Source organism: Pogona vitticeps, chromosome 5 (genome assembly GCF_051106095.1).
Source record: "Pogona vitticeps strain Pit_001003342236 chromosome 5, PviZW2.1, whole genome shotgun sequence".
In the NCBI taxonomy this organism is placed as follows: Eukaryota; Metazoa; Chordata; class Lepidosauria; order Squamata; family Agamidae; genus Pogona; species Pogona vitticeps.
The window spans coordinates 92,236,767-92,380,945 of record NC_135787.1 but is presented as its reverse complement, the minus strand read 5'-3'; the positions used below and the strand labels follow the sequence as shown (position 1 = coordinate 92,380,945).

Here is a 144,179-nt window from a genome sequence, read left to right as displayed (position 1 = left end):
TTATATTTTTTTCATGCACAACAATCTATGTTTATTCAAATACAGTAATGTCATCTTCTGGTTGCTGCACAGTGGTGGAGGGTGGGCTTTCACTTAATAAGGCTTATTTTGAGGGGTAGGGCTTATATTACGAGCATCCTGAAAAATCATACTAGGGCTTATTTTCAGGGATACAGGGTACTTATAACTGAATTTGTGTATGATATGACACCAACAAGCCCATTAGAATTGTAGAACTGAAAACAAATACAGTGGTGCCTCGCATAACGAGCGCACCGTTTAACGACGAATCCGCATAGCGATGCGGATTTTGCGATCGAAAAAGCAATCACATTGCGATGTTTAGATAGGGTAAACATCACATTGCGATGGTTGGTAAGCGTTTCGCTTACTGATCTTCGCATTGCGATGTTTGCTAAACAGCTGATCGGCGGTTCCAAAATGGCCACCGGATGAAGAAAATGGCCGACCGCAGCGTTTTCGCACCGATTCCTCGCTTACTGAGGCGGCGGAAATGGCGGCCGGATTGAGGATTTCCACTTAGCGGTGAGTTTTGTCCCCATAGGATGGGTTTTTTTGCCCCGTATAGCGACGTTTCCGGATAGCGACGATTTATCCAGAATGGATTATCGTCGCTATGCGGGGCACCACTGTACCATTGAAATTGCACATTCTCAAAGTTGAAGTTTTTCTTGTCTATTATACTGTTTATCTTCCATTGCTGTGCTCCCAGTCCACAAACTATATGCTCCATACTTTAATTTTAGATCTTCAACTGCATTTCTTAGTTATAACTGATTACTGTGAACTTCATTGATTATCATGAAAAAAAATTGGGGGGCTATGTTCATTTCTAGTATGAACATATATTTTCTCCAGAGGATTCCTTTCTATCAAAAGATAATGCTTGAAGAAAAAGTAAGTGATATTTGTCTCAGAAACAATATTATCCCTACAATGTAAGCTTCTAGGAGAGAGATTGCCATTGTTAAGAATAATAAATAATTATGGAAAATAAATTAATTTTGAAAAGTTCTTTAGGAAAAGTTAACAAAGCACTACATGTTTCACAACAGGCAGGTGCTTATACATAGAAAAAGGTGACCAGTTACTGCCAAGGATAATCATTAAACTGATCAAAAATAGTTTACTTCATCATTTGGGGTGGAGGAAGAGTAAATTTCTTTATTATTATTATTATTATTATTATTATTATTATTATTATTATTATTATTATTATTATTATTATTACTATCACTATCACCATCATCATCATCATCATCATCATCATCATCACCACAGTGGTGCCTCGCTTAATGAGCGCACCGTTTAACGACGAATCCACATAGCGATGCGGATTTTGCAATCGTTTTTACGATCGCATTGCAATGTTTTAATAGGTATAACACTGCATTGCGATGATCGGTAAGCGTTTCGCATTGCATTGCGATGTTTGCTAAACAGCTGATCAGCGGTTCCAAAATGGCCACCGGATGAAGAAAATGGCCAACCGCAGCGTTTTCGCACTGATTCCTTGCTTACCGAGGCAGCGAAAATGGCGGCCCTATGGAGCATTCCCGCTTAGCGGTGAGTTTACCCCCCATAGGAATGCATTAAACTCCGTTTAATGCGTTCCTATGGGGTTTTCCGTTCCGTTTAGCGATGTTTCTGGATAGCGACATTTTTACTGGAACGGATTAACGTCGCTATGTGGGGCACCACTGTATTATTATTATTATTATTATTATTATTATTATTATTATTATTATTATTATTATTATTATTATTATTATTATTATTATTATTATTAAATAACTTGGGCTAGGGTATGGGATACAGAGGGGGGAAATGTAAGGGGGGAAAGGAGGCGGAGGAGAAACACAAAATATACTGACATCCAGTCTATTCATATTGCAATATCAAAATTCAAACTTTCCGCTTTTCTACTATTCACTGCCCTCCAGATTTTAACTCACATTTACATCCTAGTTTAGATCTATGTTATTCAAACACTATCTGGTGACTCAAACCATTTCTAAAATAAATCCCATCATTCAGTTGCCTTTTGTATAAGACAGTCTTTCAACACTTCTGATAAAATTACCATTTCTGCTGCTTCCCGTATCTTCTCAATAAGATCCTCTTGTTTTGGTATCACCAGTCTTTTCCAATTTTTGGCGTAAAGAATTCTGGCTGCAGTGACTATATATATAACTAAGCACTTCTTTGTCTTATAGGAAGAGTACATTTCTAAATCAAAAAACATAACATTAACTTGTGGTGAAAAGGAAAATTCCTAGTTGCATACTGTCAGCTCTGATCAGTGGTATGAGCAGTATACAAGAAACGTTACTGCCTTTAAAACAACAGTTTTTCAATATCGTACAATAATAAAGAAAACCTGTTACATATTATTAACAAAATACATTTTCATCAGAATAGATAAATTATTTGTTCTGATCAAGCAGGAACATAAAACAGAGAATACAAATTTGAACCCGGTATGTTACTTACAGTTTTCAAAGATGTCTGTCTTTGAATACAAATTAACTCTCTTTAAAGGGCACTCATATAAACCATGGAGATGGAAAGAAAAGCTGATATGATTAAAAATGGGTAATCAATCATTAAACCCACCTATTATAACTTTCAACTTCCTGTTTCATAAGATTTCATGAATCATTAATTTCAGTTTTGTCTTGAGTAAGATCAATCGATCTTTTGTAAAGTATCACCGCTACTATACAGTATTATATAGTATATACTACTATATACTATTATACTTTGGTGTAAAGAAAATAATCTCACACTTAACATCAAAAAAACTAAAGAACTCATAATTGATTTTAGGAGGAAGAGAAATGTACATTTACCACTGTACATAAATGGTGAGGAAGTGGAGAGAGTTGGTAGTTTTAAATTTCTGGGTACTTACATCTCAGAGGACCTCTCATGGACTATAAATGCCAACATGCTAATGAAGAAGGCACAGAAGAGGCTGTATTTCCTGAGAATGCTCGGCAAATTAAATTTATCTCAGCATTTACTTCTGTCATACTATTGTAGCACCATTGAGAGTGTCCTAACCTATGGCATTCTGGCATGGTTTGGGAGTAGCTCTGTAGCGGACAAAAATGCTCTACAGAGAACCATTAAAATTGTCCAGAATATCATCCGGCTCCAGCTACCAACCCTGGATGACATCTTCACATCCTGCTGTCTGAGGAAGTCACACAGCATCCTGAGAGACTCTTCCCATCCTGCTTATAACTTTTTTGAACTGGCAGAAGATATAGAACAATTAAGACTCGGACCACACGTATTCTGAATAATTTTTATCCCAGAGCTATAATTGCAATTAATAATGAGCTTAAAGACCACCAGTAGTGAATAATTAGTTGGACTGTGTTACTTGGCCTGCGGTGTAGATGTTTGTATTTTTAGTGGGGGACTTTTAGTGGGTGGGGAGTGTTTGGGGAATTTTATGTGTGTGCATGTGTCTGGTCTCTGGGTGTCTGTGAATTTCGTTGTATGGGTATACTGTGTATATACTTACAATGACAATAAATTATTATTATATGAGGAAACACTGTACAGTGGTGCCTCGTTTAACGAGCGCCCTGTTTAACGATGGATCGCTTTTCGGATCACATTACGATTTTGCCTATGGGGAAAAATCGCAAAGCAGATAGGCACCATTTTCCAGCAGCTGAGCGACGGGAGGCTTCGAAGGACCACTCCCGCCGCTCAGCTGGGGGGAAATGCAGGCAGTAGCCTCGGAAGGACCCTTCCGAAGGACCCTTCCGAAGGGTCCTTCTGAGGCCACCCCCGGGATTCCCCTGTGGATGCCTGAAAGGCATCCAGATCCTCCCACCCTGCCCCCGCGGCCGGGATCCCTACCCTCGCCAGGGAGGGACTGATCCAAGCGGCGGCGGCAGGATGGGAAGGGTCCGGATAGCTTTCAGGCATCCAGGGCTTGGATCCGCCCCCCCGGCCGGCTTCTCCATCCATGGACGGAGTCTCTGGAGTCCGTCTACGGATGGGGTAGCCGGCCGCGACGCGGATCACAGCCGCCCGCCTCCCAACCCCTCACCCCCTTCTCCGACGCCGCTGCTGGGCTTTGGAAGCCGCTTCCAAGCCCAGCGTCAGCGGCGGAGATGAGGGTGAGGGGTGTGTCAAGAAGGGCAAGACTCGGGTATTCCCCGAGCCTTGCCCTCCTCTCAACCCCTCACCCTTTTCTCCGCTGCCGATGCTGGGTTTCGGAAGGGGCTTCTGAAACCCAGCGGTGGCGGCGGAGATGAGGGTGAGGGGTGGATCGTCCAGAGCCGGGAGGAGGGGGAAGGCTCCGCCACCGGCGCTCGGACGCGCTGGCCGGCATTTTCCCGGCCAGCGCTTCCGAGAGGCCTCGGGGGAAGGCTTCTCCACTGCCGCTCGGACGTGCTGGCCCCGCCGCCGGCAGCCAGCCGTTCTGGCCCCGCCGGCAGCCAGCCTACCCTAGCCGTTCTCGGACGCCTGGAAGTCCGAGAACGGCTGGGGTGGGCAGCTTCAAGCAGCGGCGGCGGCTGCAGGGTGTGGGGGTGTCCCGAAGGCTTCCAGACAAAGCCCTGGAAGCCTTCCAGACACCCCACCCACCCTGCAGCCGCTGCCGCTTGAGCCCGCCGCCCAGCTGGGGGGAAAGGCCGGCCGGCTCTTGGGAAGGAGGGTGGAGGAGGTCCCCGCACTCCTCCCCAAGAGCCCGCCGCCCAGCTGATTGGCGGTTCCAAAATGGCTGCACGTTTGGTGCCTCGCTTACCGAGGCAGCGAAAATGGCAGCCCTATGGAAGATCTTCGCTGAACGGTGAGTTTTTGCCCCCTAGGAACGAATTAAACAGGGTTTAATTCGTTCCTATGGGGTTTTTTATTCCGTTCAGTGATGTTTTCGTATAGCGACGTTAATCCTGGAACGGATTAACGTCGCTATGCGGGGCACCACTGTATAAGAAAAATGTTTTGTGTTGTCCAGTCCTTAAATCCCACAGAAAGGTCACTCTAATTTACAGCTCTTTGCTTTGGCTCTAATTCTTGGTTTACCTTCTTCTAAAAGTCTGAACTTCCTGTAAACAGTGTTCTCAAATCAGATTATTTGACTAGACAGTGACTTTACTTGTTAACAGCAGGAGGAGGAGATGACAATGGCTTTATGAGTTTCTAGGAAATGTCTTTTTGATATAACTGGTATTGTAAAAGGAAAGACGAAATGGACAAAAGTAAAGTGACATGCTGCTATTAACAGTAATTATAGTATGAATTCCGGAGCTGAAATTTCTTCAGCGTTCATGTGCACCTGGAGCTCCAGTAGATGCTGCTGCAGTTATCCGATGAGGTGCCAATCAGGTGCAACCAGCGCAGACCAATACATTCTTCCAAGACATTTCTGTGGGTGTAAATCTTGACTAGGATACTGGCAACCATATTTATTGTTTATAGAATCCTCACAGAACTACACATTCTATGAAACTGTCACTTTCACAGTTGTAAAGAAAGGGTTAATCCATTTGTTAGTCCTTAATGTGTTGAATGAATTAGATTTATCAGTTATGTAATTTCAGTTGATTCAATGGGCTTACTTTAGTTGGGAAGAATGATTGGATTTAGCTCAGTGTCCCTATAGTTCAGCCAATTGCCATATATATTTTCTCTACAAACAGAAGAATGGCTGGAACAACAATAACAATCTACAGATTTTTGCCAGTGGGTACTTTTTTGTCCAGCCAAAGCAATGTATAGGAAATGTTACATGTCCATGCAGAAAGATGAAGTGACATGTCAGAGTACTGAAATTTTACAGGCCTGAACAGAACAGAGCAGAAGTAATAATGAGCTGCCATGTTATACAGGTGTGTAATTTGCTGAGTCACAGTGACTGGAGAGGTGGTGCCTTGGATGATGCAACGCCTGCTGTGGTTGGATAAGGGCAGAGGCTCAACTGTATATATGTGAACTGTACAGAGAACATGTACCACCACCTTCATTTAATGATGCCATGCTGTCATGTTCCTGCTTTCTACACTTGTATATATGCTGTAAATACACGTGTCATGCTGGAGAAAGCTGAATGTGTCTGAGTGATTTATTTTGCCTTCTGGACCTGAAAATATTAACTCTGCTGGATTCTACACTGGTTCATGGTAACATGACATTTTCTTACGCTTCGTTGTTGATTAGGATTAATTCCTTTGACTAAGTCAAGTCAATTCTGAAAACCCCTTTTCAGGGTTTTCTAGGTAAAGAATACTCAAAAGTGGTTTACCACTTCCATCTTCTGGGAGCATCCTGGGACTGTGCACCTTGCCCAAGGCTACAGAGTCTGGCTCTTCTTGGAATCAACAATAGGGAATCAACTCCAAATGTGTGGCTCTGCAGATACCTCACTGAACTGTCCAGCCAGCTCTCGTGTGTGTGAATTGATTCATGTGAGTTACTCAGAATATAATCAAGTCAAATAAATATTACTATCTATACACATACGTACAAATCTCTTCCTAGGATTAGCTAATGTAATGTATATAAATGTATATATAAATTATCATATTTGAAGATGCAGTGACATATATAATGATTGCATCTACACTAGACAATTACAACAGTTTGGGACTATTTTAATTGCCATATTCCTAGATTGGTGAGGTCAGATGCTTGGCATTGTTCCTGGTAGTTCAAGAAATCACATTAGTACTGTGTGGAAGAGAATGAAAAATGAATATGAACTCAGTTCTACCCATTCAGCACAGCAGATGTGTGCTGGGCAATGCAGCATAATTATGCTTAGAAATGCAGCATAATAGAGAAAAGGCAAAGAAGCTTCCAGCCAGCCAGGCAAATTCCTAGCACATAGAGGCACTTTCTCATCAGAGCTACTAGCAATAATACAAAAGAGAAATTCCCTGACCTGAGCCTAAACAACAACAGCTACCACCCAAACAACTCAGTAGCACACTGGCACAGTCTCAGGGCCCACTCCTTTGGCCCACCTACCTCTCCAGAAGCAAACAAAACAGCCCAAAAACTATCAAAGTATTCTTTAACAGAATAAATACACAGAAAAGGATTCCTTGTGAAGCAGTAGGAAAGATCTGGAGGGAGGGGAGGAGGAGTTGTGGACTAGTGAGATATCCATCCATCCATCCATCCATCCATCCATCCATCCATCCATCCATCCATCCATCCATCCATCCATCCATCCATCCATCCATCCATTACTGAAACTGGGAGCCCAAGACAGAATAGGTCTTTTGTTGGTGTACCACTCAACAGTCTCCTTTGCTGAGCTGGTCTCAAGGGATGTCTTTGGAGTCCCCTTGGTTTTTTGTACAGGAAGACTTCAACATCAGGGCTGAAGCAGTTTTTTCAGGAGTAACCAGATTTTTGGTCCTCCATGACTATGGGATATCTGTCCTTATCCATGCCATAGGCACACTTTAGACCTGGATTTCTGTACTGGGGGAGGTGCTGGTGATCTGAGACTGGAGCAACTTTTTATGGTTCTATGATTGTGCACAGCTTTTAGGATTTAGACTCACTGAAATTCAAGAGTACGAGACTGATTAAAGTACAGTAGTTGTTCCAGAAGGTCAATGGATCCAAATGATTTCCTGATCGCTCTTGGAGAGTTTCTGTTGGAGTTTTTCAACTTCACACGCTGCCTCTAGCTTGTTTGGTTGGGAGGGACTGTTCTAGACTGGGTTGATTGTCAATCTGTCCAGTATTAACCAATGAGTCTGATTGAAGATGGGCTAGGGCCCTCTGGAAATCTTATTCCATAGCAGTGGTGATGGAGAAGTCATGCCTCTCTGCCACCATTGCATCTGTACAGAGCTATGCAGGAGAGTTCTTTTAAGTAGTTTCAGTTTTTGTAGCTTGTGGATGTGGGTAGGACTCTTGAAGAGGAGAAGGTGTTGGACCCTTGTCATTCCAGTCTTATACAAGATGCCAAAGAGTGATTAGCTGAGTGGGTAGGAGGAGTGAATGCTTCCCTGAAGCAGGGTAGGATCTTAGCATGTTTAAAGGAGGCAGTAGTAAGACCATTGTGGCGGGAAAATTAACACCTTTTCTTGGATCCCACAGTACTGGATAAATATTGCCAGTTCCAATGTTCCATTCTTGGCTAAGCTTTGGAGTGGATTGTAGCATCATAGCTGCAGAGGGTTTCTGGATGAAATAGATAATCTAGGCCTGGTTATGGAACAGTGACTGCTTTGGTCACTTTCTTGAATCACTCATGCTGGCAACTGGACAGTGGGAATGTGGCCCTGTTAGTTCTGCTGGACCTTTTAGTGGCTTTCAGTACTATCAACCACGTTCTTTATGGGATGGTACTTGGAGGCATTGCTTCTCCATTTTGGCTTTATTTTTGTAAAATAAATCACGACACAGTGTCATATGTCATGTTGTTCATCAGAAGTTGTATTTACCTAATTTTCAGACCTACTAAGGACCAGATGATTTTTATTATGTCCTAATACATAAAACCATAGAATTCAAAGAAGGTATACTTCCTTTTTCACATGGCTGTATCTATGAAACCACTGTGATAGGTTGTCTGAGGTTTGGGGGTTCAGAGTAATTAATATGTGGGTGATACTCCACTTGGTCTCTCATTACAAGGAAGCTGTTTTGGTTCTAGATTGGTGTCTGGTGTCTATAATGGACTGGATGATGGTGAATAAACTGAAACTTTATCCAGACAAGAAAGAGGTGCTCATGGTCAGTTAAAGAGCAGATCAGGGAATAGAGCTGAAAGACTGAGAGGCGCCAAGAAGCTTGGTGGAATCTTGGAGCTGAGAGGCTCGTTGGAGCCCAGCGTTGTGGGGCTCTGCCAGCTGTTCTGCTGGTGGTTCCAAATGGCATTGGCAGTGGTGGAGGCAGAGTGAACTGAGGCGGCGGTGCTGTTTTTACTCATTCAATGTCTTCAGAACGTTTGCTCTGTGAGTTCTGTGGTTCCATCATCAACGATAGCCATAGAAGCCACTCTCCTTTGCCTCTTCACTTGGTATGCTCAGTGAGGGTTTTTCATCTGACCTCCCACCATGGAGAATGGCAACAGCGGCACCTTTTTTCTATCAAGCCTTTCGTTCCGTGGGGGCTGGAAGAGCTTAAGCCCTTGGAAAACTATTTTGCTCGGTGGGCCTGGCGCTGGGGGCCTTGGGAGACGTGGCCCAGCGTGGAAGGGTCCAGAAGAGCTTGCCGGTTCGAGAGCTAGAACCTTCGGAAGCTGTGGACGCTGCTCGAAGGAGTTGGGTGAGCCTGTGCTTAGGAAACTGAGAGTCTGAGAGTGAAATCTGATACCGGCTGGCTGTGTTCTCTCTCACAGCTTCTTGGAGGGCCAGATTGGAACTGTGTCTCTTTGCTATTATTTATGGCTAGAGAAGCCCAGCTTTCAGTAGTGGACCCTGAATGGTTGAATGGGAAATTCCCCTTTCAACTCTCTAATGCCGAGAGAACCAGCATAGGTATCATGTCCTCAGTGGCTCTCCTCCTTTCAATGCTTTATCGAGCTTTGCCTCTGACTGTCTGGGTGGGGGCTCTTGCCCCCATGAACTTGAACTCATATCCAACAACCACTCTGAGGAAAATAAGACCTTCTCCTAGGGTGCTGCAGGACAGGACTAATTATATGGGGGGAGAAGCTTGGGTTTATTTTCTCTGCTTATTTTCTCTGCTTATTTGATATATTAATTTTTGTTGTTTTTTGTTTTATTCTGTATTATTCCATTTGGTGTCATTAGCTTGCCCCATTCTATTTATTGTTTAATCCATTTAAAACAAATGTATATTTAAATTCCAATATTGTAATTATTTAAACTGTATAATTTGAATTTTATTGAATCTTCTAATTTACTGAATCTTCTAATTTGGATATAATTTGGAGAAGTAATGTGGGGTGGGTTAATCTCTGTTTAACTTAACATATTATATTTTTGTTTTATGTTTTAAGGTCACTATTAGATATTATACGTTAATTTGTTATTATTGTTTATTGTATCATTGTATTATTCTTTTTCTTTGTTCTTTGTTCTTCTTTTTTCTATCCCCCTCTTTCTCCGCCCCCCCCCCTTCTTGACATGGACAGGAGGGCCTGTTTCCCCAGCGAGGTGTCTAATATCGGTGTGATAACAGGTAGAGGGAGGTATAAAGGTGTTGGCACAGTGCCTACTCGTGTCAGAAGAACAGTGAACAGATGTCTGAAGGCTGTTCACTGTTCTGACACTGTGACCAACTGCCAAAATCGAGGTAGGCAGCCCAGCTGGCCCTCCACTCTGAAGTTGGTGCTTCTGAACGCCAGGTCTGTATCCAATAAATCCCAGCTTATACAAGACCTTATTCTGGATGAGGATGCAGACCTGGCATGCATAACCGAGACCTGGATGGGTAGGGAAGGAGGGGTCCCTTTGACCCTTTCCTGCCCTCCGGGTTATGCAGTGCAGCACCAGGGCAGACTGGAGGGGCGGGGGGGGAGTTGCCATTGTTTATAGAAAATCATTAGAGGTTACTAGGCGCTCCTCGCTTGTGAGGCCAGGTCTGGAGGCTCTCCATGTGTGGATTGGGGCCAGGGATGGTATTGGGATCTTGCTGGGTTACCGCGCTCCCAGCAACCCAGCCACCTCCCTACCGGAGCTGGCGGACTTCGTCTCCGCGGCACTGTTGGAGTCCCCGAGACTTTTGGTCCTGGGTGACTTCAACATCCATGCGGAGGCGGAGGTATCCGGGCCAGCTCTTGAGTTCTTGGAAACCATGGCTTTCTTGAACTTGTCCCAACATGTCAACGGCCCCACACACATGGGTGGCCATATGCTTGATCTGGTCTTTTCTACCGAGTGTAGCGAGCGTGGTCTGATGGTGACTGACCTTGTGTCAGTCCCCTTGTCATGGTCAGACCATTACCTGATAAAATGTAACCTCGCAATGGCGCTTCCCCCCCCGCAGGGAGCAGGGACCTATTTTGATGGTCCGCCCTCGAAGGTTACTGGATCCCATGAGATTCCAGGATACCATGAGAGGGATTCCAGCGGCACTGTCTGGCGCTCCTGTCGAAGCTCTGGTCAATGGTTGGTTCTCCGCCGCCACTAGGGCTGTTGACACGATCGCACCCAAACGCCCTCTCCGGAGTAGAGCTCGGCCAGGACCCTGGTATAGCCAGGATCTACGAGCAATGAAGCGAATAAGGAGACGGCTAGAGTGCACTTGGAGGAAGGAACCGACGGCTTACAATAAGATTGCTGTCAGGATCGCAACTAACCGTTACCTTGATAAGGTAAAGGCTGCTAGAAGAGCTTACGTCGCTGACCGGATAAGCGAAGCTTCTAACCGGCAGGCGGAACTTTTCCATATAGTTCGCGATCTATCCGGAATTGGCCAGGGTGAAGGGCCTCCCACTAGCATCTCACCTGACCAATTTGCAGCGTTTTTTAAATCCAAAGTGGAGGCCATCCGCCGTGACCTTTCTCCTTTTTTAAATACAATGGATCGAGCAGAGATGTCCAGCGCTCCGTCCTGCCCGGTAATTCTCGATTCTTTTCAGCCTGTAACATCAGAGCTGGTAGACAAGGCGCTTGATCGCTGTCGGGCCACCACCTCTTCTCTCGACCCTTGCCCGGCCTGGCTAATCAAAGCAGCCAGGCCAGTAACAACTGAATGGGCCACTGCAATAATTAATGGGTCTCTCCAGGAGGGCAAGGTACCCCTTGCCCTCAAGGAGACACTCATTAGGCCCATCAGGAAGAAACCAAATCTGGCGGCGGATGAAATTGGCAATTATAGGCCCGTCGCCAGTGTGTCCTTCCTCAGCAAAGTGGTTGAGAGGGTGGTGGCAGACCAGCTTCAGGCGCTCTTAGACGAAACCAATGCTCTAGACCCATTTCAGTCGGGCTTCAGGCCACGCTATGGTACAGAGACGGCACTGGTCGCACTGCTGGATGACCTGTTGAGGGAGGCCGATGGGGGCAATGTGTCCTTGTTGGTCCTCCTCGACATCTCAGCTGCCTTTGATACCGTCGACCACGGTATCCTCCTGGGGAGGCTCTCCGAGCTGGGAGTCGGCGGCCTGGCACTTGCCTGGCTCCGCTCCTTCCTGGAGGACCGCCCCCAGAGAGTGCAGATTGGGGAGAATGTCTCGGCCCCGTGGAATCTCAATTGTGGGGTTCCACAGGGGTCGATCATCTCCCCAATGCTGTTTAACATCTTCATGAGGCCGCTGGGCGGGGTCATCAGGGGGTGTGGGGCATCGTGTCACCAGTACGCTGATGACACACAGCTCTACATCTCTTTTTCTCCAACTTCAGTGGATGCCGTCCAGTCCCTTCAGCGCTGCCTGGACACCGTACTGGAATGGATGCAGTCAAATGGATTGAGGCTGAACCCGGACAAGACGGAGGTCTTGAGGGTGGGTGGCCCTCCCGTCAGTGGCATAGGTGACTCCCTTTCTTTTGGAGGGACGACCCTTGCCACAAAGAGTGAGGTCCGCAGCTTGGGGATACATCTGGACCCGGCACTAACCATGGAAACCCAGGTGGCGTCCGTGGTCCGTTCTGCCTATTTTCATCTATGGCGGATTGCCCAGCTGCGACCATATCTTGATCGGGGGGCCCTCACTACTCTAGTCCACGCGCTCGTAATCTCGAGACTAGACCATTGTAATGCACTCTACGTGGGGCTGCCTTTGAGGCTCTTGCGGAAACTCCAGATGGTCCAGAATGCAGCAGCCAGGCTTATTAGTGGGGTGAGAAAATATCAGCACATCTCCCCCACTCTGGCTGCGCTGCACTGGTTACCTATTCGTTTCCGCATTGACTTCAAAGTATTAATGATTACATATAAAGCCCTAAACGGTTTGGGACCTCAATATTTGGCAGATCGCCTCCTCCCACCCAGATCTACCCGAGTCACCCGACATAGCCAGCAGGGACGGCTGAGGGGACTGACGCCGAGGGAGGCCCGGAAGGAGAAAACAAGAAACTGGGCCTTCTCGGCAGTTGCCCCTCGGCTGTGGAACACACTTCCCACTGAAATTCGGCTGGCACCCTCGCTGGGTGTGTTCAAAAACCAACTAAAAACATGGTTATTCAGACAGGCCTTCCCCCCAGTCATCTAAGTTCCTTCCCCCTTTTTTCTGGTTCTTAATGTTGCCATCTTGGATAATATTAATTATAATAATTGCATTATGTTAGTTATTCTTCTATATTGTTTTAATGTGTTTTAATTTTTGTAAGCCGCCCCGAGTAGACCTTGTCTAGAGGGGTGGGGTAGAAATTGAATAAATAAATAAATAAATAAATAAATAAACTCTCCTGTTACCTTTATTCCACCTTTTTATCACTGGACCATGCTTCGATTGCAATCACTGCTCCCATAAACTTAATTCTAACAGCCTCCTTGGAAAAGACAAGATCTACAGCCAAACTGCAACGGGACAGGACCTGGTTCTGGGGGGATATCTTTGTGATATATTCTTTATTTTATATTTTATTTTTACTTTATTTTATTTCATTCTATTTCACTTTACTCTGGTTCTTTTGTCCTCCTTCATCTTTATTAAACAAACTTATACTCTAACACTTAGAGGTAGAGTAGTCGGGTGGGCTTTTCTTTCTTTCACTTTACAAACTAGTTTACCCTACCCTAAGTTGCAATAATTATTTAAATGGTATTAATGTCTTGCTTATTTTTATTGATTCTAATTCAATTGATTATTACACATAATTGGTTGCTGCCAGGACTGTAGAAACGATCACTCCTAAACACCCTCTCTGCTGCAGAACCTGACCAACACCTTGGTTTAATCACCAGCTGTGTGCTATGAAGCAGAATAGGAGAAGGCTAGAGAGCATTCAGAGGTGGAACCCAATGGAAAATAACTTAAAAGCTCCCAAGGTTGCTAAGGTAGAGGCTGCTAGGAAACCCTACTTTGCTGTCCAGATAAATGAAGTATCCAACCAGCAGGCAGAACTTTTCCGTATAGTACGCGACCTAACCAGAATCAGCCACAACAATTGACCTCCATCTAGCATTTCTTGTGACCAATTTGCAGCGTTCTTTAAATCAAAAGTGGAGGCCATCCACTGGGATCTTGCACCCTATTTGAAAATAGTGGATCGAGCTGAGACATCCAGTGCAGCGCCTTGTCCATTGAGAATTACTCAGTTTCAACCTGTGATGTCCACAGAGGTGGACAAGGTCCTTGTCACTGGCCAGCCACAATTTCCTCGCTTGACCCTTGCCTGGCCTGACTAATCAAAGCTGATAACTGAAAGGGCCACTGAAATAATAAATGGGTCTCTTCTTGAGGTTGCCTTTAAAGAAACGCTCATTAGGCCCATTAGAAAGAAACTGAGCTTGGTGGCGGACAACGTTGGCAATTAATAGGCCTGTCACCAATGTTTCTTTTCTCAGCAAGGTAGTTGAGAGGGTGGTGGCCGATCAGCTTGAGGTTCTCTTGGATGAAACTGATGCCCTGAATCCATTTGTTGGGCTTCAGGCCGCACCACGGCATGAAAACAGCATTGGTCGCCCTGCTACATGACCTACTTAGGGAGGCTGACAGGGGCAAAATGTCCTTGCTCATCCTCCTTATCTCAGCCGCTGGCCACTGTATCCTCCTGGGGAGGCTCTCCGAGTTGGGGATTGGTGGCCTTGCTCTCACTTGGCTCCAGTCCTTCTTGGAGGGCCATCCCCAGAGAGTGCAGCTCAGGGAGAATGTATCAGCCCCATGGTCTCTCAGTTGTGGGGTTCCGCAGGGTTCGATCATCTCCCCAATGCTGTTTAACATCTATATGAGGCCGTTGGGGGGTGTCATCCAGGGATGTGGAACTTCGTGTCACCAATATGCTGATGACACCCAGCTCTACATCTCCGTTTTTTCCATCTGCAGTGGATGCCGTTCTGTCCCTTGGGTGCTGCCTGGAGGCCGTTCTGCAGTGGATGCAGTTGAATGGACTAAGGTTGAACCCAGACAAGACGGAGGTCCTCTGGGTGGGGAGCCCTGATGTCAGTGGTTTGGGGAACTCCCTCTCTTTTTTGGGGGGGGGTGACTCTCACCACAAAGAATTTGGTTCACAATCTGGGGGTCCATCTTGACCTGGCACTTACCATGGAGACCCAGGTAGCGTCCGTGGTTCAATCTGCCCACTTACATCTTCAGTAGATTGCCCAGTTGTGTCCCTATGTGGACACGGGGCGCTCACCACGCTGGTCCATGTGCTCGTAGTCTCAAGAATAGACTACAGCAACTCTCTGTACGTGGGGCATCCTTTGAGACTGGTGCGGAAGCTTCAGATGGTCCAGAACATGGCGGCCAGGGGTGAAAAGATTTCACCATATTTTCCCCACTTTGGCCTCCTTAAACTGGCTACCTATCCACTACCGCATTAATTTCAAGGTGTTAACCATTACATATAAAGCCCTTAATGGTTTAGGACCTCGATACCTGGCAGAGTGCCTTCTTCCACCCAGTTCTACTCATATCATCCACTCCAGTCAGGCTGGGCAGCTGAGGGTCCTAATACCAAGAAAGGCCTTGTAGGGAAAAAATAGGAATCGGGCTTTCTAGGCAGTGGCCCCTTACCTTTAGAACAACATACCTGTTGAGATCCGCCTGGCTCCCTCACTGAGGGCCTTCAAGACTAACTTGAAGACATGGCTATATAGGCAGGCATTCCCTACAGCCATTACCTAACACATCTACCCTTTTCTTCTTTTTCTTTTCTCTCCTTCTTCTTCCTCTTCTTTTTCCCCCCTCTTTCTTTTTTGCTTTCCCATCTTGGATTAATCCGGATTTTATCTTAGTTTATTTTTATATTATAAGTAAACTGCCCAGAGTAGACATGTTCTAAATGGGCGGTATATAAATCTAATAAATAAATAAATAAATAGAGCTTCAACCTATTCTGAAAACACAGGTTCACAGTTTCATTATGCTCCTGTATTCTTCCCTGAGCCCTGATTGCTCATGTCTCAGCAGTAGCTGGGGTGCCCATTCCTAGAGATGTCTGACCTGGCCATGATGACACATGTCTTAGTTACACCCATTTGGATTATGGTAATATGCTTTAGACAGTGCGCTCTTTGGAAAATATTTGGAAACTTCAGTGGATTTTAAATGCCACTAATAAACAGCCACAATGGCTGCCTGCCCATTTCTGGGTACAATTCAATGTGCTAATTTTAATTATAAAGCCTTAGATGACTTGGATCCAAGCTATTTGAAAGACCAATGCCAACCTCTTTTCCAAGAAAAGGAAGCAAGCAAGCAAATAAAAAATATGAAAGGCCCTTCCAACCAAAACAACTAGACTATGTGGAGATTTGTGTCCTCCTTACCACTTGATCAGGGTAGCTGTATGTCCTTTAGAAAGGATAGTCTCCATAAAAAGAACTGTCCTCTTCTTTGCTGACACATGCTTTTAAGCAGAAGACATAAAGAAGAGGTGGCAAGAATACACAGAGGAATTATATCAGAAAGATTTGGATATCCTGAACAACACAGATAGTGTGGTTGCTGACCTTGAGCCAGACATCCTGGAGAGTGAAGTCAAGTTGGCCTAAGAAAGCATGGCTAACAACAAAGCCAGTGGAAGTGATGGCATTCCAGTTGAACTATTTAAAATCTTAAAAGATGATGCTATTAAGTTCCTACACTCAGTATGCCAGCAAGTTTGGAAAACTCAGCAGTGGCCAAAGGATTGGAAAAGATCAGTCTACATCCCAGTTCCAAAGAAGGGCAGTGCCAAAGAATGCTCCAACTACAGTATAATGACACTAATTTCACACATTAGCAAGGTTATGCTCAAAATCCTACAAGGTAGGCTTCAGCAGTATGTGCACCAAGAACCCCCAGAAGTACAAGCTGGACTCCGAAGAGGCCGAGGAACTAGAGACCAAATTGCTAACTTGCGCTGGATTATGGAGAAAGCCAGAGAGTTCTGCTTCACTGACTAAGCAAAAGCCTTTGACTGTGTAGACTACAACAAACTATGGCAAGTTCTTAAAGAAATGGGAGTGCCTGACCACCTTATCTATCTCCTGAGAAACCTATATGTGGGACAGGAAGCAACAGTTAGAACTGGATATAGAACAACTGATTGGTTCAAAATTGGGAAAGGAGTATGACAAGGCTGTATATTGTCTCCCTGCTTATTTAACTTATATGCAGAATACCTCATGGAAAGGCTGGACTGGAGGAATCCGAAATTGGAATTAAGATTGCCAGAAGAAATATCAACAACCTCCGATATGCAGATAATACCACTCTGATGGCAGAAAGTGAGGAGGAACTAAAGAACCTTATAATGAGGGTGAAAGAGGAGAGTGCAAAAAACGGTATGAAGCTCAACATCAAAGAAACGAAGATCATGGCCATTGGTCCCATCACATCCTGGCAAATAAAAGATATCGAGGCAGTGACAGATTTTACTTTCTTGGGCTCCATGATCACTGCAGATGGAGATAGCAGCCACGAAATTAAAAGACACCTGCTTCTTGGGAGGAAAGCGATGACAAACCTTGACAGCATCTTAAAAAGCAGAGACATCACCTTGCCAACAAACATCCGAATAGTCAAAGTTATGGTTTTTCCTGTAGTGATGTATGGAAGTGAGAGCTGGACCATAAAGAAAGCTGGCCGCCGAAGGAATGATGCCTTTGAATTGTGGTGCTGGAGGAGTCCCCTGGACTGCAAGGAGAACAAACCTATCAATTCTAAAGGAAATCAACTCTGAGTGCTCACTGGAAGACAGATCCTGAATCTGAGGCTCCAGTACTTTGGCCATCTCATGAGAAGAGAATGCTCCCTGAAAAAGACGCTGATGTTGGGAAATGTGAAGGCAAGAGGAGAAGGGGACGACAGAGGATGAGATGGTTGCATAGTGTCAGCGAAGCTACCAGAATGAATTTGACACAACTCCGGAATTGTTAACCCCCAAGAAATTTACATGAATTTGGAGTGCATCTGTCCATGTAACCCAGTGCATAGCACTCTCAGCCATCTGAGAAAGAAGTCTCAGTCTTCAGGGCCAATGTTCTTTTAAACTCAAGAGTGGAGGCACAACAGATTTTGTGGGAAGGCTAAAGGAAAGGTATAGATATATATTGCAAAGTACCTACTGTAATTCTTAATCACTCTCAGGGTTATGCAATGTAGGTCGTTCTTTTCAAAATTTTGTTTACTGTGGATTTACTTAAACCTTTGAGAGGAAAGTGAAATGGCTTAAATTAGGGCATCTGATGGGCTTTCTCTCTTAGACTAAAAAATTCATGTTAAATCAAGTTCAATATCCTCCACCTTTCTGTATTTGTTGAGCTGCTGCCCCGCATCAAGATGAAAGGAACAGCAGAGACCAAAGAGTGAGGGTCTAGATAAAACAGGACAAATGAGATGCATCTCTTTCCCAAGCCCTTGTGTTTGACCTTTTGCTGGTCACTGTTGTATACCTAGCAGTGAAAGTTGGGGCAGCTATTTGAGAAGAGAGGCATGAAATAGACAAAATGCTAAAACCTTTGATGCCTGAACCTCAAAGGATCCTCCACATGTCAGCCATGCTAATGGTACTTGTCCCCTAAGGTAAATGATAAACACCCAAAAGAACACAAGTCAAAATGAAGTGGTTCCTGAGTCCCCAGATGATTCAGTTAGGCAAAGCCTGCAAGTATGGAGAGAGGGACTATAGGGCTGGACAGAGCCGAAAGGCAGGATAAAGTGTTAATAATGGCAGCAAGTGGAGCCTCTCTATGATGAATCCTGACAATTACACACACACACACACAAGGTTATTCCGTGGCACACAGGCCATTGCAAAGTACATCAAATAAAAACAATACAATACAGTACAATTCAATACACTGTAGTATGAGGGGGGAAACCCAGATAAAGTTAGATTTCTATCACAGCTAAAAACCTCATTAGTCTTTAAAAAAAGCCTTATGGAAAACTAAGTGAGAGCAGTTGATAGACAGTAACTAGTGCCACTAACAAGTATCTATCATGGAAGGGGGAACCCCAAGGGTACATTGTTGGGTTCAGGCAATGAGCAGGCTGATGGGCTTTGTGGTGATCACCAGATAATGGATAATAGGATAGCAAAGAGTCTCTTAGCAACAGGTTAAAGAAGTCAGCCTCACACACAGATGGATGTCTGCCAGCAGTACTCCTGGTGGGCGACTCAGCAAGGAAGCAGAATGAGAAATCTTCTTCTGGCTCCCTGCCCCCAGGAGACTGTCCTTTTATTAACATTACAAGGTCACAGGTAGTGACAGCATTACAGATAGCACAGCATTCAGATAGGACAGTGGTTACATCATGTTATTAGGATTGCTCTGGGGAAAGGCAATTAATCAAGCCCTCTGATTGGCCTAAGAAAAGGCCTCTATGGCACGCTCTCTCTGATAATGAGAAAGAGGAAGAATGGTGGCAGCTCCTCCCCTCAGAAACAACCACAGGATGCTAGGAGAGTTTTCTCTACACTGTCATGGTTGAGGTTATTGAAGCTAGAATGTAATTTCTAAATGGGATTTGTAGTCATAGAAAGGTGTAGAAGGAATCCATCTTGGTCTGTGTCATTTTACTGGAAGCATCGAGAAGCTGTTTCTCTTGCAGCTAGTAGGAATGTTACAAGTAGGTACAGTGGGGTCTTGATTTACGAACTTAATCCGTATTGGAAGATGGTTCTTAGGTCGAAAAGTTTGTAGGTCGAATCTGCATTTACCATAGGAATGCATTGAAAACCATTTAATCTGTATCTGCTCTTTTCCGTTCATAGAAACTAATGGGAAGCTGCTAATCCGCCTTCTGCCACTAGAGGGGGATATTTTTCTTTTTTCCCCTTAGGTTCAGGAAATGAGGAGGAAGGCAGGGAACAGTTTGCAAAGCACTTTAGAAATCTTTTTTTTCAACGAAGCCAATTTTAAATCATGTTTTAAAGCATGTTGTGCTGATTTTTTCAGCACAAAGACACACAGGCAGGCTTTTTAGGTGCTGAGCAAGCCTCCCCAAGCCAGCCCATCAGCTGATAAGCGGGGAGAGGAGGGTGCAGGGGGGGAAAGCACAAAATGGCTGACAAGCTCCCTTCTGGTGTGGGCTTTTAGCTGTTTCCTGCTCTTTTTCCTGCTGTTTGGGGGCTACCAAGGCCTGGTAAGTGACTTTATTTTTAAGTTTCTGATGCTTTTTTCTCCTCCAGAAGCCTCTAAGGGGAGGGAGGGGGCACTTTTTTCCTGTTCGTAACTTGAGGGACGTTCGTATGTCGAGTCCTTATTTCCCCTATAGGGCAGGTTCGTAAGTTGAATTGTTCACAAGTAGGGTCGTTCGTAAGTCGAGACCCCACTGTAGAGTAGCCGAGACCGCGGACAAAGAGCCGAGCCATAACATCAGAGAAAGAATGTCAACAACACCTGCGAATCTCATGAGAAAAGGAGGTAGAGAGAGACGAGCATGCCTTCGTCCTGATTGGTGTACATCAGTGGAGAGTGAAGAAGGGGGGGGGTGTTCCAGCATGAGAAGAAAATGGAGGAATGCTGACACAGAGAGAGACATTTTTGTGCTTTATGGATTTTTGGATTTTACCTTGCTTTATGGATTTTTGAATGAACTTTGGAATTTCTATTGATTTGCTAGGATGTAGTTCATAGTAGGAGAATAGAAAGGGAGGCTCAGCCTTACCTATTTTTTAGCTAGTAGTTTTTTATTTTATTTTTGGTAGCTGGGATTTGCTAGATTTCTAACTACCTTAGTAATGGAAATGTTTTTGAATGCTGTGCTTTGCAACAAACTGAATTTATCTAAATCTTTATTTTTCTAATAAAACAATAATACTTAAAACTTATGCTTGGTCTCTTGAACAGATAGCCTGCTACCATACTTATTTTGTTTTTCTTTAAGGCCACAAATTAATCTACTTTGAGTCCAGTATTTTCCTGAGTTTTGGGAGTTCTGGATGACTCTAAGACTCATGATTTTAACTTGGTTTCTCAGTGGTTTTTAAGTGGGAATAGACTTGGTAGAAGGGTGCCAGTTAGACAGCCTGGTTGAGACAAGGACTCATCTCAACTTAAATAGGGGTCAACTGGACTTGGAACCTCTCCATTCCAGCCTTCAGCATTCTCTTAGAACAGCTGATGGTTACATACACTACAACACCCATGTGGCTTAGCAACCTTGGGAATGGCACACCCAGAGTACATGAACCTACATAACCCCTTGATCAGTAGTAGTGGGGGCTACAAGTTTCATTTTCATAAGTATAAATAAAAACCTTGCCATTCGAAATGTAATAAATTTATCTCTGTCTAAGAGTAGGATCCTGAGCTTTTCCCGGACAGGTTTTCCAGGATATTTTCCCAAAATAGGCTTCAAGAGCCTTTCACGGTGGGTCACAAATAGAGGACAGTAAAACACAACATGTACTAAGTCCTCAGCTGATTTTTTGTCACAGTGATAGGGGGCAAATATGATTTCCTACTATTTCCTTACTGTAATGATATTCTATATGCATTTTTGTATCTGTATTTATATGTATTCTCTATAGTCAATGTATTTTGCATCCTCATTTCATCTCAAAGTATTGAATCACCTGGCCCTTCCCGCTTGGCGCTCGCAAACATTCCTACATTATCACACAGCTTTGTGAGAACCACCACCACCCCTTCAAGGCCAACTCAGAATAACAAATTCACAGCACATTCAGGGCAAAGACTGTAACATATTTAAAGATAAGCTGCACAATGGTTCACACATTCACAAACGTGGCAGCCACTGACCCTGGGATGCAATTTGGATGTTTTTCTCACATCTACCACGGCCAATAGGATGATCTAACAGGCACCTATAAGGTCCAGGAGACGACTAAGGGGATGCTGTGCTTATTGTATTTTGTGTAAGAATCTTATAAAATGCTTTACCAAATGGATGATGGGGCCCCCAATCTGCCTTTTAAGACGGGGTCCAGTTCTATGTTTAATAAATTGGCTTACATAGACTGATTGATGCACTGTTTTTATCTGTTATTCCCTGCCGGAGAATTAAAACCTGAAATCGGATGCTAACAACAAGAACATACTCTCTCATGGTATGGAATTTGTGTGTAACGCCCTTTTAAGCTAGCAAGCGGCAACATATCAAGATGTGCCTGAGTGAAGGCTTTTCTATAGTCGAAACTCACTAAATCAGCAAAATAAGAAGGAAGATTTAAAGGCGGAGATAAAATAATCTTACAGATTTTTTAGAGTGCCTAGCAAGCCTATATCTGTTTGGTAACAGAGATCAAATAATCTCTGCTTTAATGAGCTTTTTGCTGCAGATAGACATATACTCTTCTGAAAATCCAAGTTTGGCTACTAATTGCAGTACGGAGGATTTCCATGTTCCAGAATTCATTTCCCCATATGATGATGTTAAATATTCTGACTGGGTGGTAAACAGAATTTTCAGCCAATAGTTAATTATTGATTTATTGACATTATTGACAATTCTAGTCTAACTAGCTCTGAAGGAGTTGAGGGAGGTACTGCCAACAATAGTCAGGCAAATTTGGGTTACTTCTAATGGATATAAGTTTCCAATTCCCCATATTTCAGCACCGTACAGAATCTGGGGGAGTAACTTGGTTTTATAAATTTTGCAAGTGGGAGGGATTAAATGTCCTCCTCTAGTTCTACAGAATCTAAGTATGCCAAACATGGCTTTTTCGAATTTCTGCTTTGTAAAGTCAATCTGATGCCCAGGAACCCGACTGATAAAATATCACACCTAAATATTTAAAGTAGGTTACCTGTTCCAGTATTCTCCCATCCATTGTCCATTTATGTGCCTGAGGTCTTTTACTGAAAACCATGACTTTGGTTTTCTCATAATTAACATTGAGAGTTCTCCTTGTAATAATTATTAAATTCTTTTAATAATCTTCTAAGACCTATTTGTGTGTGTGATATTAGCAAGGTATCATCTGCATAGAGTAATATTGAAACAGACTTTCCACCTACTCTTACAGGGAAAAATTGCAGTCCAGTTAACTTGGCTACCATATCATTGATGTACAAATTGAAAAGCAATGGAGCTAGGATACAGCCCTGACGGACACCTTTAGATGTTTTAACTATGTTAGATAGTTGACCAGAAATGCCGGCTCTGACCCTTAGGAAAGTATCAGTATGGAGGTCTTTGATTCTTTGTAGCAATCTAAGATTTATTTTAAAATTTATAAGCTTTCCCCACAAAAAATCTCTTAGGATGGAATCGAAAGCAGCTTTGAGGTCAATAAATGCTACATATAATTGTCCTGAAGATGCAATAGCATATTTGTTAGTTAGATGGTTAAGAAGAAAAATATGGTCCAATGTTGAATGCCTCTCCCTAAAACCAATCTGACAATTACACAAACTCCTTTTTTACAAATCAGTCCCAGGTAATAGGAAATTTGAATCTAGTCTGGATCTGCTCTGAACCAAATTATCTTCTAATGTGAAATGCTGGATTGCTATTCAAACTGAATTGGGGGATCGGCACACAGCCTTATTTGGAAGCTAGGCCACTGATTTCTGTATCGAATTTCTTGAGAGTAAACCCTGTTGTTAAGTGCATGAGTTAATGACCAGGACTTAGCCTTAATTCACTCTTCAAATTTCTCTCACTGAGACCATCTGCTGAAAACAAACCACTCAATGGTGCAATACTTACATACATTTACTTTTGCCTCCTTGAGAACGCATTCACAGAACTCTGCTTCCAGACCATGTCAACTGCTGTCTTAGACGGCAGGTATATGAATGTCCCTAAACATCTAAGGCTAAATATTTGCAGAGCAGGTGAGATAGAGGATGTTGTCCGCTATTTACTATACTGTCAGCTCTATCAAAACCCCAGAGAATAGTTCCTGGGTAACATTTTGGCTACTCTACAGGAGGAAAGCCCTCAGATAAAGATGGTCAGGTTACCCGAAAAACCCACAACAACCATGGTCAGGTTACTTTTGGACTGTGACCCTTATGCTACATATAGAACAGCACTGTTTGCAAAAGCGGCCAGAAATATTCAAGCTAATTTCCTGAAAGACATCACAATCAATTGTGCAGGGGACTCTCAGATATGAAGTGTCTTTTATTATTTTATATGTCTGTGATTTTATCATGATTTTATTTGATCAGATTTGTATTTTATACAATTGTGATGGTTTTTAGCTAATACAATAAACTTGAACTTAGACTTGGAGGGCATGGATTCCTAATCCCCAAGGGAGTCATGATTCTCAAGGGGGTCACAAAATGTTTTCTGGGAAGTCACCATGCTTTTTGGAGGATGGGGTCATGTCCCCTCACCCCCACCCTGGTTTCCCTTCTGCACACACTCTGCCCCTCCCTCATTTGTGCCATCCCAAGCTGAGTTCTCTTTGCTCCATGCTGTGGAGCTCCTGGACAGCCAGGGCTCCTAGTTATGTGCTCTCCCCCTCCGCTAGCAGTGGCTTTTCCTCAGCTATCCAGGGTGGGTGACTAGCTGAGGCATGGGACCAAGATGGGGAGAAGCAGGACAGACCCAGCCATAGGAAGTCAGATGTGGCAGGAGCTGAGAGGGGAGGAGAAGAAATGGTGGAGGACGAAGAAAAGGAGAAGGAAAAGGCCTCCATCAATGAAACAATTTCACCCCTTCCTTGCCTGAGCCACATGCCATCAGTTTCATGACCGTTGTGGGGAGGGGCAAGTGGATTCAATAATAATATTCATACAAATGTACAAAGACAAACAGGTCACAAATCACACGACCTCCAGTGCCTGTATACGAATGCCAGGAGTATACAGACACAAACAAGAAGAACTGGAAATTTTAATTCAGGAAGATAAGTATGACTTGATAGGAATAAGTGAAACTTGGCAGGATGACTCCAATGACTGGAATACAGCAATTGAGGGATATAAACTGATCAAAAAGAAAAGAGAGAATAAAAAGGGAGGTGGGGTTCTTATCTCATAATTAACGGGCAGGTTCAGGTTTAATGTACAAGTTTCTATTTAACAACCCTATCAAGATTTCCAGTGTCTTTTCCTTAGTGGAATCAAACTATCAGAGTATGTAAGTTCTGATGGTTGTTGTAGGTTTTGCGGGCTGTCTGGCCATGTTCTTGAGGTTTTTCTTCCTAACATTTCGCCAGTCTCTGTGGCTGGCATCTTCAGAGTACAGGAGTCAGAACTCTGTCATTCTGACTCCTGTCCTCTGAAGATGCCAGCCACAGAGACTGGTGAAATGTTAGGAACAAAAAACTCAAGAACACAGCCAGACAGCTAGAAAAACCTACAACAACCATCGGATCCTGGCTGTGAAAGCCTTTGAGAACACATATGTAACTTCTCTTTTTTTAAAGAAACTTTTTATCGAAACACATTACATTGGTTGGTATGAATGAATGAATGAATGAATGAATGAATGAATGAATGAATGAATGAATGAATTTTAAAATCATCTTTCCTTCCCTCTCTTTCCCATTCAGCTTTTTTTTCTTTTAAAGGCTTCCTAATCTAGTGTTGGGGCAGCTGGGAGACCAAAGGAAAAACAGAGCAGGGGGAGTTTTAAAGTAACTCTTCTCTAATTGTGCCTTGTGCAAACTGGTTAGACAGAACAGAGCAGAGCTACTTAAAAAGCTAGAAACAATGCTGAAGTGAAAATTTCCTCCTGTCTCTCTGCTAATTTCTTTTTTCCCACCTCTCTTTTATCACTTAATTGGCTTAGAACTAGAACAAGAAGCCTTTAAAAGGAAAAAAAGAAAGAGAGAAAAAGGGCTGGCACAGAATGGAAAGGAAAAAGATGAACAAGCAGGTCCAGGCACCTACTGTTTGGAGAGGAGGATTCAAACTGTTAACGAGCTAAAAACAAGACTGGTTTCCTCCCTTATCTCTACGGATTCCAGTGAGGTTGGCTAAAATAAATCAATCCACTGAAACCTTATTTCCTGGGTGTGACTTCACAGTGGTTCCATTTTTTTTCCTGCTGTGTAGTCACACACTTAGTCTGGTGCCTTAGCTTTGACCCTGGAGGAATCTTAAGGCTTCTTACTCAAAGTCTTGTAAGTAGCATCCTGACAGCACTGCTCTTGACTTCCTTGACCTGCTCAAACCCGCTCACCACACTAAGGTATAGATTGATCAGCAACAACATTAAAACCATTGATGGGTGAAATTACCCGTATTTTTTGCTCCATAAGACGCACTGGACCTTAACACACACATAATTTTTAGAGGAGGAAAACAGGGAAAATATATTCTGAACCAAATAGTGTAATAAAATATTTAATAAACTATAACAGAATAACATTTGAACCATGTAAAGTGAACAGCAGTCAACAGTGGCATTAAGAACCATTACCACTGTCATTAACAAATGGAGAGACTTAAAGCTTTGTGTACTCTAGTTTATGTACCATAAATCTGTGTACCATAAATTTAATTCAAGTACATATAGACCATTATCAGCCAGTGATAAGACCTATACCACACTACCTATATTTTACATTTCCTTTCATCCACCTCCTCCCCATGCTTATAGAAATGTCTCAATGACAGATGAGATTGTTGTGCAACTCTGCCCAGCTACAGCTCAAGCCTATATTAAGTTAGAAATGGTTTGTCTGATTTGGCACTGCATTGAGAGGTCCCTTTTAGTTGTGTGGAGGATAAATAGTGGAATTAAACTATTTAACAGCTGGTTTTCCTTATTTACTTTAGGTTATGCAAAAGAACAGCAACACAAAGCTTAACCCATTCACCAGCAGTAGCACATGCTCAGCATAAGACCAAATCTCAGGTTTCTGACATAATTGAACATTTATAGCATGCAAGGCACAACAGCCATGAACAATGTTCTTGACGAGCCAAAAAAACTGAATACTGTACAAACTATAGTAGCTGAAATCAGGAAGCAGGTACTGTAATCCAGTTAGAAGTCACGAGGCACAGTTAGTTTCCTTGCTGCAACATCCTTTGGAAATACACTCTCTATTAGATGCCCAGAACTAGTTGAAAAGTTTGCAAGTCAAATCCAAATTTCTCATAAGAATGCATTGGAAATTAATTAATGCTTTCTTATGGGGAAAAAAGGTCAGAAACTTTTAAAAAATTAAAAGAAAGTCACTTACCAGGTACTGTAGACTGAGCCTGGCTCTTCACAGTACCTTGGTAGACCTCAGAACAGTAGACATTGTCTAGAGGGGCGGGGTAAAAATTGAATAAATAAATAAATACATTAAAAAGAGCCCCAAATAGCTAAAAGCCAGCAGGCAGCCAGAAGCCATATTGTGCTCTTCTCCGCTCCTGCTCCTGCCCCCTCCCCTCTCCCCACCTAACAGCTGATCATCGCTGGTCTGAAAGGCTTCCCAGGCGAGCAGGTTTTAACTCAAACGGAGCACCTTTTCACCCAAACAGGGTTTAACCCAAAACAAGCAGCTTTTAAAGAAAAACAAGCAGATTTTTAAGCCGCCTAGAGTGGTCTTAATCGACTAGATAGGCGGGATATAAAAAAGAAAGAAAGCATGCACATTTCTACACAAGCAGGTTTCAACTCAAAGGGAGCACCTTTTCACCCAAGCACTAACCCCAAACAAACAGCTTTAAAACTAAATTTTACATTTAAAATGACAATACCAGGCAATGCCAGGTCTCTCTTCCCAGCTCTCTAACTGCTTGTAGCAAGGAAGCAGACAGCCTCTTCACTAACTGAAAGTTTGAATTTCCCCGCTTTCCTTGCCTTCCCCGCATATTAGGTATGCTAATATCTGTGCACTGGAGGATTGTGGGAGGAACATCCAGCCCCTGATGGGGGGTCCTGTGGGGCACCCCAAAACACTGAAGAGCTCTCCTGGCCTCTTTCAGGACTGGGGCTGTGCAGCCCTGCTCTGATCAGAAGGTGCAGCCTCCTGCACCATGCCTTTGGGGGATAGGGCACAGAAAGGGGAAGAATTTTCAGGGGCCATTCCAACTCATACCTGGCAGGGGAGATACCATTATTGTAAAAGTGGTTTTCCTGGGATAAGGCTCATTTATTGCACTTTGGATGTGCTGACCCTTATGATTTCCCCAAATATGGGAAAATCAACTGCCTAAGTGGGGAACTGTGTTTCTGGTTTCTCCTGGTTTTTCTAAAATCATTCTTTTTTTTCCCTTTGGTCCTTGCCTATTTTCATTGCCTATTGCTATTGGCCTTGCTGGTTTTCCAGGTAGGCTGCAGGAAACAGATCCTGGAAAGCCAGCAGTGCAGAATGGTGAGGTCCAAACAACAAGCAGTCTCTGGTGCCAGTTCAGAGGCCTCCCAGCATGGCAGTGGGAGGCTTCTGGGGGGTGGTGGCTGAACCCTTTTTAAAAAACGATTTACTCCATAAGACGCACATACTTTCTCCCCCTCTATTTGGGGGGGGGGAAGTGCGTCATATGGAGCAAAAAATACGGTAATAGCATTGATTATATAATTGTACCTGCAAAGGTGTGCAATATATTAGGCAGCAAATGAACAGTCAGTTCTTGAATTTCATGTGTTGGAAGTAGGAAATATGGGCAAGCAAAAAGATCCAAGTGACTTTGACAAGAGCCAAATAGTGATGGCTAGACAGCTAGGTCACAGCATCTCCAAAATGGCAAGTCTTGTGGGGTGTAGGCCCCACCTTGAGTATTGTGTTCAGTTCTGGACACCACACTTCAAGAAGAATGCTGACAACTGGAACAAGTTCAGAGGAGGGCAATAAGGATGGTCAGGGGCTGGAAACCAAGCCCTAGGAGGAAAGACTGAAAGAATTTAGCATGTTTAGCCTTGAGAAAAGAAGACAGAAGGGTGATATAATAACATTTTTCAAGTGCTTGAAAGGCCATCATTCAGAGGAGGGTCAGGATCTGTTCTCGTTCATCCCAGAGTGCACATAACAATGGGCTCAAGTTACAGGAAGTCAGATTTCGACTGAATATCAGGAAAAACTGTTATAAGCAGTGCAACAGTGGAACCAATTACCTCGAGAGGTGGCAAGTACTCCAACACTGGAGGCTTTCAAGAGAAACCTAGACAACCACCTGGCAGATATCCTTTGATTTGGATGCCTGCATCGAGCAGAAGGGTGGACTTAATTGCCTTATAGGTCCCTTCCAAGTTCACTATTCTATGATCCTATGAATAAAGGAAGCCACAGCCACGAGTTTGTAAGATATGTTGAAGGTCAGTAATTCACAGGGTTAGCATAAGCCACTTGATGGCTGATGACATAAACAGATGGATTTTTATGAACAATGGGAATGCTTGTTATGTATTGGAATAAGAAAGTGAGAAATGGAATATGCTCTTTTGCTTTTTATGAATTGCTATAGGAATCAGTAATGTTGTCTTTTAGAAAAGGCTTAGAAAATTCCACCACCACCACCCAGCCATATTTTGTCTGTTAAAAAAGAAATAAATAATAGCCCTGTGTGTGGGAAATAGCTGAAACTCAGAGACATTGTTTACCATTCTTTAGGTGAAGGTGAAGGTTTAGTTCTATATGGATTCTTCACAAATTATGCCCAGGGGGCTAATATGTTACAGCTTGGTGTATGACAGTTAAATAGCTGAAAGGTACTTCATGTTTTCAATACGGATCCAAAAAACCCATTGGAACTCATTAAACAAAGTTTAATGCGTTCCAAATGGGCCCAAAACTCACCGTTCTCCAATGTTTTCCCTTGTTCCGGCAGCCATCTTGGGTGTACCGGCGGCCATTTTGAGTGTCCCGGCGACCGTTTTGGGTAAACCGGTACCCATTTTTGTGTTCCGGCGGCCATCTTGGGTGTACCGGCAGCCATTTTGTGTTCTGGTGGCCATCTTGGTTGTACCAGCGGCCATTTTGAGAGTCCCAGCGGCCATCTTGGGTGTACCGGCACCTATTTTTTGTGTTCCCACAGCCATTTTGGAACCGCTGAACAGCTGTTCCCCCATCGTAATGTGAGCATGCCCTCGCATTAGCGATGGGGAAATCCGCACCGCAATGCGGATTCATCGTTCAACGGTGCGCTCGTTATACGAGGCACCACTGTATTTAGTTGTTACACAGCACCCTCTACTATTAATTATTTATGATAAATTTAATATACCTTTTGAATTGATTGCCTGGAGGCATCCATGACCAAATCCTAAAATATTAAGAACCGCAGACAGGCTCTTTTTACCTTCTTCCCAAAATATACAATCAGAGTAACCTTGGACAGCCTGTTGTATTGAGTATTGGTACCATAATCCCTGGGAGTGTTTGGATATACGGACCTTATCCTCATTTGATATGCCTGTGACACACCTAGCCACCTAAGAGATACTACCAACTTCTTTAAATCCATCCACATCCTGCTAGAGGACACCATTGTGGCCACAATGGATGTAAATGCACTTTAGGTTAATATTTCTCAGACATCTTTAAAAATACAATCCTAAATACAACTAAGTTGAGTTTGGCTGCCATGTGACTTTGATCTCACACATAACTATTTCATATTTGGCAATAGATAACATGTATCTCCAGATCCGTGGCGCAGCAATTGGCACACGTATGGCTCCACGGGATGGAAATATATTCATGGCTGAGCTAGAACAAAGCTTCCACAGTTCCTGTACCAGAAATTTTTCCTCTGTCTGAAATTCATCAATGCCATCTTTATCCTCCAGACTTGTTAAAAGCAATCAAAGAAATTTCACAAGGACTTCAATAATTTTCATCCTTTTTTCAACTGAGTTTGGACCAGTTCACTCAGCAAGTACAATTTCTGGATACCATGGTGCAATTGTACAAGGGACATATAAACACATTGGAAACTGACTTTAACACAGTTCCATCAAAAACACACCATCATCCCTCTGCAGCTTTCATAACTGCTCACACATCCTGAACTGAAAAAGCCCTGTGGATGGAGCTATCCTATTTAACCTTCTTTAATTTGAGCATTAGAAGTTGGCTGGGCAGACATCCAACTGCCACAGAGATTATTGTGTGATGAAAGTCAAGATATACAGGGATATGTTAAATACAAGAATTGTGAACTTATGATAATTTCTATGAAGTTTCTTCTACTCTAAACTTATTTCAAAAAGGATTTTTCCCTGCCAAGTTGACTGAGAACAATATTCTCTTGGGATAAATTTTCAACATATCACTTGTAATAATTTACATGTAAACATACAAAATAAAATTTAAAAAAACACATTTCCTTTGAAGTTTTGAGTGTTCTTTATGCAGCAAGCTAACAGAAGTCTCAAACATTCCATTTTTGACATGGTGATTTAAGCACTCATCTCACCAAAACCAGACAAATTTCAGCAATACCAATTTGCTGGACCCATGTCATTTGGATTTTTCGGTCCTGGTGGTAGGAGAAAGGTGGAATATAAATTTATTAATTGAACCCTGGATGGGATATGAGACTGAGATTCTTCCTTGAATAGCCTACACTAGTAAATACATGGGTGAAATGCAGCCTCATTGGTGGTTTTTGATATACTGGCTTGCTTTAAGGAAAGTATTGCAATGGTTCTGATCATTTATTTCTGGAGAAGTCTAGAAGGTGGTGCTAGGGCACTAATGTTAAGCTCCATGACTGTTGGCTTTCCACATCCCTGGCAACTTGTCCTGGTCCCTATGTAATTTAATACATTTGGGAGAGGTTACCCAGAATTCTGGAATAAGAGCCATAAATATGCTGATGGCATTCAGTTCTATTGCTTTTTGTTAGTTGACTCCAGAAAACCTGTCAACACTCCTGAACGTTACTAATAGGCCAAATAAAGGCAAAAAAGGAAGATTAAATCCAAATATGGGCTGCATGATATTGGTCAACTAAAAGCATGTCTTGGGAACTGGATTTCAAACCATTTTAATTTGGATGTGTTCTGTAATCCTATGCTGTCTCTGAATCTTTAGGAAGACGTAGCAGTGAAGATTCTGTTTGCAGAATTACATTTACTGCACCAACCACGACCAATCTCCCCTTCAGATTTGGCATCTGCAAAATCCTTGTGCAGTGAGTGGTACAGCTACTGAGAATGAGTATATTACAAACCAGCCTCACTATATAATTTATTTTGTTAATTCTTCAGGTGAGAGTTATTGCTGGGGGTAGTTCAGTTTTAAAATGAAAAACCTCCATACAAAACACTTGACAGGCTCCAGGATACAGCGAAGTTCAGTCACTTCAAATCGCCCACCAGATCTTCTCAAATTCACGCTTCTTAACCAAATCTAACGCTTAGTTGCATGCGCAGGCTTCCTATACTGTTGTGTCCAACTACTGTAGGCACTAACCCGATGCATATTTAAGGTTCAAATATCTTGTATAATGCCTCCAAAGACCAACGTTTTAAAAATTCAGGACAGTCTGGCTTTGCTCCTATCTTTGTGCTGGTACAGAACAAATTTATTACCCATCCACAATTACAATTGAGTCCTCTATTTCTTCTTCGGTTTCTACGCGCAAACTGTTACTTCCGTCCGGAATACGGAAGTAGTTCATTGACTCCGGAAATTCAGGTTACGCATCCTTCATTTGCTTCTATTTTTCCTTCCTTTACTCGGTCAGGCTACGTACATGTGCGTCCTGACGACAAAGGAGGGGGAGTGCGCAGAGCCGAAAAGCTGCCCTATTCGTGCTTTGAGGCGGGGTTTGCTGGGCTTTGGCCCTCTTTTTGGCAGCATTTCCGGGAAAGGCGGGCGGTAGGCGCAGTAGAGGGCGGCTGTTCGGCAAGAAGCCGCTCCTGCTACGCGCGCGGCTCGAGCGAGAGTTTACTATATATGGTCAAAGCCAGGGGGAGATCTCGGGGAAAAAAAGTGGTGCGAGCGGGCGCTTCCTGGTTTGTGCAGCTGGGAGTTGACGTCGCTGGTGCTGCAGGAGGAAATTTGCAAGCCAGTGAATTGGGTTGTGGTTTTTTTTTTTCCTGTGGCCCTTCCGTTGTAATATTTGCTGCAGATAAGCAGTAACAGTAGCTACAAGTGAGGGAGAAGATGCCTTACGAGCTGAGTAAGTATGGCGAGTGGGTCTCCTGAAAGAACGGAAGGGGAATATAGTTGCGTGAATATAGTACTGCAGCATCTGCTATTACAAGGAAACGGTGGTAGCGGAGGAGGAAGAGGAGCGTCTCCCATGGCCACAGGGAGGCTTTCCTCGTCCGCCTGTCACTGGAGCATGCTTCTGTGCCGCCTTTTTTGCTTTGTATAGATGGTTTTTTTGCAGATTCGGGAAGGAGGCGCAAAGGGGAGTTGATAGGACAGAGTTTATGCGCTGCTTTAGGAAAGTCAAAGTGCAGCTATTTTCTACTTCCAAAGGCAAGTACTTTTGGAAGTAGGAAGGTTGTAGAGTGATTCCGCCGTTTTCGTTAACAATCAACAACATTTAAAGTGAGGGTCGAAAGGGTGGTGGTGTTTAGGTTTTCATGTAAATAACGGCATAGGGAAGATCAGAAATGCGACGATCTGAAGCCTTCTGTTTTCTTCCTTTAATTTCAGCCCAAAGTTAAATGTATCTTATAGTGCTGCTCCCCTAGAGGACTAAGATAATTACTAATATTTCTGTCTACTTTTTCTGTTTTTTTGTTTCGTTGTTGGGTTCCCCCCCCACAGAAAAAGTATTTGCAAGCCTCCCACAGGTTGAAAGGGGTGTCTCTAAAATCATCGGGGAAGATCCAAAAGGCAACAACTTCCTGTATACAAATGGGAAATGTGTCATCATTCGAAATATTGATGTAAAGTATACCAATTTTAACTTCCATTTTTCTTAATGTTGCATTTTAAACTTACATATTAATAGTAACAATTATTGTATTTTCAAGGTATGAAATGATAGCTGAGGAAGATGTTATTATAAAAGTAGAGAATGATTGGCATACGTTGAGAATAGCCAATATTTGAGCTTGGGGATATAAACTACAAGCTGAAAATATGGAAATAGACTGTATATACAGTAGGACCCCTGTATCCATGGAGGATCAATTCCAAGCCTGCCTGCAAATAGTGAAAACCGCAGATTATAGCTAACACAGTCTGTTGGACCCAGGACTCCCCTGTACCTGTGATTTTTACCTTGCTGAGGCCTCTATGAGCAAGAGCTGAAATCTTTCGTTCTTCTGCTGAAGAAGATGACCTCTTTCTCTTGTGGTGGTGGCCTACCTATATAGCAGTGATGGTGAATCTATGGCACGCGGAGCCCTTTCTGCTGGCACGTGAGCCATAGGTCTTGCCAGATTGTTACTCCGCCCTCGTAGCCAAACCTTTGTTCCTCCACACAGGAAGGGATGATCACAGAGTCACCTCAGTTTCCTTAAGGACCGGCCTTGGGCTCAGCAGTACTCTGGGTCAAGGGGGAAAGCCACTTCTTCGCCTCCAGCTACACAACCCTACCCCCCATTATTTCTGCAATCCCCCCTTCATGCAGGAGGGGAAGGGGAGAAACATAGAGCTATGAAGGAGAGCAAAGAGCTCCTCCCCTGGATTCCCTTTGAACGAGACCCGGAAGCAGGATCACTGTGCCTGCCTTTCCCCCTTAGGCGCAAGAAGGCGTGTGGAGACAAGCGGGGCTTTTGGGGCACCTCACAGATCAGGACCTGGACGGAGGTGGGTGCTGGAGGGGCAGGTTGGGGTTGGGGTGGGGGGAGATTTGCGGGGGGAGTTTGAGATGGCCAGCTCCCCGCCTGTGTCGGGGGGGCTGCTTCTCCAGGCATTGCCGATGGTGCTCCATTGTGGTTTGCTGTGCTCAACCTTCATGGGTCTCCTCTGGAGGGAGGTGGAGGGAAATTCAAAGGAAAGAGAGGATCTCTGGGGCCCAGATCCCATCCCCAGAGGCAGGGAGACCAACGCGCCTGTAAGGCCCTAGGCTAGGACTTAATCGGGTGGGTGGGTGGGTGGATGGGTGGGAGTAAGGAGACGCTGCCTTCCCTTGAATCCTGCAAGCACCGGCAGATGGAAACAAAGGAACACGAGAAAATAACTTGCCTTCTATCTCCCCTCCCACCTCCCTCTAATGTCATAGGACACCCCCTCCTTCCCTTAAAGGGACAAAGTCCCAGGTGGGGCTGGAGAGAAAAAGGGGGCGGCGCTGGAGGCAGGCAGAAGGTGGAGGAGAACAACACCCCTGCAAGGGCTTCATCAAGTGCGTGTGCATACAAGACCATGTTGTTGGCAGCGGATCTGGAGTGGAGTCTTGAAGCAACTCCATGCCGGGATTCCCCCTTCTGCCACCGCCACCACCACTTCCGGTTCCACACTCTCCACTATTCCTTCCCTCCCCCCAGTTTGGGCATGTGAGCCCAAAAAGGTTTGCCACCACTGCTATATAGTATAGTATTTGGTTCCATCTGGTGGTCGGTCTGATAATTACATTGTGAAAATTCATATTTATTGGTATTTTCATTTAATATCTTTAATATTTTCAGCCCATGGATTAGTGAATCAGTGGGTATTGATCCAGCAGATACAGAGGGGTTCTACTGTAAATTGAAATAAAAACTTATGAAATGTGGAGAATGGTTCAGTAGAAAAAGTGCTGTGGTACATATTTTACTATTCATGCGAAAGCACAATTTGAAAAATACTAGTATCTAACAGAATTATTTGGTACCAATAAAAAGTTATGTTTTGTTGTATTTTTCCTTAATCTTATAAATGGAACAGTTAGAATCAAATGTGTGTATCTTTTGGTTATATCAGTGTTGAGTCAATCTGATATTAAAGTGTTTTTATATTTCAAGATGAATTAGAAGTTGTTAATTTGAAATGGCTAGGGGCTGCTTTTGCAAAAGGCTCTTCTTATACTGTCTTGGGTCTGAGGACCATAGTTAGCAGTTCTGGGTAACCTTGCTATGTGCTGTCAAGTTATTAGCGGCTTACAGCAACCCTAGTAGGGATTTAAAAGTAAATGGGATAGTTAAGGAGTGGTTTTACTAGTTCCTTACCTCCAGTGAGCTTCCATGGCTCAACAGGGATTTCAACCTAGACCTTCTTGTTCATCACTATCTACTACACTATAACCTTAACTTATAGTAAGCAGAAAACTGTAATATAGTTTAAGTACTTGTTGGATCTTTTATGGGGAGATAGAGTGTGTGATCTGTATTGGATACCAGAGAGGCAAAATTAAAGCTCCTTTTAAAAATTTAATTTTGTTTTAAGGGATAATAATAAACAAGACACAAATTTATAAGTTTGGCAATTAATACATTAATAAATAATATCTTAAGTGTGTCTAACCTCATATAGTAAAAATACCAAAATAGCTGTCTTTTTAATATTCCTTATACATAGAAAGTTAGCCATTAATGAAAAGACAAGCTCTTAAATGTGAAAACAGTCAAACATATAAAACCCCATCTGAAATCAGAAGTAGTACAATCCAGCCACAAGTTTACCATATTATGGAAAAGTAGGTCCTTTACTTATGTCTTTTTGAAAATAACATTAGCCAGAGTTACATAAGGTCAATCATGCCAGCAGTTTACCTCTTCAGCTAGCCTGCTGTCATACAATCCTGCATCTGTTTGCTAAATAGATAATGCTGGACCCAGCCATGTCATGAAAAGCCAGAAGGAGAAACCACACATACAATTTCCATTACATGTGCAGTTTTCCTTCAATAGGATTTTGGCACTGAGCTGAATGGAACTTGTTCCCACTAAGTATGCTTAATATTGCAGTCTTCAACTGATACTTCTGTTCTTCAGTTGATTGGTCAGAATTGGCAACCCTGTATGTGACTTTAAAGGTAACATCCAATTGTTCATAGGTATGTGGTTTCTAGGTCTTGGAACTTCCATCATTCTGTTCTCTACACTCTCCCCAGTGATACTAACCACATTGGCAAAGATCTTTTAAAAGGGTGCAGCCTAAAAATTGTGACCTTTCAATGTTTAATTTCAGAGTGAACATAAGAAGTAAACCTAAGTGTAGAGCAAGGCATTTTTTAATCTTGCACTATAGTTGGGAGCTTTATTTGGTGGGTGAGGCTACAGCCTAGTGCAGTAGAATTTGGATAATGATTTTTTAAAAAAGGAACAGCTCATGAATATGCAGTAGAAGCATCTGAAAAGGTGGAAAATGCTTATTACGTATGTTTGTATAATAAAATAACCAAACTCTTTCAAGGGCCAAAACCTCTTTATTGCGGGAGAAGCTGCAAGTTTAGGTTTAAAATAATTATACATTATCAACAATTTTTGTTTGTGTACTTATTTCATGAATGATGTATGATCATGAGGAAAAAAATCCCTTAAAACTACGTAACAGTTTTACTTGATATGTACAGTGGACCCTAGATTTGCAGATGGCTCTATTTACAGACTTTTCGAATTACAGACTTCTCCGGCCACAAAATTTAGGTTTGACTTGCAGCCGGAGAATCCATCTACAGACTGGGAAAAAAACCAAAATGGAACAAAAACAACTGGTTACGGATTAATCGGTTTTCAATGCATTGTAGATCAATGGAGCCTCGACCTACAGACTTTTCAACCTGCAGCCACCATTCCAATATGGATTAATTCCATAAGTCGAGGGTCCACTGGAAAACAAACTCTTGCACAAATTTATCAAGTAGAGCAATGATTCCCAGCCTTGGGTCCCCAGACGGACTAAAATTCCCAGAAGTGCTGGCCCAGATTTCTCGGAGTTGTAGTCTAAGAACATCTGGGGAACCACAGTTGAGAACCATTGAAGTATTTATTTATTTAATTTATGTATTTGATTTATAGCCCGCCCATCTGGTGTGGTCGACCACTCTGGGCAGCTTCCAATAAGGTGTATACGAAAACATAAGAATTTTACAAACAGTTCATAACACAATAATAAAACAAATAATAAATGAAAGAAAAAAGAAAGAAAGAATTAAATATTGACAGGAGGGAAGGCCTGAACATACAACCATGTTTTTAGTTGACTCTTAAAAGTGCCCAGCGTAGGGGCCGCACGAATAACCAGAGGAAGGTTATTCCAGAGGCCAGGAGCCACTGCCGAGAAGGCCCGGTTTCGTGTCCTTTCCTTCCGGTCCTCCCTCGGTGTTAAGCTCCTCAGCCTCACCTCCTGGCTTGTACGGGTGATCCAAGTAGATCTAGGTGGGAGCAGGTGTTCCGCCACGTATCGGGGTCCTAAACTGTTTAGGGTCTTATATGTAAGCATTAACACTTTGAATTCATTGCGGAAATGGATGGGCAGCCAGTAGAGCATTCGAAGCATGTTAGCATAGTATATGAATACTAAGTACTGCTTATCTCTATTTATATTTAAGATTTAGTTAATCTGCTTCTTCTGCCCTAAAGTGTCTAGGATTTGTTTTCTTCCAAAGCTTTCCTGGTATGTACTCTGGTTTCAGTAACTTTAAAGTGGGTTTCTGTGCTTAATTAGAGTGGGGATGTGATATGTTGCATGGGAATGACTGTCACTTTAATCCTTTTCCTGTAAGATCACATTTTAAATAATTATTGACTTTAAACATTTGGTAGAAAAATTGGGGTAGCGAACTACATTAGCTACAAACCCTCAGTTTCACATTTCCTTGAGAACCTATGCCAAATGTTTGTCCATTGTTTTATACAAGCCTGGGTTCTGTTCATCCACACAAGTGGATTCATACTTATTATGCAAAAATCCTCAACATGTGCTAGTTCTGGTCCATTATGTTGTACAGACTATTTGGGTCCCCTTTTGAGTATGAAATGAATATACCCAAAATGATGGCTTGGAACATGGCAGAAAATAGATGTGGTCTTTCTTCTTGCCAGATCTACACCAAATGCTTATGCTAGCTGTGCCCTGCTTCAGGCCAGAAGCCCCTACAGTGGTACCTTGACTTATGAACGTCTCCACTTGCAAACAATTCGAGTTACGAGTGGCTCCATTTGCAAAAAGTTGCTTCAACTTCCAAACAGAGCCTCAACGTATGAACGAAAAAACCCCTGGAAAAAAAACTTTCCTGCCCTTTTTTTGACCTACGTTCATCTTAGGTCAGAAGAAGAAAAATAAAAAAATTCTCCCCCTAGTGGTAGAGTACGGATTAACCGGCTTTGCATTAGTTCCTATGGGAACTAATGCCTCTACCTACGAACAGCGCCTCAACATACGAACGGAAAACAGCAGGTACGCGTTACAGTGGACCCTCTACTTACAGAATTAATCCATATTGGAACGGTGGCTGCAGGTCAAAAAGTCTGTAGGTCGAGTCTCCATTGACCTACAATGCATTGAAAACTGATTAATCCATAATTAATGGATTTTTGTTTTTGTTCCATTTTGGTTTTTTTTTCCAGTCTGTAGATCGATTCTCTGGCTGCAAGTCAAACCTAAATTTTGCGACCGGAGAAGTCTGTAACTCGAAAAGTCTGTAAGTAGAGCCATCTGTAAGTCGAGGGTCCACTGTAAATGGTTTTCAATGCATTCCTATGGAAAAGTTTGCCTTGACGTACAGACTTTTCGACGTACAAACGCTGTTCCAATACGGATTAAGTTCATAAGTCGAGGTACCACTGTAGTGTTTTGGTTTATCTATAGTGGAGGTCTTGATGAACACACACACATTTACCCTTGTAGTTTTCCCTCGTGAGCTTCTTCTTTTGGTTCATTTGTTAATTGACAGAATGATACTGGGTAACAAAACAGTATTTAATTTATTTATTTATTTCATTTATATCCCGCCTATCTAGTCAGTTGTGACCACTCTAGGCGGCTTACAACATACACTTTAAAAAAAATTAAACATATAACATACCACATCACAAAAAATAGTTTACATAAATTAAAAGATAGAATAATTTTTTTCCCAAAGATGGCGAGAAACAGGATATATTATAAAACGTGTAATACAAAAATATATATTTTATTTATTAGAATTTTAAAGGAGATACATTTGCATTTGCACTTCTTTATGATGATCCTTCATAAAATAAGCAACAGCATCAAGATGTGAAATACTAACCTGAGGTATGAACTATACTGTATAAGGAACAGAGGGGAAAATAAATTTGAATACATTGAAATATATTGTAGCAATTGCAATACAGAGGAAAATTAAAATACTTCTGAAGTAAGGATGGCAAGGATAGATGACACCTCTATTAGACTATTAAAAAATCACAGACATGGGCTAGCTTTCAAACCCATATGGCTCTTCATCAGACTATGGGTGGTGCAGAAAAGCACAAATTTTCCAGATGTGCTGGAATGCCTCCAAGTCACTGATAATGGGTTTTGCCATGTTTCTTAGTGATGGATAATTTTAAACAACTATAGACTTGCCACTGATATTCTGTTTATGGTAAACTGATTGAAAGGGTGGCAGCTGACCAATTATGGGTGTTCTTGGACAACACTGTTAGACTTGTTGCATTTCACTTGGCATCTTCAAAGGCAGCCCAATGTAGAGCACATTACAGTAACCCCAGTGAGATATAACTAAGACATTCATCACTGTAGCCCACTGGTTCTTAACCTTGGGTTACTCAGGAGTTTTGGACTGCAACTCCCAGAAGCCCTCACCACCAACTGTGCTGGCTGGGGTTTCTGGGAGTTGCAGTTCAAAAACATCCGAGTAACAAAGGTTAAGAACCACTGCTGTAGCCAAGTCAGATATCTCAAGGAATGGGTGTAGCTGATGCACCCATTTTAACTGTGCAAATACGCTCTTGGCCACTGCTGAAACCTGGGTATTCAGGCTGCATTGAGGCTGCAGACCTGGTTTTCTGGGGGGAAATGTAATTCCATCCAGCACAGGTTGTATCCCAATTCCCTCATCTACAGTGGACCCTCTACTTACAGACTTTTCGAGTTACAGACTTCTCCAGCCGCAAAATTTAGGTTTGACTTGCAGCCGGAGAATCGATCTACAGACTGGAAAAAAACCCAAAATGGAACAAAAATAACTGGTTATGGATTAATCAGTTTTCAATGCATTGTAGGTCAATGGAGACTCGACCTACAGACTTTTCGACCTGCAGCCACCGTTCCAATATGGATTAATTCCGTAAGTAGAGGGTCCACTGTACCTTCTAGTTGACCAGGAACACCTCTGTCTTGTCTGGATTAAATTTCAGTTTGCCCTCATCCAACCCATTACTGATATCAGGCACTGGTTTAGAACCAAGACGCTTTCTTTGGAATCAGATGGAATGGAAAGGTAGAGTTGGGAGTCATCAGCATACTGATGGCACTGAACCTTGAAACTTCGGACAACCTCTCCCAGTGGTTTCATTTTGATGTTAAAAAGCATGGGAGACAAAACAACTCAAGAAGATTCCAGACCAATGTAGTGGTTTACCACTGGATGGGCAGTGTATAAATGCAATAAATAAATGTAAATAAATCAATAAATCTGAAACCTGCACTTCTAACCTAATTCCAAAGTCCCCATTTTAAAACTTGCCGTAAACAAAAAAGCCTAACTTACATATCTGCTCATAAGTTTTGGAACTTTTATGTTCCTTCTATATAATCTCCAAGTCTGTAGTGTCCAACCTGATGACCTGTGAGTTTATGTTTTTGTTTTTTAAATAGTCTTATAAAGATCGGGATACCCAGCATGGTGTCATGGATAGAGTGATAGACTAGGACTCAGGAGACCTGGGTTCAATTTCCCATTCAGCAATGGAAGCTCACTGGCAGGGGTGTGTGGAACTGGTAAAGCCACTCCTTAAATATCTCACTTACCTTGAAAACTTTGTTAACGTCTCTATACATCAGCACACAATGACAATAAAGATATACTTACCTTTAGATTGTGTACAGGGACCATATGCTGTTTTTTTTTCTTTTTTGTCAGATGCCTTGTTAAAAAAACTCAATTAACAGCAAACTAATTAGCTGTAACTGGCTGCAAATGCATGAAGCAATTCATTGAAAGTTTAAAAACAATAAAATAATAGTCATGTGCTGTTCAATCTGTTCTGACTTATAGTGGTCCCCCAGAACTAGTTTACCACCCCTTTTTTTTCTTTTGCCCTGGGACTGTACAGCTTGCCCAAGGCCACAGCAACCGGTTCTTCTCCCTGGAGGCACAAAGGGGAATCAAATTTGCAACCTCTGTTATTATCCAGAAAATACAGCTGAGGAAAAAAAGAATTCAGTTGTCATCTTAAAAATATTCAGTTATCAAATTAACACATACATGATGTGTAACTTTTACCATTAGTAGTGTTCCACCTGTGGTATCACATTTTCCATTTACTGTACAACTTCACCTTCTAAATTGACTTCTGCTGTCTTTCCCCTTTGTAGCCCAACATTTTATTTGTTTGTCTCTCTTCTCATTACAATTCAGAGCTTGGAACTTTATCAGAACTTAACAAGATACAATAATGATAATCATCTTAGAACTGCAGAGTTGGAAGGGACCCTTTGAATTATTAAGTCCAGCCCCTATCAAGGAGGCACGGTGGGGAATTGGACCCTCACCCTCTGGTGCTGCAGCCAGATGCCTGAACCACTGAGCTATCTAGCTGTTCCAATGCCTAGTAAAGCTAACATTTCTAAAGCTGCATTTAAAATACAAAAAAAATATAGAATTTTCTTTCTTACAACTCAAAAGAAAGCTAAATACTTACTTTGAGCTTCCTTTTTAACATTTATGGTGGAAGCTAGCACTGTAGGTATCTGGCCTGAAACAGCACATAACTAATACATTTTGAAGGAAATAGCCTTTTTTGTGTTTGCTGCAGGCTGGCACTTTCACTTTTGGTGCAGTGGGACAAGCAGGATTTTACAGAATGAAATGGAACTATCACATATGTTTGGCATACATTTAGGAGGATTTGGCAGTGTTGTATTTTTCCCCCATGTTAGCTGTGAACCCACATGTTGGGTCTCAGTTACACACTTCATTGTGGTGGGAAGGAAATGGGGTTTGTGCAATGCAACTAGCATATATCCTTTAGATAGTTTTTTGGGGATTTGAAACATTAGGTTCATGGTTATCTTGGCTGGTGAGAGGCATTATTTTTATTTGGAAAAGGTGATGGTATGCTTTGTGAACACTTTACATAGAAAAAAACCCCACTATTTTAAATTAATTGGAAGCTGACCTGCATGCCTCTAAGGAGGAGGAGTCAAAGATAGAGTATCTTGAGTATCCTGGGCTGCCATAGTTCTTGTTTATTACTACAGTGGTGCCCCGCATAGTGATGATAATACGTTCCGAAAAAATCGTTGCTATACGGATTTGTCGCTATGCGGGGCAAAAAAGCCCATAGGAACACATTAAAACGTGTTTAATGCGTTCCTATGGGCTTAAAAACTGGCCTTAAGCGAAGATCCTCCATAGGGGTGGCCATTTTCGGTGCCTCTAAAGCGAGGCAAAACAGCGGGCGGCCATTTTGGAACCGCCAATCAGCTGTACGAAAATGGGGGCGTTGCAGTGATCGCTTCTGCGCGATCATCACAAACGCCCGCATTTTTGCCCAGTTGATCGGTGGGGCTAGCTGGGCAAAAATGCGGGCTTCGGGATGATGGGGGGGGAAGCGCTTTTTTGCCCAGCTGATCTGCGGGGCTTCGGGATGATGGGGGCAGGAAGGGGCAGGCCATCCACCCGTCGCTCACCAGCCAGCCAACCAGCCAGCCTGGGAGACACCCGGCCTCCTTGGGCGGTGAGCGGCGGGCTCGGAGGCAGGCAGCCGCTTGGGGCGGGAAGGGGCGGGCCATCTACCCGCCCCTCGCCAACCAGCCAGGGAGATACCCGGCCTCCTTGGGTGGCGAGCGGCAGGCTCGGAGGCAGGCAGCCACCCAGGGTGGGAAGGGACGTGCCACCCACCACCAGCCAGCCAACCCCGGACACCCAGTCTCCTTGGCGGGTCGAGAAGGGGATCTCTAGCGCGACCCCCCTGTCCAGCTGCTGCCGCCCTGATCCTCATCCCCGGCGGGCGCCTCCTCCTTTGCAGCGCGTCCCACAGTGACTGCTCTCTGGCTCGGCGCCCCAGTGGTGCGCGTGGGGATTGGGGCCAGGCCCTTCGCCCCTCCTTCCATCCCTCCTCCCGAGGCGCCAATCCGGAGCGCCCCCCCTCCTGCTGTCCCCTATTTATGGAGGAGCTCTGGGGGGGTAGTGTGGCGCCAATCAGCTGTTTAAAAAGCCTTGCTCGCGGCGCTGATCAGGTGTTTAAAAAGCATTGCTTTGCCATGATCGGTTCCCCAAGCAGGGAACGGATCATTGCAAAGCGAAATTCCCCCATAGGGAACATCGGAAAGCAGTCGCAAAAGCGATCGCAAAATCTTCATCGCAAAGCGATTTCATCGTTATACAAAGCAATCGCTATGCGAGGCACCACTGTATTTGTGAAGTTGCATTTGTGCCTATTGATTCATTCATATATAGATGGTTCCATTCATCACAGATAAAATACAAAAGATGGCATCTATCGTGCAAACACAGGATATCAACCATGCATATGTGTATGTGTTTATCTTATGGCTATCCATCTGGATATTTCAGCAAGTATACATAATTTCTAGCCACCAATGATAACTATTTTAATCGTAGATGAGATTAGTAGTTCCTCCATTTTAGTAGCTCTCTATTATTTGTATTGTGATCATTATGTTTCTAATTTACTTTGCCTGGAAAACATGATGAGCAGTCATCTTTATTATGATGGATTACAGTTGATGGCAGAGGTGGGACATAGTGTTTGTGACACTGTTTGAGGTCTAGTTTATGCAAGGGCCCTGACATGTGGAGCTCAGTCCTTATGAGCTCTTCAGTCTCTGTTTCTTTGAAACCTGTATGTGTTGGGCTATGAGTGCTTAGAGCATTGTGCAAGCAGGATCTCAAATTACAGTAGTTTGATTCAAAGAGTCTGAATGCAGTGTCCGTCTCAGTCCAGCCACCTTCTGAAAGCATGAAGTTCTTGCCTGTGCTTGTTATCCAAATAAATAACTTAAAGTGGCAATTATGGAGTGAAAATCAGTGCAGTTCTTCTCAACCTTGAAATCCATATGTTCTTGGACTACAACTGCCAGAAATCTTGGCTAGCACAGCTAACGGTGAAGGCTTCTGGGAGTTTTAGCCAAGAACATCTCAGAACACAAGGCTGGAAGCCATTGCTTTAGTGAGACAGGCTCGATCCTGGAATTTGTTTTCTGGGAGTAAAACTTCGAGCAACACACTAACTGTGAAGAACATTTTGTAGTATGCATTAAGATTTTCAGGTTTGTTGAACTGTAAATCCTGTAACTGCCCATTCCGGAAGTTCTCCCTGACATAAACATGCCTTATAGACACTTAAATGTGGCTCAACTGGGAGAAACGACCTAAACTAGAACACTTTGGGACTTAGCTAGGTCTAGCTCTGCCTAGCTTTCCTGTTCAGAAAGAAAGCTCCCAGCTTCAGACAGGAACGGGAAATTTGAGTACAACTAGGCTTAGTCCAAGCCTCAAAGACTTCGAGTTTAGGCCTTTTTCTCAAAAAAATAAAAATACTATAACATAATTCTATTAGCTACTTCAGTGTATCACTAATGGTGTAGAAGTAAACAGGCATTGATAGTGTCTGTCGGTATAGTAGCTTTGTAGGCGAGCTCTATAAGTACATAAGCTTTACTAGGCCAGTTTGGTTGATCTGGATTTAGGAGAGGAAGTCTCATTGTGTTAGTGGGCTTCAAGGTCATTTTCCTTTAGAGAGTCAAAGATTGGAGTTCACTTCTTGTATTCACTGTGGACTTCAACATTTTCTTTTAAACCGAAGTTTCTTTGGGGGATTGTGCCTTCATTTCTTTTGAAGTGCACCTCTCTGCCAGGAATTGCTCCAATTCTGGGAGATGCAGCTGAAAAATTAAAGTTCCCAGAACAGCTATCTTTAGTTATATAAAGTGTCTATAGGTACCATTTTGCTCATTTTAGCATGTGGGAAACTGCTTCGGTATTTCTTGGGAGTGCTTCTTGGGACAAGTAATCTCATTGCCAATGACTCTATATCAGGCCGCTCCCAAAAAAACTACTGTCCTGTGAGCCCTTGTGGTCCCATGTTGTGACATCCAAAGACTACCACAAGTTTCTTCCTTGTTGGAATGAGCTGACCAGAGACACTGTATATAACTTTACTTTTACTTTACTTTATTTAGACTTATACCCCGCCCCTCTAGACAAAGTCTACTTGGGTGATAAGTGATCAAATATAATAAAATATTATTTATTATTACATAGGTGATAAAATATAATAGAATAACATACATAATAATGCATTATAAAAACCTACTAACTGATGCATATATACATTATCAAGATGGGATAATTGAAAAACACAGATCAATTAATTTACTGGAGGGAAGGCCTGCCTAAAGAGCAAAGTTTTTAAATGGATTTTAAAAAAACGCCCAGCGAGGGAGCCAGGCGGATTTCCATTGGTAAAGTATTCCACAACCGAGGGGCCACTGCCGAGAAGGCCCAGTTTCTTGTTCTTTCCTTCCGGGCCTCTCTCAGTGCAAGGCCCCTCAGCCATCCCTGCTGGCTTTGTTGGGTGATTCAAGTAGACCTGGGTGGGAGAAGGCAATCTGCCAGGTATCGAGGTCCCAAACCGTTTAGGGCTTTATACATCATCATTAAAACTTTGAAATAATGCGGAAACAAATGGGCAACCAGTGCAAAGCAGCCAGGGTGGGGGAGATATGCTGATATTTCCTCACCCCACTAAGGAGCCTGGCTGCCGCATTTTGCACCATTTGGAGTTTCCGCATCAATCCCAAAGGCAGCCCCACGTAGAGTGCATTACAATGGTGTAATCTCACATGGACAAGAGTAGTGAGGGCTCCCTCATCAAGATATGGTCGCAGCTGGCCAATCTGCCACAGGTGAAAATAGGCGGAACGGACCACGGACGTTACCTGGGTTTCCATGATAAGCGCCGGGTCCAGATGTATCCCCAAGCTGCGAACCATGCTCTTTGCGGTGAGGGTTGACCCCCCAAAAGAAATGGAGTCACCAAACCGCTGATGGAAGGACCACCCACCCTCAAGACCTCTGTCTTGTCCGGGTTCAGCCTCAATCCATTTGACTGTATCCATTCCAGTACAGTCTCCAGGCAGCGCTGGAGGGACCGGACGGCATCCACTGAAGTTGGTGTAAAGGAGATGTAGAGCTGTGTGTCATCAGCGTACTGATGACACAGTGCCCCACACCCCCTTGATGACCCCTCTCAGCGGCCTCATGTAGATGTTAAACAGCATTGGAGAGATGGTCGACCCCTGCGGAACTCCACAATTGAGGCTCCATGGGGTTGAAACATTCTTGCCAAGCTGTACTCTCTGGGGATGGTCCTCCAAGAAGGTTCGGAGCCAGGCAAGCACCAGGCCACCGATACCCAACTCAGAGAGCCTCCCCAGGAGGATACCATGGTCGACGGCATCGAAGGCAGCTGAGATGTCGAGGAGGACCAACAAGGACATATTGCCCCTATCGGCCTCCCTTAACAGGTCATCCAGCAGTGCGACCCGTGCCGTTTCCGTACCATAGCCTGAAGCCTGACTGAAATGGGTCCAGGGCATTGGTTTTGTCCAAAAGCGCCTGTAGCTAGTCTGCCACCACCCTCTCCACCACTTTGCTTAGGAAGGAAACATTGGCGACGGGCCTATAATTTCCAATGTCATCTGCCGCCAAACTTAGTTTCTTCCTGATGGGCCTAATGAGTGTCTCCTTGAGGGCAATGGGGACCTTGCCCTCCTGGAGAAACCCATTAATTATTGTGGTGGCCCATTCTGTTGTTACTGGCCTGGCTGCTTTAATTAGCCAGGCCGGGCAACGGTCAAGGGAGGAGGTGGTGACCCGAAAGCGATCAAGCGCTTTGTCCACTAAATCTGGTATCACAGGCTGAAAGAAGTCAAGGATTACCGGGCAAGGTGGAGCGCTGGACATCTCTGCTCGATACATTGTATTTAAGAAAGGAGAGGGGTCACGGTGGATGTTCTCCACTTTTAATTTTAAAAATGCTGCAAATTGGTCAGGTGAGATATTAGTGGGAGGCCTATCACCCAGACCAATTCCGAATAGACTGCGAACTATACGGAAGAGCTCCGCCTGCTGATTAGAAGCTTCGCTTATCTGGTCAGCGAAATGAGATCATTTCGCAGCCCTTAGCTTAGCTAGGTAACGATTAGTTGCAGTCCTAACAGCTATCTTCTTATAATCCATCGGTTCCTCCCTCCAAATGCACCCTAGCCATCTCCTGATTCGCTTCATTGCTCATAAAGGTAAAGGTTCCCCTTGACATTTTTAGTCAGTCGTGTTTGACTCTAGAAGGCGGTGCTCATCCCTGTTTCCAAGCCGTAGAGCCAGCGTTTGTCCGAAGACAGTTTCCGTTGTCACGTAGCCAGCGCGACTTAGACCCGGAACGCTGTTTACCTTCCCACTGAGATGGTACCTATTTATCTACTCGCATTTACATGCTTTCGAACTGCTAGGTTGGCAGGAGGTGGGACAAGCGACGGCAGCTCACTCTGTCGCATGGATTCGATCTTACAACTGCTGGTCTTCTGACCCTGCAGCACACAAAGGCTTCTGTGGTTTAGCCCGCAGCGCCACAACATCCCACAGTAGGTTATACCTGGACCCTGGCCGAGCTCTGCAACAGAGAGGGCGTTTGGGAGCGATTGTGTCTACGGCCCTAGTGGCAGCGGCAAACCAACCGTCCACCAGGGCTTCGACAAGACCACCAGACAGAGCAGCTGGAATCCCTATCATGGTATCTCAATGGATCCAGTAACCTTCGAGGGTGGACCATTAAAATAGACCCATTCTCCCTGCGGGGGGGGGGGGGGAGTGCCATTGTGAGGTTACATTTTATTAGGTGGTGATCCGACCATGACAGGGGGACTGACTTAAGGTCAGTCACCGCCGGACCACACTCACTACGCTCGGTGGAGAAAATCAGGTCTAGCATATGGCCGCCGGTGTGTGTAGGACCATTAACATGTTAGGCCATATTCAAGGAAGCCATAGTCTCCAGGAACTCAAGAGCTGGACCAGATACCTCCGCCTCCACATGGATGCTGAAGTCACCCAGGACCAGAAGCCTCGGGGACTCTCCAGCAGTGCCGCGGAGACAATAAAAGGTGGCATGTTGCTCTGAGGACTTTGATTTATTGAGCGCATCTCCCAGAATTCTGCCTGGGGGAAAATTCTCACGAATTATGGGAGATGGTCCAAATGTGATGGGCAAAAAAATTATTTGCTAGCTATATGGGCTATGAACAGAAAGTAAGGATTTTTTCTGAACATTTATTTGGAAAAGCTGTATTTGATATTACATATTTCTCATAGAATCCAGCAATTGCTGACATCTACACTGAACATGCCCATCAAGTTGTGGTTGCCAAGTATGCTCCCAGTGGTTTCTACATTGCATCTGGAGGTATGTTATGACACCAATATATAACGTTGTCTAAAATTAGGCAAAATCAGGGATGTTGTCAAGTCTTTGGGACCAAGTTCCAAGTCCGAGTCTTTGGTACCAATCTCTGAGTTAAAAATAAGAGTTTTTTCCCCCAGAAAAAAGGAGGGGATGGGGAGGTTCCAAGTCACAAGTCAAATCTGAGTCTTTTAAAAAAAAGTGAGTTGAGTCCGAGTAGAATCACCAGTGTGGCTCAAGGGACACTGCTTGACAGTGAGTCCCTCCACTTGAGTCCCCACTCTTGGGAAAAATTGGTACATAAAGAGGATTTGTTTTCTGTTAGCATATGTCCATGCTACAAAGTCTTAAAGGTAAAAGCAATTTTGTAGGTAAAGTCAGGGTTTCTTGACTCTGCTCCAAATACTGGATGAAATTTAGATGACATTCCTGTTCATACAGGATCTTTATAGCTACCTTAAAAAGTGACCATGTCCTTAGATTTCAAAAGTCTTTACAGTAAGAGAGATGCAAGTCTAGGTTTTACAAGTTGCCTTGGTCTCCATTGAGTAAGTAGAAATCTAATAGATTATAAATCCAGGAAGGCAATTAAACATGTTACTTGGCACCTGGTTACCTTGCAGACTGCCTTCTTCCTTTGCATCTCACTCATATTCCTAAAGCCCTCTGCTGTGGCTCAGAGCAGGACTTTTAGCATTGTGGCATCTATTGTGTCCCCTCTGAAATTTGGTGTGCCCCAACAATTTTTAGTTTCAGAGATATATTGAAAATATCCCTCTTTTTGCAGACCTTTCATGTGTAGTCCAATATACAGTGTTTCCCTAAAAATAAGACAGGGTCTTACCATATTTTTCCATGTATAAAATAACACTTTTTCCTTTAAAATTGAGGGTCATTTTATATATGGAAGGCAGCCGCTTTTGCCTGCCTTTTGCAAAGCCTTAGCAAAAGGAAGGGAAGGCTCCCTTTGGGTAAAGAAGCCATGAAGGGAGCTGCACAATCACAGCCCTTTGGTCCTGAAGCCCTTTCATCGCTGCTTTACCCGAAGGGAGCCTTCCCTTCCTTTTTGCTAAGCCCCATGGCTTCGCAAAAGGCAAGGAAAAACCGCGGTCCAAGGGAGCCCTTTGATCCCTGCTTTCCCCTTCCTTTTGCTAAGCTCTGTGGCTTAGCAAAAGGAAGCGAAAAGCATGCATCAAATATTCTAATTTGGCATTAGAAAAGGGGGGTGTCTTATATACTGGCTCATCTTATAAATGGAAAAATACATCATATTAATTTTTGCTCCAAAAATGCATTAGGGCTTATTTTCAGGGAATGTTTTACTTTTTCATGTACAACAATCTACATTTATTCAATCTTCTGATTGTTGTCATGCCATCTTCTGATTGTTGCATAATGGTGGAGGGTGGAGTTTCACTTAACTGGGCTTATTTTTGGGGTAGGACTTATGTTACAAGCACCCTGAAAAATCATACTAGGGCTTATTTTCAGGTTGAGTCATATTTTTGGGGAAACAGGGTACCATCTGTTGCGTAGTCAACATAAATACTTTACTTTTGTGCATTGTGTTCATTGCATATTTCTGTTACATGCTACAAAGTCTTAAAGATAGAAAGGTGAATGTGGTGGTCATAAAGTAGCTTTCCTGGATTTTTATTGATTGTTTTCTCATAGGTTTTTAAAAATAAATACATATAAGCAGGATTTTAAAAATCACAGAAAATAAGCATACTGTATAAACATCACAGATATTACAAATGTTATGAACATTTTGTTCATTACATTTGTGTTCTGCCATTTCATTAAAAAAAGCACTCAATGTGGTTATTATTTCTAACACTTCAGATATAGTAATCAGCAGCCCAAACTCTTGAATAGTTTTGTTCCAGAACTTTATGGACACCATCCATCAACTATTATTTGTATAACATTTTAGTATTTTTAATGTACACAGTGGCAAGTTCTTTAATTTATTTCAAGGATAAATGAAAACTTGGGTGTTAAATTTGATCTGCTGCACTAGAACAGTGACTATATATTGTTGTGCTGTGACAGATATCTCCGGAAAACTTAAAATTTGGGATACCACCCAGAAAGAACATCTCTTGAAGTATGAGTATCAGCCATTTGCAGGAAAAATAAAAGACATTGCATGGACCGAAGACAGCAAGAGACTTGCTGCCGTTGGGGAAGGACGGGAAAAGTGAGTTGGGAAATATTAAATTCTCATATTTTAAAGGCGAATACAGCTCTTCCTTATATTTTAATTTTCAGAATAGGTGCTGTTTTGACAGCACGCTATCTTTTAAGGACATATATCATTATAAATATATGTTTTTAAACAAGATGCATATTCTTTTAAGTTGACAGCAAGCCAGTTTGTATGTATAATTGTTTTCTAGTATTTTAGTCTTAGGTTTTCTAAGATTCAGCCAGTTCTTTTTCTGAATTCCTGAAATGCTTCACAAAACTTTATCTGAGCTTAACATGAAATGGGAGAAGGGCTTGGCATAAGGATTACTTAAGTTTCCAGGAGCAGTTGTTATAGATTTTTTAAAAGAAAGTATTTCTATTTTGAGCCACATTGCCTTTCTAAAGTATTTTTCAAAGGCTGAGAAGGGGGCTGGATTTTTTAAAAGGAACATAGTCAAATAAAATAGGATTTGTGGCTGGTATGTATCTGATTTCAATTGTTCAAGTTTTTATTCAGATTTGCCACCTCATGTTAAACTCAACCTGAACCATAAGAAACATTCAGAAATGAAAAAAGAACAATGAAGAAGAACAATTAGTTGCATCTCTTCTTGAGTGTGGTCTAATTTATTTCTAAAAATGCTGGCTATATATTTTAATTTATTCTCCCCTGCAAGTCTTTCTGCATAAGAACTTGGGTTAACCTTAAGAAGTAAAATACTTGCAACAAAAACAGTGACTAAAATCCTGTTGCTTAGCATAGCAAATTGCAACTGGAGTAGGCCCCTTGAATCAGTAAGGATTTGATGAAATAGCTCCCCCATGTGGCCTTCTGATTTTTCCTGAACTGTGTAAGCTCCTCCATAAGTTCCATTGATTCAGTGGACCTCTTGAGTTGCAAATTACTACACTAAGCAACAGGGTTTCAGCCATTACTTAATATAAAACAGTTGTTTTTCAATATAAATGCAATTAATTCAGTTTTCCATTGTGAATGCCTCATTTTAAGAGGTATTTGCTTATTTAGAATTAAATAAAAGTTTGGCTAAATTAAAGTCTGTGTACAATGAGATATGTTTTGAAATGAGAGGAGCAATCACTTTTAAAAGCAGCTTCAGGTTGTTGATACCATTATTACAGTGTTGTTTATTCATCTCTTCAGTTTATGAGGTATTAACTATAATAGCTTATAAACTATTAATTACATATAATTGAGAAAGCAGTTGAGTGCCATGGAACAGTGTTGCAATAGCTTGTTATTAACTGATCTGATTTTTATTGTAAAATATATTCAGCCTGTTGATTGTGTTCAAAATGTTCATATTTTATATAGTTTTCTCTGTATTCTCTTTTTTATTATTTGTTTCTCATTAGATTTGGAGCAGTGTTCCTATGGGATACTGGTTCTTCAGTAGGTGAGATCAGTGGTCATAATAAAGTGATCAATAGTGTGGATATTAAACAGACCAGACCCTATCGCCTAGCAACTGGCAGCGATGACAACTGTGCAGCTTTCTTTGAAGGGCCACCATTCAAATTCAAGTTTACAATAAGTGTAAGTTAGCATACCTTGATACCTGTGTGCAGGCTTTATTACCAGGATCCAAATCTCCTGTATACATGTTGACAGCACTTCTTACGCACTGGATCAGAGAAAATGTTGGCTTCTATTGGGAGTCTTTTGCACTTCTAAAGGTCGTATGAAGGGACTGAAAGTGGGAAACTGAAAGTGGGAAACTGAAAGGCACCCATGAACAACTGTAAGATCAACATGTGCCATGTTGAACCCCATCCATAGTACCAGTCCATTTGCAAAACTGCATCAAATCTTGATACTTGATACTTTGTGACACGCCTAGGAGGTCACAAAGAGCAAATAAAGGAATCCCACCAAAAAGGTTTGGTGAGGGAATGACATAAGTGTTGGTAAATGAAGTACAAAAGGCACATGGGTAACTCAGGGTATCTATTAATGTTTTAAAAAATGGTTAAAATAAAATAAAATGCAGCCAGACAAAATAAAATGACTAAGTAATAGGTAACCAAATAAGAATATATATGAGATAAATCAAGTGGTAACTGATCTGTATCAGAATAGAAGGTTAAGACAAAAAGGATGTTAGTCAAGCATATGGTGGAAAATATAAATTGTTATGCCTGTTTATGAAACTTGGAAAAAGAAACCATATGGTAAGCCATGGACTTGATGATTTCTTATTCATTTGATCCAGTATGTTAATTTTTCCATCAATGGTGTAGCCCAGAGCTGTGCTTTACATTTCTTTAGTGACAAATTTTTGCCACTCTTTCGGTTGAGTGGTGTTTCCAGATGTGCTGTCATGCACATAAACAAAATCTGCTCTTTCACTTCAAGGTGCTATTGCCACCTCCCTCCAAAAAGGTGAAAGATCAGGATAAGGGAAGAGATAGGTTGTTCAGTATTTTTTTCATCTAGTGAATTCATTAAGGATTTTTGTTTTCTGCAAGCAGTTGTCATGAAGTGCTCAAAATTTCAGCAGCTTTAGCTCCTGTCTAACAAAACAAAACTAAAGACTTAAAAAGTAGTCTGCTTCATTTGTCCAGGGCAACAGATGTTCCATCTTCAAAAACAGTACCATTAGTCTTCATCAGTCATGCATTACTTACAGTGAAGGGCTTTCATGATTGGGGCCAATGAGGTTGCACTGTAGGCTCACATATAAAGTTATTTGGCTATGATGCCTATGTATGCATTAGACATGAACATTTATAAAGGGGAATGCTTATGTGTGTGAGTTCCTAGATTTATAGACTTCCTTGTGACCTAGAAATTTGTATAATCAGGCTTTGAAGTTCTAGGAAGGCCTATGAATGTGAGGGTTTATTCGCACAGGCTTTTCCACTTCTATGCTAATATCCATATAAATTGTATGGACATTGGGTCCAGCCTTCCTGCCTTAATTATTTGAGTGCTCTTTTACATGAAGGGGAGTCGATTACAGGATTTCCTAGATTTATTTCTCAGTGTATCTCATAAGAGTCCAGCAGAATACAGCTTTTCAGAGGTCTGGCACATGCAGTGTTACACACACACACATTACTCACTTTCTCTGTGTATTTGAAATTCAAATTATATTGAAATTTTTCTTTACCAAAAAGTGTGCTTTACTACGTTTATAGCCTATATATAGTGGGGAAGCAGAGTGTACCTGTATAACCAGACCTTTGTGAATTCTGTATGGTAGAGGTCATGATAAGATGAGTTGATGAGCTATAAGGCCATGTTTACGTGTAGATGTAAGTAGACCCAGATGCTGTTTTGATGCCTCATTGCAGAGGACCAAGCTGATGCAGCTGCTTTTATAAATTTGCTTTAACTTTAGATTGGAAATGTTATATCAGCATTTTTGGGAGAAGCTACCACTTTTGCAACACAGTGGTATTTCTAGAGTGCATTTAGAGACAGAGCCCTTCAGTGGAGAATTGGAAAAACGTCCAAGAAATTCGCCACGGCAATTAAAGTTGCAAAAAGGGCATTTAACATCAATCGAATCAATGAGATGTCCAATCTCCAATCAACTGCTAGAAATCTATCATGTGGTTCATGGCCTCATTGAGTTTGGACATCCAAATTGGCTTCAGTCGACGGACATCAGCTGTAATCAGTTTGTGACTCCTTTTAGACAAAAGATTGAGATCTGGACCCCTTTAATGTTCAGCAGGTCAGGCTGAGACATCCAGGATGCCACCTTGTCCTGTTTTATTGAATCAGTTTCAGCCAGTAACACCTGAGGAGGTGTTACTCATTGTTGGCCCACCACCTTCTCTCTTGATCCTTGTCCATCATGCCTATTGGAAACAGAATGCAGAATGGGCCTTTCATGTCATCAACACTTCATTGCACAAAGGGGTTTACCCTCCTACTTAAAATAGTCTTTTATCCCATTCTGAAAAAGGTTAATCTAGCAACAGACAATCTGAATAATGTCAGGCCTACCACAAATATTCAATTCACTGGCATGTTGATAAAGTGACAGACCAGATGCAGGTGTTCCTGGAGGATTCTGATTCCTTAAATATGTTCTAATCTGGGTTCCAGCCCCAGCATGGTGCAGAGATGGCACTGGTCGTGCTATTGTGCGACTTTTTAAGAGAGGCCAACTGACCCTTCTGGCCTTCCTTGATCTCTCAGCTGCTTCTGATACCATCAAACACAGTATCTTCCTGGATAGACTTTTGGGACTAGGTATTAGCGGACTTGTGTTAAGCTGGCCCAAGCCCTTCTTTGGTGGCCAACTCCCAAGAGTGCAGCTAGGGGAGAGTGTTTTGACCACATGGATCTTCAACTGCAGTCCCACAAGTGTTGATCATCTTAAAGCATCTATATAAATCCGCTGGGTCACCAAATTTTGAGCTTTGTGTCATCAGAATATGCAGGTCTGTATCTCCATTAAATCACCTGCAGTGGATGCCATCCAACACCTAGAGCAGTGCTTGGCAGCAGTACTGGATTGGACTAGGAGGAACAGACTGAAACTGAATCCAGACCAGATGGAGGTCATGTTGCTTGTGTGCGGGCCCATCTCCTTGTCTGGTGTGTGTATTTCCCCCAGACTTGATGGATTTACTCTCCCATTCAATGTTCATGTTGTTTTAGAACCAATGCTGACCATGGAAAAGCAGGTCTTCACTGTGTCTGTTGATTACTGTAATGTACTCTGCATAGGACTTCTCTTGTCACAGAAACTTCAGGAGGTCCAAAATGCAGGAGCCATATTGATTGCCAGGGAGAAGAAATATGAACATATCACCTGAATCCTGGCTAGTCTGCATTGGTTACCAGTCCTCTTCCATGCCAGGTTTAAGGTTCTAACTTATAAAGCCCTGAATGACTTTGGATCTGGTTACCGGTCAGAACGTCTCTTACCATGTTTGACTACCTGACCAGGTCCTCAGAGACCATGTGCCTACAAATATTAACACTTCAAGTGGCCAGAAGTTGGGCGTTCTCTGTTGTGGCACCATTCTTACGCAATGCACTGCCACAGGAGTTACACCAGATGCTCTCCCTCCATGCATTTAAAAAGCAACTAAAAACAGAGCTTTTCAAGGAAGCCTTTGAGGAATTTCTCCTCGATTAAGTATGTGGAGGTGGAAGAGTTCTTCTTTGCCACCTGACAGTTTCTTGCCATCTGTCTTTTTTAGTTTTTCTGTTCTTTGTATTTTAGAATATGTTTTTATGATTTTTATGTTTTTGCTTTACTTGCTGTATACTTCCCAGAGTAATTTGCTAGACAGCCGGTGTAGCAATTGATTGAATGAAATTATTTGCTGTAATCTCTATGCAGTTTATCTCTGTACATGTACTAATCTGCAGTGCTTCATTAACTTCTTTTTCTAAAATACCTTTTTTCAGTAGGTTTGTTTATTTGTTTATTTATTTATTCATTCAAACAAACCTAGTGAAAAAAACCACCTATTTTAGCAAAAGAAGTTAATGAAGCACTGCAGATTAGCACATGTACAGAGATAAATAGCACCTCTGTATAGAGATTACAGCAAATAATTTCTGTTTGGGATGGAAATGGATACTGTACACGTAACATGGTGTGCATGTAATTGCTTGGCAGATGGTGGTTATCCTGCAAAGAACATGTTTATGTAGGGGAATAATCAATCATATTGTCACAGATAATATCTGTGTGGAATGATACTCTTAGACCCCATTTCCTGTACAGTGGACCCTCGACTTACGCACAGCTGGATGTGCATACTTTTTGAGTTACGGACTTCTCCGGCCGCAAAATTTCCCATCGATTTCCGGCTGGAAAATCGACCTATGGACCGGAAGGGGGAGGCGGGAAAAGTGCCAAATCCAAATTTGGCACTTTCCCTACCTCCTCCCTCTGGTCCGTAGGGCGCCGATCGTGCCTCCAGGACTTCTCCGCCACCACTGGAGACATCTCGGACCCCCCCAATTGAGGATGATCCCATTGCTTCGGAGGCATGATCGACTGGGGGGAGGGGCGTTCGAGATGCCTTCCAGGGCTTCGCCGCCACGGGAGGCATCGCGGAGGTCCGCCCTGCTGCCACGCTGGCTTTCCAGGGTGGACCGGGCCTTCCAGGAGAGGGCATCTCCTGGTAGGCTGGTCTACTGCTCAGGGAAGCCTGGTAGACCGGGCCTACCAGGGGAGGGCTTCCCCTGGTCTACCAGGCTTTCCCGGGCAGCAGACTGTGTCTACCAGGGGAAGCCCTCCCCTGGTAGGTCTGGTCCACCCTTGGAAAGCCTGCGTTGACGGGGGCAGGGGACCTCCGAGAGGCCTCTGGCAGTGGCGGGGAAGCCCTTGGAGGCCTCAGGCAGCGGCGATGGCAGCGGGGGACCCCTGGAAGGCTTCAGACTGGTAAGGTGTTTATTTTCATTTTTTGTGGAGAGGTATTTCTTTCTTAATGGGTTTTCAACGCATTCTTATGGGAAATGGACCCTCAACCTATGGACTTTTCGACCCGCGGCCACTGTTCCAATACAGGTTAATTCCATAAGTTGAGGGTCCACTGTATTGCTTTCCAGTCCAACTAGGTAATAGTACATTATTGCTTTTCATGCCTTCTAATTATGACCCTGTCATGCAATGCCAATAGTCATTCTTCAAAAGGGCATCCTGTGTTTGGAGTTTTTGGCATCGATGGATGAAGCCTGAACAATTGGAGCTTCTTGCACAAAAAGCAATTAGCAAAGCAGAATTAAGTGGACGAAACCTTTGAAGATCTGATGCTTTTTTTTCTGTAGGGCCACAGCCGTTTTGTTAACTGTGTGAGGTTTTCTCCTGATGGAAATAGGCTTGCTACAGCCAGTGCGGATGGCCAGGTAAAAATTAGTCATTTCTTATTGATCAGGTGTAAGCAAGGGAAAGAAGGGAAGACATTGTGTAGCTCTCTGATGGAGGTTAGGGGTTTTTCTAGTGTCACAGATCCAGATCCCTGCTGTCCTCACTCAGTTAATTTTAATTGATTTCAGCTAGCATGGCTAGGAAAAATGTCTATCTGAGAGAGTTGCCATCTGCCAAAAAACAGAATACTGGGTTTAATAGACAAGTCTCAAAAGGCAGCTTGATAATTCGAGAAATTTCCTTTCGTGTCAGTTGAGGGATTCCGAACCTTTTTTGAGCTGATGATCCCATTGGGCATTTTTAAAGCGTGATACAGGTTCTCTTAGAAAATGATGCTGTGAGGTTGGGGGCTTGTCCATATACAAAATGGCAATGTGGTGAATGGAATCATTCACAGAAACCCATTTCTCAAGAAGCAAATTTGATACCAAAATAAAATAAATGATTGGTGTGCTTTGTCATAGTGCTCAAATTCTGCCACACAATGCCAAGTGTTAATATTGGTCTTGTTAGTTCACAACTACTCTTATATGTTAAGGGATCAGGTCTGACAGTGACTGCCTTAACACAAGTGAAAAAGTAGCAGTTTTGATTGGAAAAGGAAATGCGAACTCAAAATCTTCCTGTAATTCAGATCTTTGAGTTCTTAGGTAAAATTACTTTTTATTAAATCGCTTAGATGATTTTTGCATATTATCCGAAAATCTTGATTTGATTTTATATGTACAAATTTGGTTTACTTCCTGCATACTGAAATGTTAGAAGTATTTTTACAGTCATACAATAGCTAAGTGCTGCAAGAAACTTTCAGCTAACAGATGTTTCTCTTTTGGTTTCAAAAAGATTTTTATTTATGATGGCAAAACAGGAGAGAAAATTGGTGCTCTAGGTGGAGATAAAGCACACAATGGAGGCATTTATGCAGTAAGTACGTTTAGCTCTCTCTCTCCCTCCTTCCCACCTTAACCCAGCTGTGTTGTTATATTGTGCATGTCAGTCCTGTGAAAAAGCTTTCTATTGCAATAACAGAAATACTGCCCTTTTTCATTATTAAAGTTAAATGTTATTATTTGGCAACTAAAGTACTGTTCAGTGATAAACAAGTTTGCTATGCCAGTATTGCTTTGTTTCTGGGATGAACACTTCAGCTATAGTCATGCCAGTGGATTCCAATCTTCAGCTTGATTCCAGTGCCAGAAAAATACTGTGATTGAATATGCAAGATCTAAGTTCTGATAGTCTAGTGACATACATTTCTTCTCCATGATCTCTGTTTGGTCACAGGTACTGGTTGCCTGTGCATACCTAGCTGTTTGCAACCTTCTAGACAGAGTTTCAGTGGTAGTCTTGCATTCTCCTTTGCCACAGCAGCCACACCTAGTAGGCTGATTTTACAGAGAGTTGTCAAACCATCATAAGAACCTAAGAAGAGCCCTGCTGGATCAGGCCAACGGCCCATCTAGTCCAGCTTCCTGTATCTCTCAATGGCCCCACCAGGTGCCTCTGGGAGCACATGAGACAATTAGATACCTGTCCCCAGCATCTGGCATTTTGAAGTACCTTCCTTTTAAGTTTGGTGGGCTCCATGACTTGTTGCTCCAAGGCACAGTCATTTAGCATGTGAAGAAACCTGGTCTCTTTCTTGACCCAAGCACGCATTGAACCAGTTGATATGAGGATAATTGAAGTCCCCCATGATTACAATACTGTCCCTCTTGGACACCTCCCTGAATTATCTCCTCATTTCATATCTCCTCAAGTTTTTAATTTACAGAATGATAGCACTCCCACCCCTACACTATCATATTGCTCCTTGGGCCTGGAAGTTAAACCCACAGCGATTCTATGATGGAGTCAGACCCACTGTTCATCTCCATTCTGCTGGATTCTACCCATTCTTTGACATAGTTGGCCACCCCACCTCCAACCTCCCCTCCATAGAGTTTATAGCCTGGGACTGCAGTATCCCACTGGTTCTCAAAATTTCACCAGGTTTCCGCTATGGCCACTTTATCAGTGTTGTCCCTAGCTACCAAATGTTCCCACTCTCCCATCTTTGCTCAAATGCTTCAGGCATTTGCCTAAAAGCACCTGTGTATGGGATCCCGCAAGAAGGGCTGCTTGTTTGTTTCTTTTTTCCCCCATAGCTTTTCATTCCAGTGGACCAGCTATCACTTCCCTTCATGCTCCCAGTCTTGATTCCTACACTGTCATCACTTTGTGGTTCTCTACCCTGTCCATCCTCATTCCACAGGGATGAGTCCCAAACCGAACACCATTCGGGTCCTGTCAGCTTTCCCCTGGGATTTAGTTTAAAAGCTGCCCTGTCACCTTTTTAATGTTACGCACCAGCAGTCTGGTTCCGTGTTCGTTCAAGTGAAGCCCATCCCTCTTGCACAGGCTAGGCTTATTGCAAAATGTTCCCCAGTGCCTAATGAATCTAAATCCCTCCCCCTGACACCACTGTCTCATCCACGTGTTGAGACCTCTGAGCTCCACCTGCCTAGCTGGCCCTGTGTGTGGAACAGGTAGTACTGTGAGAACGCTACCTTTGAAGTCCTGGCTTTGAGTTTCCTCCTCTAGGATTTGACTTCCAGGAGCCAAATTAGCATCCAGGAGCTTGTTGGTGTAGACATATACTAATTTCCTCATCTGATGAGGAAACCTCATCCCCCAGCACCCTTTACCAGCCTATTCAGATGAGACGTGTTGTCCGCAACCTTTGCACCAGGCAGGCAAGTCACTGTGCTGTCGTCACAACATTCACAAACCCATTGCTCTATGTTCCTGAATTGCCCATTACCAGAAGCTCCCTTCCCGCCCTCCCCAGAAGGAGTATCCTCAGTGCAACCAGATACAGGCCCATCACCCGTATAAGAGATCCCCTCTAGGGAATGGTTTCCCTCTTGTCCAGATTGGCATCCTCCAGCCCAGAGACTTCCCATCCCAGCAACTGAGGAGCTGCTTGTCTGTGTGTGTGGGATGAAGGTCTCACTGTGATCCCTCCCTGTCTCTGCTTCTCCCGGTCCGCAACCAAGACTTAAAGGGAGCAAACCCATCCTCTGAGTTCTTGGAGCTCCTTGCAACGAGGACACACCTATGACTTTTGGCCAAGAGGCATATACATCTGCCTCTGTCTTGCCAACAATGCATCATGTTACTCCATGATACCATAGTGGGTACCCACTACTGTGTCCATGCTTCATTATGATCTGATGGATAACACTTTTGCTGAGGAACTTGACTGACAGTCAGGCTTCATTTTTCCTTTAGAGCAATGAGTCTGCGGCATGTTGCCTGAGCATTCTTGAATAATTGGTCCTTCAAGTACTGAGCTACAGGGCACCTATTGTCTGCTTGTGGAGGTCAGGAATAGGTCAAGCCGATGACATTCAAGTAGGTGGGAGCAGCAGATAATAGTTATTGTTCTTCGTGGCCTCTGTGAATCACACTCTGGATGATCCGCACCTGCATGGAGCCTCATTGTAAAGTTCTAAAGCTTCTGCGGTAGCAAAAAACACATTAGAATAAGGCCCCTCTCCCTTGTATAAGTACCTTGGCACCAAGGCTCCCGTTTCAGTTTCTTTCAACCACCGCATTGAGAGCCTCATAGTTCTGCTTCTGTGAATAAAAGAAAAAGAGAGTTTATTCTTGATTCCTTCCCGTTACATCTTTTTCATTTAAACTTTAAGATCAAATTCATTATCATTAGAGATTTTTTTCTTTTCCACTTTGCTCGGCCTCTGGCCGCAATACCCCCCCAATCATTGTTTTTTCTCTTCAAATTATTTTCTATTCATGTCTCCTTTGGGCTCGTTTAAACACTGCGTGGTCTGTGATAGCAAAATGCCACTCTCCAATGCCCATGCCAAGTATCTTTTTGCTTGGGAGAGCCACACCAGACGTCGTCCTGCCAGCATTGTAGGAACTTCAAGCACTGAGTCCTCCGTTCTCACTTATCCAGATTAAAACTCTGTCCTTGGGAACAATCCCTTCAACCAACCAAAATGGCCCAACCTCCTTGTAAGGCCACCTCACAAACCAAAGCAACAGAGAAGGCTTTCTCTGAAGCCTCAAAACAGCATCCACAGACCACACCATCCCACTCTGACCCTTCATCCACTTCATCTAAAACTTCAAAAATCCATAAATTGAGGTGCTCGATACCGAAATCCTAAATATCGAAGCCCTCCACTAAATGCCAAATGTCCACCGAAGCCTCTTCGGTTCCGGAGCCTTCTCCGCCTTAAAGACCTAAACAGCATAAATCGCTGCAGTCATTTCTCAGCAGCCTCAACAAACTGCCAAATTTGTTGGTTCGCCTTCTGACGATGACGGAATCCAATTTCATCAACCCTGCTCCCAGTCAACGGAATGGGATGACAGAGTCAATCGATTAGCATCTTCTTCTCCCAATCCTCAACACTCTGTTTTTTCGAGCAACCCTTCTGTGGTTGCTTCACCTGACAGGGTTGACTCCGAACAACAACTAGAGACCATACCTTATTTGGTAACATCTGATCATTCACCACAAACGCCTCAGAGACATCAACTCCAACAGTGCCTGGAGCCGTCTGTTTCATCATGCATGGCTCAGACCTGCGTTCAGCACTCTCACTGGGTTGCCATTTGCCTGACCAATGCTTGACCGGACAAATCTCAACACCAATCAGCCAGTTGCTCTATCCAGCTCGGACATACCTTCTCATGGTGGGCCTCGATCTCGACAGCTATTAGTGTCTAAATGGTCATATCACCGTGACCCATATCAACTCCAACCTGCTCCCTACCTGGCACCTAAAAGACCCAGGATGGTCGAGCAATTTTCTTCTACACGTGGGGCTTTTACAGCTCCAGCCTCTTGATATTTTCCCGCTAATCTAGGTGAGGGAAATCATTCTCGCTCAGCATCTCCAGCGTCTATATACTCCACTGCTTTACCAGCTCGTCAGCAACCTCTGTTTCGACATCACTGAGACACAGGCTCTGATATCAATGATCTTCAATATTCATCGTGGTCCATGGACACTCGTTCTGTCCCTTTATTGACACACCATTGCCCGATAGAACCAAGCCATTGAACGCGACATCACTATGACCCTGAGTTCGACACCAACATTCAACGATATCAAATGACATCCATGGACACTTGGATGACATCTCTCAATATCAAAAATCCTCAACACCAACAAATGCTCATGGACATGCCACCTCCATCAACATTGAGCCACAAACATCAATACTATGACACTCAAACTATCGAAACCAAAGTCGATCGACAATCCGTCAACTTCCAACACAATCCTGATTATTCTGATCACGGATCCAGACCTCAGATGTCATCACTATTACTTACCTCATTGGAATCTGACCTCGTCAATGCCAATGCACCATCACCGGCGAAAGACTTCCAAATTTATACCCAACTTATGATCCATATGGCTAGGTCTCACAGTCTCCAAATCCACCATCCTTCGACAGAACTGGCTGATCATCTATACGACCCAGTCTCTAAAGATATAACTACTCCAGTACACATCTCGATGCTTCTGTCTCTACTCAGCACCCCTCAACAATCCTGGACAAAACCAGCCTCTTCCCATACCATGTGTAAACAAATCGATAACCTCTATGGAGTTCACGATCCTGGAGCTCTATTTCTTCAAAAACAACTGGCTCCAAACTCTATTTTTGTTGAAGCCTCTCAATCCAGATCTCGACATTGACAAACCCTCATGCCATCAAATCAAGACAGTAGAAGGATCAACTCAATGGGAAGATGGCTTTATTCATCAGCAGTGTTCACCATGCATATCGCTAACTACCAGGGAGTCATGGGTGCATATCAATGTTTCCTTTGGGACAATATGTCAAACTTTGTTGAATCTTTACCAGAAGACAAAGTACTCACCCAAACCTTTCAACAAGAAGGTCTTTCCGTTGCCAAACAACAGATGCTTTCTGCTAGGCACAAGGTAGATGCCACAGCAAAGTCAATAGCCACTTCAATAGCCTTACAACATTTCTCTTGGCTAAGGACAGCTTGCCTGCCTGAGGATGGCCGTGCATGTATCAAAGACCTTCCATTCGACAGGGCAGGCCTCTTTAATGCTGAAACTGATGATACTTTGGAAAACGTGCAAAAGAAAAGATCAGCAGCTAGACGTTGGGGAGTTTATCCATCTTACCAACAATGTCCCCAACAAAATCAATGAAGACAACCGTACAACTCATATCAAAAATTCCAATGTGATCCTCCAAAACAAACATCTTATACACCCTATTTCAGAAATCAAAGAAATAAACCCCGCCAACAACCCGTTACTAGGCGCAACGACTGCAAGCCCAAACATCACGTTTGACACTCCCATGACCAAGATCACATACTACTACACCCATCCTGCCCTCTGGAAACACCTACCTGTCTGGGAATCCATCACTACAGATGCCTGCAACGGCTACTGCATCCATTTCTTCCAATTTCCTCCGGCAACATACGTCATCACTCCATCTCCAACCCTAAAGAGGAAATAAGAAATTTATTCCACAGAGATTCCATACAACCCATCTCACAACACAACAAAGGGGTTTTCTCTCGCTATTTCACAGTACCCAAAAAGGATGGAGGTCTTTGCCCTATCTTAGACCTGAGAGAGTTAAACAAATACATTACCACAAAATTCCGTATGGTTACCCTTGAATCACTTCTCCCTTTACTCCGCAAAAACGACTTGTTCACTGTCATAGATCTCAAACACTTCCATATTTCTGTACATCCTTCACACAGAAAATTCCTTCAATTTCAGCTAGGATCACAAGCCTACCAATTCAAAAGGCTCCCTTTCGGTCCCAAGAGTATTCACCAAATGCATGGCACCATTAGCAGCTTATCTCAGGTTGCAAAAAAATTCTCATATTTCCATATATCCTCTTAGCTCATTCCTGTTGCAAGGCCCAAGGAGACACTCACTTCACCCTTATCCTCCATGATCTTGGTCTCACTGTCAATGAACAAAAATCACATTTGAAACCTGCAATGATTATTCATTATACAGTATAGGCGCATGCATATATTCCACACATGTTTGTGCCTTTCTTCCTCCAGACAAGAGATAAAATCTCATTGCATTACTTCAGGTTTTCACCCACCCCATTCTATGGTACCCGGCTTGACTGTGCAATGTTTACTAGGCACCATGGCCTCTATGACTTCAGTAGCGCAGCACGTACGTCTCAAGATGAGATCTCTTCGGTCATGGTTTCTTGCCCTCTTTGACCCACTCACAAACCCTCTTCACACTCTTTTAAGGGTCACCCCAGAACTTGCCTCTCAACTTCAGTGGTGGTGTTTTCCTCCTAACCTATCCGTCAGGTGGCTGTTCCGACAACCACAACCACAAATACAGGTCACCACTGATGCCAGCCTCACAGGCTGGGGAGCTCACTTCAAATCTCTCAAAATCCATGCCACATCAATGAATTAGAGCTGTTGGTGGTTATAAAATCTTGCAAAGCTTTCAGAAATCTCCTTGCTGGCAAGATGGTACAAATTGCCACCGACAACACCACGGCAATGTACTATATTCTGAAACAAGGTGGCACTCACTCTCCAAGTCTCCTCTGTTTAGCAGTCGACCTCTGGGAGTGGTGCCTAGCACATCATATATGCCTCACAGCTTTACACATTGCCGGCCATGACAATGACTTGGCCGATCTACTCAGCCGCACAAACTCTCAAGCTCATGAATGGGAGTTCAGGGGGTTTTTTGCCTTTGCAATCAATGGGGCAAACCAACTCTCAACCTTTTCGCCTCCTGTGTAGATCGGAAGTGCAAACGATACTGCTCCCAAGCCGGCATTTGCAAACACTCCCAAGGAGATGCATTTGTGGGCCGATGGCCCAAGACCCTCACTTACCTTTTTCCACTGTTCCCACTTCTCCACAACAAGACAAACCTGATGCCATCGTTATAGCCCCTTGGTGGCCAAGACAACCCTGATTTCCAGTCCTTCACAATCTCTCATCAGACATTCACCACCTCCTGCTCCGCCTCCTCATGCAGAACAACTCCCAAGTACTCTACCCGGACTTACCTGTTCTGCACTTGGCAGCATAAAGGATTCTGCCTCGCTAATGAACGTCCTCTGTCAATCAAAGAAGCCCACCACTGGAAAGGCTGACCTGTATAAATGGAATCAGACTCAAATCTTTCACTGAAGCTTCTTCATTGCCTTCTATCAACCCGTCACTTGGTACTGTTCTACATTTTTTGGTTCATCTCAAGTCTAGCAGCCTTTTCCTCTCTTCCTTGAGGTTTACCTCTCTGCCATAGTTTATTATCAGCCCCCTAACTCTCTGGCAGCTGATTTCTTCAAGCATCCAACATTGAAACATTTTCTTAAAGATTTATCTCATATCTACCCAGATACCTGCCCGCCTTCCCCGCAGTGGTCATTAACACTAGTACTGCAACAACTTACTAAAGCTCCCTTTGAACCTTTTGCTTCAACTGATTTACGGCTACTTACCTTTAAAACAGTTTTCCTTGTCGCCATAACCTTAGCTCAACAAACTAGTGATTTAGCGGCCTCATGTCACAACTATCCTTATTTACAGTTTTTTCCAGAGTCAAACTGTCCATGGATATTTCTTTCCTCCCCAAAGTTGTAACTTAGTTCTATCTCTCTCAGCCATTTATCCTTCCTTCCTTCTTTCTGTCATTGTCCACAACTCAAGAAAGAAGTGCTACTTCTTTGCTTTACATGAAGCTTGTGCTACTGAATTTTGGTAATTGGGATGTGACAACATTTCTTTTGAGTTGAACTTCCTGGGGGCACTGCTAGATTAGAGAGAATTGGAGAGTTTGGGCATGGAAAAGCAGTTTCCATTAAGCCTGATAATACCTTTGGCTCTTACTGCTTCCTTGAGTCTTCCAATCCCAAGATAAAGAAAGATAGAGAGGCATAGGGGCTATCTGAAGTGCGGACCCAGTACCATGTCACAAGGCAAAATTGTCCTTTCACAGGTAGTACCCAAGGGTCTCAAAAAGAGGAAGGTTTTAATAGGCATTGTTGTGGTACCTCATGGCCCCATCAGCAGCTCCTTGGTACTTCACTCACTGTCTTGAGAGCTAAGAAACAATGTTCCATGTAAAGCAAGAAAGCTAACCTACTAATGTCTCCAAGTACATGTCTCATCACAAGCCTTCCCCAATCTTACATTAACAAGGAATCAAAGGGCTGTGAACAGGTGACATGATGTCTTGAGCATTAGAATCTAGCTCAAGTGGAGGAGAGGGGAGAACGACAGGTTACCCACCTGTAATTGTAGTTCTTCGAGTGGACCTCTGTGATTCACACCCTGGGTGAGCCGCGCCTGCACGGAGCCTCATTGGAAAGTTCTATAGTTTCTGCAATAGCAAAAAACATTAGTATAAGGCCCCTCCCCACTCATGTAAGTACCTTTCAGTTGTATCAACCGCCGCTACATTAAGCAGAATGGCGCGCCAGTGGGGAGGACAGGCAGGATATGTGAATCACAGAGGTCTGTGAATCACACCCTGGGTGACTAAAAAGCTATCTTACCCGGAGGCAGGGTGTCATGCCAAAGTAGAGACTAGAACAACACGTCCAAAGGCTGCATCAGACTTCTGCCGGAGATCAAGTCTATAATGGCAGATGAAAGTGGATGGCTGTGCCCAGATGGCAGAGGCGCAGACGTCTGGAAGAGGTATGCCGCGTAGGAATGCCGTAGATGTCACCACTGCTCTGGTGGAGTGAGGGTGAATCACTTTTGGGACTGGTTTGTATGCCAGCTGATACATGAGTTGAATGGTTGAAGCGACCCATCTAGATATAGTTTGAGACGTCACCTGGCGACCTTTAGTAGGTGGTTGGTGACTTATGAAAAATTGAGATGAACGCCTGAAAGGTTGGGTGTGTTGGACATAAAAGGCAAGGGCTTGCCTAACGTCTAAAGTATAGAGGATTCTTTCTTGAGAGCCTCCCAATGTTGTGTGTGCTGGAGGTTTTCAAGAAAAGATTAGACAACCATCTGTCCAGGATGGTATGAGGTCTCCTGCTTTGGGCAGGGGGTTGAATTAGACTTCCAAGACCCCTTCCAGCTCTACAATGATTCTATGATGGTCGCATTTCGTTCCATCTTACACAGAAGTAAGTTGTGGTCTACCTTATCAATGTCTTACTGAAGTCTAAGTACAGTGGTGCCCCACATAATGAGCACTTTGTTTAACAACGAATCCGCATAGCGATTAAGTTTTTGTGATCACAAAAGCGATTGCATTACGATGTTTTAAATACGGAAGAATTGGTTTGCAATGATCGGTAAGCTCTTTTGCTTACCAATTTTCGCATAGCGATGTTTTTAGAACAGATGATCGGTGGTTCCAAAATGGCCGCCGGGTAAACAAAATGGCCGCTCACTGTGTTTTCACACCCATTCCTCGCTTACTGGGCAGCGAAAATGGCAGCCGTATGGAGGATTTTCGCTGAACTGTAAGTTTTTTGCCCATAGGAACGCATTAAACGTGTTTTAATGGATTCCTGTGGGCTTTTTTGTTTCCTGTAGCGATAATTCCACATAGCAACGATTTTTCCAGAACGGATTATTGTCGCTATGCAGGGCACCACTGTATACTATATCCACTGTGTTTCCTTGGTCCACTAATTTAGTCACATTATCAAAGAAGGCAATAGGATTTGTGTGGTATGACCTGTTCTTAACAACCCATGCTGGCTTCTAGTAATCACTTGTAGAGGGAGATATGGCGTTGGCTCGATCCCTACTCGTGTAAGAAGAACGATGAACAGATGCCTTAAAGCTGTACATCGTTCTGAGACTGTGTCCAGCCCTCAGTATCGAGGCAGCCAGATCAGCCAGCCTTCCACTCTACGCCTGGCGTTGTTGAATGCCTGGTCTGCATCCAATAAGGTAATCCACGACCTTATCCTGGAGGAGGATGCAGACCTGGCATGCATAACCGAAACATGGATAGACGGAGAGGGGGGTCCACCCCTAGCACTCATCTGTCCGCCTGGTTATGCTGTCCAACACCAGGGTAGACTGGAAGGACGGGGGGAGGGGAGTTGCCATTGTTTATAAATCCATCCTCGAGGTTACTAGGTGCTCCTCGGTAGTAAAGCCGGGTCTGGAGGCTCTCCACGTGTCGATAGGGGCCAGGAACAGTATTGGGAGCTTGCTGGGCTACCGTGCTCCCCGCGACCCAGCCATTTCCCTACCGGAGCTGGTGGACTTTGTCTCCGCGGCACTGTTGGTCTCCCCAAAGCTGTTGGTTTTGGGGGACTTCAACGTGCATGCGGAGGCAGAGACTTCCAGACCAGCTCTTGAGTTCTTGGAGACCATGGCCTTCCTGAACATGTCCCAACATGTTATCGACCCCACCCACATGGGAGGCCATACACTTGACCTGGTTTTTTCCTCCATTTGGAGTGAGAGTGGTCCGATGGTGACTGACCTTGAGTCGGTCCCTCTGTCATGGTTGGATCACCACCTAATAAAATATAACCTCAACATGGCCCTCCCCCCTCACAGGGAGCAGGGACCTATTGTGATGGTCCGCCCTCAAAGGCTACTGGATCTGAATGGATTCCAGGATACCATGAGAGGTGTTTCGGCTGACCTGGCTGGCGCTCCTGTCGAGGCTCTGACTGTCAGCTGGTTCGCCGCTGCGGCTAGGGCTGTAGAGATGATCGCACCTAAACGCCCTCTCCAACGCAGAGCCCGCCTGGCGCCCTGGTTTAACCAGGACCTTCGGGCGCTGAAGCGGATTAGGAGACGGCTAGAGCACAAATGGAGAAAGGACTCGACGGATCAGAATTGGATAGCTGTTAAGGTCGCCACTAACCTTTACCTGGCTAAGGTAAAGGCTGCCAGTCGAGCATACTTTGCTAACCGGATAAGGGAAGCATCCAACCAGCAGGCAGAATTATTCCGTATAGTGCGCGACCTATCCAGAATTGGTCCGGGTGATGGGCCTCCCCCTAATTTGCAGCATTTTTAAAATCTAAAGTGGAGGCCATCCACCGGGACCTCTCTCCTTTTTTGAACACAGTGAGTCGAGCGGAGACGTCCAGTGCTCCGTCTTGCCCGGTAACTTTTGATTCCTTTCAGCCAGTCATGCCTGACACTGTGGCCAGGGCGCTCAATCGCTGTCGAGCCACCACCTCCTCCCGTGACCCTTGCCCGGCCTGGCTAATCAAAGCAGCCAGGCCTACAACAACAGAATGGGCCACTGTAATAATTAATGGGTCTTTCCTGGAGGGCAGATTTCCATCTGCCCTCAAGGAGACACTCATTAGGCCCATTAGGAAGAAACCAAGTTTGGCGGCGGACAAGATTGGCAACTACAGGCCCGTCGCCAATGTTTCTTTCCTAAGCAAGGTGGTTGAGAGGGTGGTGGCCGACCAGCTTCAGGTGAACCTGGATGAAACATGCCCTGGATCCATTTCAGTCAGGCTTCAGGCTGCGCCATGGTACAGAAACGGCATTGGTCGCCCTGTGCGATGACCTACTGAGGGAGGCCAACAGGGGAAAAGTGTCCCTGCTGGTCCTCCTCGACATCTCATCTCTGAGCTGGGAATTGGCAGCCTGGCACTGGCCTGGCTCCGTTCCTTCTTGGAGAACCGTCCCCAGAGAGTACAGCTTGGGGAGAGTGTCTCGGCCCCGTGGAGTCTCAACTGTGGGGTTCCACAGGGGTCGATTATCTCCCCAATGCTGTTTAACATCTATATGAGGCCGCTGGGTGGAGTCATCAGGGGATGTGGAGCTCGGTGTCATCAGTACGCTGATGACACTCAGCTGTACATCTCCTTTCCACCTACCGCAGGAGATGCCGTTCTGTCCCTTCAGCGCTGCCTGGGGACCGTACTGCAATGGATACAGGAGAACGGGCTGAGGCTGAACCTGGACAAGACAGAGGTACTGAGGGTGGGCGCCCCTACAGTCGGGGGCTTGGGAAACTCCCTCTCCTTCGGGGGGGTAACCCTCCCTGCCAAGGATGGGGTCCGCAGCCTGGGGAGCCATCTGGACCCGGCGCTCACCATGGAATCCCAGGTGGCGTCGGTCGTCCGAACCGCCTTTTACCATCTTAGGCGGATAGCCCAGCTGTGGCCCTACCTCGAGGTGGGGGCGCTCACTACCTTGGTGCATGCACTCGTAATCTCAGGATTAGACCACTGTAATGCGCTCTACGTGAGGCTGCCTTGGAGGCTGCTGCGGAAACTACAGGTGGTGCAGAATGCGGCGGCCAGACTTCTTAGTGGTGTGAAAAAATACCAACACACCTCACCCACTCTGGCCGCATTGCATTGGCTGCCCATCCGTTTCCGCATCGACTTCAAAGTGTTGATGCTTACATATAAAGCCCTAAATGGTTTAGGGCCTCGATACTTGGTGGAACGCCTACTCCCATCAAGATCTACCCGTGTCACCCGCGCGAGTCAGGAGGTGAGGCTGAGGAGCCTAACGCAGAGGGAGGCCCGGAAGGAGAAGACAAGAAATCGGGCCTTCTCGGCAGTGGCTCCTCGCCTCTGGAATAACCTCCCTCCTAATATTCGCGCGGCTCCCTCTCTGGGCATTTTTTAAAAACAACTAAAAGCATTGATGTATTGGCAGGCCTTCCCCTTTGTCAGTTCCTGATCTCCCCTTTCCTTCCACTCGCTAGTTCTGTCCCATCTTGCTGTAAGTTCTCCTATGTAAAATTGCTTTTAATTATATTGTTCTTGTTTTTACTGTTGTAAGCCGCCTAGAGTAATCTTAATTGATTAGATAGGTGGGATATAAATAAAATAAATAATAAATAATAATATTTTCTAGGTGCTCACAAATCTGCTGCTTGATTATTTTTCCAAGATTTTCCCAGGTATTCGTGTCTAGTTCCCTGGATCCCCTTTTTCCCCCCTTTTTGAAGATTTGAACTCATTCAAAGTAGCCAGATGTTCTTTTATCACTTTCTTACCTATTTTGACCTGTTTCCCTCTCCTGTCTCCCAGAGTGCTGCTTTTGACAGGGTGAACCAATTTTTCCTTTTGCGTAAATAGTTGTTATTTTTGGCATTTGTTACAAGTCTTAGCTTATTCTGAGCCTTAACCTTCCTGACTCCATCCTTGCAGATTCGAACTATTTGCTGGTATCCTGTTCTAGTTGTGAGCCCCTTTTTCAGTTTTGTATACTTATCCTTATTGTCCCTTAGCTTGTCAGAGAGCTCTGTGTGCATCCACGCCAGTCTTGTCAAACGTTTCTTGTTTTTCTTTCTCTGTTGTATTGTTTTGGTTTGGGCCTTTATTATCTCACCCTTCAGGGTTTCCTAAGCATCCTGAACTGCTTTTCCCTTTAGGGTTTCTATCCATGGAATCCTTCCTATTATATCTCTTAATTTTTTTAAAGTCAGCTCTCTTAAAATCTAGAACATTAGTCTGACTTGGTACTGTTACCCTTGCCTGCCTAATGGTGAATTCTAATATGACATGGTTGCAATAGCTGGCTGTCAGTACCATGTTGTTATCTTTCTGTTGTAAAGACATTTGCCAGGCATCAGTTCCATTTTCTGTTCCATTCCATAACTGTCTCATAACACCCAGTGTGATTTACCCTTATACTTATACCCCTTGCTCTGCATCAGTAGTAAAAAAGTATTTGCAAGGCTTGGACTTCTTAGCTTCTGAGAACCTCAGAGTTTGAAGGCCACAGAACCTAGTGACTTCAGACACTGCTGAGTCCAGATCCTGGCCTCCCCAAAGTATGGCTCTATCAAAATCTGAGCTAAAATTCCCCCTCCCTTGAGCACTGCTGGCCATTATAATACAGTGGTGCCTCGACTTACGACCATAATCCATTCCAGAAGATTGATGTAACTCGAAATGGTCATAGGTTGAAGCATCATTAATCCGTTCCAGAAGAAACAAAAAAACCACCACCACCACCACCACCCCAAAAAACAAAAAAAAACCACACTGTAAGCCCCATAGTAATGTGCTGGAGTGGAAAAAAAACCCAAAAATAAACCATGGAGCAAGCTCTGGAGGCGCTGGGGCTTTTAAAAAACACCAAAAATAAACCACAGAGCAAGCCCCGAAGGTGCTGGGGCTTAAAAAAAAAATCAAACCCAAAAATAAATCACAGAGCAAGCCTTATTGGAAGGTGCTGGGGCAGCAAAAAAAATCACCAAAGAACAAAACAACAACACAGCACAGAAACATAACCTCCCCAGCCCCACCTTGCAAAACCCACCCAGAACAGGCAGTTTTTGAAAAGCAAAAAGCAGCACCTTACCTTATCAGACAACCTGAAGCTTCCCTGCAAACAAACACACTGTCACTCAGAAGCGGAAGCCAGGCAGTCCCAAGCCTCCTCCGAATGCACACTCTCTAACTCAGTGGTCCCCAACCTTTTTCGGACCATGGACCAGTTGGGGGGTGTGGGATCCCTGTGGGGTCCGGTTGGGGGGCTGGGGGCTCCCCTGTGCTCGTGAGTGGGCGTGTCACGCTCACAGGTGGGCGTGTCACACCTGCAGAGGGGCGTGTCACGCCTGTGGAGGGGCGTGTCACGCTCGTGTGCATGCACGCTTGTGTGATATGCTCTTCCGCAAACACGACACACCCACGTGCAAGTGTGACACACCCCTCTGCAGGAGGAAGTTCAAACGTCCTGCCACTTCATGGTTTTCTGATCTCAGGACCGCCAAATAAATAATGAACTTGAAGTGCACGAGAGAGGAGCGGTGGCAGTGGCAGGGGGCAAAGCAGCAGCAGTGGCGGTGGCAGCGCTACTGTGGCTGGCCGATGCCGGAGGGAGGGGCTGGAGGAGTTGCCCTGAGGGAAGGCGGCAGCGGCTCAGCCAGCCACTCACGCCAAAGTGAGGCCGGGCTGGGGGACTGTGGTCCCTTCTGGGGGTGGTCATGGTGGTGGCATTCCGCCACAATCTCCTGTGCTGCGCTGCCTGTGCGATTGCTTGGCCAGAGGCGCCCGCAAAGCTGTCTATGTTGTACCTAAATTCAGGCAATAACCTGTGGAGCTTGTGGGTTGGGTGGGTCGCTGCCAGCTAGCCCTTCCAGGATTCTGAGCCCCATCAGGAGCTGGGCCCCTGCGCTGCCACCCCTCAATGCTGGCTCCTGAGTTGATCCACGCCGCTACTCTTCATTGCCCTCCCCTTCAGCCCCCTCCACAGCCTCCTCTTTCTCCCCCCATGCCAGCCGCTAGTTGGAACCACTTAGAAAGGCAGCCACAGCGACGCCTTCTCTTCTCTCCTCCTCCTTCACCCCTCTGGCAATACCACCCCTTGCCCTTTCCGCGCCTGGCAGGGGAATGAGGGGAAATGCCCAGGGCTGCACCTTCCCCCTCTGCAGGCTGTTTGTTTATCCCAGCCTGGGCCAGGGACTCCCGCGGGCCCCTCCACCTGGCGACGCTTCCTCGGCATGATCCGGGGGCTTCCTGACTCGCCCGCCCCACCTCCATCGTTCCTCGCCAGCTGAGTGCTTCTGTATTGGGCTGAGAGGGTTGGAAGGCAAACACCTCCAGGAGTTACATCCTGTCCCGTCGTGACCTACCCCGTGATGCTACCCGCTGGAGAGGCGAGAGGGGGGACCCAGGCCATGGAATCTGGGTGCCAGCGACTCTCAGCGCCCTGCGAAGGGAAATGCCCCAGGGCCCCCAGCGGCTGTGGTGGAACATTCTCCCTGAGCTTGCTGGCCAGTTGATCCCAGGGCCCGAGGGAAGCAAGGCCGAGGCGCGGGCAGTGGGGGTGGTCCTCTCGCCTCTCTAAGTCGGCTCGCCATCGCAGAAATTGGGCCCAGGGCAAGGTGCACACCTGGGTGCCTGAGATGGAGGATGCCACAGCGGAGCCCAGCCCAGCCCTCCCCTGGCTCCTTCTGCTACTTTGGGCTTTGGGGCATTGGGGGGGGGGAGGAAATCAGGTATCAGTTGCTTTCCGCCCTGGGCTGCCCTGAGCTCTTGCAGGAGACCTACCAACCCACCCCGAGCGCGCAAGCCCCGTTGGCTTTACAGAAATACTTTGTTCCTGTTGATGCCCCCAAAGGGAGGGGGGTGTCCGTGTTCTAGGCAGGATGCCTGGGATGTGAACAGAGAGCACCCCAAACCCTCATGCCACCGATTAGCAACCTGGACGCGAAGGGAGGCCCTTTCTAGTATATTATCAATACAGTACAATACAAATGCGTACTACATTCATCAATACTATAGATTAGAACATATATTATTTCATAGTCTCTTCAAAATAAGTATTATTAATTATAAGGCTAAACTTTTATTTAAAAAATAATACATTATTTCCCTCTTCTAGTTGCTTGTTAATTAACAAACAGCTTAAAATTACATTCATCTTTCACTCTTTTTACACTATTCTTTAAAAGATTCTATTGTACAATATATTGTTATTCATTTTCCACATCTATTTCTAGCATTGCGTTGTTAATTAACATAAGTAAAACACAACACAAGTGACATTTTAAAATACACTCCATTTCTCCTTCTTTTCTCTCTGTTTTACGTGACATCATCGTTCTGTTGTTTACTCTTTCTCGCTAAAGCTGGCACAAAACTGAATTAACTACTTTCGCCTTGTTATCAGTAGCTTTGTTCCAAAACAAGTTGCTCTTATTTTGTAAACAATGAAAATCAAGCTGTACTTGTCCCTTTCATTTCCTTAGCAACCCTGTGAGGCACTTTTTAAAAAGCACTTTTAGGTTTTAGCACAGCACCTCTGCATCCTGTAAACTTTTTTTAAAAAAATCATTGATACTTCCAGTACTCACTGAGCATCCACAGGGTGTTCTCCTTCTGTGTGTGTGTTTAGTCGTTTAGTCGTGTCCGACTCTTCATGACCCCATGGACCAGAGCACGCCAGGCCCTCCTGTCTTCTACTGCCTCCCGGAGTTGTGTCAGGTTCATGTTGGTTGTTTCGCAGACACTGTCCAGCCATCTCATCCTCGGTCGTCCCCTTCTCCTCTTGCCGTCACACCTTCCTAACATCAGGGTTTTTTCCAAGGACTCTTTTCTTCTCATGAGATGGCCAAAGTACTGGAGCCTCAGCTTCAGGATCTGTCCTTCCAGTGAGCACTCAGGGTTGATTTCCTTTAGAACTGATAGGTTTGTTCTCCTTGCAGTCCAGGGGATTCTCAAGAGCCTCCTCCAGCACCACAATTCAAAGGCATCTATTCTGGAGTAGGAAATGGCAAGCCACTCCAGTATCTTTGCCAAGAACGCCCCATGATCAGTTCTCCTTCTGCATCACCCAAATTGTTCCATTTAAACCAGCAGCTCTTTTTTGCAGTGGGGTCAAATAAGGTCTCCTAAACTTGCCTCAAAAGTTGGCCAAGTGGATCTCTCCAACTGTCTCACTGTGGTACCATCTAACAAGACTCCTGGTTCCTGAGACTGTTCAAGTCCATTCAATGAGTCCATTCCACACCATTCTTCTGTGAGAATACTGGACAATTACTTTCTGAAGCGTGCCAAGTAACAACATGGGCCCAACTGTAATCAATTATTTCTCACTACAGATAGATCATGTCATGACTCAAATTTTGACAGAGCTGTTCACTCATCTATCTTTTAATGACATTCTGTCCTCCTCAAGATAAGCTTGTTAGTCTCCCGGATTATAGAATAATTGAGTTGAAAGAGGTCTAGAAGGCCATTGAGTCCAACTCCCTGCTCAGTGCCGGAATTGAAGTCAAAGCAGATCTGACAGATGGTTGTCCAATTTTTTCTTGAATGCCTCCAATGTTGGAGTATGTGTGAGTATTGCTTACCTGTAACGTGTTTCTTCAAGTGGTCATCTGTGGCACTCATGCAACCAAGCCAGTCTCTTCTCTCTTCGATGTCCTGATGTTTGTATCAGCGAATGCTATGACTGAGGTACTTGGAGGAAATACTAGGAACATGCAGGGAGGAGAGATGGCTCTCCTGCAAAAACTAAAGGATTCCATTTTGGAAAATTCCAGGATGGGGTGCACAAGCAAAGTAAACCTCATATGTCTGAGTGTTCACAGATGATCACTGAACGAAGCACAAGCAAGGTAAGCAACCTACCGTTACTGTCCAGAACTCAGTATTCTAAGGAATTGAGACCTAGGCTACCTAATGCATGTGATAGTGCTAAAAAATTCTAAATCTCCTTTTCTGTTTTAACAGATTAGTTGGAGTCCTGATGGCAATCGTCTGCTTTCTGCTTCAGGAGATAAAACAGCCAAGACGTGGGATGTTGCTGCTAATAGTGTAGTGAATACATTTAACATGGGGTCCAGTGTTCTGGACCAGCAGTTGGGATGTCTCTGGCAAAAACACCACTTATTGACACTTTCTCTTTCTGGCTATATCAACTATTTGGATGAGAACAACCCAAATAAACCCCTTCGTGTCATAAAGGTCTGTTGCCTCACTAAGCAGGTTGTTTTTAGTTACCTGATCATATATTGTAGCTTTGTGGCTAAATTGACTAAGAACATATTTTTCCACTGTGTTTAACTATGTTTATACTCTTATTTTGTTGGTTACATTGTTCTGTTGTCAGCATTATTACCAAAAAGAAAATGTAAAGTTAAACAATGTCTTAAAGGCTTAAATTAAGGGAAGGGAATTATGGTGATTCAAAACTGGAAAAATTTCTATTTCTTTGAGAGCAAGTTGGCCTATACACGGCATTCACTTTCCTTCTGAATATTTTCAGGCCATTTAAAACTCTGGCCAGAATTCAAAGTACAATACCCCAAGTATGCTAAACCCAAAGAGTTACTGAAACACTTAGTCTGTGCTCCTTAACCAGCATTCATTCTCATCTGTTTTCCCTTCTTTTCCAAATTGTTCCTAGGTAAATGTCTTCCTGAAACTGATGGTATATGCTCTGGCACCCTCTGTTTTTATGTGGTCAGATTGTCTATGGTTTTATTAATTATTTGACTGTGTGTCTTATTGAGAACCACCCAGAGTAGTGCTGCAGCACTGATGACAACAGTCTATTACATTAAAATTTTAAAATGGGGGGGGGGGCTTCATGTTGTGGATATTGCCAGAAACCAACCCCACCCTCCCTAGTTTCCAAGCCACATACCTTAATGTACACTTGCTCAGAATTTTTGAGAAAAAGAGGAGTATCCTTGAACAAGGAAAAGCAGCCTCATACTATGTATTGAATATGTTCCTGAAGTTTTAAGTGATTTTTAGAAGAAAATTAATTATTTGCAGTAAATGAATATGCTCTCTTGCAGGGTCACAGTAAATCAGTACATTGTCTTACAGTGCATAAAAATGGGGAGAAATCCTATATTTACTCTGGAAGCCATGATGGACATATTAATATCCTTTGAGTGGCCAGAAGCGTAACTTTTCATGGATAAAAATGCAAAGTACTATGCTGTTCATTGTCTTTTTTGCGGTGTTGGGGGTAATTATTTGCTGCTTGCTGAAGAGTCTTAATGCAGGTATACAACCTAGTATTAGAACAGTTCTCATTTAAAGGGCTGAACGAAGCCAGATGATTATCCACTTAACTCATTGAGGGAGCTGTTGTCAGTATAATTCTTCATGATGTTTGAATTGGCAGAAATTCTAAACCGAGAAGCTGCCTCATACAAAGATGAATATTTATTGTAATATCAGTTTGTTTGATTTCAAAGTGTTCTTCTAGGCTAACATCCAAAACATTTTTGCACTGAATACACTGAAATCTTTTGCCATCAATTTTCATGTTGCTGTTCCAGTCAGGTTTGCAGTACCAGGCAGTGGCATTTTAGTGTGTGCACTGGTTTCTATGTTTTAATTTGTTGGCAGACTAATTACAGAATATCTGACATCTGATCCTCTTTATCCTAGATATTTTTGTCCTAAACTTATGTAGCACATCTTTGAAACTGAGTCATACTGACTGTTCTGTGAGATAAATACTGGACCTTCCTTTTTCTGCTTATCTTGAAAATATATTTCCTCAATATTTTGTTCACATTATTGGGATTCTGAGACTGGTGAAAATGATGACTTTTTAGGAAAAGGACATACAAACCAGGTTTCCCGAATGGCAGTGGATGAAATGGAGCAGCTAGTCACTTGCAGTATGGATGATACTGTACGCTACACTAGTCTTAACAAAAAAGATTACAGGTATGTAATTTGAACTGCTCTCACATTAATGATAGAGCAAATTTTGTTTTTTGTAGCTCCAGCAGTAGGAGCCAAAGTCGTAAATTCAAATTATAGTGAAGATTTTATGTAAATATTAGTAAACATTGACAACAAGAGCTGCTTGCCAGTGGAATTGACTGCTTTGAGGGGTGTGTGGACTGTCCTTCATTAGGACAGGCCACACACCTATCAGGGATGGACACCTGTCAGGGATGCCTTTAACTGGATTTCGTGCTTTGACTGAGTCCACACTTAGTCATCCTTGAGATCTCTTCTAGGTTAATACTTTTTTGGTTCTGTGAATCTAAATCCCTCAACTGATATCTTCCTTGTTCTCCAATCTATAACAAGTACCTTATTCTTATCTTTTAAGAGAGCTATTTCCTTTCCCACTTCCTTCATTTTTATGTCCCAGTGATGTTGCCAATGACCTGTGCCCCTCCAGCTTATTTTTAAAAACTTGATTTTTTTTCTTTTCTTTTCAGTGGCCAAGATGTTGTGAAAATGGATGTCCAGCCCAAGTGTTTAGCTGTTGGACCTGGTGGATATGCCGTTATTGTATGCATTGGAGAGGTATGTACCCTAAAAACGGATCACAACTTGCAGTTTATTTATTTAACATTTGTATCTTTCATGCGGCCAAGGAATATCCCACCTATTTTGGGAGATTTATAGGGAGGGAGAGTAATATAACTGGTGCAGGGTTACCCAGTGAGATACAGTTTAGTGGGTACTTCTGTAGTGACTAGTTCCTTGTCAAGTTCTGTAATCAATATATTTGAGTTTCTTAGCCATAATTTACATTTTATATTTTGAATGAAGTCCTACTTTGAAAGTATTTTCAGTGGGGTTTATTGAAGTGCTGCTTAAAAATAAGATTTGGCAACTGTTCAGTACCTTGATAGGACTGAGGGATTTCTCTTGCCAGTTGTGAAGAAGAAAGCTTGCTTGCTTTAGTACACAAAATTGTGTCTAAGTCTTGTGCACATTTTGGAGAGCAGCAACTGGAAACAAGCTAAATAAGAGTCATCTTTTTAGTATGTTTTATCACTATTTTTCAAAGTCTGAGCAGATCTAGTTCTAGATGGACTGACAGCTAAAGTGGAAAAAACAGGGTTAGGGTATATGTATGAGACATGTTTGTGCCTTCCCTGTCTTTCTTTGGGACACAAATTGCTGTAAAGATCTGCACAGCCTCTGATGAATGTGATGACAGCTGCACAGGAGCGTTATAATTTTCTACACAGTCCTTATTTGTTACAAGAAGCTTAAATAAAACAACTTCCCTGCTTGTCCTCTGTGGCAAATAGCTGCTAGTAACTGCTGCAGTCTGTCTCCTTTACTCGAATTTATTTATGGCCAAATCAACAACTATAGTGAAATTTGCCATTCACGATGCTAGCGCAAAAACACAGAAGAACAGCAGGTTTATCAGCGTATTAAACAGTCCAGGTAGTCCAGAATAACTCAAGCATACACCAGCAACTTCTCCTCCACCAACATGTACAGTGGTGCCTCGCTTAACGGGCGCTCCATTTAGCGACGAAACCGCATAGCGATTAACTTTCTGCGATCGCAAAAGCGATCACATTGCGATGTTTCCTATGGTTTTTTTTCGCTTTGCGATGATTGGTTCCCTGTTTCGCTTACTGATTGGCGGTTCCAAACTGGCCGCCGGGTATAAAAATGGCTGCCCGCTGTGTTTTCGCGTGGATTCCTTGCTTTAGAGGCAGCAAAAATGGCCGCCATATGGAGGATCTTCGCTTTAAGGTGAGTTTTAAGCCCATAGGAACGCATTGAAGGGGTTTCAATGCGTTTCTATGGGCTTTTTAAAATCGCATAGCAACGGAATCGCTTAGCAGCGATTTTTGCTGCACGGATTAACGTCACTATGCGAGGCACCACTGTATTTACAAGGTATTTACAGCCGCTCAGTCTGGCAGCATAACAGGTAGCATTCATCACAAAGCAGGAAGATAGATCAACTGTTCAGTTTCATACGTATATACGCATACAGATCTGCTTGTGTCCAATCACATTATGTATTGCATCATGCATGAGTCAGCACTGCTGAGTCGTCATGACTCAGTTTCTACACATCTGTTCATCATGCCTGCTCATTAATATACTTTATTCTGTTCAGGCCTGTAAATTTGTCTTGACACCCCTCCTAATTTAGGTCTGAGCAGAACATATACCCAATTTTTCAGTTACTTCCATGTGTTTTTGTATATTCAGGGGTTTTGTCAAAATGTCAGCTATATTTTTCTCTGACTCGCAATATTGCAGCTCAATTAAGTTTTCCTTTATTGCTTCCCTGACTATGATACTTTATGTCTATGCGTTTGCTTCTGCTACGCATCTTCTCAGTTGTTGCCATCTGGATGCACGTGGTATTGTCTTCATATACCAAAATGGCCTGATTTACTTCAACTTTTAAATCTTTGATTAACTGTTTGTACCATATAATTTCTGAACACAGCTCTGACAATGGTGCAAATTCATCTTCACTTGTTGAAGTTGCGATGGAACTCTGTTTGCGATGGAACTCTTGGAGATGGGGGTGAGGGGTGGCTTGGGGAAAACCGGGAGGCAGGGCAAGGCCTGGGTGTTCCCGGCGGCCCTCCTCCCGACCCTTCACCTGGCCGGCCAGTCAGCTGGCCAAAAAAGCTGGTGTGCACTCGGAAGGAGGGCGTGGGAGCCTTCCCGCACCCTCCTGCCTGATCGCTGGCTAGTCAGCCGGCCAAAAAAGCCGGGATGCGCTCAGAAGGAGGGGGAGGAGCCTTCCTCCGCCCTCCTGGCCAAGCACAGGCCGGTCAGGCAGCCGAAAAAGCGGGGGTGCGCTCGGGAGGAGGGAGGAGGAGCCTCCCTCCGCCCTCCTGCCTGATCGCCGGCCGGTCAGGCAGCGGAAAAAGCTGGGATGCGCTCGGGAGGAGGAGCCTTCCTCCGCCCTCCTGGCCAAGCACAGGCCGGTCAGCCGGCCGAAAAACCCGGCGTGCGCTCGGGAGGAGGGCGGGGGAACCTTCCCCCCCTCCTGCCCCAGCCCCATTTTTGGCCAGCTGATCGGCGGTTCCAAAATGGCCGCCGCAACCATTTTCGCATAATTTCCTCGCTTACCGAGGACGCAAAAATGGCAGCGCTACGGAGGATCTTCGCATAACGGTGAGTTTTCGCCCCATAGGAACGCATTAAACAAAGTTTAATGCGTTTCTATGGGGTTTTCCCACCCGCATTGCAATGTTTCCGGATAGCGACGATTAATCCGGAACGGATTAACGTCGCTATGCGGGGCACCACAGTATTTTAATTTTTCCAAAGCTGAATGTAACTTATTCCAATTTCTCGCTGATTGTTTCAGACCATAAATTGCTTTGTTTAATTTGTACACAATTCCTGGTTTAGAGCTTTCAAAACCAGGTGCCTGTGTCATGTACAATTCCTCCTGTAATTCTGCATTTAAATAGGCAGTTGTGATGTCGAAGTGGTTTACTATGTAGTTTCTGGATGCAGCTAAAGTTAAAGCTAACCTCACTGTCTCTGCCTTTACTGTGGGCGAAAACACTTCGTCATAGTGAACATTTTTCTTTTGTGTGTACCCCTGAGCCACTAATCTTGCTTTGTACCTGTAAATCTCCATTGTTTTGAAATTTTCTTTTATAAACCCACTTGCTACCAATTACCTTTTGTCCTGGTGGCAACTTTGTCTCAATGAACACCTTATGTTCATCTATAGACTTTAATTCATCCTTCATGACCTGTTCCCATTTCTTTCTTTCTATTTCAGGAAGAAGCATCACTTCTTCAAAATTCTTGGGCTCTTGATATAATGTTTATTTCTCTTACACCAAACCTTGTTGGAGGGATTCCTTTATTAGTCCTTTCAGATCTTCTTGGGATTTGTGTCTCTTCCTTAACTACAGGTTCACTTTCTGCCTGACTACACTCTCCATCATCCTCTTCTTCTGAGGTGCTGTGACTTGTGCTTTCTTCAGCCTCTTCCTTTGGTTCTATATCATTTCCCTGACTTTTCTCTCTTTCTCTTATGGGCATGTAGACTTGGGAATTTGCATGCACCTTGTCCCAGTTTTCATGCTCACAAAAATTTGCTGACCTGGAGATCACTACATTTTTATTTCCATCCAGGAAACGATATGCCTTGGACCCTCTTTCATATCCCAAAAACCTCATTTTCTTTGCTTTTGGTTTTCCTTTCCTTCCGATTTCTTTTGGTACATGCACCCAAGCACTACACCCAAACACTCTCATATGCTGTATGGAAGGCTCCCTCCCATACAGCATATAATACGGGGTTTGCTCTATAGCTGAAGAAAACAATCTTTATGATATAATTCAAAGCTAACAACGCTTTTCCCCAATACCCATGACTCATGTTAGCATCTGCTAAAAGAGAATCTTTCATTGTCTGTAGGACTCCATTCCTACGCTGAGCAACTCCATCTTTAAAAGGATAATATGGACTAGTTTTCCTGTGAAAAATTCCAGTGTTTCTCAACCATGTTTGAAACTTTTCTGACATAAATTCAGACCCTCTGTCTGTCTGAATTTGTGCCACTTTCTTGTCATAATGTTTTTCTACAACGTTTACCCAATTTCTGAAGAGATTGAACACCTCTGCTTTGTTCTTCATCAAATAACAGAAAGAATACCTTGTATCGTCATCTACAATGACTAGCACATATTTCACTCCACCCATAGATGGCGCAAAAGGCCCAGTTATGTCAGCATGAACTAACTAAAATGTCCTCTGTGTCTGACTAGAATGTTCTTTCGGTTTTGGACATACCTTTGATTTTGCTAGCTTACATACTTCACAATCTAGATAATTTTTACAAGGTTTTACTCTTTTCCAACAACACAAGAGGCGACTCTATACATGGAAATCACCAGATGGGCAGTATCGAAATCAGACTGATTATATTCTCTGCAGCCAAAGATGGAGAAGCTCTATACAGTCAGCAAAAACAAAACCTGGAGCTGACTGCAGTTCTGATCATCAGCTTCTCATAGCAAAATTCAATCTTAGACTGAAGAGAGTAGGAAAAACCACTGGGCCACTCAGGTATAATCTAAACCAAATCCCTTATGAATACACAGTGGAAGTAAAGAACAGATTTAAGGAACTAGATTTGGTGGACAGGGTGCCTGAAAAACTTTGGATAGAGGCTCGTAACATTGTCCAGGAGGCAGCAACAAAAACCGTCCCAAAGAAAAGGAAATGCAAGAAAGCAAAGTGGCTGTCCAATGAGGCCTTAGAAATAGCAGAGAGGAGAAGGGAAGCAAAATGCAAGGGAGATAGGGAAAGTTACAGAAAATTGAATGCAGACTTCCAAAGAATAGCAAGGAGAGACAAGAGGGCCTTCTTAAATGAACAATGCAAAGAAATAGAGGAAAATAACAGAAAAGGAAAAACCAGAGATCTGTTCAGGAAAATTGGAGATATTAGAGGAACATTTTGCGCAAAGATGAACATGATAAAAGACAAAAATGGGAGGGATCTAACAGAAGCAGAAGACGTCAAGAAGAGGTGGCAAGAATACGCAGAGGAATTATATCAGAAAGATTTGGATATCCCGGACAACACAGATAGTGTGGTTGCTGACCTTGAGCCAGACATCCTGGAGAGTGAAGTCAAGTTGGCCTAAGAAAGCATGGCTAACAACAAAGCCAGTGGAAGTGATGGCATTCCAGTTGAACTATTTAAAATCTTAAAAGATGATGCTATTAAGTTCCTACACTCAGTATGCCAGCAAGTTTGGAAAACTCAGCAGTGGCCAAAGGATTGGAAAAGATCAGTCTACATCCCAGTTCCAAAGAAGGGCAGTGCCAAAGAATGCTCCAACTACAGTATAATGACACTAATTTCACACACTAGCAAGGTTATGCTCAAAATACTACAAGGTCGACTTCAGCAGTATGTGCACCAAGAACCCCCAGAAGTACAAGCTGGACTCCGAAGAGGCCGAGGAACTAGAGACCAAATTGCTAACTTGCGCTGGATTATGGAGAAAGCCAGAGAGTTCCAGAAAAATATCTACTTCTTCATTGATTATGCAAAAGCCTTTGACTGTGTGGACCACAGCAAACTGTGGCAAGTTCTTAAAGAAATGGGAGTGCCTGACCACCTTATCTGTCTCCTGAAAAAACTATATGTGGGATAGGAAGCAACAGTTAGAACTGGTCATGGAACAACTGATTGGTTCAAAATTGGAAAAGGAGTACGACAAGGCTGTATATTGTCCCCCTGCTTATTTAACTTATATGCAGAATACATCATGCGGAAGGCTGGACTGGATGAAACCCAAGCCGGAATTAAGATTGCCGGAAGAAATATCAACAACCTCAGATATGCAGATGATACCACTCTGATGGCAGAAAGTGAGGAGGAACTAAAGAACCTTGTAATGAGAGTGAAAGAGGAGAGTGCAAAAAACGGTCTGAAACTCAACATCAAAAAAACTAAGATCATGGCCACTGGTCCCATCACCTCCTGGGAAATAGAAGGGGAAGACATGGAGGCAGTGACAGATTTTATTTTCCTGGGCTCCATGATCACTGCAGATGGAGACAGCAGCCACAAAATTAAAAGACGCCTGCTTCTTGGGAGGAAAGTGATGACAAATCTTGATAGCATCTTAAAAAGCAGAGACATCACATTGCCAACAAAAGTCCAAATAGTCAAAGCTATGGTTTTTCCTATTGTGATGTATGGAAGTGAGAGCTGGACCATAAAGAAAGCAGACCGCCGAAGAATTGATGCCTTTAAATTGTGGTGCTGGAGGAGGCTCTTGAGAATCCCCTGGACTGCAAGGAGAACAAACCTATCAGTTCTAAAGGAAATCAACCCTGAGTGCTCACTGGAAGGACAGATCCTGAAGCTGAGGCTCCAGTACTGTGGCCATCTCATGAGAAGAAAAGAGTCCTTGGAAAAAACCTTGATGTTAGGAAGGTGTGACGGCAAGAGGAGAAGGGGACGACCGAGGATGAGATGGCTGGACAGTGTCTGCGAAGCAACCAACATGAATTTGACACAACTCCGGGAGGCAGTGGAAGATAGGAGGGCCTGGCGTGCTCTGGTCCATGGGGTCATGAAGAGTCGGACACGAATAAATGACTAAACACACACACACTCTTCCACCTTTAGCAAAAATTTCAGTTTTCTGTACCACTCTAAAATTTGCATGACCAAGCCTTCTATGCAGTAGGTGAGCACACTGATCATGTTGTGGTGTGTTCCTAATCATGTTTTGTGTCACTTTGTTCTCTTTTAACACATACAAATTGTTTTGAAGTTTTCCTATGGCACAAATTTCATTTCCTTTCTTAATTGTGCAAGTGCTATCAGCAAACAACACTGTATAGCCTTTATCACGGCTAGAGATACTGAGAATATTACACTCAAGTTTTGGAACTGATAAAACATTTTAAGTTCCGTTTTCAAACCTGGCATAAACACAGCCCCTTCTCCAGTGGCAGCAGACTTTTCTCCATTTGCTAGGCTCACAAAGCTGTGCTCTGAAGCTCCTAGAAAAGAAAACTCTTTTTTGTTAGTTAAATGGCATACAGCCCCACTGGTGACCTTGGCTTTATCAGCAGCAGCCTGTATGAGAGAAATCCTCCCCATCTTTTTCTTTCACTTTTACAGCCAAAGGATTCTCTACATTCTTTCTGTACATGTTTCTCAGAACCACAGTTGAAACAGTGTCTCACAGTAAATGCTTCGTTTTCCTCCTCTCCCATCCTGGAAGCAGTTCTTCTGCGCTGTGGACTGTTTTCTCTCCTTCGCTGTGGGCTGTCATGTCTCATTTTATTTTCGGATCTTTCACTCCTCCGTTGCTCCTCCTCCAGCAGTATGCCCGTCAAGTATTCAAGGGTTAAATCACCTTCTGGCATGGACTCCAGGCTCGTCACTAGCACATCAAAGTCCTGTGGAAGACTGCTTAAAATAACATATACTTTATGGGTTTCTGTAAACTCCATGTTTCTCTGCTGAAGCTCAATAAATAGTGGTTGTTGTGGTTTTTTTGGGCTCTTTGGCCGTGTTCTGAAGGTTGTTCTTCCTAACGTTTCGCCAGTCTCTGTGGCTGGCATCTTCAGAGGACAGCACTCTGAAGATGCCAGCCACAGAGACTGGCGAAACGTTAGGAAGAACAACCTTCAGAACACGGCCAAAGAGCCCGAAAAACCCACAACAACCATTAGATCCTGGCCAGGAAAGCCTTCGTGAATACACTCAATAAACAGGTTTTTCATCTTCTGTAGATGCTGAGACATGCTTTTGCCATCCTCAAGTCTAACTCTATACAGCTTTCTGGTTAAAGACACTTTACTTCCTGCTGTATCACGAACATAAATTCGTCTCAAAGCCTGCCAACATTCTTTAGCTGAGGTCAGTCCATGTACATGAATCAATTGGCTGTCCTCCAAACAAAGAATTATAGCCGATAAAGCCTTTTGATTCTGTTTCCGTTGTTCCTCATCTAATGCAGCAGGGGGATTGGTAACAATCTGCCACAATTCCTCCCTTCTTAGGAACATCTTGGCTTTCATCAACCACGTCTGATAATTCTTTTCATTCAGTCTTGTCAAGGGAAAGCCTCCCATGCTCACTGCCCCAAATGACTGCATGCTGCTGCTTTTCTCTCAGTTTTCCGTTCTTTTTCCCCTCCTGGGCTTTAAACGACAGAACTCTCACCTCCCTGGACTTCTTCCACTTCCCTCTCTGGTACTCACCGGCTTCCTTGGTGCAAGATAGGTATCGCAGGGCACGTCGCTGGGCCCATAACCCAATGTTAGTGCAAAAACGCAGAAGAACAGCAGGTTTAGCAGAGTATTAAACAGTCCAGGTAGTCCAGAATAACTCACACATACGCCAGCAGCTTCTCCTCCACTAACGTGTATTTACATTTACAGCAGTTCAGTCTGGCAGCATAACAGGTAGCATTCATCACAAAGCAGGAAGATAGATCAGCTGTTCAGTTTCACACATATATACACATACAGATCTGCTTGTGTCCAATCGTATTATATGTTGCATGATGCATGAGTCAGCACTGCTGTCATCATGACTCAGTTTTCTACACATCTGTTCATCATGGCCACTCATTAATATACTTTATTCTGATCAGACCTGTAAATTTGTCTTGACACATGATAAATAGCTCTTTTTGCTATCTTCATAAGTACCAAAATACACAGTACTGTAGTGTTGTTCTATATCTTTCATGAATACCTCATGCTGACCTTATGGGCCTTTTTTCTTGAATAGCCTAACAGAACACATATAATACACAGAGATAGCTGGATGTTTGTGTTATATTTATTTTGATATATTCCTTTTTTAAATGTTTGTTCAGTTTATTAAACTTCCATACTATTGGATATAGAGGGATGTGGTGGTGCTGCGGGTTAAACCACAGAAGCCTCTGTGCTGTAAGGTCTGTAGATCTTCAGCTGTAAGATCGAATCTACATGACAGAGTGAGCGCCGTCGCTTGTCCCAGCTCCTGCCAACCTAGCCGTTCGAAAGCATGCAAATGCGAGTAGATAAATAGAGACCACCATGGTGGGAAGATTAACAGCATTCCGTGTCCAAGTCGCACTGGCCATGTGACCATGGAAGATTGTCTTCGGACAAACGCTGGCTCTATGGCTTGGAAACGGGGATGAGCACCGCCCCATAGAGTCGAACACGACTGGACAAAAATTGTCAAGGGGAACCTTTACCTTTATCTTACTATTGGATATTGCAATTGAACCGTTCATATACTCAAGCCTTCAGTGTCTCCTTGCATGCGCTGGTACATTCTCCAGCTTCACTTAGCTGCAGTGTATGCATGAGTGCTACAGCTATATGGGTAAAGTCGTGTAAGGTCCACCCATCTGTACAGGGTGAAAGTTGAATGGTAAATGCAGAAATGACAGGTGCCACTCATGTGGAAATGCAGTGGCCATATAGAGAAAGCTTGAGCTGTATATCTCTGTTGTAGAAATGGAATCTCTGTTGTAGAAACCCATTACAGTGGTGGCTCGCATTACGACGTTAATTCGTTCCAGTGAAATCGCTGTAAAACAAAAACGTAATGTGATTTTAAAAAGCCCATAGAAACGCATTAAAACCCGATTAATGCGTCCCTAGGGGCTTGAAACTCATCGTCCAGCGAAGATCCTCCATAGCATGACCATTTTCGCTGCCGTTGCAGCAAGGAATCTGTGCCAGAAAAGAGCGGGTGGCCATTTTGTTTACCTGCTGGCCATTTTGAAACCACCGATCAGCTGGCCTAAAATCATCACTTTTGCGATGGTCAGTTCCCGAAGCAGGGAACCGATCATCGCAAAGCAAAATTCCGCATAGGGAACATCGTTTTGCGATCGCAAAAACATTGACGTCTAGCAATTTCGCCGTCAAACGGAGCACCCGTTAAGTGAGACACCACTGTATACCAAATTTCAGAGCGTCACTGTGCTAGAGATACAAATGAATCACATTGTTCTTCGAAATGACAGATTGTCTTGATGAAAGATAAGAAGAAATGCTTTGCAATTGATAACCCTGGTTTTGACCCAGAAGTTGTAGCAGTTCATCCAGGAGGTGGTATGGCAGCAGTTGGAGGAACAGTAAGTATATTTTTTTCTGAATAAAAGTAACTTTTTTGATCAGAGGATCCTGGTCAGTATTTTAAATGAAATTTGCCAAGTATCATATGCTATAGAAAAATTATTACTATAATCATTATACTCTTGTATAGACCTTAAATCAACTAAAACAATGCTCACTAAAAATATCAAGGAGCTATGGGCACATACCACTGTTTCCTTTGGGACAACATGTCCACCTTCTGTCCTCACCGGAGGACAAGAAGTTGTTTACATAGACCTTTCAGCAAGAGGGCCTCTCTGTTACCAAACAGTAGATGCTCTCTGCTAGGCACACTGTGGATGCTGCAGTGAAGTCCATGGCTACTTCAGTAGCATTACAATATTTTTCTTGGTTGAGAACAGCCAGCCTTGCTGAAGAATGCCCATGCACACATTGAGGACCTTCCTTTCGATGGGGCATGCCTCTTCAATGCAGAAACTGATGACATTTTAGAAAATGTTCAAAAGAAAAAAGATGAGCAGCAAGGCGTGGGGAGTCTACTTGTCCTACCAACAATGCCCGCAGCATAACCAATGGAGGCGACCATACAATTCCTATCAAAAGTTCCAACGTGAACTTCAAAGACAAACACCTTATATACCTTACTTCAAAAATCAAAGAACCAAACCTCGTCAACAGCCAATCACTATGCGAAATGACCGCAAGCCCAAACATCACGTTTGATGCTGCCCCGACCAAGATAGCAAATCATTACACCTATCCTGCCCTTTCAAAACACCAACCTGTCTGGGAGTCCATCACCACATATGTCTAGGTGCTCTCCATCATCTGAAATAGCTACTGCACCCGCTACTTCCAACTTCCTCCATCAAAACACACATCATCACTCCACTGTTGCAAACCCTACAAGAAGAAATAAAAAATTTACTTCTCAGAGATGCCATAGAACCAGTATATCAAAACAACAAAGGGGTTTTCTCTCACTATTTCAGCGTCCCCAAAAAGGATGGAGGTCTTCGCCCCATCTTGGACTTAAGAGAACTTAAGAAGTACATCAGTACCACAAAATTCCATATGATTGCCCTTGGATCAGTCCTCCCCTTAATCTGAAAAAACGAGTGGTTCACTGTCATAGATCTCAGAGATGCATATTTCCACATTTCCATACATCCTTCACACAGAAAATGTATTCGGTTCCAATTAGCATCCCAAGCCTACCAATTCAAAAGACTTCCTTTCGGCCTCGCCACAGCTTCAAGAGTATTCACCAAGTGCATGGCACTGGTAGCTGCTTACCTCAGACTTTGAAAAATTCTCATCTTCCCTTACATAGTCGATTGGCTCCTTGTTGCTCACTCCTGTTGCAAAGCTCAATGAGACACACACTTCACCCTTACCCTTCTTCACAATCTCGGTCTTGCTGTCAATGAACAAAAGTCAAACTTAAAGCCTACCAAGATTGTCAACTACATAGGCGCATTCATAAACTATGTACAAGCTCGTGCTTTTCTCCCTGCAGACAAAAGACACAATTTAATCACCTTGCTTCAGGATTTCACCCCTCGTGCTATGATACCCGCTTTAACCATACAGCACATACTAGCACCATGGCCTGTATAACATCTGTTGTACAACATGTACATCTAAAAATGAGATCTTTCTTGCCCTTTTTAACTTGTTAACAGACTGTCCCCACACTCTTTTGAGGGTCACTTCAGAGCTCACCTGCCAACTTCAGTGGTGGTGTTTTTCTCCCAACCTGTCAGTCGGATGACCATTCCAACAACCACGTGCACAAATACAGGTTATGACCGACGCCAGCCTCACAGGCTGGGGAGCACACTGCAAGTCCCTCAAAATCCATGCCAAATGATCTCACAGGGAGAAGTCGCTCCACATAAATGAATTGGAGCTGCTAGCAGTAATAAAAGCATGCAAAGCTTTCAGAAATCTTGTTGGCAAAATGGTACAGATTGCTACCAAAAATACCACAGCTACTGTATGTACTACATTCTCAAAAAAGGTGGCACCCACTCTCCCAGTCTCCTCTACTTATCAGTCGACCTCTGGGAGTGGTGCCTAACACATCATATCTGTCTCAGGGTTTTACATATTGCTGGTCACGACAACAACCTGGCAGACCTCAGCCGCACGAATTCTCAAGCTCACAAATGGAGTTAGATCAGTCGATCTTTCTTTGTGTTTGCAAGCGTTGAAGCAAACCAACTTTCAACCTCTTTGCCTCCCGTGTGAATTGGAAGCGCAAACATTACTGCTCTCAAGCCTGAGTCGGCAGACACTCCCAAGGAGACGTGTTTATTGGCCGATGGCCCAAGACCCTTATCTCTTTCCACCATTCCCACTCCTCCACAAAGTGGTGGTCCATCTGCAACAGGACAAGCCCAATCCCATCGTCATAGCCCCTTGGTGGGCGAGGAGACCCTGTTCCCAGTCCTCCACAATCTGTTATCAGACATTCACCATCTCCCTCACCTACCACATCTCCTCACGCAGAACACGTCCCAAGTACGCCACCCAGACTTACCTGTTCTGCACCTGGCAACATGGAGGATTCCACCTCACTGATGAACATCCTCCATCAAGCAAAGAAACCCTCCATTAGGAAGGCTTACCTGTACAAATGGAAGAAATTTAAGTCCTTCACTGAAACTTTGTCATTGCCTTCCATCAATGCATTGCTTGCCACTGTTCTCTGGTTCTTACTCCATCTCAAGTCTAGGTGTCTTTACCTCTCCTCCTTAAGAGTTTACCTCTCCACAATAATTTCCTACCAACCACCCAGCTCTCCAGCATCTGGGTTTTTCAAACATCCGACACTGAAATGATTTCTCAAAGGTCTGTCTCATATATATCCAGAATTCATCCACCCTTCCACAATGGTTGTTAACCCTTGTATTACAACAACTCACTAAGGCTCCCTTCGAGCCTTTAGCTGCAACTGATATCCAACTACTTACCTTCAAAACATCTTTCCTAGTTGCCATCATATCCGCTCGACAAGCCAGTGATTTAGCAGCTTCACCCTTATTTACAGTTTTTTCCAGACAAAGTAATCTGTTGATATTTCTTTCCTCCCCAGAGCCATATCTCAATTTCATATTTCCCAACTGCTAATGCTCCCCTCTTTCTTGCCGGCACCATCTTCGGCTAAAGAAAGAATTCTCCATACGTTGGATGTTAGAAGAGCCCTTGCCTTTTATCTTCAGCGCACCCAACCTTTCAGACATTCACCTTGCCTTTTTATCAGTCACCAACCCCCTACCAAGGGTTGTCAGGTGACTTCTCAGACTATCTCTAGGTGGCTGGCTTCAACCATTCACCTTGCGTACCAGCTTGCTCAGAAACCAGTTCCAAAGGTGATTCGCTCTCACTCTGCCAGGGCAGTGGCAGCTTTCACAGCGTTTCTCCATGGTGTACCTCTTCCAGACACCTATGCTTCTGCCACATGGGCACAGCCGTCCACTTTTATCCGGCACTATAGACTGGATCTCTGACAGAAGTCTGATGCATCCTTTGGACGTGCTGTTTTAGCCTTTACCTTGGCGTGATACCCTGCCTCCAGGTAAGACAGTTTACTAGTCACCTAGGGTGTGATTCACAGAGGCCACACGGAACAACAGTTTACCCACCTGTAGTTGTAGTTCTTCGAGTAGACCTCTGTGATTCACATATCCCGCCCAACCTCTCCACTGTCACACCATACTGCCTAAAAATGCAGCAGTTGACACAACTAAAGGGAGAGTCTTGGCGCCAAGGTACTTATACAGGGAGGGGCATCTCTAGAACAGCTCAAACTGCCCTTTCAGAATTTGACACTAATCTTTACCTCAGCCATTCTTTTTTTTTCTCCTTTGTTTTTAATGACTGGACTCTCTTGTGGTCTCTGTAGCTTTGACCTCTGTATTCACTCTCAGCATACTCAATTGTCAGCCATACTATCCTTGGCCTCCAGAGCCTTCTTTAAGTAGTGCACTCAATGTGGCAGGAAGATTCCTCAAAATAGATTGCCACTCCAAATGTCTCCTTTGCCGAGGAGAAGGCCTTATCATAGAAGAATACTATAATTGTTAAAAGCTTTCTAAACTAGCTCTTTGGAACTATCAACTATGCCTCCAGCCTTCCTTTTAAGAGAAAGTCCTGCAGGCATCAGCGCAGGTTGTTCACCATCAAGCTCTGCAGCCTCCACTGATCAGTTCTGGGCCACCTCTTTTGGCCAGTCAGTTTCATGTCTCCTCACCAAACTTGTACACTTTTAACTACGCTCGGCACTATTATGTACATCAGAACTTGCCCTGTTCACATCAAGAGCTCTTCATCATTCTACTTAGACATAGGCTTGTTCATGCTGTCCCTCTCATGAAAAGAAACACAAGAGGAGATGAGGCACCACCCTCGTCAACTTCATCCCTTCAGCAGGAATGTACTGTGTCTGATGGCAATCAGACCTTATCCTCAAACATGCCACATCTTCTGGTAGTGCTAGCAGGCCTACCCTTGATCTCAGAGCCTCCCTTTATTCAACTTCAAGACATCAACTTCCTGGTTCACCCCTGCCTACTATCAAGCACCAACAGCAGTTGATACCAGCCATGCCATAGAAGTCCAGCTCTGGGCTTTTTACTCTGAGGATGAGCTGGTTGAGTAATCTGTTACTTTCTGGGTCTGATCTCAATCATTGAGAACCCATCCTGCACATTCTTGATCCTGGAGCTCTCTTCCACCTGGATTTTGCTCTTTACTCCAACATCATTCCTCCAGCCAGAAGCTTCATGTCCTGTTTTATCAACCATTTCCAGGATCACTGTGCTACCTTCACACTCATTAATCTCCTCACTCATTTTCTCTTCAACCCTCCACTTCCTCCACTTCATCAGTGATTCCACATGCATCTCAGTCTCAGTCTACCTATCGACACTGATGCCTCTCACCACAACTGAGTGAAGCCAGAGTGTTTCACTGAATGCCTGGATCCCGATCTTGCTGATACTGACATTTTCAGCTTCCCCCAGCCTTTTCATATTCCAGGATGTTACCTTTACAGTGGTGCCCCGCATAGCGATGATAATCCGTTCCAAAAAAATTGTCGCTATGCGGGGCAAAAAAGCCCATAGGAACGCATTAAAACACGTTTAATGCGTTCCTATGGGCAAAAAACTCACTGTTATGCGAAGAGCCTCCATGCAGCCGCCATTTTCGCTGCCCGGTAAGCGAGGAATGGGCGCGAAAACGCTGCGGGTGGCCTTTTTTAAACCCGGCGGCCATTTTGGAACCGCCAATCAGCTGTTTAAAAAATATCATTATGCGAAAATCGGTAAGCGAAATGCTTACCGATCATCGCAAAGCGATGTTTGGCCATATAAAACATCGTTATGCGATCACTTTTGCAATCGCAAAAAAAATCGCTATGCGGATTCGTCATTAAACGAATCGCTCGTTATGCGGGGCACCACTGTATATCGTTACCATGCTTGCATATACAGTGGTGCCTCGCTTAACGATGTTAATTGGTTCCATTAAAAAATCGTTATGTGAAAACATTGTTAAGTGAAACACCATTTCCCATAGGAATGCATTGAAAACTGGTTAATTCGTTCCAATTGGAACAGATTAATGCTTGCAATCATTAGGCCACCTCCTGAAACCTATGCAAACTTAATTTGGTGTTGTTCTGAGTCGTTGTTAATTTTTGGTGATTTTTTTTCTCTCTCATTGAAAAGCATTGGACCGTCCGTCCAATGCTTTTCAATGAGAGAGAAAAAAAATCACCAAAAATTAACGAAGACTCAGAACAACACCAAATTAAGTTTCCGTAGGTTTCAGGAGGTGGGCTAACAATTGCAAGCATTTAAAACAGGCTTCAAACAGTTTAAGACACTTTTACAGGAGCGAAAAGGGAGATCGGAAAGAGCTTTAAAAGGGAAACGGAGATCAAAGAGCCCTTTCCGATCTCTCTTTTCGCTCCTGTAAAAGTGTCTTAAAGTGTTTGAAGCCTGTTTTAAATGCTTGCAATCGTTAGCCCACCTCCTGAAACCTATGCAAACTTAATTTGGTGTTGTTCTCAGTCTTCGTTAATTTTTGGTGATTTTTTGTTTTCTCTCTCATTGAAATGCATTGGACGGACAGTTCAATAGAGTTCAATGAGGGAAAAACAAAAAATCACCAAAAATTAACAATGACTCAGAACAACACCAAAAGGGAGATTGGAAAGGGCTCTTTGATCTCCGTTTCCCTTTTAAAGCTCTTTCCGATCTCCCTTTTCGCTCCTGTAAAAGTGTCTTAAACTGTTTGAAGCCTGTTTTAAATGCTTGCAATCGTTAGCCCACCTCCTGAAACCTATGCAAACTTAATTTGGTGTTGTTCTGAGTCGTTGTTAATTTTTGGTGATTTTTTGTTTTTCCCTCATTGAACTCTATTGAAGTGTCCGTCCAATGCATTTCAATGAGAGAGAAAACAAAAAATCACCAAAAATTAAAGATGACTCAGAACAACACCAAATTAAGTTTGCATAGGGTTCAGGAGGTGGGCTAACGATTGCAAGCATTTAAAACATGTTCCAAACATTGTAAGACACTTAAAAATGAGCGAAAACGGAAGAGCTTCAAAAGCACTGAAGCCGGCTTCAGTGCTTTTGAAGTCCTTTCCGATGTCTGTTTTTGCTCATTTTTAAGTGTCTTACAATGTTTGGAACCTGTTTTAAATGCTTGCAATCGTTCGCCCATCTCCTGAACCCTATGCAACCTTAATTTGGTGTTGTTCTGAGTCGTCGTTAATTTTTGGTGATTTTTTTAATATTCTCCATTGAAAGCTTTTGAACAGACCATTCAAAGGCTTTCAATGGAGAATTTAAAAAATCACCAAAAATTAACAACGACTCAGAACAACACCAAATTAAGTTTGCATTGGGTTCAGGAGGTGGGCTAATGATTGCAAGCATTTAAAACAGGTTTCTAACAGTTTAAGACACTTTTACAGGAGCGAAAAAAGGACATCGTTAAGTGAAATTCTCCCATAGAGAACATCGTTAAACGATGGGGGAAATTCCTCAAAGAAACCCATCGCTGTGTGAATTCATCATTGTATGACGCAATCGTTGTTCGAGGCATCACTGTACCTTTATGATGATCCCTATGGCTCGAACTGACAGACCAAATGCTATTCTCATTGTCATCACTACCCACCCTTGCAAACTTACCTAGATCCTTCGTACCAAGCAGGCCTTCTGCCAGGACCAGCCTCTTAAACTCTGCCTACTTTGTGGTTAGTTCCAGTCAGGCCCATGTTACACTTCCACTAGTTCCTTCAGTGGCTTCTCAGCAGATCCAACCATCAGTATTGAAGCCTGCACTGATCACAGTTTCAGCCTCATTGTCCAAATTGCTGCATGCACCCTCAATATGGAGAGCTACTTCTCCTGGAACCCAGAATCCTAGTCTCCTGGTTCCACTCCACATCCAAGTGAAAAGGGAGAGGGAACTGTGTTCCCCCCCCCTTATCTGTCCTTCACCCATCCATCAGCACCCACCATTGATGGATGACTAGAATCCTCTCACACATGCTGATGATGTACAACTTTATCTGGATTGACTCCACTGGATGGCAGAGGCCCTTGACCTTTTTGAAGCCCAACCAAACACTTTCATTGTCACTGTTTTGAAAGGGGACACAGGTCCCCTCCTCTTCCAAGTCCACCATGATCTTACCATCTTTTCTTCACATTGCTTAAGAATCCTGGCATAAACCAGCCCTGGTGTGTACCTTCTTTCATTAGTAAAGCAAAGCGTGCTGCTTATATACCAACCCATAGTGCTTCCAGCACTCTCTGGGTGGTTTACAAGTTAATTATGCAGGCTACACATTGCCCCCCCCCCAGCAAGCTGGGTACTCATTTTGCCGACCTCGGAAGGATAGAAGGCTGAGTCAATCTTGAGCTGGCCACCTGGGATTGAACCCCAGGTCGTGAGCACAGTTTTGGCTGCAGTACAGCGGTTTAATCACTGCACCATGAGGCTCTTAGTCCAATGTAAAAGAAAAAATCAATAACTTCTACTGAGTTAGGGGGAAAGACTGCATAGTCCTCTTGAAATGTTCCCATAGTATGTTTTATTGTGGAGGCAGCACATGGTGAGACCAGGCACAAATTTCAATCCGTTCCTGTTGATTCTGTGGCACCCATCCTGCACAAACTCTTGGGCAATGGTAGTCTTAAAGCACTCATCTATTACATCAAAGCCCATCACTTAGATATGTAACAGATTGCCCCCCACTTGCCACATGTTTGACAGTGAGCCTAAAGTTTTGGGACAACTGCTACTCTTCCGAATAAGTCTCCTAGAGTCTGTTCCTCAGGACACTGATGTCAGGCTATTCTGTAGCCAAAAATGCAAACAATGATCAGAAGTCTGGGTATTATCTTCCCTGTCTACCTCTATCCTACATCTCTTAGCTTTACAGGCCACTATGTAAATTCTCTTCCCATCACAAAGATCACTTTGAACCTTTTCCTCATCTACACACCAGAGGAATACCACCTGACCTCCCACTCAGAAGGTAGACTGTTGACCCCAAGAGATGGCTTTGATTGCTTGCCCTACCTCCACTCTGCTCTACCCTTCTTTGTCAACTGCTTCTGACAATACATCAGATCTCTGTGTCCTGAACATCCTAGCTGAAGTTGTTTGTGACTATTTAAGGAGAGAGCAGCACTTTTTAAGCACCTATGTCTCTTGTGTCTCTTTAACTTTTTGAGGGAATAAAGTACAAGCCACTTACATGTTTTAGTGTATTTATCAGGGTCGGCAACAGGAGATCTGAAAGTTTTCACTTCTTCTTAAGGTGTTGGTATACACTTAGCAGGGCTTGACCTTGTAATATTTTGACTTTTAGGATGGAAAAGTATACTTGTATACAATCCAGGGGGCTTCTTTAAAAAGAAATGAAAAAACACTGGAAGCTAAAGGACCTGTGACCGATCTGGCTTATTCCCATGATGGTGCCTTCCTTGCAGTGACAGATGCAAGCAAGGTTGTCACAGTGTTCAGCGTTGCTGATGATTATGCGGTAAGGACTACTCTGTGATCTCATAAAATATTTTCTGTTTCATTTCTTAAGCCTAAAAAGGTATAGATTTGCCAGCAGTCAGTACAAAATAAGTACAAACCTTACTGCGAACACTTGGGATTTTATATTGCATGTTCCTCACAAGCAGCTTCATTTAAATACTGAAAAGCTTTTGAAACAAAACTAACCATTACAATTGTGATGGGATGTTACAAATGCAAAGCTAATGGCCAGACATTTGCATCCACCAGACTTCTAACTCCCCTCCCTGGTCTTTGAGATTTTAAGGGAAAGGTATTTTCTCAGTCCCACTGCAATCTCAGGCATGTTTGGTAAAGTACCCAAGAATGGACATTTTCAGTGGCTGCTTCCAGCTTACGGAATTCCCTGCCTCATCAGACTAGGGTTGTGCCATCTTTCTACTGGCAGCTGAAAAACGTCCTTCCTAAAACGTGCATGATTCTTTTTTTTAAAGGGATGCAGTACATTTTTTAAATTTTTAAAAAATTCAGTGTATTTAAAAAATGCAGTGGTGGCCCGCATAATGAGCGCTTCGTTTAACAACGAATCCGCATAGTGATTAAGTTTTTGCAATCACAAAAGCGATTGCATTGCGATGTTTTAAATAGGGAAAAATCGCTTTGCGATGATAAGCTGTTTCGCTTACCAATTTTCACATAACGATGTTTTTAGAACAGCTGATAGGCGGTTCCAGAATGGCCACTGGGTAAACAAAATGGCCGCCCACTGTGTTTTCGCGTGCAGTCCTTGCTTACCGGGCAGCAAAAATGGCGGCCTTATGGAGGATTTTCGCTGAATGGTGAGTTTTTTGCCCATAGGAACGCATTAAACATCTTTTAATGCATTCCTATGGGTTTTTTGTTTCGTATAGCGACGATTCCACATAGCGACGATTTTTCTGGAACAGATTATAGTCGCTATGCGGGGCACCATTGTAATGGCTAATGGATGAAGTACTGGGGTACATCTCAGACATGTGGCTTGTGCAACACGATATACCTCATTACCAGTAATCAGCCATAGCAAGTTCTCAATATACCAGAACATTCCAGTCTGTAGTTATGAAACTTCTACTTCTGCAGTAGAAGAATTGGGCACTGGGCTAGTCATAGTAATGATGGGAAAAATAATGTGGTTTTAAAACCTGACACCCCTGTATAAATTGATATCTACCTATATAATGTCTTGCTTATCCTTGTAACTTCTGTGCATTTAGAATGTTAGCACTCATAAACAGTTGACCATCTTGGCCATGAATTACCTTTTAAAATTAAAAGTTGCCCATTTTTAAACTATACATTATGTTCGTGAAGGCTTTCACGGCCGGGATCTAATGGTTGTTCTGGGTTTTTCGGGCTCTTTGGCCATGTTCTGAAGGTTGTTCTTCCTGACGTTTCGCCAGTCTCTGTGGCCAGCATCTTCAGAGGATAGCAACCTGTGCTCTGAAGATGCCGGCCACAGAGATTGGTGAAACGTCAGGAAGAACAACCTTCAGAACATGGCCAAAGAGCCCGAAAAACCCAGAACAGCCATTATACATTCTGCGCTTCCAATATCAACTGTAATATCTAAAAATTAACAGAGTTAGCAGATTCTGCTATTTTTAGAAGTAATGAGACAGTATATGTTAACCTCTGTATTAACTGTTTAGCAGTTAAATTAATGACCCGTTTATGTTACCATATCACAATGAGAAGACCCTGAGAAGCAGAATAGATGGTTGGGAAATTCTCCCCACTGCATTCTTCGCTGATTCTCTACTTCACCTCACCTCAGCCTTCTAATGGTGGCAGAGCATTAGACGCACAGATTGCAAGTGTTTCCTAAGCAGACCTGGGCTTGGGTGTAATATATGTGGAAAATCTTTGAGCAAGCAAGATAAGTGACTTACAATTTGTCACTAAGTCAGGCCTGGGTGGGTTGAAGATTCACAGGTGCAATAGGCGTTGGAAAGATGAAATCTCCAATGGAAAGTTTGAGCTGCTTGTGGCTTCCCCGTTTAAACTAATGCTAAGCACCAGCCATCCTTTCTTGTGCTATGCCATCTCTCTATACAGCAAATTTATTTCTTTGATAACCCTCCCAATCTAGCAGGCTTTATTCCATAAGGTGGTAGAAGATTTTTGTCCCCTTCCCCTGGAAATGTTTACTTGCTCTATGTGAGAATAACATGTATATATCTAGAAATTGTCAGGAACATACCTGAATGCTTAAAGTGGGTGACCTCATTTTTAAAACTGTATATGGCTGAAGTCATATGTATCTTTATGACTGAAGTCATTGAAAGCAGAATCCTCTTTATGTCTGCTCAAAAGTACATCCCACTGACTTCAGTGGGGCTTGTTCCCAGGTAATTGGCACTAGCATTGCAACCTTGGTTATCAGTAGTTACATAGTCTCCATCTAAACACTGTTACCACCAAAGTATTAGAAGATATCCTCAGTAGCAGCATTTAGCTCTGTTGTGACATATGAATTGTTCTTACACGACCATTTCTGAGCATTTAAATCATTTGAAAAATAAAACTTCATCACATATTTCAGGCAGAAGGTTTAATGACACTTCTCATGAAATGTAAATCACATGCTTGAAGATTTCCATGAGAAAATGAATCCATGTCAAGTACAGTGGTGCCTCGCTTAATGAGCGTACCGTTTAACGACGAATCCACATAATGTGATAATGCAATCACATTGCAATGTTTTAATGGTCAAAACATCGCATTGCAATGTTTTTTTCAGCAGCTGATCGGCTGTTCCAAAATGGCAGCCGCACGCCCAAAATGGCCGCCACAACCATTTTCACGCCCTGCCCTCGCTTACCGAGGGCACAAAAATGGCGGCGCTATGGAGGAACTTCGCTGAACGGTGAGTTTGGGAGCCATAGGAACACATTAAACTAAGTTTAATGCGTTCCTATGGCTTTTTCCGTTCCGTATAGCGATGTTTCCTCATAGCGACAATTAATCTGGAATGGATTAACGTCGCTATGCGGGGCACCACTGTAATTATAAGTTGTTCATTTTGAGGGCTCTGTACATGTCTGTGCATGTGTGCAGTTGATAATAGTACTGATAAAGGAAAGAGAGGTTTATTTCTAACTAGAAAATGAGAAGGCTGATGCCATCACAGAAACTGACAAATATTCTGAACCGTGATAGTGAGGTGGCTTGTCATTAAGTGTCTGTCTTTCAGTTGGAATGATAAATGCATGGCAAATAGTTAATTATTTAATTTCTATTTTTTTAAAAAAAAATCCAATTTCTGAAACAGCAAGAAAAATTCTGTTTAACAGAATGCTGTTTCATATCCTTTCAAAATGTACTAACCGGGTTCTGTTCTGAAGCAAACCACATAATTCAAATTAAGCCATCTAAGTGAGTTAGGCTCTACTCTCCTGTGAAGGAAGGGACAGGACAGGAGAGGATTATAGCTGTACTTCAGTCAAACATTTTGATTGGAAACCTTCCAACAAAAGAGAAATATTGAAGGATGAAACAAAAATATTTTAAAAACTGATTCAAACTCTTCATAACAATTTTATGCTTTGTGCAAATAGTACACAGCAAAAATTGTAAACAAAAACATGTTGTGCAGCCTAATGTAACAATTTATATGACATGCAGTCTAACTGAGCAATGCTATCCATGTCTGTTTAAAGGTAAATCCCATTATTTATTTTTGTTATTGGATTTATATCCTGCCCTTCTAGACAGGAGTCTACTCATTATACCCAAATTACTTCCAGGTATGTAGGTGTAGGATTACTTACGTGTCTTCTAATCACAGCCTCCCTTCCTCTACAGAGAAACATATATTTTACTGGAAAGAAATGCATTAACAGAAATATGTAAAGTATTTAGAGAAAATATAAAAACTACATTTGTAATTAATCAACAAACCTAAATTTAAGAGCAAAATACATTGGGAATAAATCTTAATCTTGGCAACTAGATTTCTCTTAATTTCCCGGGAGTAAGCCACACTGAAGAGCATGCACAGAACTTAATTTAATGAGTGCAAACTTGCTAACCTTCAATATTTAATTAGTATTATAAAAGGTAAAGGTTCCCCTTGACAATTTTTGTCCAGTCGTGTTCGACTCTAGGGGGCAGTGCTCATCCCCGTTTCCAAGCCATAGAGCCAGCATTTTGTCCGAAGACAATCTTCCATGGTCACATGGCCAATGCAACTTAAATGCGGAATGCTGTTACCTTCCCACTGAGTGGTCCCTATATCTACTTGCATTTGCATGCTTTCGAACCGCTAGGTTGGCGGGAGCTGGGACAAGCGACGGGAGCTCACTCCATTGCGTGGATTTGATCTTACGACTGCTTGGTCTTCTGACCCTGCAGCACAGGCTTCTGCAGTTTAGCCCACAGCGCCACCACGTCCCTAATTAGTATTATAGTACAAGACAAAAGATTTTAAATCAAAGGTAATAAGGGTAGCTTAGAAGGGGTGTTCTTCACACCAAGTTAGTCTCATCTTGTGTTCCACAGTAGACACCAGGGGTGGGGATTCTCAATTTGCAACTCATACCAGTGACTTGAATCAGGTTTTTTTTAACAGACTCTGACTCAACTCATAACTCGGGCCCATTACATCCGAGTCACATTGTCAAGTCCCTGTGATTTTAATAGAGACCAGCAGGTCTCCAATGAAATAATAGGGACTCAAAAACACAAATCCATTTTTAAAAGGGGGGGAAGGTAGGGCGGGGGAGGGAAGCCTCAGCTTATCTTGAAGGGAACAGCCATCTTTCAGGTGAGCCAAAGAGGTGGACGGAGTCTTTATGTAAGCCTCCACCCCTCCACTTGTGGCTCCCTTTCAAGATGCCTTCGTTCTCTTTCAAGACTGCTGCGAGAGAGTGAAGGGCCCACCCTTTCCTTCTCTTCCTTGGGCCTCTTGAGGTAAGGAGGAGACAGCCCCAATGCAGGTAAGAGGGGGTGCATTGTAGGAAGGCAGTGGTGGCGGGGGGCCACCATAACGGGTTGCAGCTGCCCAACCAGTGCACATAATTCAACTTTTTAACTTACGTGATTTGAAATTGGATCCCTACAATACTCTGAGACAATCAGAATTCGTTTTCTGGGGTGGATAAAACAATACCATATGGATGTTGACAAGTTTGGACGGAAGCCTGAGTCTGACTCTTGGGGCTCAAGTCTAAGTCTTTGGGTCTGGAGTTCCAAGCCTCAAATAAGGGGGTTACATTCTCCTCAGGGACGGCAGCCATCTTTAGAGGCAGCAGGCCTAGATTCCCTTCCAGGAGCCAAGGGCCTGCTGCCTGAGTCCAGGAACCCATCACCCAGCTGATAGGTGGGCATGCAGAGCATTCTGGGGAAAGGAAGTTGACCAGCTGTCCCTATGCACGCTTCCGCCTATCAGGTTTGGCAATGCTCAGTCTAAATCTTTGGTTCTAGTTCCAAGCCTAGGATGCGCGGCAAACAACTCGTGGCTTGAATTTGAGGCTTGGAACTCAAGACTCAGACCCAAAGACTTAGACTTGAGACTTGGGCCCCAAGAGTCAGACTCAGTCTTCCATCCAAACAACTTGTCAACATCCATATGGTATTGTTTTATCCACCCCAGAAAACGAATTCTGATTGTCTCAGAGTATTGTAGGGATCCAATTTCAAATCACGTTAGTTAAAAAGTTGAAGGAGAAGGAAAGAAGATTACAATAGAGGGGGAAGGGAAAGCAAGAGGATAGTTTTGATGAGATGAGTAGGAAAAGGGGTTTTTGAAAATCCATGTTACTTTTCATTCTGTGCAGAGAAGAGGGGAACGAATAAAATAATGGGTAGAATTTTTCCTGCTTTTTATAGTAAAGCTTTAATCTAGTCACCTGACTTAAATGACAGTTTAATATCAACTGAAAGGTTAAAATGTGTTTCTTCCAATTTAATCTTAATTGAACCCCTTTCTATTAACCTTCCCATTTCCAAATTAGTCTGTTTTCTCTTTCTCTTGTTTTCTCTTTCTGAATAGGAATATAATGTATTTTATGGACATCATGCAAAAATTGTCTGCATTGCCTGGTCACCAGATAATGAACATTTTGCTTCTGGAGGTATGGATATGATGGTGTATGTGTGGACACTGAGTGACCCAGAAACCAGAGTCAAAATACAAGGTTTGTATATGGTAATTCTTCCATTAGTGCAGGATTACATTTGAAGGAGTAATATTGGTTTGGTTTGATAACAGAGTACATGTTAGTGTAAGTTGTGTTTTTAATAGCTAATTACATTGATAGAAAAGAAGACTTTTTAAAATACTTGTAACAAATATTTTAGACATATGGCTAATACTCCACTTGGAGCATAGGGGGAATTGTATAAGCTTTTTCCTGCTCCACCAGATCTTATCGTGCAACCAATTGTGTAACCAGTTTTGCAATCCAGTCAAGAACTGGCAGAGAGTAATGCTTAGGTGATTACCCTTCAGTGTAATAGGATGCTGGCCCATAGATCTTGGTAGTTTCAGATCTATAGTTTTCCTTCAAAAATAAACAATTTGTGAACAATGAGCCCCAGAATATGAGATCTCCTCTAAACATATGCCAAAATCATCCAATTCTTTTATTCACATTTAACAGCAACCCCCCCATAGTTAATAAATCAGTAGTTAATTTCCAGATCCTAATATCCATAGTTGATACCCCAAAATTAAGCATTGTCCTTTTCACACCAAACCTATGCTAAAAGTTTGCAGTGATTTTGCAGCACCCTTCTCCAGTGATGAGACTGGCATGCCCAGAGGGGAGTACTAGTGAGCATGTCCAAACTCTTTCAGTTCAAGTCTATACCAGAATTGCGGTTTTTCATTATATGTTCATATAGTCCACAGCAGGCCTAAGTGTTGAAAAACATTCTGAAAATGAAGATAGGTTTCACAATAAATGCAGCCTGAACACTGCTTTTGATTTTTTTTTTTTTTGGTGGGGGTGGGAACAGAGGTACCTTGTAGTAGCCATGTGACCATTGTAATGCAAAAACTGCTAATGCTGCTAAGAACAGCACAACTCTCTTTTGTTTGCAAGTAAAGGAGAAAAATTGTCATGGGGCATTTTCAGAGGTTATGTGGGACTATATTATGGCTAAGGCAGTTTCACAGCTGACCCAGTGAACCTAGATAATATGCAAAATAGAAACACACACAGGCTTCTGCATTTGCTTAGCATGAAAACTGCTTTCCTCTTTATACCAAGCAGAAGTTTATAATTGAAATAGAAGAGACAAGCTAAATAGAAAAAGTTGCAGAATACACTTTTCACACCCAAAAACACTGCTGAATGCAATTGTACATATACAAATATGATTGTAAAACTTGGACCTAGATTTGGAGTGAAAAAGGACAATTCTGGATTTTAGTTGTTAACTACTATTTATACTGTTTTGCAGAACACTGCTAATGGTTTGCAAAACGTTGGCATAGGTTTTGATGGTTTGTAATTGTGACGTTCACCTCTATGAAGCACCTACTTGTTGTGCCCTCACAAAGGCTCCAGTCTTTGTTTCCCTCACTGCCACCAGTGGATTACCTCTATCCACAATATAAGACATTTGTCAAAACACTTGTCTGGTAAATGCAAACAGAACTTATTTATTGAAATGTAGCAAAGATAATAATAATCACTGATGTTCTTCAGATGTACAATATACCATTCTCTTGCCATATAATTTCCATCTTCTCTATCTTCTCTTAACCAGTCTCTAACTCAGTCTCTATCTCTTCTGACTCTCTGATTCTGACTAACTCACTGACTCTCTCCTGACTCTGCCTTTTAACCTCTCTCTCAGCTTCACCTCTCAACAACATTAGCATACAACATGAATAATACATGACTTATACCTAACAAAGGATGAACACTACAGTAATGAACAGAGCCAAAAATAAATTCCACCAGAAAAGTGGTTGAAGATGTTTCTCCAAGCATGGCAAGTGAGATCACACCCACAGTTTTACTGATACAGAAAGAAAAGAATGCAGAGAATCTGCTATAGGTCCTTAATATCATCTCCTGCTTTCCACTGTACTATATTTTCTCATGGTATGCTGCCATACAACAAGGCCTTCAGCCCTTGTGCACAAGCAGCTCCCAGAAGAGGCAGTGCCATGGACAGGCACCAGGTGATGTGCTATGCTCAGGAAGATGAGGTCTGTAAGAGCCTTAATTAGGTAGCAATAAAAGACCTGTTGCGTGTTGGATACAACTGTGATACAGATGTATCAAGTGAGCAAACAGGATCATGTGGGAAGAACAGGTATAAATATGATTCTGAACTTTTAAAATGGTAAGTAAGACTGGTTTGCAACCATTCACATTTGTCTTTCACCTTCTCTCTGCCAGATGCCCACAGATTACATCATGTAAGCAGTTTGGCATGGTTGGATGAACATACTTTGGTGACAACATCTCATGATGCATCTGTCAAAGAGTGGTCTGTTTCCTACAAATAAAACACCTTCATTCAGGAGAACCTCATCAGGGACTAGAAGTATGGAGTGAAACATAAAATAGGATTTCTCTTCCTTAAAGTTAACAAATCTGTAATGACCTTGAGGTCCTAAAGCATATATTTACCGACGGTGTTTCTATCTGAAATTAATTTTTGAAAAGCTTTAGTCAGTGATAGTTTGCACATGAGAAGCACTTAAATTATGTCTGAAGCTCATTAAAATTGTGTGCTGAACATTCCAAATTCTGCAGGCTAGATGGTGGGTGAAGAAGCGTTAAAACTTATTTGGTTCCTTATTTTTTAAGTATATAAGACACACAAACACTTGCACATGGTATTGTACAGCACGAGAGAATTCTCATTTGTTTCTAATTGCAGAACATTTCTTTACCAACCATCATGGTAAGAATGCTAATTGTGATCCAAAAATATATCATGGTGTGCAGCTACTGTATACTGGCTTGTCTGTAATGCACCAAATTGTTGCCTCAGATTTCTTTAATCAGATAACAAAGTGGGTATGTTCATAATAAACTTTTTCTGTATTTGATGTCCAGATTTGTAGTGTTTTCTAAGACAAATTGCAGGTGTGTGTATTGTACTTTGCCAGTCTATTAGAATTTAAAGTTTACAGATAAATGTCAATGCATTTTTCCAAATACAACCTTGTTATCGCCTTTTGAACAAATGAGAATATTCAGTTATAATTTGTTTGTCTGGAAAGGGATTCTTTCAGATTTGCTTTAGATATAGTTGGTTTCATAAAGAGAAATTTATTGATGTAAGAAACTGTGCAGTAATTATAAACATCTTTTTTCAATACAGAAATTAAAGTGAAGTAAAGCATTTTCATGAGTTCAGCTGATCATTATGATGAGCAACTCCAAATCCCATAGAAACTATCTGAAGAAAGAGTTTGTGTTTACAATGCGGTCACATTTATTTTAGAATTCTGTAAACCTCCAACCTGCATACATGTATAAAACAAAGTACAGTGGTCCATCGCATAACGAGCACCCCGTTTAACGACGAATCCGCATAGCGATGCGGATTTTCCGATCGCATTGCAGTGTTTTTAATGGGCAAACATCGCATTGTGATCATCGGTAAGCGTTTCGCTTACCGATCTTTGCATTGTGATGTTTTAAAGCAGCTGATCGGCGGTTCCAAAATGGCCGCTGGAAGAAAAAATGGCCGCCCGCAGCGTCTTCACGCGGTTTCCTCACTTACCGAGGTGGCGAAAATGGCGACCGGATGGAGGATTTCTGCATAGCGGTGAGTTTATCCCCCATAGGAACGCATTAAACGGGGTTTAATGTGTTCCTATGGGGTTTTCCATTTCGGATAGCGACGATTCCGGATAGCGATGATTTATCCAGAATGGATTATCGTAGCTATGCAGGGCACCGTTGTATCTGTTTCTCACACACTTCATTTGTTTAAAGAGGCAAGATGATTAGAAAAGAGAGCAGGAGCATGTGCTTGTAACACCAGAGTAGTGTATTTGTGCCTGCTCCCCTTTGTTCTGTTTTCCTCATTGTGTAGAAACTTCCACAAGAAACTGCTACAAGTTTTTGCTATAACAGCAACACACGGCCCTTTCTTTCCTCCTCTTGCCCCTTCAGCGCTGTTATACATAAAAAGAGCAAACTGATATTGGATACTATTCAACTTACAAAATATGAGTGTTTGAAGAATATGGGATTTTCATTAAGTGGATAAAGACATTCAAATGGTGTGTTGTCCCTTCCACTTCCTTTAACATGGAGAATTTAAACACCAATTGGATTGGCCCTGAGCACTCCCTAGTGTGATAGGACAATCTTGACTTATCAGTCTTGTTCCTGCTTCTTTTCTTATCTCTATCTTGACTTGATTATGTTTTGTCTTTCCCTTAACTGTTACATTTATTAAAAAGTGCTTTTCCCTCCTATCTTATTTAAAACCAATGAGGGAATTAAATCAGTGTTCCTCAAACTTTTCTGTAGTGCTGACCGGGGGGAGCCTCTGAGGGAGGTGGGGCGGCCCCTTGCGCTCGCGCATTCCCCCTCCCACCCGCCCCTGTACACACTTCCCTCCCCACAGCTGCTTTGCGCGCAGGGGGCGCTTGCATGAAAGGGGGAGGGAGCGCTCGCGCTGGCAAGCGTGCCCACAAAGCAGCTCTGGAGAAGGGAGTGCATGCGGAGGGGGCAGGGGAAGTCTGTCCGCGACTTCCTGGCTCTTGTCCACGCCCACACCCCTCTGCTGTCGCTGCTGGGAAGAGAGCAGCCGGAGCACCCGGCCATGCTCTTCCCTCCCGGCTCTGGTCCACCCCCACCCACCCGCCGCCGCTGCCAACGCAGACCTCCCGCCCGCCCCTGCACTCACCTCTCCCCACAGCTGCTTTGCGCGCGTGGGGTGCTTGCATGAAAGGAAGCAGCTCTGGGGAAGGGAGTGCATGCGGAGGGAGCAGCGGAGGTCTGTCTTTGCAACCTCCTGGATCTTGCCCACTCCCACCCCCTCCACTGTCGCTGCTGGGAAGAGAGCAGCCGGAGCACCCGACCATGCTCTTCCCTCCCGGTTCTGGCCCACACCCATTCACCCGTCCCCGCCGCCACAAAGGCAGACCTCCCGCCCGCCCCTGCACTCACTTTCCTCCCCCCGTTGCTTTGCGCACGCGGGGCGCTTGCATGAAAGAGGAAGCGCTTGCGCTGGCAAGCATGCCCGCAAAGCAGTTCTGGGGAAGGGAGTGCATGCGGAGGGAGCAGGGGAGGTCTGTCTTTGCAACCTCCTGGCTCTTATCCATGCCCACAACCCTCTGCTGTCGCTGCTGGGAAGAGTGCAGCCAGAGCATCCGGCCATGCTGTTCCCTCCCGGCTCTGGTCCACCCCCACCCACCCGCCGCCACTGACGCTGCAAAGGCAGACCTCCTGCCCGCCCCTGCACTCACTTCTCTCCCCACAGCTGCTTTGTGCGTGCGGGGCGCTTGCATGAAAGGAAGCAGCTCTGGGGAAGGGAGTGCATGCGGAGGGAGCAGGGGAGGTCTGTCTCCGTGATTTCCTGGCTGTTGCCCACCCCCATCCACTGCTGCTCCTGGGAAGAGAGCCACCGGAACACCGACCAAACTCTTGCCTCTTGGTTCTTGGCTACCCCATCCCCCTCCTCTGCTGCTGCCGGGAGGAGAGTATCCAGAGCACCTGGCCATGCTCTTGCCTCCCAGCTCTGGCTGACACCCACCTACCCACCCACCCCCGCTGCCGGGCCGCAAAGGCAGACCTCCTGCTGGTCCATGCACACACTTCCCTCCCCAGGGCTACTTTGCGCACACGGAGCTCTTGCATGAAAGAGGGAGGAAGCACTCATGCTGGTAAGCGCGCCCGCAAAGCAGCTCTGGGGAGGGGAGTACATGTGGGGGGGCAGGGGGAGGTCTGTCTTTGCAACCTCCTGGCTCTTGCCCACTCCTACCCCCCCCCGCTGTCGCTGCTGGGAAGAGAGCAGTCGGAGCACCCGGCCATGCTCTTGACACCCGGTTCTGGCCCACACCCACTCACCTGCCGTCGCCGCTGCCACAAAGGCAGACCTCCTGCCCACCCCTGCACTCACTTTCCTCCCCACAGTTGCTTTGTGCGAGGGGGGCGCTTGCATGAAAGCGGGAGGGAGCGCTCGCGCTGGCAAGCGTGCCCGCAAAGCAGTTCTGGGGAAGGGAGTGTGTGGGGGGTAGGTTTGTCTTTGCTGCCTCCCAGCTCTTGCCCACCCCATCCCCTCTGCTGTTGCTGGGAAGAGACCAGCCGGAGTACCCAGCCATTTGCTGACTCCGGCTCTTGGCTACCCCCGCCCCCGCCGCTCCGAGTGCGTGCAGGGGAGGGGGGGCTGGTGGGAGGTCTGTCTTCACGGCCCGGTCAGGGTCAAGCCACGGACCGGCAATGGGCCGCGGACCGGGGGTTGACGACCTCTGAATTAAATAACTTCATCTGGTAAGAGAGTAGCTCTGGAATGTCAAGAGACTCTCTAGTCTTTGTTCCATTCTGAAGCAACCATAATGCCTAGGCTAGCTGCTGCCACTCAGGCAGGCCCAAAAGAAGCAAAGCTTATTAATCTTGTCAAAGTCTCACATACTTTCTCCAGAGTATTTTCACACCCAGGGGATCCTTTTATTTCTTTATTTGATTTATATCCCGGCCATCTGGTCTATATAACCACTCTAGGCAGCAGCTAAAGTTATATTGACACAGATCACACAAAGTAGAGCCCAGAGCGGCAGAGATGGACATATTAACAGAATCTTTGAAAAGCAATTCAATCCAAGAAACATCTGAAAAATGGGACCCTATATATAACTGGATCCGTTCTATAACCTGAAAGCCAAATGTGATACTTTTAATACAAAATAGTCAAATAACTCTCGTCGTCGCTTAGTCGTGCCCAACTCTTCGTGAACCCATGGATCAGAGCACGCCATCTATCTTCTACTGCCTATCTTCTACTGCCTCCTGGAGTTGTGCCAAATTCATTCTAGTAGCTGCGATGACATTGTCCAACCATCTCATCCTCTGCTGTCCCCTTCTCCTCTTTGCCTTCACACTTTCCTAACATCAAGGTCTTTTCCAAGGAGTCCTCATGAGATGGCCAAAGTATTGGAGCCTCAGCTTCAGGATCTGTCCTTCCAGTGAGCACTCAGGGTTGATTTCCTTCAAAATGGACAGGTTTATTCTCTTTGCAGTCCAGGGGACTCTCAAGAGCTTCCTCCAACACAATTCAAAAGCATCAATTCTTGGGCGGTCAGCTTTTTTTATGGTCCAGCTCTCACTTCCATGGCAATTTGCATACAGGAGAAATAGATCTACTGATGATGCTGTGTCCATTGTACTCCATACTGTATTGAGCCACTTAGAACAACAGGGAACATATGTGAGGCTGTTGTTTGTAGATTATAGCTCTGCTTTTAATACAATTCTACCAAATAGGTTGTTTTTTAAAATGATCAGCTTGGGATTACCTCAGAAGATCTACGTGTGGATAAGCCACAGTCACTAAGAATGGGATCTCACCATTTTTCTACCTTGGTACTAAGTACAGGAGCTCCCCAGGGCTGTGTGCTAAGTCCCTTCCTCTATTCCCTGTACACACATGATTGCACCCCACTGTATAACACCTATGCAATTATTAAATTTACGGATGATACGACAGTGGTGACATAAATAAGAACAATGTCTGCTTATAGAAAGGAAGTACAAAGGTTGATACTTTGGTGTAAAGAAAATCATCTCACACTTAACATCAAAAAAACTAAAGAACTCAATTGATTTTAGGAGGAAGAAATGTAGATTTACATTTACATCATGTACATTTATGTACATAAATGGCGAGGAAGTGGAGAGAGTTGGTAGTTTTACATTTCTGGGCACACATCTCAGAGGACCTCTCATGGACTATAAATGCCAACATGCTAATGAAGAAGTCACAGAAGAGGCTGTATTTCCTGAGAATGCTCGGCAAGTTAAATTTATCTCAGCATTTCTGTCATACTATCGTAGCACCATTGAGCGTGTCCTAACCTATGGCATTCTGGCATGGTTTGGGAGTAGCTCTGTAGCGGACAAAAAAGCTCTACAGAGAACCATCAAAATTGCCCAGAATATCATCGGGCTCCAGCTACCAACCTTGGATGATATCTTCACATCCCGCTGTCTGAGGAAGTCACACAGCATCCTGAGAGACTCTTCCCATCCTGCTTATAACTTCTTAAAACTGTTGCCGTCTGGCAGAAGATAATTAAGACTCGGACCACACGTTTTCTGAATAGTTTTTATCCCAGAGCTATAATTGCAATTAATAATGAGCTTGTGAATAATTAGTTGGACTGTGTTACTTGGCCTGCGGTGTAGATGTTTGTATTTTTAGTGGGGGATTTTTAGTGGGTGGGGAGTGTTTTGGGGAATTTTACATGTGTGAATGTGTCTGGTCTCTGGGTGTCTGTGAATTTATACTGTGTATATACTTACAATGACAATAAATAAAAATAAAGAAATAAAAGAACGAAAGAAAGAAAGAAAGAAAGAAAGAAAGAAAGAAAGAAAGAAAGAAGCAAGCGTCTTTTAATTTTTTGGCTGCTGTCTCCATCTGCAGTGATCATGGAGCCCAAGAAAGTAAAATCTGTCACTGGCTCCATATCTTCTCCTTCTGTTTCCCCGGAGGTGTTGGGACCAGTGGCCGTGATCTTAGTTTTTTTGATGTTGAGTTTCAGAGCGTTTTTTGCACTCTCCTCTTTCACCCTCATTAGAAGGTTCCTTAATTCCTCACTTTCTGCCATCAGAGTCTTATCTGCATAACGGAGGTTGTTGATATTTTTTCTGGCAATCTTGATTCTGGCGTGGGATTCCTTCAGTCCAGCCTTTCGCATGATGTATTCTGCATAAAAGTTAAATAAGCTGGGGGACAATATACAGCCTTGTCGTACTCCTTTCCCAATTTTGAACCAATCAGTTGTTCCATATCCAGTTCGAACTGTTGCTTCCTGTCCCACGTATAGGTTTCTCAGGAGATAGAGGGGTGTGGCACCTATCAAATTTGATTTGATGGATGGTAGTCCCTTATACTATTTCTGATGGTTGACTTTTCGGCCAAACAGCCCAAAAAACTACTACAACAATAGGATTCCGGCCTCGAAAGCCTTTGAGAATCCATCAGAAAAAAAATCAAAACATTTTGATTTGTCAACTTTGATGAATTATAAATCACAATGAATGACCATTTTTTTCAATCATGCTCATCTCTACAACTATTGGGTTTCAGCCATTACCGTTATCCTCTTGCTGTCTTTTAAATATAACGAATTTTTGCCTTGCAATCTTTTCACACAACTATCCTGGAAAGAGTTTGCTATAAAATGTTGTACTTTGTTAAGGATGGATAGTTACATCTTTGTTTACAGTTAAAAATAAAATGATGTACGTGTCACATTGATATACCAAAATTTGCCATATTCCATGCAAACTCTTTGTTTAGTGATCCAAGAGAAAAAGATCCCGCTTGTCCACACAGGGGTGATCTAGCTACACTAGTATATCAATGTAGTGATAAGGTCATCTAGTGCTAAACTCCATAGTTTGTGTGAATATCACCTATAGTCAACTTCTCCATTCTTTTAGAAAACAGCCAATTTTGAAGCACATGTGGGAAGCTATTATATGTGGTGGTCATATAGCAAAGTATTGGAAAAGAGTACATGCTGTGCTTCAACAAATATTGCTTTGTAAGGTTCCATTAACCCCAGAACTGTTTTTATTGATTTTCCTTGATAAAATAAAGGTAAAGTATATAGTTATCTACATAGTCACTGCAGCTAGAATTCTTTATGCCAAAATTTGGAAAAGTCCGACAGTACCGAAACAAGATCTTGTCACATGAACAATTTCACAAATAGACAGCCACTTGGAGGGAATTGCTGCATGATTACCTTTTCAAGTGGAAATTGCTGGAGCAGGATCCTGACCTAGCAAATTTATTGCCAGGCTTTCATTGACTGACATGAAAAGATATGAAGAAAATACTGGGCCAAATGTCAAGGAAATGTAAAATGGACAGACTGTGACAAAGAAATTTTAGCTAAATCACAGACTGCCAATCTTGGAGTGTACAGGAATGTTCTGTTGTAATTGTCACAATGAACCAATGAAGCTATCTCCGCTGCAGTTTCCACAAATGCCACATGTAACACGAGATGCCACCAATTTCAGAAGCTGTGTTTCTGCTACTACTGATATCAATAACAGTTTTAGATCACAACTGAGAAAAGAAATGCAGTGCTTTTCCCCCACTGTTTAATGAAATCCCTGCCTGCGGAGAGACTACTTTTAAGTGGAAAATGTAAATCTCATCCTCTTGAATGTGAGGTCACTATAGAATTGTTGACATTTCTAAGTAGGAAATAATCTATTTTTTTCAAATGTGAAGAGCAGCACTTTCAGAATTCCCCCTCCTCACAGAATTGAGGTTTATACAGAATTGATATGCCATATCAATATTCCATCTGCCGCTCCTACTATGCGTCAGAAGTTATGTGTGGTTTTCATCTTTTCCTACAAAAATACCTCCCCAAAATGTTTTTTAAAAAGGTAGATGATTGATTATACACAATCCTCCACCTTCATTACTTCACCAGGAAAGTTTCGTCATTTAGTAAAAAAAAAACCCTGACTAACTCAGCAATAGAAACCAGCTCCTTTTAAAGTACATACTTATGCCACCAAAAAGAACTAAAAAGCCAGTGAAGGAGGAAATTGATCCTCAAGAAGCACAACGTTTATCTCAGGAAATGGAGGGAAATTGAGACCCTCTAGCTCCCCATTAGAGAAGCTAGCTATGAAAAACCAATCAGAATTGGAAAAGGCCAGAACTGAGAAAGCTAAGGAACTAGAAAAGAAAGCCCGGCTGAAGAGAAAGCTCAAAGCAGAGCAAGTGGCCAGACAAATGGCATTTGAGCAAGAAAATAGACAAAGAGAAATGGAATTTAGACAAAGAGAAATGGAATTTCAAATACAGATAAATCAATTAGAATTAGCTGCTAAAAATGACAATAATAATAAAAACAACACTAGTGAGGGAAATATCTCAAAAATCGACCTAAAGAAATTTCCCCAATATAGGAAAGGAGATTGCCCTGAATCTTTCCTCATTTCATTTCAGAGAGCGTGCTGGGACTTTGGGATTAATGATGATGCAAGAAAGATAGTATTGAGATCACAAATAAGTGGCGATTTAGCTGTTTTATTCTCAGATGCCTCTGGAGCAAACTAGAGATGTTGAGGCATATAGAAAAATGGTATGTTCTAAATTTGGCATAAATGCAAATTTTGGTCCCTTACCAAAAGTCCTGAAGAATCTTATGCCCAATTAGGGGCTAAATTGATTCAATGTTTGGAAAAATGGATGGAACGTGAGAAAGTCACCACTCTAGATCAAATGAAAAATGTGATTGGGTTAGAATATAGGTCGGGAAACAGGGGTAAATTACCCCAAATGGGGTAAAAGTGAAATTCTTGGGGGTAATGAGCAGAGTGCTACCCCCTCCCTCCTTCCCACCCCCACCCACTGCAGGCGAACGTCAAATTGTAAGCCACATTTCCTTGTTACTTCCTGGTTGCAGCAGGCACTTGTAAATCCTCCGTTAGTTGAGAGATCGGGAGATAAGCTCCTTGCAGCTGTGGATTGAGTCAATCAATCCGGGGCTCCTGTATGACTGATTCCTCCGGAAATGACAGCAAACAAGCAGCAGAAGGGAAAGCAAGGGAAGGTGGTAATAAAGGTGCAAGAGACTGAGGACTTCATCTAGCTTATTTAAATGTATGTAACTGTAGAAATTAGGGACGTGGTGGCTCTGCGGGCTAAGCCGCAGAAGCCTGTGCTGCTGGATCAGAAGACCAAGCAGTCATAAGATCGAATCCACACGACAGAGTGAGCTCCCGTTGCTTTGTCCCAGCTCCTGCCAACCTAGCGGTTCGAAAGCATGCAGATGCAAGTAGATATAGGGACCACCTTGGTGGGAAGGTAACAGCGTTTCGTGTCTAAGTCGCACTGGCCATGTGACCACGGACAAAACGCTGGCTCTATGGCTTGGAAACGGGGATGAGCACCGCACCCTAGAGTCGAATACGACTAGACAAAAATTGACAAGGAGAACCTTTATCTTTACCTAATTGTAGAAATTGGAGGGAGAAAATGGAGCTCCCGGATCTTTCCAATGGTTCCAGAGCTGACAGTTGGAACCATTGGGAGGAGGCAGGACAAGCGTCTCTGCCAGGTCAAAGAGTGGCTCACAGATCACAAACTCCGGACTGATAGGATGGTAAAGGTAGAATTCTGAATAAAGTAAATCAAGAAAGAACAACAGAAAGAAGCGAAAGAGATCATATTTAAGAGTACTAAGGCTAGAATGAATAAAGAACAAGAGACAGAAGCGAAATAAATCATGTTTCAGAGTATGAAGGCTAGAATAAAGTAAATCAGTAACGAACAACTTAAAGCTAGTGTGTTAAGGAAGTACATCAAGAAAGAACAAGAGAAAGATGCAAAACAGACCATGTTTAAGAAAATCAAGGCTAGAATGAAGTTACTAAAACAACAGAAATGACCTAAAGAAAGCTTCTTCTAGGGAATGCTAGAAAAGTAAATCAAGAAAGAAAAAAGAATTAGGTCTGTGTAAAACGTATTAAGGCTAGAATGAAGTAAATCAAGATAGAAAATCAGAAGCGATCATGCTTTACGGTATTGACGAGAATGAAACAACCAAAAGAGTGTATTATATCTAGAATGAAGTGAATTAAGAAAGAACAGAAAGTAGTGAAAGATGACTTTTCAGTGTAAAGGCTAGAATTAAAAATCAAGAAAGAACATGAGAAAGAAGCGAAAGAGATCTTGTTTCACGGTATTAAGACTGGAATGAGTTAGAACAGTAAAGAACAACAGAAACTACCTAAAGAAAACCTGTTCGAACTATTGTCTAGAATGAAATCAAGATTGAGCAACAGAAAGTAATGAAAGAGATTATTATTTAGTGTGTTAAGGCTAGAATGAAGTAAATCAAGAAAACAACAGTAGTGAAAGATGATTTTTCAGTGTATAGAATGAAGTAAATCAGAACATCAGAAATAAGCGAAATAGCATGAAGAGTATTAAAGCTAGGCTGAGGTAAATCTGAAGAACCGAAACAAGCGAAAGAGATCATGAAAGAGTATGAAGACTAGCATGAAGTACTGTAAATCAATAGAGAAGAACAGAATGTAGTGACAGAATCTAAATCAAGAAAACAACAGAAATAAGCGAAAGAGGTCATTGAAAGATGACTAGAATGAGGTAAATCAAGAAAGAACAACAGAAACATAAAAGATGATTTTTCAGTGTATTAAGGCTAGAATGAAGAAAACAAAGAGGCGAAAGAGACGATGTTTCAGTGTTTAAACGGTAGAATAAAGTAAATCAGGAAAGAACAACAGAAGAAGCGAAAGTGATCATGTTTAAAAGTGGCTAGAATGAAGTAAATCAAGAAAGAACAACAGAAAGTAGTAAAAGAGATTTTTCAGTGCATATTAAGCCTGGAATGAAGAAAATCAAGAAAGAACATCGGAAAGACATCATGTTTCACGGTTCTAAGACAAGAATGAGGTAAATCAGTAAAGAACAACAGAAACAACCTAAACAAAGCTTGTTCGCATGTATCGTTACAATGAAGTAAATCAAGAAGGAACAAAAGAAAGAAGGAAAAATCATGACGAGTATTAAAGCTAGTCTGGTACATAACTGAACAGAAATAAGCGAAAGAGATCATGTTTAAGAGTATTAAGGCTAGAAGGAAGTAAATCAAAGGAGAACAACAGAAAATAGAATATATTTCACGGTATTATGGTTAGAAGTAAATCAAGAAAGAAATAAGCGAAAGAGATAATTGAAAGTAATGAATAGAATGAGTGTATCAAGGCTAGAATGAAATCAGAGAGAAGCGAAAGAGATCATGTTTGACGGAATTAAGATGAGAATGAGGTTTCAATAAAGAACAAAAAAACCCAGAAGAAATCTTGTTCGAGTGCATTGTCCAGAATGAAGTAAATAAAAAACAGAACAGAAAGAAGCGAACGAGACCATGATTCAGTGTTTTAAGGCTGAAATGATGTAAAGGAAGAAATAGAAATGAGATCATTTTTAAAACCATAGGCTAGAATGTAAATCAAGAAAGAACAAGGTAAAAGATGATTTTTCAGTGTATTAAGGCTAGAATGAACAACAGAAAGAAGCGAAAGAGCATGTTTAAAAGGGCTAGAATGAACTAAATCAAGAAAGAACAACAGAAAGTAGTAAAAGATGATTTTCCAATGTATTTAGAATGAAGTAAATCGAGTGTATTGGGAGGAATGAGGTAAATCAAGAAAGAACAGAAAGAAGCGAACGAGATTATGTTTAAGAGTATTAAGACTGGAATGAAGTGAAGAAAGTACCGAAATAAGCGAAAGCGATCATGTTTAAAAGTAATGGCTAGAATGAAATTAAGAAATAACAAAAGAAAAGTAGTGATGATTTTTCATTGTATTGAGGCTAGAATGAAGTAAATCAAGAGAGAACAACAGGAAGTAGTTGAAGAGATCATCGTATTAAGGCTAGAATGAAGTAATTCAAGAATAACATCAGAAATAAGCGAAATAGTTCCAGGGTATTAAGGGTAGACTAAATTAGACCAGTAAAGAATAACAGAAACAACCTAAAGGAACGTTTCGATGTATTAGAATGAATTAAATCAAGAAAGAAGAAGAGAAAGATGCGAAACAGACCATGTTTAAGAGAATCAAGGCTAGAATGAAAGCAAGAAAGAACATCAGAAAGAGATCATATAACGGTAGCGAAATAGATCTTGTTTCACGTATTTAAGACTAGAATGAGGTGTTGGTAAAGAACAGAAGCAACCTAAAGAGCTTCTTCGAATATATTAAATCTAGAATGAAGCAAATCAAGAAAGAGTATTAAAGCTAGAATGAGATCAAAAGAGAAGAAAAAGTGGTGAAAGAGCATTTTATTATGACTAGAAAGAAGTAAACAACAAAGCGAAAGTCATTTAAAATAAGGCTCGAATGAAGTAAATCAAGAAAGAACAGCAGAAGTAAGCGAGAGAGATCATGTTTAAGACTAATAAGGAAAGAATTTATGAAAGAAAAAGTAGTGAGGATGATTTTTCATTTTAAGGCTAGAATGACGAAAACAACAGAGACGCGAAAGAGATGATGCTTCAGATTATAAAGGCTTGAATGAAGTAAAACGGAAGAAAAGAACCTAGCGAAATAGATCATGTTTCACGGTATTAAGAAGAGAATGGTTCAGTAAGGAACAGCAGAAACAACCAAAAGAAAGCTTGTTCGAGTGTATTAAGAATAGGATGGAAAATCAAGAAAGAACAAAATGTTAGTGAAAATCATGTTTCCATCTACTGTATGGAAAGAAGTAAATCCAGAACGGATAAAATAAGGAAGCGAAAGAGATGTATTAATGGTAGAGTGAGGCAGATGAAGAAAAAAATATGAGAAATATGCCTCTCAGAGTGGTCTATGGCCAGATGGGCGGGAAACAAATCCAATAAATAAATAAATAAATAATTAAAAGAAGAATCTAGAGATCATGTTTAAGAGCATTAAGGCTGGAATGAAGTAAATCAAGAAAGAACAACAGAAAGTCAGATCATGTTTCAGTGTATTGTTTGGAAAAAATGCGAAAGATGATATTTCAGTGTAAAGGCTAGAATTAAGTAAAAATAGTAATAAAGAATGAGAATGAGGTAAATCAGTAAAGAACAGAAATATCCAAAAGAAATCTTGTTCGTTTATTTAGTCTAAATTAAATGAAAGAGGACGGAAAGATCCTGTTTATATTCAAGCTAGAGTGAAATAAATGAACATGAAGAGAAAGAGAAATGCTACAATTAAGTAAAAGTTCTAAGATCGTGAAACATTATCTCTCGTTTCTTTCTGTTCTTTCTTTTCTAACCGATGCATGAAATCATTTTTCTTTGTTGTTTTCCTGATTTTATTCTACCCTTACACTGAAGAAATCTTTCAAAACTTTGCTGTCCCTTCTTGATTTACTTCGAGCCTTATTACTTTTAAACTTCCTCGCTTTGTTGTTCTTGCTTTCATTCCAGCCAGAATACAATGAAACATCTCATTCGCATATTTCTTACATTATTTACTTCATTCTAGCCATAATAAACTGAAAGATGCTCTTTCACTTCTTTCTGTTCACTTTTGATTGACTTCATTAGTCTTAATCATGACAACATTCGCTTCTTTCTATTGCGTTTCATTACTTCTTTCCAGCCTTTCCACACGGAAACATCTTCTCTTTCCCTTTTTTTCTCTTATTCGATTTCATTTTAGATACTCTACCAAGTTTTCCTTTGGTTGTTTCTGTTTACTGATTCACCTCATTCTCGTCTTAACGTGAAACCTATACATGATTTACTATTCTAGCCCTCATACTCTTAAACATGATCTTTCACTTTCTCTCTTGATTTATTAAATTCCAGCCTTTATTTACTGAAACATAATCTTTCGCTTATTTCTGATCTTCTTTCTTGCTTTCATTCCAGCCTTTATAAACTCGAACAAGATTTCTTTTGGTTGTTTCTGATTGTTACAAACAGCTATGATGTCACCTGTCCTTCAAGGTTTAGGCTAGAGTGTTAACATCCAATGGTGGTCGGAAGGCGGGACATCAGGGAGAGGAGCTGGGATATATAGGGGTGTGTATGTGTGTGAGGGTCAGATCAGGATCTGTGAGTGTTGAGATGAGATAGTGATCAGATAGTGTGGAGATATGAGTCTGTGTGAGCTAGAGCCTTTCTTTATGTGATTACCTGATTTATTTGCTATACCAATCTTAATGTACCAATCAATAAACTTTAGTTATTTTGTTTGAAATCCATTCCGGCCTGAAGATACTTATTAAAGGGAATGGTTGGTGGCAGACTACCAGAAGAGTAACAGTGGAGTGACGTAGCGACCTTCCTTTGTGAGGTAGAAGGAGGCCGTTACAAAAATTTGGTGCCAGCTTGTGGGATACGAAGAGATCCAGTGAAGCCTTGGCTGAATCGCGCCCAGAGCAAGGGTATTTTAGTCAGGGACGTCCGAGTGGACGCGTGGGTGACCTTCTAGGACTTGTCTCAAGGGGAGAAAGTCTAGTAGAGGGGCGCTGAAACTCAGACTGGGGACTAAGATAGGGAAGCTCTGAGGTGACCATCTTTGTGGGAAGAGTGACCCAAAAGGCAAAGGCTGTGGTGGGGCTGGCCTGTCCTTTTAGTGGAACTCTGAGGGGACAGAGCGGAAGCCAAAAGACAGCAACGCTGAGGGAACTGTCCATTTAGACAGCAGAGCCTGAGAGGCAGAGCTGTGTGAATTAAGATTGGTACCAGAGACAGAGTAAAGAGAATTCACTCTGTTTAGTAAGAGGCCTAGCGAAAGGGGCAGGAGCCCAGTTACTGTTTCTATCTGTCAGTGCTGGAAAGGACAGCGACAGTATATCTCACAGACTCAGAGTAAAGAAAAAAAAGTGTTCTTTTAAACTGAGGCTTGAAAGTAGAAAACAACCTTTTGGGTGAAAGATAATCCCCTTGACAAGGAGAAAAATGACTGAACAAAGCCAGTTTGAGGAGGCAGTTGTCTCTGAGGAACAGTTTAGTGAGGAGAATGGAAGAATTCTCTCAGTTCAGGAGAAAGGGGCTTCAAGTGAAGAATTAGGAGGCCTCAGGAGAATTGAGTTAGCGCAGGCTCATGAATTGAGAGTGAGGGAAATTGAGGCACAAATAGAAAGGGAAAGAATAGAAAAAGAGGCGCAAATGGAGAAAGAAAGACTAGTAATAGAGAGAGCACGAATGGAAAGAGAAGCTGAAAGAGAAAAAATGGAAATGGAAGAGAGATTACACAGAGAGAAAATGGCGTTTGAGCTACGCAGACTTGAGTTGATGAATCAAAATAATAATAACATTATGAATTCAAGTACTGTTGAGGGTCAATTGTCAAAAGCTGACCTAAAGAAATTTCCAGTCTATAAGAAGGGAGATTGTCCCGAAATTTTCTTTTCCCTTTATGAGAGAACGTGTACAGATTTTTCTATAAAGGAGTCAGAAAAAATGACAATTTTGAGATCATTAATTAGTGGAAGCCTGGCTGAGGTGTACGCTGAAATGCCCATTGAGTTAATAAAGGATTATTCTGAGTATAAAAAGCTTGTATTTGCCCGTCATGGCATCAATGCTGAACAGCTTAGGCAAAGATTCGGATCACTCACCAAAAAACCAGATGAAACATTCACACAGGAGCAGATTTAGCTAGATATTTTGATAAATGGTTGGCACAGGAGGGAGTGCAGACATTTCAAGAATTGAAAGATATTATAGGGCTAGAGCAGTTTTATTCTCTTCTACAGGGGGAATTAAAATTTCAAGTCAAGGAAAGGCAGCCTAAAAACTTGAAAGAAGCCACAGAGATTGCAGATTTTATAACACAGATCAGAAAACCAATATATTCTGAGGGGAAAAATGTGAGGAAGACAGGGGAAAATTATAATAGATTCTCTCAGGGACACGTTAGGAGCCAGCAGGGTGGAGGTAGCCATTTTGGAGGGAAGCCCTCAGAGCAGAAACAACAGAGACCACAAAATTTGGAGGGAAAGGAAAGATTTGATGAGAAATACTCTTGGAACAGCAAAAAATGTTATTACTGCCAAGAAAAAGGACATTTGGTCTCAAATTGTGAAAAACTAAAACACAGGAAGGAAAATTTACCTCAGAATATGAGTGTAAACAAGCCAAAAGCTGTTTATTGTGTTCAGAAGGAACAGAGAACTCCCCCGCTGGAAGGGACCGTTGTCATAGCAACACCAGCACCACTTGATACAACAGCTGAGTGCTGTGATGAAAGTATCCCTCTGGCTGAAATAAAACACTGTCTTCTGGTTAGAACAAATTCTCAACTTTTTGAGGCAGCTGTAGATAATATTGGGATTTTTGATCACCACTATTTAGCCCCAAGGGACACTTGCTCACAGGTGACCTTGTGTCATCCTGATATCATACCCCAGGAGTATATATTACCTCAGGAGAGTCTGACAATCAAAGGAATAGGGGAAGAGTTAATCGTTTTGCCAGTAGCTGAAGTTTATCATGTACACAGATGCATCCAACGCCGGGGTAGGAGCTGTCTTGTGTCAAGCTGATGACAACGGAGACCAGCATCCAGTGTCCTACCTTAGTAAAAAGCTTCAGAAAGGAGAGAGACACTTAGCTACCATGGAGAAAGAGTGTCTTGCCATTGTTTATGCGGTTCAGAAGTTATCGCCATACATCTGGGGGAGACATTTTATCCTTTGTATGGACCACTCCCCACTGAGGTGGTTAAAGACTATGAAAACCCACAATAGTAAACTGATGAGGTGGGCCTTGCTGTTACAGGATTTCGACTTCGAGGTTAAGGTAGTCAAAGGGACGATGAACTGTGTGGCTGACGCCTTATCCCGAAGACCAGAAGAGTGAAGACGACCAGATGGACTTTGTAAATTGGCTAAAGTGGTTTAACTATGAATATAGGTTTCTTGAAATGTTGTTCTGTATGGAAATGAGTTATTGTGTGTATTTTTTGATGAACAGAACAATTTAAGTGTATGTTGAATATTGATGATAAGTATTTGAAATGGAAGAAATGCTGTAATGTGTTGTGATGTTTTAGAGTGAAAAGATGATTAATGTGGTAAGTATTTGGGTAATGTAATTTTATGGAAATGTGTTTACTCCTAGTTGTTTTGGGAGAAAAGCGATCTAGCTTTCCCCCACAAAACAACTTATAAAGGGGGGAGGTATGTTACAAACAGCTATGATGTCACCTGTCCTTCAAGGTTTAGGCTGGAGTGTTAACATCCAATGGTGGTCGGAAGGCGGGACATCAGGGGGAGGAGCTGCGATATATAGGGGTGTGTATGTGTGTGAGGGTCAGATAGGGAAGCAAATTAAAAACTTCTGCCAAAGATGCGATGTTTGCCAGAGACAGGGTAACAACCGTGACAGAACCAAAGCCAAGTTATGCCCATTACCCGTGATCTCTACTCCATTTAAATGCATAGGGACATTGTAGGGCCATTGCCTAAGGTCACAAAGAGGGGAAACAGATTTATTCTCACTATTGTGGACCATGCCACTAGATATCCTGAGGCTATTCCCTTAAGTAACATAGAGACCAACACAGTAGCTGATGCCTTAGTTATATGTCTAGGATGGGCTTTGCTTCAGAAATAACAGATTTAGGAGCATCTTTTACTTCTAAGCTCATGAAACGATTATGGCAAATCTGTGGGATTAAACATTTAGAAACTACCGCCTATCATCCTCAGAGCAATGGGTTAACTGAACAGTTTAATAGGACCCTAATGAGAATGATCAGAGCTTACTTGGCAGAAAATCCAAACAACTGGGATCAGAAATTTCAATCACTATTATTCGCTTATAGATCAGTGCCACAAGCCAGTACAGGTTTTAGCCCATTTGTGAGGAAAGTGAAAGGACCACTTGAGTTAATTAAACAGAATTGGGAACAGATCACAGAAGATGATCCACAAGATGTAGTTACGTACACAGTCACGCTAATGAATGACCTGAAAAGGAATTTAGAATTAGCTTCAGAAAATCTACATGCACAGAAAACTAGACAGAAAACCTGGTACGATAAAAAGGCGAGGGAAAGACAGTTTAGCCCTGGAGATGAGGTACTTTGGTTAAAACTTTTCAAAGGGAACAAGCTACAATTAAATTGGGCAGGACCATATAGGATTATTTCGAAAATGAATGACCTAAACTACATTATTAAGGAAGAAGAACACCAAGGCAGGAGGGTAGTTCATGTTAACGCTCTGAAACCTTACTATAGGGAGGAACAGTGAGTTTTATTCGCAATGAAAGCTGCTGATAGGGAGGAACATTTGCCTTATTGGGAAGGTAGGGGTACAACCCAGAGGAGGTGAGAATTAGCCCTGCACTCACCCTAGATCAGCAGAGAACTGAAATCGCTAGTTACCAAATATAAGGTCTTTTCAAACAAGCCTGGGTTAGCTAAGGGAGTGATGCATAGGATCCATACTGGAGATGCACCCCCGCAGGCGGTAACCCCATACAGAGTAACAGGACCATATAAGGACAAGGGGTGCAAGGAGTTGGATGAAATGCTCAAGGAGAATATCATTGTACCATCTTCTAGCCCTTGGTCCGCTCCGATAATTCTGGTTGATAAGCCGGATGGAAGTGTTAGGTTCTGTGTTGACTATAGGAAACTAAACCTTGTGACCAAACCTGATGCTTACCCTATGCCCAGACTGGACAACCTGATTGAAACTATAGGGGGGTTGTCGATACATCTCTTCATTAGACCTAGTTAAGGGTTTTTGGCAGGTGAGGATTGATCCTAGAGATCAAGAGAAGACCGCTTTTTGTAGCCCTTTCGGCTTATTTGAGTTTCGAGTCCTCAGTTTCGGCCTAAGGAATTCGTCAGCCACGTTCCAAAGGCTGATGGACCAGACTTTACAAGGGCTCAGTGATTTTACATAGATGACATAGTTATCTTCAGTAACACCTGGGAAGATCACCTAAGACACCTAGAAGTAGTACTGCAGAGGTTAAGTGCGGTAGGGCTAACCGTGAAAGCAAGCAAATGCCAGCTGGGTAGCCCAGAAATAAAGTATTTGGATCATGTTGTAGGGGAGGAGTAATCAAGCCCCTAGAAGCAAAGGTAGAGGCAGTACGTGATTGGCCTAGACCCAATACCAAGAAAAGAGTAAGATCATTTCTTGTTCTGATAGGCTACTATAGGAAATTTATTCCTAGGTTCAGCGAGATGGCAGCGCCGCTGACCGAGCTGACGAGGAAGAAGACGACCACATCCCATGGACCAGTGACTGCGAGGAGGCATTCCAGACGTTGAAGGAGGCGCTAATCCACTATCCAGTGTTGCGTAACCCTCACCCAAACCCTATCCCTAACCCTAGTCCTAACCCTAACCCTAACCCTAGTCCTAGCCCTAGCCCTAAACCTAACATCCTAATGCTAATCCTAACCGAAACATTAGCCGTAGCCCTAGCCCAAATCCTAACCCTAACTGGAGACCTTACCCTAACCCTAACCCTAACTCTAATCCTAGAACTAAACCTAGCCCTAGCCCTAACCCTAATCCTAGCCCTATCCCGAGCTGTAGTCTAACCGTATTTAATCCTAACTCTAAACCTGACCCTAACCCTAACTCTACCTCTCGCCCTATCTAGCCCTAGCTAGCTCATGTTTAAAAGTAATAAGGCTAGAATGAAGTAAATCTAGAAAGAACATGATATAAGCGAAATAGATGTTGTTTCACTGTATTAAGACTAGATTGCGGTAAATTAGTAAAGAACAGATACAACCTAAAGAAAGCGTGTTCCAATGTATTGTTCGAGTGTATTGGGAGGAATGAGGTATATCAAGAAAGAACAGGAAGAAGCGAAAGAGATCATGTTTAAAGGCTAGAATGAAAATAAGAAAGAACAAAAGAAAGTAGTGGAGATGATTTTTCATTGTATTAAGGCTAGAATGAAATCAAGAGAGAACAGGAAGTAGTGAAAGATCATCGTTGTATTAAGGCTAGAATGAAGTAATTCAAGAAACACATCAGAAATAAGCGAAATTGTTCAAATTTCAGGTTATTAAGGGTAGAATGAATTAGACCAGTAAAGAATAACAGAAACAACCTAAAGGAGCTAAAATGAAGTAAATCAAGAAAGAACAACAGAAACTAGTGAAAGATATCATGGCTGGAATGAAGTAAGAAAGAACAACTGAATGTGAAAGAGATCATGTTTCAGTGTATTGTTTGGAAAAAATGCGAAAGATGATGTTTCAGTGTAAAGGATAGAATTAAATCATAGAATTAAGAATAGAGAGAATGAGGTAAATCAGTAAAGAACAAAAGAAATATCCAAAAAAAATTTGTTCTCTTATTTAGTCTACTCAATTAAATGAAAGAGGACGGAAAGATCATGTTTATATTAAAGCTAGTGAAATCAATGGACATAAAGAGAAAGAGAAATGCTAGAATTAAGTAAATCAGTTTTAAGACAGTGAAACATTATCTCTCGCTTCTTTTTTTCTTAATTCTAATTGATACATAAAATATCATTTTTTGTTGTTTTCCTATTTCATTCTAACCTTACACTGAAGAAATCTTTCAAAACATTGTCCTTGATTTACTTCATTCGAGCCTTATTACTTTTAAACTTCCTTTCGCTTTGTTGTTCTTGCTTTCATTCCAGCCAGAATACAAGGAAATTCGCATATTTCTTGGTGTACTTCATTCTGTACACTGAAAAATCATTTGACTACTTTATTCATGTTTTCTTGATTTGCTTCATTCTAGCTTAATACACTGAAACATCATCTCTTTTAATACTTTCTCTTCTTTCTTGACCATTCTACCCTTATTAGTTTTAAAAATGATCTCTTTCGCTTACCTCCGTTGTTTTTTTATTACATTCTAGACAATACACTGGAACAAACTTTCTTTTCGTTCTTTTTTTTTTTCTTTACTGACTCACATTAATTCCGTGAAACATGAAGTATCTCGCTTCTTTCTGATCTTGGTTTACTTTTTTCTGACTTAATACATTCGAATAAGCTTTCTTTAGTTCGTTTTTGATGTTTTTTTTTACTATATCGCATTCTACTTAGTACCGTGAATGACTTCAACCCAGCCATATACAGACATGATCTTTCACTTCTTTCTGTTGTTTTCTTCCTTCTAGCTTTAATACATTGAAAAATCTACTACTTTGTTGTTTTTTCTTTACTTCATTCTAGTTTTATTACATTTAAACATGACCTATTTTGCTTATTTCTGTTGTTCTTCATTGACACCTCTCTAGCTTTAATGCTCATAAACATTACCTTTTCCTTTTTTCTCTTTAGATTTACTTCATTCTACATTGGAAAATCATCTTTAACTACTTTCTGTTGTTCTTTCTTGATTTCTAGCCCTTTTAAACATGATCTCTTTCGCTTCTTTCTGTTGTTCATTCTAGCCTTAATACACTGAAAAATCATCTTTTACTACTTTCCCTTGTTCTTGTTTTACATGCTAGCCTATGGTTTTAAAAATGATCTTATTTCTGATTTCTTGCTTTACATCATTTCAGCCTTAAAACACTGAATCATGGTCTCGTTCGCTTCTTTCTGTTCTGTTTTTTATTTACTTCATTCTGGACAATACACTCGAACAAGATTTTTTGTTCTATTGACACCTCATTCTCATCTTAATTCCGTCAAACATGATCTCTTTCGCTTCTCTCTGATTGTCCATCTTGATTTCATTCTAGCCTTGATACACTGAAAAAGTTACCTTACTACTTTCAGTTCTTTTTTGATTTCCCTCATTCTATTCATTACTTTCAATGATCTCTTTCGCTTATTTCTGTTTTCTTGAGTTACTTCTAGCCATAATACACTGAAATATAGTCTATTTTCTGTTGTTCTCCTTTGATTTACTTCCTTCTAGCCTTACTAAACATGCTCTTTCGCTTACTTCTGTTCAGTTATGTACCAGACTAGCTTTAATACTCGTCATGATTTTTTCTTCTTTCTTTTGTTCCTTCTTGATTTACTTCATTGTAACGATACATGCGAACAAGCTTTCTTTAGGTTATTTCTGTTGTTCTTTACTAATTTACCTCATTCTAGTCTTAGTACCGTGAAACATGATGTCTTTCTGATGCTTTCTTGATTTTCTTCATTCTAGCCATTACTTTTAAACATGATCTCTTTCGCTTCTTCTGTTCTTCTTTCCTGATTTACTTCGTTCTAGCGTTTAAACACTGAAACATCGTCTCTTTCCTCTTTGTTTTCTTCATTCTAGCCTTAATACACTGAAAAATCATCTGTTTTATAACTTTCTGTTGTTCTTTCTTGATTTACCTCATTCTAGTCATCTTTCAATGACCTCTTTTGCTTATTTCCGTTGTTTTCTTGATTCAGGTATTCTTTCACTACATTCTTCTCTGTTGATTTACAGTACTTCATATTCTTTCATGATCTCTTTCGCTTGTTTCGGTTCTTCAGATTTACCTCAGCCTAGCTTTTATAGTCATGCTATTTCGCTTATTTCTGATGTTCTGATTTACTTCATTCTATACACTGAAAAATCATCTTTCACTACTGTTGTTTTCTTGATTTACTTCATTCTAGCCTTAACACACTAAAAAATAATCTCTTTCATTACTTTCTGTTACTCTATCTTGATTTACTTCATTGTAGACAATACGTTCGAACAGGCTTTCTTTAGGTTTTTTCTGTTGTTCTTTACTGATTTACCTCATTCTAGTCAATACCATGAAATAGGCCTTTCTGTTCTTTCTTGATTGACTTCATTCCAGCCTTAATGCAGTGAAACATCATCTCTTTCGCTTGTTGTTTTCATTCTAGCCTTAATTCAGTGAATGTCGCTTCTCTGTTGTTTTCTTCATTCAAGCCTTACTACATTGAAAAAATCATCTCTTTTCTACTACTTTGATTTCTTGATTTACTTCATTTCAGTCTTATTAGTTTTAAACATGATCTGTTTCGCTTACTTCTGTTGTTCTTGATTTACTTCATTCTAGACAATGAACAAGCTTATTTTTATTGTTCTTTACTTTCTACTTTGTGTTGTTAACAGAAAGATTTTGATTTACTTTCGAAGTAATGAAATAGAAGTAGTGAAAGAGCATCTCTGTGTTATGGCTAGAAAGAAGTAAATCAAGAAAGAACAAAAAGTAGTGAAAGAGATGATTTTTCAGTGTATAAAGGCTAGAATGAAGTAAATCAAGAAAGAACAGAAATAAGCGAAATAGATCATGTTTCAGTTTATTAAGGCTGGAATGATTTCAAGAAGGAAGAAATAAGTGAAATATTTCACGGATTTAAGAATAGAATGCGGTAGAGCAGTAAAGAACAACAATGAAACAACCTAAAGAAACTTTGTTCGAATGTATTTAGAATGAAATCAAGAAAGAACAAGAGAAAGCAGTAAAAAAATTTTTTCTGTGTATTAAAGCTAGAATGAAGCAAATCAAGAAAACAACAGAATGAAGTAGTGAGAGATGACTTTTCACTTGATCTACCCTCTTGAAGTAGATCAAGAACATCAGAAATTAGGAAATAGATCATCTCACCTTTTGAAGCCTAGAATGAGATAAATAAGAACAGCAGAAAAAGAAAGCTTGTTCGAATGTATTGTCTAGAAATGTAGATCAACAGAACAGAAAGAAGGAAAGAACATAATGAGAATAAATGCTAGACTGAGGGAAATAACTGAAGAACAGAAATAAGCGAAAGAGATCATGCTTATTAAGGCTAGAATGAAATAAATCAAAAGAGAACAACAGAAAATAGTGAAAGAGCAGCAGTATGTTATGGCTAGAAAGAAGTAAATCAAGAAATATCAGAAGCAAGCGAAAAAGATCATGTTTCACGGTATTGAGTAGCGTGAGTAAAGAATAGAAACAACCAAAAGAAATCTTGTTCGAGTGTATAAAGGCTGGAATGAAGTAAAGCAAGAAAGAAGCGAACGAGATTATGATTCAGTATACAAAGGCTGAAATTTAATAAATCAAGAGAGAAAGCGAAAGAGATCATTTAAGAGTATGGCTAGAAAAGTAAATGAAGAAAACAGAAAGGAAAGATTATGTATATTAAAGGTAGAAAGAAATTGATGAATAACAGAAAGAATCGAAAGATCGTGCATCTGCGCATCAAGTGAATTAAATCAGTAAAGAATCAACCTAAAGAAAGTGTATTAATGATAAACTGAAGTAAATGAAGAAATGAGAAACGTAGATCCTGTTTCACGTTATTAAGACGACAATGAGGTGAATCAGTAAACAGAAAAGAACAAAGGAAAACTTCGAGTATCTAGAATGAAAGAAATCAAGGAAGGAAAAAAGCGAATTACTGGGCTGGAATGAAGTAAAGAAGGAACAAAGGAAAGAAGCGAATGTCATCTTTAAGACTAATAAGGCTAGAATGAAAAATCAAAAGAGAACAGTGAAAGAGCATCTTTCTATTTGTTATGGCTAGAATGAAAAAGTAAGAACAATAAGCGAATGAGATTTCATTGAATTCTGGCTGGAGAAAGCAAGAACAACAGAAATAAGCGAAAGAGATCAAAAGCAATAAGGGTCGAATGAAGTAAATCAAGAAGGGACAACAGAAAGTATTGAATGTGTAAGGGAAGAATTATCAGTAAAAAACAAAAATGATGTATATAAAAATCAAGAAAGAACATCAGAAAGAAGCGAGAAATAAAGCTTCACGGTTTTAAAAAGTTTACTTAATTCTAGCATTTCTCTTCTTACACTTCATATTCATTGATTTCACTAGCTTTAATATAAACATGATCTTCCGTCTTCTTTCAATTAATTGAATAGACTAAACTAACAAGATTTTTTTAGATTTTTGTTGTTCTTTACTTACATAATTCTCGTTCTTATTTTTATTTTAATTCTAGTTACACTGAAACATCATTTTCGCATTTTTGTACCCTTTAAACCCTGAAAGATCATATATTTCATTATCTTTCTTGATTTACTTTCTAGCATAGCTTTTAAACGATATTTCGCTTTTCTGTTCTTTCTTGACAGATCATTCTAGCCTTTTAAAATTTAAACGATCTCTCTTTCGCTTCTTACTATTCTTCCTATATGCTTTCATTCCAGACTTTAATAAACAATACACTGAAACATATCTCTTTCTTTTGTTCTTCTGTGATTAACTTCATTCTAGCCTTAATGCTCTCAAATATGATCTCTCGCTTTTGTTTATTTATTTATTTGATTTGTATCCCGCCCATCTGGTCAAATAGACCACTCTGAGCGGCATATTTCTGATTTTTTTTCTTGATCTACCCTTTTTGCACAAACCATCGCTTTCGCTTTTATCCCTTCAGGATTTACTTCCTTCCAAACAATACACGGAAACATGATTTTCACTAACTTCTTGTTCTTTCCTGATTTACCATCGTATTCTTAATACACTCGAATAAGCTTTCTTTTGGTTGTTTCTGCCGTTCTTTACTGAACCATTCTCGTCAATACCGTGATACATGATCTATTTCGCTTTTCTTTTCTTTCTTGATTTACTTCATTCTAGCCTTTATAAACTGAAACATCATCTTTCGCTTCTTTCTGTTTTCTTCATTCTAGCCTTAATAAACTGAAAAATCCGTTCACTAGTTTTTCTTTCTTGAAATACTTCATTCTAGCCTCATTAGTCAAACATGATCTTTCGCTTTGGCTGTTCTTTCTTAATTTACTTCATTCTAGCCTTATTACTTTTAAACATGCTCTTTCGCTTTGATCTTTCTTGATTTACTTCTTTCTAGCCATAATACACAAAGTTCCTCATTGACAACGTTTTGTTCTCTTTTGCTCTCGTTCTAGCTTTAATATAACCATGATCTCTTTCCGTCAAGTTCTTTCTTGATTTGCTTCATTCTAGATTTCATACATTCGAAGTAGCTTTCTTTAGGTTGCTTCTGTTCTTTAATGATTTACCTCAATACAACGATTATCTCTTACACTACGTCCTGTTGTTCTCTCTTGATTTACTTCATACAATGAAAAATCATCTTCACTTCTTTCTATTGTTTTTTTCTTTTGGTTGTTTCTGTTTTTCTTTACTGCGTCACCTCATTCTCGTCTTAATACCGTGTAACGCGTCCTCTTTCCGTCATTCTGTTGTTCTTGATTTACATTCTTGCCTTAACGCATTCGAACAAGCTTTCTTTAGGATGTTTCTGTTCTTTATTGATTTTCCTCATTCTCATAATACCGGGAAACATGATATTTCGCTTATTTCTCATGCTCTTTCTTGATTTACACCATTCAAGCCTTTATACACTGAATCATCATCTCTTTCGCTTCTTTCTGTTGTTTTCTTCATTCTAGCCTTAATAAGGTGAACATCTTTCTTTTTTTCTTGAATTACCTTATTCTAGCCTTTTTAGTTTTAAACATGATTTTCGCTTATGTCTGTTGTTCTTTCTTGATTTACTACTTTCTAGCCATCAATGCTCTTTCACTACCTTTTCTTCTCGTCTTCGAACATGCTTTCTTTCGGTTGCTTCTGTTGTTCTTTAACGAATTACCTCATTGTAGTCTTAATACCATGAAATGATCTCTTTCGCTGCTTCCTATTGTACTTTCTTGGTTTCAGCTTGTTTCTTTTTTTTTCTTCATCTACTTCATTCTAGCATTAATGCACTTAAACATGATCTCTTTCACTTCGTCTTCTTGTTTTTTTCTTCTACATTAGTCTAGCCTTAAACATGATCTCTTTCGCTGCTTTCTGATGTTGTTCCTTCATTTACTTCATTCTAGACAATACATTCGAACAAGCTTTCTTGAGGTTGTTTCTCTTGTTCTTTACTGATTTACCTCATTCTAATCTTAATACAGTGAAACATGATCTATTTCGTTTATTTCATGTTCTTTCTTGATTTCATTCTAGGGGTGCGGGCTACGTCTCGAGTTAGGTTTACGGAGAGGATTAGGGTTAGTGTCAGGGTTAGGATAAGTTAGGGTAGGCCTTATTCTACCCCTAACCATAGCCGAATCCTAGTCCTAAACCTAACCATAACTTACCTTAACCCTAACACTAACCCCCCAATCCTAACCTAAGCCTAACCCAAACCCTAATCATAACCCTAAACCTAAATCTAACCCTAATCCTAACCGCAGCCCTAAAGATAAATCTAGCACTAACCCCAACCCTAACCCTATCTGTAGCCCTAGCCCTAGCACTAATATTAACGCTAGCCCAATCCTAGCCCGCGCCCTAACCCCAAAGACTAAACCTAACCCTAACCCTAAACCTAACCCTAACCCTAACGACCTAACGCTAACCCTAAATCTAAACCTAGCCCTAACCCTAACCCTAAAACTTACCCTGTCGAGTCGTGTTAGACGCTGGGGGGCGGTGCTCATCCCCGTTTCCAAGCCATAGAGCCAGCGTTTTTTTCAAAGACAATCTTCCATGGTCACATGGCCAGTGAGACTTTGAAACGGATCGCTGTTACCTTCCCACCGAGGTGGTCCATATTGAACTACTTGTATTTGCATGGTTTCAAACGGATAGATTGGCAGGAGCGGAACATGCAGCGGGAGCTCACTCCGTCGCGTAAATTCGATCTTACGACTGCTTGGGCTTCCGACCCTGCAGCACAGGATTCTGCAGTTTAGCCCGCAGCGCCACCATGTCCCCCAAAAACTTACCCTAACCCCAAACACTAGTCCTAACCCTAACCCTATCCCTAAATCTAGTCCTAACCCTAACCCTCACCCTCACCCTAACCGTAACCCTAACCCTAACCCTCACACTCACCCTCACCCTAACCGTAACCCTAACCCTCTCCCTAACCCTAACCCTCACCCTCACCCTAACCCTAACCCTAACCCTAACCCTAACCCTAACCCTAACCCTCACCCTCACCCTCACCCTAACCCTAACCCTAACCCTAACCCGCACCCTCACCCTCACCCTAACCCTCACCCTAACCCTCACCCTCACCCTAACCGTAACCCTAACCCTCTCCCTAACCCTAACCCTCACACTCACACTCAACCTAACCGTAACCCTAACCCTCTCCCTAACCCTAACCCTCACCCTCACCCTCACCCTAACCCTAACCCTAACCCTAACCCTAACCCTAACCCTAACCCTAACCCTAACCCTCACCCTCACCCTAACCCTAACCCTAACCCTAACCCTAACCCGCACCCTCACCCTCACCCTAACCCTCACCCTCACCCTCACCCTCACCCTCACCCTCACCCTAACCCTAACCCTAACCCTAACCCTAACCCTCACCCTAGCCCTAACCCTAACCCTCACCCTAACCCTAACCCTCACCCTAACCCTCACCCTCACCCTCACCCTCACCCTAACCCTAACCCTAACCCTAACCCTAAGCCTAAACCTAAACCTAGGCCTGGCCCTAACCCTAAACCTAACCCTAACCCTAACCCAAACCCTATCCCTAAATATAGCCCTAACCCTAGCCCTAACCCTAAGCCTAAACCTAAACCTAGCCCTAGCCCTAACCCTAACCCTAACCCTAGACAGAAACCTAAAACTAACACGTATTCTAATGCTAATACTAACTATAACATTAACCCTAATCCTAGCCCTATCCCCAGCTCTAATCCTAACCCTAACCGTAATTAATCCTAACCCTAAACCTGACCCTAACCCTAACTCTAGCCCTCGCCCTGTCTAGCCCTAGCTAGCTCATGTTTAAACGTAATTGTGACAACCCCAGACCTACTGGGATATGCCACAGTTTAACTAAGCTGCCACCAACCATTCCCTGTAAGGAGTCACACAGACCAGGAATGGATTTTTAACAAATAAAGGAATAAGGTTTATTTAAATAACACACAGGGAAAATAAAATGATCAAGTGAATAAGATACAGTCACGTGGCTTAGTCTCAATCATACATACACCAGTTTGGTTCACACAGAACACCTTTAAATAAAGCACAGACCCTGAACCTATCAGTTCTGGCTACCCATACAGACACCTGAACCTATCAGGTTGGTACTGACTGACACACAGCAGTACCCTGTCTGACACAGACTCCCACACCAGCTTCTTCTTCCCAGCTTCTCCTCCACCTTCTAAACTTCTCCACACAGGATCCCCATATATATACAGTACAGCCCCTCCTCCTGATGTCCCGCCTTCCACTCCCCATAGGATGGAACTTTCCCTCCAAACCCATGACAGACAGGTAACATCAGTGCTGTATGTAACACCTCCCCTCTTTATAAGTTGTTTTGTAGGGGGAAAGCTAACGTGCTTTTCTCCAAAAAACAACCTGGATCCAAAACATACAAAAACAGTTATACAATACCATACAATACCATACTCTAGAATAAACATATCAATTAGGCATTTAAACATTTACCATTTACAATACATCAAGTTACCTTTATTCATACAAACCAGGCATGTTTAATAAACAGATACATTTAACCTTTGGTCCATATTGAACTACTTGTATTTGCATGGTTTCAAACGGATAGATTGGCAGGAGCGGAACATGCAGCGGGAGCTCACTCCGTCGCGTAAATTCGATCTTACGACTGCTTGGGCTTCCGACCCTGCAGCACAGGATTCTGCAGTTTAGCCCGCAGCGCCACCATGTCCCCCAAAAACTTACCCTAACCCCAAACACTAGTCCTAACCCTAACCCTATCCCTAAATCTAGTCCTAACCCTAACCCTCACCCTCACCCTAACCGTAACCCTAACCCTAACCCTCACACTCACCCTCACCCTAACCGTAACCCTAACCCTCTCCCTAACCCTAACCCTCACCCTCACCCTAACCCTAACCCTAACCCTAACCCTAACCCTAACCCTAACCCTCACCCTCACCCTCACCCTAACCCTAACCCTAACCCTAACCCGCACCCTCACCCTCACCCTAACCCTCACCCTAACCCTCACCCTCACCCTAACCGTAACCCTAACCCTCTCCCTAACCCTAACCCTCACACTCACACTCAACCTAACCGTAACCCTAACCCTCTCCCTAACCCTAACCCTCACCCTCACCCTCACCCTAACCCTAACCCTAACCCTAACCCTAACCCTAACCCTCACACTCACCCTCACCCTAACCCTAACCCTAACCCTAACCCTAACCCTAACCCTAACCCGCACCCTCACCCTCACCCTAACCCTCACCCTCACCCTCACCCTCACCCTCACCCTCACCCTAACCCTAACCCTAACCCTAACCCTAACCCTCACCCTAGCCCTAACCCTAACCCTCACCCTAACCCTAACCCTCACCCTAACCCTCACCCTCACCCTCACCCTCACCCTAACCCTAACCCTAACCCTAACCCTAAGCCTAAACCTAAACCTAGGCCTGGCCCTAACCCTAAACCTAACCCTAACCCTAACCCAAACCCTATCCCTAAATATAGCCCTAACCCTAGCCCTAACCCTAAGCCTAAACCTAAACCTAGCCCTAGCCCTAACCCTAACCCTAACCCTAGACAGAAACCTAAAACTAACACGTATTCTAATGCTAATACTAACTATAACATTAACCCTAATCCTAGCCCTATCCCCAGCTCTAATCCTAACCCTAACCGTAATTAATCCTAACCCTAAACCTGACCCTAACCCTAACTCTAGCCCTCGCCCTGTCTAGCCCTAGCTAGCTCATGTTTAAACGTAATTGTGACAACCCCAGACCTACTGGGATATGCCACAGTTTAACTAAGCTGCCACCAACCATTCCCTGTAAGGAGTCACACAGACCAGGAATGGATTTTTAACAAATAAAGGAATAAGGTTTATTTAAATAACACACAGGGAAAATAAAATGATCAAGTGAATAAGATACAGTCACGTGGCTTAGTCTCAATCATACATACACCAGTTTGGTTCACACAGAACACCTTTAAATAAAGCACAGACCCTGAACCTATCAGTTCTGGCTACCCATACAGACACCTGAACCTATCAGGTTGGTACTGACTGACACACAGCAGTACCCTGTCTGACACAGACTCCCACACCAGCTTCTTCTTCCCAGCTTCTCCTCCACCTTCTAAACTTCTCCACACAGGATCCCCATATATATACAGTACAGCCCCTCCTCCTGATGTCCCGCCTTCCACTCCCCATAGGATGGAACTTTCCCTCCAAACCCATGACAGACAGGTAACATCAGTGCTGTATGTAACACCTCCCCTCTTTATAAGTTGTTTTGTAGGGGGAAAGCTAACGTGCTTTTCTCCAAAAAACAACCTGGATCCAAAACATACAAAAACAGTTATACAATACCATACAATACCATACTCTAGAATAAACATATCAATTAGGCATTTAAACATTTACCATTTACAATACATCAAGTTACCTTTATTCATACAAACCAGGCATGTTTAATAAACAGATACATTTAACCTTTGGTCACCGAAATATATACATAGTCCATGTTCTTTCGCCGTCTTCATTCTTCGGGTCTTCTTGATAAGGCGTCAGCAACACAGTTCATTGACCCTCTGACCACCTTCACTTCAAAGTCATAATCTTGCAGGTTTAAAGCCCACCTCATAAGTTTACTATTATGGGTTTTCATTGTCTTTAACCACTGCAGTGGTGAGTGGTCAGTGCACAGAACAAAATGTCTTCCCCAGATGTAAGGTTTGGCCTTCTGGATCGCGTAGACTATGGCCAGGCACTCCTTTTCCACGGTTGCCAAATGTCTCTCACCTTTCTGGAGTTTCCTACTCAGATAGGACACTGGATGCTGGTCACCATTCTCATCCTCCTGGCAAAGAACTGCTCCTACCCCGCTGTTAGACGCATCGGTGTAGATGATGAACTCCCGGTCGAAGTCTGGAGCACGCAGCACTGGATAGTTGATGAGGGCCTCCTTCAACCTCTGGAACGCCTCCTCACAGTCGCTGGTCCACGGGATGCGGTCATCAGTCTTCTTCCTCGTCAGATCGGTCAGCGGAGCTGCAATCTCGCTAAACCTCGGGATGAACTTTCTGTAGTAGCCCACCAACCCAAGAAATGATTTGACCTTTTTCTTGGTGTTGGGTCTAGGCCAATCACGAACGGCTTCTATTTTGGCCTCTAGGGGTTTTATCACTCCTCCCCCTACCATGTGACCCAAGTATTTTATTTCTGGGCTACCCAGCTGACACTTGCTCGCCTTTACTGTTAGCCCTGCTGCACTTAACCTCTGCAGCACTAACTCCAGGTGTTTCAGGTGATCTTCCCAGGTATTACTGAAGATCCCTATGTCGTCAATGTAGGCCACAGTAAAGTCACTGAGCCCTGCTAAGGTCTGGTCCATCAGCCTTTGGAATGTGGCTGGTGCATTTCTGAGACCAAAACTCAGGACTCTAAACTCATAGAGACCAAAAGGGCTGCAAAAGGCGGTCTTTTCTTGATCCCTGGGATCAATTCTTAATTGCCAATATCCCTTTACTAGGTCCAATGATGAAATGAACCAACAACCCCCTATGGTTTCAATCAGGTTGTCTAGCCTGGGCATTGGGTAGGCATCAGGAGTGGTTACGCGGTTTAATTTCCTGTAATCTACACAAAACCTAATGCTCCCATCAGGCTTGTCCACTAGGACTATCGGAGAGGACCAAGGACTAGAAGAGGGGACGATTATGTTCTCCCTAAGCATCTCGTCCAGCTCCTTCCGCACCTTGTCTCTATAGGGTCCCGTCACTCGGTATGGGGATACTGCCTGCGGGGGTGCATCCCCTGTGTGGATCCGATGCATCACTCCCTTCACTATCCCCGGCTTATTGGAAAACACCTTTTGATATTTGATGAGCAGCATTTTTAGTTCTTGCTGCTGGTCTTGGGTGAGTGCAGGACTGATCTTTACCTCATCTGGGTTGTATTTTACTTCCCCTCTACCCTCCCAGAAGGGTAATTCAGCTTCCTCACTCTCAGCTGCTTTTATTGCAAATAAAACCCTCTGTTCCCCTCTGTAGTAGGGTTTTAGGGCATTCACATGTACCACCCTCCTTGCTTGGTTCTCCTCCTGCTCTATAAGGTAGTTCAGGTCTGACATCTTGGAAATGACCCTATATGGTCCTGCCCATTTGAGCTGCAGTTTGTTCTCTCTGCAGGGCCTAAGCCAAAGCACTTCCTCCCCTGGGTCAAAGTGCCTCTCCCTGGCGTTGTGGTCATACCATGTTTTCTGTTTGACCTTCTGAGCTTGCAGGTTTTCTGCTGCTAGCTCTAGGTTTCTCTTTAGGTCATTCATCAAGGTGTCTATATATGTCACAACGTCTTGTGGGTCATCCTGGGTGATCTGCTCCCAATTTTGTTTGATTAAATCAAGGGGCCCTTTCACCCTTCTCCCAAACAAAAGTTCAAACGGACTGAACCCGGTACTGGCTTGTGGCACTGATCGATAAGCAAACAAAAGGGATTGCAGCTTCTGGTCCCAATTGTTTGGATTCTCTGCCAAGTACGCCCTAATCATGCGCATCAGAGTCCCATTGAACTTCTCCGTTAACCCATTACTTTCAGGGTGATAGGCAGTGGTTTCCTTGTGTTTAATTCCACAGATTTGCCATAACCGTTTCATGAGCTTCGATGTAAACGACGCGCCCAAATCTGTGATTATTTCTGAGGCGAATCCCATCCTGGACATATACCCCACCAAAGCATCTGCCACTGTGTTAGTTTCAATGTTAGTCAAGGGTATGGCTTCAGGGTACCTCGTGGCATGGTCCACAATGGTGAGAATGAACCTGTTCCCCCTCTTTGTGGCCTTGGGCAAAGGTCCCACAATATCCACCCCTATGCATTTGAACGGAGTGTCAATCACAGGCAAAGGGCACAACTTCGCTTTGGTCCTGTCACGGTTATTCCCCTGCCTCTGACACACATCACATTGTTTACAGAACTCCTTGATCTGCTTCCCTATTTCAGGCCAGTAAAAATTCTGTGTGATTCTCTGCTGTGTTTTGTTCACCCCTAAGTGCGCAGCAAACATGTCAGAGTGCCCCCTTTTTAAGATCATGGGGCGATACTTTTCAGGTACCACCAGCTGACTTCTGATCCCATCTCCCCCTTATGAGATATTCCTCAGGGTCTCTCTATATAAAATTCCCTTTTCCTCTCGAAATCTCACTGGGGTTTCAGGTGTTAGCTGGGCGTCTGTCACCTGTTCAAAACACTTTTGGAGAGTGGCGTCTGCCTTTTGCTCTTGGCCAAATCGGCTGTCTGTGGTTAAGGTTTCCACCACAGCTTCGGAACTCCCCTCTGCTTCCGTCTCGGGCTCTCCAATACCCCCTTGAACTGTCCCTGTATTAGCTTGTGAGCGTGTAATCACTAGCACCCGTTTCACATGTTCAGCCAGGTCATTTCCCACGAGCACGGCTGCTGGCAGAGTCGATGAAATCGCTAGCCGCCAAACTCCCCTCCAGCCTTGAAAGTTCACCGGTACCTCAGCTACTGGCAGTGAGATCACCTGCCCCTCAATCCCTGCCACCTTCAAGCTCTCATTTGGGATTACATACTCCCTAGGAATAATATCTGGATGGCACAGGGTCACCTGAGAACAAGTATCCCTTAGCCCCCTATACTGATGGTCAAGTATTCCTACGTCCACCCCTGCGGTTTCAAACAACTGAGAATCTGTTCTCACTAGTAAGCAGCGCTTGACCTCCACAAGAGGACCATTTTCCTCAGCCTGATCAGCAGATGTAACTGTTCCAGATTGAGTAGCCATGGCAACAGGCTCCCTCAGTGGCAAGGAGCTTTGCTCTTTCTGGACACAGAACACAGCTTTTGGCTTGGTTCCACTCAAATCATGAGGCACATTTCCTTTTAGCTGCTTTAATTTCTCACACTCTGAGATTAGATGGCCCTTTCCTTGACAGAAATAACATTTTCTGCTGTATTTGGAGTCTTTCTCATCTGTTTTTGGTTTTCCCTCCAAAATCTGAGGTCTTTGTTTCATGTCTGAGGGCTTCCCTTCACCATGGGCCCCTCCCCCTTGCTGGTTTCTCTCTGGTCCCTGAGAGTACTTGCTGTGGGTTTCCTTGGGTTTACCTATCGATTTCCCCTCACCTAAGGGCTTTCTTATTTGGGAAATAAAATCTGCGATCTCGGCCGCCTCTGCCACAGATTTCGGTTTCCTTTCCCTCACCTGGAACTTCAGTTCCCCATGCAGGACTGAATAAAACTGTTCCAGCGCTATCAGGTCTTTGAGCTGCTGGAAGGTCTCTGTTCCCTCCTGAGATAGCCATTTCTCTAGCAGCCTCACCAGTTGGGCCCCCACTTGGGTAAAAGTCTGCTCTGGTTTCTTGGTGAGTGACCTGAATCTCTGCCTCAGCTGTTCCGCATTTATCCCATGTCTGGCAAACACCAGTTTTTTAAACTCTGCAAAATCTTTTAACAGCTCCTCTGGCATCTCTGCATAGACTTCTGCCAGGCTGCCACTGATTAAAGATCGCATGATGGTCATCTTCTCAGTTTCCCTTACTGAGAAGTCCACAAACGCTCTTTCCACTAGGGAAAAGAACACCTCAGGGCAATCTCCCTTGTGATACACAGGGAATTTCTTCAGGTCAGTTTTAGACAATTGGCCCCCCTCAGAATCTCTATTGTTATTATTGTTCTGATTCATCAGTTCCAATTTTCTTAACTCAAACGCCATTCTTTCTTTTTCCAGAGCAATTTTCTCTCTCTCCCTCTCCATTTCGAATTGTCTTTGCCTTTCCCTTTCCTCCCTTCTTTCTCTCTCTAATCTTTCCTCCATTTCCCTCACCCTCAGTTCATGCTGTTGGGCTAGGAGTATTTTTCTGAGTTCTGGGTTCTGTTCTCCCGTGCTCTCATCCTGCACTGAGCCAAATTCCTCCTCAGAACCTTGGTCCACCTGTGGGTCTTTCACTTCACCCATTTCTGCCATTTGGCTTCGAGTCAAGGGCATAATCCCCCCCCAGAACAGGCTGCTTTCAAAAGTCAAGCCTCAAAATAAAGCGACCACCTTTTTTTTCCCCTCTCTTTTGCCTCAGAACCAGCCTTCTATAGATTGCTGCTGTTCTTTCAGCACTAACTTGCAACTGTTGCCAGCCAGAGTCCACCCCCCTCTGCTAGGCCTCTCAGCAGACAAGCTAGATCACTGCTACTTCACTCAGCTTTGCCTCAGCCTTTTCCCCGCCAAAACAGGTTGCCTCAGAGCTCCCTAATCTAGTCCCCAATCTGAGGTGGCACGTTCTTCCACTAGCGTACCTCCCCGTGAGGTAAGCCTAGAAGATTACCTACGCGCTCTCAGATTGTCCCTGACTAGACCCCCCTTGCTCTG

At 42.9% G+C, this 144,179-nt stretch overlaps 1 protein-coding gene and 1 pseudogene across 2 annotated transcripts; both read left to right on the top strand.

Moving 5' to 3' along the window:
• Positions 1-27,972: 27,972 nt before the first annotated feature.
• Positions 27,973-28,126, top strand: LOC140707888 (U1 spliceosomal RNA; annotated as a pseudogene).
• A 4,540-nt stretch (positions 28,127-32,666) lies between these two features.
• Positions 32,667-108,607, top strand: WDR1 (WD repeat domain 1). 2 transcript variants are annotated; one of them, XM_078394074.1, is made up of 15 exons: positions 32,667-33,009; positions 33,609-33,730; positions 49,258-49,348; positions 51,401-51,548; positions 52,913-53,093; positions 58,305-58,382; positions 59,248-59,328; positions 77,593-77,826; positions 78,666-78,755; positions 79,400-79,554; positions 80,061-80,148; positions 90,099-90,209; positions 99,097-99,270; positions 105,286-105,430; positions 107,651-108,607. In XM_078394074.1, the coding sequence occupies exons 1-15, from the start codon at positions 32,994-32,996 to the stop codon at positions 107,758-107,760; spliced, it is 1,824 nt and encodes a 607-aa protein (XP_078250200.1). In that variant the 5' UTR covers positions 32,667-32,993; the 3' UTR covers positions 107,761-108,607. The 2 variants fall into 2 exon arrangements, with proteins under 2 accessions (XP_078250200.1, XP_078250201.1); XM_078394075.1 differs by lacking the exons at positions 90,099-90,209; positions 99,097-99,270.
• The last annotated feature ends 35,572 nt before the right edge of the window (positions 108,608-144,179 follow it).

Coding starts and splice junctions, on each gene's coding strand:
- WDR1 (XM_078394074.1), top strand. Junction 49,349..51,400: donor TTTCTACATTGCATCTGGAG/GTATGTTATGAC, acceptor GTGCTGTGACAG/ATATCTCCGGAAAACTTAAA. Junction 99,271..105,285: donor GCGTTGCTGATGATTATGCG/GTAAGGACTACT, acceptor CTTTCTGAATAG/GAATATAATGTATTTTATGG.